Source organism: Cricetulus griseus (genome assembly GCF_003668045.3).
Source record: "Cricetulus griseus strain 17A/GY chromosome 1 unlocalized genomic scaffold, alternate assembly CriGri-PICRH-1.0 chr1_0, whole genome shotgun sequence".
NCBI classification, from domain to species: Eukaryota; Metazoa; Chordata; class Mammalia; order Rodentia; family Cricetidae; genus Cricetulus; species Cricetulus griseus.
The window spans coordinates 13080191-13210032 of NW_023276806.1; the positions used below are offsets into that span (position 1 = coordinate 13080191).

General features: G+C 44.3%; 2 protein-coding genes across 4 annotated transcripts; one reads left to right on the plus strand and one right to left on the minus strand.

Annotated features, from left to right (window-relative positions):
- The first annotated feature begins 378 nt into the window (after positions 1 to 378).
- Positions 379 to 66024, plus strand: Dnai3 (dynein axonemal intermediate chain 3). Its single transcript, XM_035451614.1, has 22 exons — positions 379 to 460; positions 862 to 900; positions 8874 to 9055; positions 11303 to 11407; positions 12310 to 12459; positions 13537 to 13736; positions 17618 to 17734; positions 21890 to 22080; positions 22867 to 22991; positions 28432 to 28521; positions 30587 to 30673; positions 32443 to 32571; positions 35031 to 35104; positions 38716 to 38917; positions 40422 to 40509; positions 50487 to 50647; positions 51975 to 52038; positions 58083 to 58213; positions 60775 to 60979; positions 62367 to 62458; positions 63804 to 63926; positions 65718 to 66024. The coding sequence occupies exons 1-22, from the start codon at positions 379 to 381 to the stop codon at positions 65859 to 65861; spliced, it is 2781 nt and encodes a 926-aa protein (XP_035307505.1). The 3' UTR covers positions 65862 to 66024.
- Positions 66025 to 80152: 14128 nt separating this feature from the next.
- Syde2 (synapse defective Rho GTPase homolog 2) lies at positions 80153 to 113878 on the minus strand. 3 transcript variants are annotated; one of them, XM_027395912.2, is made up of 8 exons: positions 112616 to 113878; positions 104122 to 104814; positions 100889 to 101973; positions 96441 to 96567; positions 87729 to 87910; positions 86069 to 86300; positions 82641 to 82688; positions 81985 to 82112 (listed from the first exon to the last, which is right to left on the minus strand). In XM_027395912.2, the coding sequence occupies exons 1-7, from the start codon at positions 113820 to 113822 to the stop codon at positions 82666 to 82668; spliced, it is 3549 nt and encodes a 1182-aa protein (XP_027251713.1). In that variant the 5' UTR covers positions 113823 to 113878; the 3' UTR covers positions 81985 to 82112; positions 82641 to 82665. The 3 variants fall into 3 exon arrangements, with proteins under 3 accessions (XP_027251712.1, XP_027251711.1, XP_027251713.1); XM_027395911.2 differs by lacking the exon at positions 82641 to 82688 and having other exon boundaries at positions 80153 to 82112; positions 104122 to 104811; positions 112616 to 113870; XM_027395910.2 differs by lacking the exon at positions 82641 to 82688 and having other exon boundaries at positions 80153 to 82112; positions 112616 to 113870.
- Positions 113879 to 129842: the final 15964 nt, after the last annotated feature.

Here is a 129842-nt window from a genome sequence, read left to right on the forward strand (position 1 = left end):
ACCAATGTGGTGCTGTAGACCTGACTCATCCCATGGACTTTAGGCTCATCCGTGTAGCTGAGGCATCTGTGAGCAGGCAAAGGACAAAGCAGCATTGAGCAGCCACAGAGAACGAGACCCCAGTGAAGCAGGGGTAGCGAATTGGTACCTCAGCCAAGGGTGCCACAGGAGCAGGATCTTATCAGCCACGTTGTCGTTGCATTAAAACCTGTAGTCAGAGCACCCGACTAACCCCAAGTTCCTACTGAAAATGCGTTGTCCGCTTAGTCTAGGCCCGAACCTAGAAAACATCATGTTCACGAAGTAAGAATGCCTCCCGCCTGAATGCGTAAACCAGGACTTAATCATGTATCTCTTTTTGTAGCCTACCTCAGAACCATGGCACCAAAAGCACAAAAGAGCCCCAAGGGCCAGAAAAAGGCCCATCGTGGCAAAAAGAAGATCAAGCCGTCATTACCAGGTAGGACTGGGTTTTTTGTCTGTCTGTTTTGTTTAATGGGATTTTTATGGGTTGTTTCTTGTTGTGTGTGTTATTGTATGTTGCTGTGTGCGGTGTATACATACTCTGGCATCACCTACCGAGTAAAATGAAACACTTTTGCTGTTATAAAGTCAAACGGACAGTAGGTGTTGGAGGTTAGCCTCGCCCCCCTTGCTTCACTACAGTGTTTATGAAAGGCCCCAGCACTTCCATCACCTAAGAGAAGGGCGGTTACCTGCTTCTCCTCTAACCAGTTACACGGTAGTTGAATTCTCCAGTGCACGTTTTCATGTCTGTTCCAGGTTTGATGCTTTACAATGTCATCACAAAGTGAGGTAATCTGATTCCAAAATGTAAATTTGGTATTCATTGCCTTTTAGTTGCTGAAGAAGAGGAACCAATGAACATGGAGAGCATGGGTGAGTGGGAATCACACGGAGACTGTGTTATTTACAGTCTCACCATCTAGCCCAGTTAGGTCCCAAGCCTTGGATCTGCTTAGATTGCATCTGCAACACCTGGCCTGTAATTTTAAAATAGACAATAAAAATAAGAGTAGAAAGCAGCAATTAAACTGAGAAATAGATTTGGTCAAAGCAGTTCTTTAGAAAAGAAGTCTATTGAGACTATTTAAGGGCTTGTGACTGACACAGCTGTGGATAAAGCAAACTGGACAGCCTGAGTTTGATCCCCAGAACCCCAGAAAAAGTGTGAGGAGAGGCAGGAGAGATGGCTCAGTGTTGGGGAGGGGGAGGAGGGGATGAGGGAGGGAGGGAGGGGAGGGAAGGGGAGGGGAGGGGAGGGAAGGGAAAGGGAGGGGAGGGAAAGGGAAAAGGAAAAGGAAAAGGAAAAGGAAAAGGAAAAGGAAAAGGAAAAGGAAAAGAATGGGCAAGGCAATCCAGTATGAGGAGTGGGGTCCCAAGAGCTAGCCAAAGCATTATGGACAGCCCCTGCTCCCACTGTTAGAAGTCACACAAGTAGACCCAGCTACACACTGCCACATATATGTAGAAGGCCTAGGTTGGTCCCTAGATTGTTGGTTCAGACTCTGAGTTCCTATGACCAGGTGAGTTGTTTCTGTGGGTGTTCTTGTGATGTCCTTGACCCCCTCTCCCTCCTACAATACTTCCTCCCTGTCCTCAGCAGGATTCCCCGAGCTCAATCTATTGTTTGGCTTGTGGGTCTCTGTATCTGTTTCCATCTGTGGTGATATATTATTTATGATTTATTGACATTTGCCTGAGGATTCAGAAGCCAAAGTCAGCCACAAGCTATAGAAGTCAGGGGGTGGTGGTGGTGGTACCCACCTTTAATCCCACCACTTGGGAGGTAGAGGTAGACAGATCCCTGTTAGTTCAAGGCCACTCTGAGGTACAAGAAATATATCCAGCCCTAAAGAGAAGCAGCTCACACAAAGATGAGCTCAGTGCTTGAGATCACACGCCTTTAATCACAGACTAATGAGAGGTATTTAAGACAGGAACAGGGTCTCAGAGCTGGCATTCATTCTCCAGCAACATTGAGGATATGAAGGCATTGATTGGAGTCTCTAGCCTTGTTGAGGAGAGCATAGCAGTCTGGGTGAATCTGAGGAGCAGTGAAGTTGGGAGCAGTCTGAGATTCGCCCCTTTCGTCTGAGCCGAGGTAGAGGTAAAAGTAGTGGCCAGCTGCTTTGCTTTTCTGATCTTCAACCTGAAGCTTGAACCCCAATATCAGTCTCTGGACCTTTTATTTTTCGTGTTGCATCCGTCTGTCACTGGTGACAATTGAGGGAGTCACCAATCTGATCACAGGAGATTGTCAGTTCAGGCCATATATCCACTATTGCTAGGAGTCTTAGCTGGGGTCATCCTTGTAAATCCTTGGGAGTTTCCCTTGAATCAGGTTTCTCCATGGTTCCAAATGCCCCCCTTTCCAATCATCTCTTTCAGTACTCTCCCCCTCCAAACACCCCACATCCCAATTCCTCAAGTTCCCATTCCCACCGGACCCAGTCTACCCAGGAGATCCATGCATCCCCACTTGGGCCCTCCTTATTACCTGGTGTCTCTGGGGCTATGGATTATAGCATAGTTATTCATTACTTTACAGCTAATTCCACTTATTGGTGAGTGCATATGATATTTGTCTTTCTCAGTCTGGCTTACCTCACTTGGGATGATTCTTTTTTCTAGTTCCATTCATTTGCCTTCAAATTTCCTGATGTCACTTTTTTTTTTACAGACGAGTAATGTTCCATTGTATAAATGCACCATATTTTCTTCATCCATTCTTTGGTTGAGAGGCATCTAGATTGTTTCCAGGTTCTGGCTAATATAAATAAAGCTACTATAAACACAGCTGAGCAAGTGTCATTTTGGGTGATGTAGCATCCTTTGGGTATATGCCCAAGAGTGGTATGGCCAAGTCTTGAGGTATATTAATTCTCAATTTTTTTAGAGAAGCCACTATATTGATTTCCAGAGTGGCTGTATGAGTTTGCACTCCCACCAGCAATGGAGGAGTGTTCCCCTTGCTCCATTTCCTCTCCAACATAAGCCGTCATTTGTGTTTTTTATCTTAGCCATTCTGACAAATATAAGATGGAGTCTCAGAGCCCTTTTGATTTGCATTTCCCTGGTGGCTAAGGATGTTGAACATTTCTTTTGTGTTTCTCTGCCACTTGAGATTCTTCTGTTGAGAATCTCGGGGGGCAATGGGAATGTACACCAGTGGCAACTGGTGTTTAACAAGTTGACCCACTTGGGGAGCTCCACTTGGAGAGCTGTAGGGATAGTGACTATGAATGATTAGTTGTTTTCTGTCTGTAACTTTCTCGAGTGCAACTGCTTGCCTCCCTAATAAGAACAGCTGTGGGGCTCTTCCCACGGCCCTTTGGCGGTGTGTTTTGTACTTGTTGGGAACACACATAGCTGCGGATGGTCAGGAAGATGACCATAGGATGACCAGGAAGACAGACATAGGATTCTCAGTCACAAAGACAATCTTTTACACAGACAACTAACTTTATACTTCAGAACAAATTCAAAGCAGGCTGGTTGCCCCCGGAGACAAATGCATGAGGTCATTTTCCCAGGCATTATTTTGCTAATACAAGGTCAGGATAGAAGCAACCTTAGTAAGCATAAGTCCCTGCGGCAATGGCCATTCTGCACATACTCCCCGACCTCAAGGTTCAGCCAATTGTTTACTGTCTGGGTCAATGTGACATCGCTAGCCTAAGAGAAACTACATGACCTATCCTGTGTTATGAGTATGGGTAGGACGCTGAAAATGTTACTTATAATTGTCCAGAGTTTGGTTGTGTGAAAGGCAGCGTTGATGCAGAGAGAGAGAGCAGGAGCAGCGGGGTTGAGAATAGGCAGCCGTGGAGAGAGAAGTGTGGGAGACGAAGAAGCATGGGAGAGGTGTAAGAGAGTGAGTGAGTGGAAGAACGCATGAACGTGAGGAACGTAGAAGTATGTGTGAGAGAGAGCGAGTGAGCGAGTGAGCGAGTATGAAAGAGAGAGAGGGCTGTGTGAAGGAGCCTCTGCTATGTAGAGAAGCTGGGCCCAGGAACTATGTAGAGTGCTATATGGGGAGAGAGCTGTCCATGTAAATGAGATGTACAGCTGCGACTGTGTGGAGATTGGTAACTGTGTGAAAGCAAGGAAGAAGAAGCTGTATAGGAAAGAGCTGTAGAAGGGAAATGTGTGTAAAAGAAAGATGTGTGGCCATGTGAAAAGACATGTAACTGAATATAAAAATATGTAACCGTGCAGGAGAGAGATGTATGTTTGTAAGAAAGACTGTCAAAAAGAGAGATTATTTAAGTTGAAGTAAAAGAGAAGGTCACCATCAGGAAAGCGTGTGCTTATTCAGTTCCCTCAGGTAGAAAAGTCTAGCTACCCTCAGATAAGAATTCTTCCTAATCACTGCCACTCTGACGTCTTCTCTTAATTACCCTGGAGCAGGTCTGGAAGCTGGCCTCCACAATCTGCATCTGAGAATTTTCTGTGTAGGCTTCTACCCCATTTTTAATTGGGTTATTGGGGACTTGATGTCTAGTTTCTTGAGTTCTTTATGTATTTTGGAGGTTAGCCCTTGGCTGGGTGTGTGGTTAGTGAAGATTCTTCAGGAGTTTTGTCCTACCAACAGTGTCTTTGCCTTACAGAAGCTTTTCAGTTTCATGAGGTCCCATTTATTAACTGTTGATCTCACTGCCCGTGCTACTGGTGATATATTTAGGGTGTTGTCTCCTGTGCCAGTGCGTTCAAGGCGGTCCCCGCACTTTCTCTTCTATCAGGTTCAGTGTAACTGGATTTAGATTGAGGTCTTTGACTCACTTGGACTTGACTTTTGTGCAAGGTGATAGATATGGACCTATTTGCAATCTTCTACATGCTGACATCCAGTTATGCCAGCACCATTTGTTGAAGATGCTTTCTTTTCTCCATTGTATAGTTTTTGGCTTCTTTGTCAAAAATCAAGTGTTCATGGGTGTGCAGATTTATGTCTGGGTCTTTGGTTCAATTCCATTGATCAATGTGTCTGTTTTTATGCCAGTACCATGCTGTTTTTATTACTACAGCTCTGTAGTTGAGCTTGAGATCAGGGATGATGATACCTCCCACAGTTCTTTTATTGTACAGGTTTTTTTTTAAAGCTATCCTGGATTGTTTTGTTTTTCCATATGAAGTTAAGTATTGTTCTTTTAAGGTCTGTAAAGAATTGTGTTAGATTGGTTTTGGTAAGGTAGTCGTTTTTACTATGTTAATCTTCTCATATCTTCTCCAATTTCTTTCTTCAAAGACTTCAAGTTCTTGCCATACAAATTTTTCCCTTGCTTGGCTAGAGTTACCCCAAGATGTTTTATATTGTTTGTGGCTATTATAAAGGGTATTGTTTCCCTGATTTCTTTCTCAGCCCTTTTATCATTTGTATGTAATAGAACTACTGATTTTTTTTTTAGCTAATCATGTATCCAGCCACCTCGCCAAAGGTGTTTATCAGATGTAGGAGTTCCATGGTTGAATTCTGAGGGTCAGTTATGTATACTATCATGTCATCAGCAAATACTGATACTTTGAATTCTTTTCCAATTTGTATCCTCTTGACCTCCTTTCATTGTCTTATTGCTCTAGCTAGAACTTCGAGCACTATATTGAATAGATATGGCGAGAATAGAAAGCGTTGCTTTGTTCCTGATTTTCGTGCAATTACCTTTAGTGGAATTTCTCTCCATTTAATTTGATGTTGTCAATGAGCTTGCTGTATGTTGTTTATATTATATTTAGGTATTTTGTATACCTGATTGTAAGCAGAATTTTCTTTCCCACCAGCGAGTTCCCAAGTAACCACATGGAAACTTCTCATTAATTATAAATGCACGGCCAGTCGCTTAGTCTTATTACTAACTCTTACAACTTAAATTGACACGTTTCCTATCTACCCTCTGCCATGTGGTGGAAACTTCTTTCAGCACAGCACGCTCATCCCAGCTTCATCTGCACCCGTGTCCACACGCATACATCGCACAGTGCCGGGCACCCGTGTCCACACACATACATCATACAGTGCTGTGCACCCACCCATGCCCACACATGTACACCACACACATACGCAGTGAGAGTGTCGAAAGACCTTTGGATGTCTGCGAGTTACTCTATCAGAACAGCACACACCAAACGGCAGGTCACACAGCAGGTTCACTCAGTGCCAGTTCACTCTTATTGGCACGCGAGTGAAGCTCCACCATCCTCCTCTGCCCCGACCTTCCTTCCTCAGTCTCTCGGGAGCAAGAACACCCCGCCCCCTCCAGGCTCAAGTCCCCACGGTGCTGCCGCCCCTGGTCCTGACGCTGTCCTCCGCACCTGTCGTACAGCCTAAGCAGCAATGGTGTTGTTAAATGTCGCCACAGACTGTTGGGTGGCAGAATCGTCAGGCCTTGCTCTGTTCCACTGTCGCACTGGGACATGAAGGCACCGGGCACGCTTTCTGTCAGCTGCCTCGGGTTCACAGTAACCATGGATTGCCTGCCCCAGCTACAAATAGCCTCTACATAAGGAAATGTCAAATCCTGTTTTAAATTGCCTTAAAAACATCCAGTTAGCGAAAATGAACTGTTTTTTATGAAAAAATACCAAGTTAGTAGGATCCGAGCTGTGTGTCTAGTTGGGGCAGGAAATATGAAACACAATCTTGAGGCTGGGGCATCGCCTCAAGTTCGAAGACAACCTGTTTTCCCCCAGTGAGTTCTTGGGCAGCCTCGGCTTTCACAGTGTGAGAGCCTGCTCCAGATTTTGTTTTTTCTGCCATGATAACGTAACTGGAGACATAAAGCCACGTAGGAGTGGTAGAGTCTATTTGGCTCACAATTTCAGTTTATAGTCCTTTGGTGAATGGGGCGGTAAATCAGGAACTTCAAACAGCGACTTCCTTCACATCCACAGTCAAGAGCAGAGAGAAACAAGTGCTTGCCCTCATCCGGGCCTCTCCCTCCTTGCCTAGGGAATGCCACACACAGTGGGCTGAAACTGTCCACACCAGTTAACCTAATGAAGACCTTCCCCTATAGACATGCCCATAAGGTCAATCTATTGTGGATAATCTTCCCGGGTGATTCTAGGTTGCCCTGAGTGGACAGTAAAAGCTAAAACCAACAGACTCTGTCCCAAAAGACCTTTAAAAATTAAGTTACAGTTTTAAAAAGAGAACATGATTTTTGTGTGTGTGTGTGTGTGTGTCCAGTTTCCTGGGAGACAGACAGCCTTCTGAACACCTGCATTAGTTAGTATAGTGCCTGCTCTCTCTCCACCTGGTGCAGAGGAGTCCACAACCGCCCCCCCCCCCCAGCAGCTTCCTAAGGAAGCCATAGAGCCTTTACCATATCACCTATGCCAACATCACCATCTGCCTTGTGTTCCAATCAGTTACGGAGGATGTTGGTTTTCAATACTGAAAAGTCAGTAACTAAAACTGTTTCTGAGGGCGATAAAAACAGGTTTGTCCTGAATTCATGATCAGTTTGTATTCCAAGTGATGGTTACAGCAACTAACTGCAGTTTAGAGTATATTCTCATACATAATCAGAGTTCTGCATGAAATCATTTAAGGCCCTCAAATTGCATAAATAACTATCCCATAGAGCCACTTGGGGGCAGGGTGCTTCTGCAGGAAAATAAGCACAGACTTCCAACCTGAGGCAGGACTTCCCTCTCCCTTTGCTGGTGCCTCTGTGCTGCCAGCTAGAGGGAGCGTGGAGAAAACGCAGAAGCATGAGAGACAGAAAGTAAGAATTGGCCCTGGGACCCCAGCAACGCTGACATGAGACAATAGGTTGTTGGGAGACAGAAACCGGCTTTGGCAGAAGCCAGTGATGTCCAATAGGATAAGCATCTTGAGTGAACCCATAAGCTTGTTAATTTGTAAGAGTAGTTACAGTAATCGGAAACAAACAAGAAAAACCGAGCACTCGCCAGTAAGAAGATGGTTGATACAGGAATACATTCATTTAAAATAACGTCTCAGAGATGCTATTTAATGTCGTATTAGAAACACGTCTGAGGTAACAGTAAAATGTTAAAAGCAGGATTCAGAATTTCTTAAAAGGCCTACATGGGCTGAATAGAGGAAAATATTAATAAGCTGGTTCTTGGAGTAAACATCTTTTGTTTTGCTCAAGTTTCTGTGTGTGTGCGTGCATATTTGTGTCTGAGCAGATGCATGTGTGTGGGCATGTGTGCACACATGTGGGTGTCAGAGGACACCTTTGAATATCATTTGTTCCTCAGCGACCTGCTACAGTTTTGTCTGAGATGGGGTCTCTCATTGATCTGGAGCATATCCAAGTAGGCAAACCTGCCTAGCCAGGAGCTCCAGAGATCTGCCCGTCTCTACCTCCCAGCTCACTGTGGCTGGCATTGCAAGGGTCTCCCACCTTGCCCACCTTTTACATGGGTGCTATGAATAGAACTCAGGTCCTCGGGTTTATAAGGCAAAGGTTATCGACTGAGTCATCTTTAAAGCCCAAGGTACAAAGTGGTTTTTTTTTGTTTGTTTGTTTGTTTTTTCATTTTTGTTTCCCTTGAGGGGCTGGGTGGAGTTCGAGACAGGGTTTCTCTGTGGCTTTGGAGGCTGTCCTGGAACTAGCTCTTGTAGACCAGGCTGGTCTCGAACTCACAGATCCGCCTTCCTCTGCCTCCTGAGTGCTGGGACTAGAGGCATGCGCCACTGCTGCCCTACGGTTCAAAGTGTTTACAGTGAATGTTACCACTTCAAATATAAAAACAATAAATTTAGAGTCTCACATTTTTTTACCAAGAAAATTATTAAAAAATCAGCAACTTGCACATTTCCTGGTACTAGTATTTTAAATTGTAGTTGATGTCCAAATTCCACTTTGTTTTCACAGGCCATCCAGAAATTTATCCACTCGTATTAACTACCAAGACCCAGGAAATATTCAACTGCCGAATAGATGAAGATTTCACAGATGAGCAATCATATAAGTTCATCAAAAAAGATGATATCTTGGCAGACTTGCTGAACCGAGCTGCAGTATCTGACTTTCACCCCGTCAAAAAAATTGTCCGGGTAAATACAAGCCTGCTCTTTGCTTTCAGTCTTATCTCAGGAATGTCCCAGGATGCAACACAAGCTAATTAGAGAAGATTTTGCATCCCACTCTGGCACTGCCTTTATTTCAGCCCCCTGGGAATCCTATGTGAGGGGGCTAAATGAAAGTTTCATTCTTACCAGAAACTTAAAATAGGAATCTAGCTGGGCGTGGTGGCACTTGGGAGACTGAGGCAGGAGGATCACAAGTGTGGGGACAACTTGGGATATACGGTAAATTCCAGACCATCCTGAGGTGCAAAGTAAGACTGTCTCTCAAAATATTTTTCTTATACTGCTTTAAATTGTTTAATTCATACTTTCAGCCCCACTTTGCCTCCAAGCATGTAGGCCACACCATCAAACAGTGCTCACACTTCACTCTTTTGTGTGTGTGTGTGAGTGTGTGTGAGTGTGTGTGTGAGTGTGTGTGGTGTGAGTGTGTGAGTGTGTGTGTGACTGTGTGACTGTGTGTCAGAATGTTGAGTGTGTGTGTGTAAGTGTGTGTAAGTGTGTGTCTGTGTGTGTTGTGTGAGTGTGTGGTGTGAGTGTGTGAGTGTGTGAGTATGAGTGAGTGTGTGTGGTGTGAGTGTGTGTGTGAGTGTGTGTGTGTGTGAGTGTGTGGTGTGAGTGTGTGTGTGAGTGTGTGTGGTGTGAGTGTGTGTGTGTGAGTGTGTGTGGTGTGAGTGTGTGAGTGTGAGTGTGTGAGTGTGTGTGTGTGAGTGTGTGTGGTGTGAGTGTGTGAGTGTGTGTGTGAGTGTGTGTGTGAGTGTGTGTATGTGTGTGTCTGTGTGTGCTGTGTGAGTGTGTGGTGTGAGTGTGAATGTGTGTGTTAGTGAGTATGTGTGGTATGAGTGTGTGAGTGTGTGTGTGAGTGAGTGTGTGTGTGTGAGTGTGTGGTGTGAGTGTGTGAGTGTGTGTCAGAGTGTTGAGTGTGTGTGTAAGTGTGTGTATGAGTGTGTCTGTGTGTGCTGTGTGAGTGTGTGGTGTGAGTGTGTGTGTAAGTGTGTGTATGAGTGTGTCTGTGTGTGCTGTGTGAGTGTGTGGTGTGAGTGTGTGTGTGAGTGTGTGTGGTGTGAGTGTGTGTGTGAGTGTGTGTGGTGTGAGTGTGTGTGAGTGTGTGTGTGTGTGTGTGTGGTGTGTGTGGTGTGAGTGTGTATGTGAGTGTGTGTGTGTGAGTGTGTGGTGTGAGTGTGTGAGTGTGTGTCAGAGTGTTGAGTGTGTGTGTGAGTGTGTGTATGTGTGTGTCTGTGTGTGCTGTGTGAGTGTGTGGTGTGAGTGTGAATGTGTGTGTTAGTGAGTATGTGTGGTATGAGTGTGTGAGTGTGTGTGTGAGTGAGTGTGTGTGGTGTGAGTGTGTGAGTGTGTGTGTGTGTGTGAGTGTGTGTGTGAGTGAGTGTGTGTGAGTGTGTGTGAGTGTGTGTGAGTGTGTGTGGTGTGTGTGTGTGTGTGTGTGTGTGTGTGTTGGGTTGGGTAATTGTACCCTGTGAATGCAGGTGCATGTGTGTGCATGCATTGTGGAGACTGGGAGTCAACCTCCTGTGTCTTCCTCGATAGCGCTCCTCTTTATTTTTCTAGACAAGGCCACTCACTGAACCTGGAGCCTGTCAGTTAGGCTAGGCTGGTTGGCCCATAAGTTTGGGAGACTCCTCCTGTGTCCCCTGACCCCAACACTGAAGTCAGAGACAATGCCACTATGTGCCACTCTTTCCATGGATACTGGGGATCTGAACTCAGGTCCTCGTGCTTGCACAGAAGACATTGAACAACTGGGTCATTTTCCCAGCCCCGATGTTTTCCTTCTGTGTTAGAAATAAAATTGTGTAGTGATGGGACTGGAGAGATGACCGGCTATTCAGAGTCCTGCCGTCTCTTCTGAAGGAGGTTTGGTTCCCAGCTTCCCATGGTGACTCACAAGCTGCTAACTCCAGCTCCAGGGAACCCAGCTTCCTCTTCCGGCCTCCATGGAAGCCAGGCATGCACAGGGTGCACAGCAATTCATTCAAACAAAACACTTATAAATATAAAATGAAAATAAATGAATCTTTTTAAAATTGCATTGTAAAACCCCCATGGATCCATTGTATTTTTAAGAACTTTTTAATTAAATAATATGGGGACGTGGGTTTAGCAGGCAGACTATCGCCGTGCTTGCATGTCAGACAAGTCCATGTGCTGTTGGCACAGCCAATGATCTCTCACACTCCTCTGCTGCTGTCCTGTCAGGAATATCCAGGGGAGGAGCTGGTGCTCGTTTATGACAAAGACTTCAAATACGGACTCAACTTTTACCTCATCGGGACTGAGGAGGGCAAGGAAAACTTTTTAAAGGTAAGAAAATTCCAAGCCCTTGCAGGCTGGTTGCTGGAGAGAGCTGTGTTTCTGAGGCAACCCTAGGCCCCTAGAAGTGTCTATGTTCCTGAGCTCAGCTCAACTTTCAAATGGTGAACTTTGACCTGAATCTGTAGAAAAACTCAGGAGTATGAATTTTACCTCAGGGTTGGGTTATCCTAAACAGAATACACACACACACACACACACACACACACACACACACACACACACACAGAGAGAGAGAGAGAGAGAGAGAGAGAGAGAGAGAGACAGAGAGAGAGAGAGAGACAGAGACAGACAGAGACAGATACAGAGACAGAGAGACAGACAGACACATACACAGACAAACACAGAAAGACATACACACACACACAGAGAGAGAGAGAGAGAGAGAGAGAGAGAGAGAGAGAGAGAGAAACAGAGACAGAGACAGAGAGACAGACAGAGACAGAGACAGAGAGACAGACAGACACATACACAGACAAACACAGAAAGACATACACACACACACACACACAGACACACACACACACACACACACACACACACACTCCCCTTATCAACTAACCCTTCATAAATTCAGGGAAACTGGGTTTTATATTTTAACCATAAAACTAAGCAATCTGTATTATTTGTAAAGACATGCAGTAAACAATGCTTTTTCAGCACGTGGGGTGTCCTCTCCCTCCCCATCTTTGTCTCTCCTTGTCGTCTTCTATATCCTGGTGTCTTCCAGTTTCATTCTTGATTCTTCTCTCACCACCACCCCCTTTTTGCTTAGTTGACTTAAGAAAACACAAGCTGACAAAAACCCAGGAAGTGCCTCGTGCACCCAGATAAAAGCCGGGTTAATTGTGTGTGATACAGTCTCATACAGAATGCTTCTTGCTCTTCTTTAGAGCCTAGAAGAGACAGAGGAACCAGAAGAACTCAAGGAGCACATTCCAGAAGATGTATACGTCTACAAGCCACCCATGTCCAAGCCGTGGGTGTCTTTGGGCAGTGAGAAAGAGATTGAGGAAGAATCTGTCAAGGAATCAAAACGACGGGTCAGACTCTTTAATGTTTTCCAGTCCTTACCCCCCTGTCACTGAATATTGTTCTGTCCTGAGGGACCCTGAACTTTGCTATATGAGCTACAGGAAAATGTGGGGTTTCTTTTTCTTTCTAACAGAATAACGGTCTCTTTCTTTGGCAGGTGTTATGGATTGAATCTGTTCCCCAAAGAAGGATATCTTAAATCTCTTGACGTCTAGCGCCCCAGAGTGTAACACTACTAGTATGGCAGGGGGAGTCTTTGAAAATATAATCAGTTATAATGAGGTCGAAAACAGAATAGGTCCCTCATCTGGTTTGACTAGTGTTCTTGTGAGAAGTTGATCACGTATAGATGTAGACAGGGTGTCATATGAAAGAGAGAGAACTGGATCTCCAGCCCTCCAATCCCCAGCCATGCTTGCTCGAAAACTGTGAAGACCTGAGGAAGAGTGTAACTGTGATCAAGCATCAATGAAGACTGCTAGCTGGCACCAGGGGTTAAGAAAGAGCATTTCAGCTAGACAGTTTCAGATGTCTCACCTCTGCCGCTGTAGGAATAGGTTCCTAGGTTTTAAGCCACCCCAGTTATGGTAGCTGGTTACAGCAATGGTAGGAAAGAACACAGAAGTGCTCCTCCCAGAGCAACTCCTGAGGAGAGGGTTGTGTGCAATTGGCTTGGGGATGCTGGACAGGAAGGAAACCAAGACCTCCAAGGGAACAAGCTTGCCATGGTCTCCAGCAGGCTTTGTCCTGAGTCCATAGAGGAACTCAGGAGTACAAATTCTACTAAGGATAATCCCCAACAGAAGCCACAGAGATGGACTTCCACAAGCCTCCTACGGATCCACCCCTGGTTAAGATGTAAACTCCCAGTAGCTTCTTGTCCTTTGTGTCTACAGGCATGGTGAACATGGTTTCACTGGGGAATAGTGGCTTCAGGTTGTGGGAACAAAAGCCACATGGAGCTAGAGATGAACATCCAGAATCCAAAGCAGTCTGGGAGAGCCTGGGCATACCAACCGTGGACCACACATCCATTTTCCTCAGGGACTTCATTGGGCTTTCTTTCCTGTTTTTGTGTGTTGCAGGTGACATACATGATCTCTAGAAAACGAAGCAAATTTGGAGCACCTGTGACTTTCAGAGACCATAATGCTTCCAGCGTGAAAGATGTCTACATTGAGTGTGCTTCCTACGTAGATAAAAATTTTGTGCTCACACAAGTTGAGAAAGACATGGGCTTACAAGTCATCCCTGAAGTCACGGACATAAGCACTCAGACAAAATGGTAGGTATGACATGATATAACAGACACAGAAGTGTCTTCAATTCAGGAAGACTGAGTTAGGTCCAATAAGTCTCTTTTTGAAATCTTAGGGAACAAGAAGCAGGAAAAGGAAGAAAGATGTCAGCAATCAGGGCTTGCTGGTTCTCGCCTGGAATGTTGCTATTGTCTCTCGCAGCTCCATTCTTCCTGCTGAGAGACTTTGTTTTATGATGGGGTCTCACTATTTAGCCCAGGCTGGCCTGGAACTTGCTATGTATTTCAGGCTGACCTTTAATTTGCCGAGATCCTCCTGCCTCAGCTTCCCAAATGCTGGGATTACAGGCATGGACCACTGCACTAGCTCCAAATGACCACTTTTGCACTTGGTGTCAGATTTTCTGGCTTCATTAGTTAGATTTCTTATTTAGGCCACCATCACTTATGAAAAAACAAGAAATGTCCATCCAGAGCCCTTAGGATAACATTTAGAGCCTTGTTTCCTTCACAGTGTGGTACATAGAAAAGAAGTGGACCAGCAGGAGGGGCTGGCAACCTCTGAAACAAAGAACACATGATGCCACAGTGTAAGAAAGATCCATGGTGGTGTGTGCTGCAGGGCAGGCCAGCAGAAGCTGTAAATTGAAGGGACTGGCCTATTGGACGAATAATAAAAACTCAGAGACAGATATTGGGGTTCAAGCTGAAGATCAGAAAAGCAAAGCAGCCAAGCCACTAGAGCTCTTACCTCTACCAATGCTCTCACCAAACCCCAGACTGCCCTGAGACTACACTGAGCTCCTGCCTTATATTCCTCTCTACCGCTGGGATTAAAGGTGTGAGCTCTGTTTCTCTTTTAGACTGATTTACTCTCAAGTAGCCCAGGGTGGCCTTGAACTCACAGAGATCCATCTGCCTCTATCTCCTGAGTGCTGGGATTAAAGGTGTGGCCACCATTGCCTGTCTGCTGTGGCTAACTAGTGGCTTAGTTGGTGGGGTGGAGGATAACTAGTAGCTTAGCTCTTAACTAGGTGTGTGGTTAACTAGTGGCTTAGCTCTGCACTTTGATCTCCAGAGAGAGAGAGAGAAAGTCAGACAGACAGACAGACAGACAGACAGACAGAGGGGGGACATTAAATTAGGGGGTCTTAATCATGAATCGCAATACAAAATCATGCTTTTCAAGTCTCTGTAAATGACATCAGAAGTCATGCAAGTGTAAAGTTGAAGTCAGCACAAATACATAGACTAAAGATCAGGCTGGGAAATGGATCAGAAACTGGAGAAGCAGACAAAGGGACAAGCTAGAACCAGAGAAAGAGAAGAAAAAAAGGAAAGACTCCTAGTCATAACCCAGAAACACCTAGAAGAGAAATCAAGACAGAAAGGAGAGATGATTTCTCAGCCAAGACTTACAGAATACAGAGAAGTCCCAAGAGAGTCAGGCCAGGCCAGACTCAAGGAGCTTGACTCAAAAAGGAATAGTGGTTGTCTAGCAGGACCCCAACCCACCAAACTTTGGATGTAGTAGGCTCTCAAAAAATACTGACCAATAAAAAACCATAACTATTTTTCTGAAAAGAGGGGGTAATAGAAGAGAAATGAACAGACCTTGACTCACAAAGGGAAAAAAAGGAATTCTAATGGTTCAAACTTAGGCAACTAGGAAAATGCTGGTTTCGCTTCATTACCCCCAGATATTAGGGAATATAGCAGATATGAGGAAGATGGATGCATAACCATGATGGGAGAGGCCCAGAATCGGAGGTGATTCTGTCTCGACAAGAGGCGGAGGCAGTGCTTGCTCTGTTTCCATGCTCCGGGTGTTGCTTCAACACCAGCGCAGTCCTCACAGTGGCCCTCAGTCAAAAGCAGGCTCCATCACCATCTTACAAGGACAAAATAGAGAGTGAAAGCTCAGCTGATCCAGCTTGGTGGGAGAGTGTTCACCTGACACACATGAGACGCTGGGTGCTGCCCCAATCGCCACACACACACACACACACACACACACACACACACACACACACACACTCACACACTCATGCACATGCACACACAAGTCCAAGTTTAGGGTATATTTTAAACTGAAGTATTAATGAATAATTTTTCTGAAAGCAAAAGAACAAATCATCTTTAAAAAAAAAAAAACAAGAATGACTCTTGGCTACATTGCTACTTTCATAAAACCACAAAGGTCTTTATTTTTGGCCTATTCCCGCCGGAAGGACAGAGGCTAAAAGGTGAAAATAAGATCTAAACCCGTCTCTCACCACCGCCCCAACTCTCTTCACCTTTCTGCTCCTTTACTATTTAATACATTTGCCGACCACGACAGCAACTTACTGATATTTGTTCAACACACGTGCATTAACTTCCCAAGACCCCATTGAGTGCTTTTAGCATGCTGGGTGCTCTTTTCAAGGCCCTGCACAGATTCACAGATCACACCCTGACAGTGACTCTGAGACACTATAAAGAATTGCATTCACGGACAAGAAAACAGCTCAGAGTGGTCAATTAGCTCAAGGTCAAGTGGCTAGTGATTAAATCAGGCCTTCAAGCCAGCTAGCTGGTCCTCAGAGTCCACATTGATAATGGCAGTGTCATCCACCATTTCCCAGATCAATGGCCAAGGATCCAAGGCTCACCCAGTGAGAGAGACCGAGGATAAAGCCCAGAAGTACAGTGTGGCATTACACAGTGGAGGCATGCCCCGGGATCAACTAGATGTCTCCTTTGCCGTGGATGCCATTGCTGCCCTAATGTGACAAACCTTAGCTTGGTGTTCTTAGAGCGGGGTCTGCCACATCCCTGGGATTGGCACTTGAAGCTAAGCAGGCTTCTGCAGTGGGTGGGTTTATTATGCTTTACAGGGTATGGAACAGCTTCTGGACTCTACCATTAGATTCTGGTAGCATTTCCCAACTGGGACACCATCACCAGATTCCCCTTGAGGAAATGGAATGGGCTGTGCTTGTTTAGATACACAGATAAAGGTCTGTGGCTCAGTGAGTTAGAGGACTTGCTGTGCAAGCATGAAGACCTAAGTTCTAAACTCCAACACCCATTTAAAAAGCCAGACATGGTGACACTCACTCCTGTAACTCTTAACACCACGGAGGGCAGTGGCAGGAGTATTGCTGAGTGAGGTTTGCTGGCCAACCAGCCTAAGAAGCAATGAGCTCCAGTTGAGGGAAAGAGACACTCTCTCAAGGGTATAGGGCACATGAAGATAGAGCTCAACACCCTCTCTGGCCCTCGCATTCCTCCATATACACCTCCACATACAAGCATGTACCCGAAGACACATTCTATACCACCCACATACACCAGAGAGATAGTCAGTCAGAGACAGAGATAGAGATCCATTTGATGAAATAGGAGAAAAGCAAGAGAATATAGTAAGCACAACAAATATTGACTTAAAGAGAAAGACAGTTAAGTAAACTTGACAAATATTAATTGGAGAGCCTGAGTAAGTAAAGAATGTACAGGAATTTTTTATAGTTATATCATTCTTATACCTTTTCTATATTTTTAATAATTTCTAAATAAAGTTTACAATATAAGACCCTTAAAGCTATTTTTAATGTATATGCACTGTGCAAAGTAGTGGGTTTCATAAGGGTATAATGTAATTTGACCATGTTCTCTTCTTAGACCCCCTGTGACCTTTCCTCTGCCTCCTGTTAGCTCCCCAGACTTCCCTCATTATGTTGGAGAAATGCACATGTAGGACTTGGGTGATCATTATCAATTTTATGATAAACAAAAAATGCCAAGGTAAAATATTTTAATAAAAATATCCTGACACTACTGCCCCAGAAATGGACTTTTAACCTGGCACATACTTGCTTTTCTCTGATCCAAGTTTTTGGTATTAACTTTCTTCTATATATTAGGACATTTCCTAAAAATGCTACTACGCAATATTATCCAAGACAATTTTCAGAAGAGGAAAGAGAAACCCTGGAACAATCAAGGTCTTTGGTGGACTTCCTCAACAGTGTGTCCACAAGGTAAGAAAGTACACACGAAAAACTTTACACATGATATGCACACACTTGTTTTTAAGAATGGTGTCTTGAGGTGCAGCTTCTTGTGTGACACTTAGAAATATAAGGACAGTTGTCAGTGGGACATGAATGAATGAGTCTTCATGATTCCTGCCCTTCTATTGCTAAGTTATCATGGGCGCCTCATTCTAGACTGTACCAATCACAGCGAGAGCAACCAAGTGTGCCAAGAGGTTTTCCTAATTGCAAATTAGCGATTGAGTTGAGCATTGTGTATCTGGATGCTGGAGGCTGGGACATGACAGACTGTAGGTGGGATCAAAGTCTAAGCACAAAATGAATGTATGCTTCATACACACATCGGCTGAAGGTAACTTTACACAAAGGAGGGTCTGACTTTTATAACCTTTCATGGTTAAAGGAAAGTCTCACATTACATGATTCAGTTCAGCCTAGACTACATGACAAGGAACATGGAACAGCCAGCTATAAATCAAGAGCTGCCCAATGACAGCACAGACAGCCTCTTGACCTCTGTTCCAGAGAGCCATGCGGGGAGGCAAGGCCTTGTGGAGGCTGTGAGATCAGGAGGTTCGGGCCATGTTATGATAAGAAGGGCCATTTGGAATTCCTTCCCTGTTATAAAGGAAAGAGAACCCAGACCCAAAAATAGAACAAAATTTGGACAAGAGCTATAATAGCACTGGTTGGAGTAAATAAGAAACCTATACTAATATTATTGTTTTTCTTCCTGTTTTAAAACTGTTTAGCATTATTTAATATTTTTAAGTTTGTGGAAGTGTGAATCAGGTCTATGAGTAAGTTGAAGTGTTTATCTACTTATTCTTTTATCAATAAAAACAGGAGTCAGATATCAGGGTAAAAAACTGATCGACTGGAGCAGCGGCAGAGAAGCCACCAGTGACTGTCTCTCTCCTTCCTCAATCCAAAGGCCTGAGCATCTCTCTAAGTCCCTCCCACCCCTACTTCTTGTGTCTCTCTATATGTCCTTGGTCCTCCAAACTCCCCATGGCTAATTTTGGTCAGCCAGTAGTTAGCTCCACCCCCTGATTAAAATAAACCTTATTGGTAGTCTCAGGAATGTCAGAGTGTGATCAAATTACCCCACAACATTTTTGTCTAAATAAAAAGGGAAGGTTTTAACTCTAACACAGTAAAACCAGATACAATAAGAACAATTATCAGGTAAGAATTACACTCACAATGTCCAGTTCATTTGCATTTGGCAAATTGGAGAAATTACTATATTCATCTATATTATCTTGATGAGTCCAAAGTTTTATACATAAACCATTTAATATTATATGTATTGCCATCCTAAAAATATGTTTTTAGACCTTAAAGCACCTTCTTAAATAAACAACTTAGGCTTTTTATGTTTCTCAAACATAATCTTTACATCTTTTATATAAGTTTTTTTCTTTGTGAATTTGATAACACGGAAAACTAAATAACTATCTAGTCTTCAATCCCTATCAAAGACCCAAGAAGGATAAAATATTACCTGAGTAAACAGGAAGTATGGAGCAAACTACTTCCACAGCTATAGAAACAACAGAGACAATTAGCTGCATATTTTCCCTGTAACGCTGGGGCACCCATCTTCAGCCTATAGGCCTAGGATATCTGAAAAGCTTTTCTGTGAAGCAGTAATTTTGAAGGACTGGCCTACTTGTCTTGTCAAAGTTCAGCAGTCGCTTTATGTTGTGTTCTGCTTATCCAATTTGGACAGCATACTATCAGCATTCAAGGGAAGGTGGTTTCTTTTGCCCCAAAGAAAGAAAACTCCAAATAGAGGTTCTTCAATGCCCATCATCCTTTTTTGAAGTAGATTGGTGCTGCCAGGAGCAGTGCCACTGAAAAGCCTTATGTTATTAAAACATCTTAAATGTCATATTCTGTAGGTCTCTGAAATGTTTAAGATCACCTATATCTAAAATACATCTGTGTTTAACCCTGAAAACATACCTAACATAAGCTTGATTGTTAATGGTGACTAAATACTAGCCTGTATTTCTTAATTACCCTAAATAGTTTGTAATAACTTTCAAGGACTAGAAATGTACATTGCATTGTTAGACAAGCTGCATAGGTACAATATCTTAAAGAATATAAACATAAATATATAGTACATATATATAGTATAAGAAAATATATATAGTACATATATATGTATAAGAAAATACCCTTAAATTTGTATCAGTATACAAAAACCCATAACAATGTAAAATATTTAAGACTAGCAGTTGCTTTCATAGTTTAAAAGTAGATTCAATAATCTACCCTATCAGCCTATCGTTCCTATATCTCCCCTTTTTCTTTTCAGAAAGAGACCCCTAAATCTAACCTCCTTTGCTTAGTTTCCTCCCTGACTATGACCAATAACAACTTGTAGCCAGCACCCCGAAATTATGGTAAACATCCATAACCCACCCAATGACCAAAAACCACCCACCCCACCTCTTGAGAATATATCAAGTTCTTAAAATTACTTCCTGTTGTCTGTGGATAATGGCATCTTTAGAGGACTCTGAGAAAATTTAGGTAATGGTCAAGACCAGGGTGAACTAGTTATTGTACAGTCTCTGTGCGATGGGAAAGCACAGGACTTATCTGAAGTCCTGGCTGGAGTGATCTTTGAGACTGAACCATATTAGCTAGCCATCTTGAAATTATCCTGAGCAGTTTGTAGTCCAAAACTGATCTTTGGGTGGTGTTTGCCAGCTTAGCAGGTTCACCACAATCTAGATGGAATCCTCACTGTGGGACCTTTTTTTAATGTTAATGAGAAATGGACAACAGTTTCAAAGAGACATTGGGTAGTAGAAAAACTGCTGAATTAAATCAGCCTGTATACTTTAAGGATGTGTTGACTTCAGAATGGAAACCAGGATATGTGTTACACTGGGGAAGAAGTTTTGCTTTTGTTTCCACAGTAGAAGAAAAGCTATAGAATTATCAAAATTGATAAATATTAGATTCAAACAGGAGAGACCTCTTGGTTAGGAGACTAACAAATCCCTTTAATTTGATCAGATATAACCTGCCAAAAAAGGAAAACTCAAAATTAGTGTTGGGTCAGGGTTTTGTTTTTGCCATTCCAAGAGAACGAAAGCATTCAACTAAGGAATCTGAAGACCACTGGACAAATGAGATAGCCGAAGGAAAAGGATGAATCATCCAGAGAAAATGTCCCAAGAAAAAAAGTAAATTGTTCTAATAGTATAACACATTTCCAACAGGATAAAATTCATAAATCTTCCCAAATGTTTGTTTTTGCTGTTCTCTACAGACATATAAGGCAACTGATCTTTTTTGTAGTAACAATTCAATTCAAAATTAAAACTGGCTTTTGAGTTACAGCATGGTTCTCTCCTTCTCTAGACCTAAGCATGCTTGTTAAAGAAAAATCCAAAATTTCTGACTCATGTCAGAAGAGCCACCTGGTATGGGACAGAAGTAAAACCAAAATTAAGGGACTATTCTATTGCCACTAATCTCATAATCCTTTGGCTTTATTTTATTTCTTTAAAACCTTCCTTAAGGTATAAATATTATCTCAAAGTTTATAAGATCAGGTTTTTACCCCTTATCTGACTCCAAGTTTTTACTGATAAAAGAATAATTCAATAAACATGCCATATGATTGATCAAAAAGCAGCAGAGAAGTGACCAGTGGCCTCCCCTCTCTCCTTCCTCAATCTAAAAGGCCTAGCCTCTCTCTAAGCCCCTCCCTGCTAATTCTTGTGTCTCTCTATGTCCTTTGTCCTCCAAAACCTCTATAGCCAATTTTGGTCAGGTAGAGGCTAGCTCTGCCCTCTGATTCAAAGTAACTTTATTGCAATTCTTGGGAACGTCAGAGTGCAATCAAAATATCCCACAGCAGTAAACACCTTTAAAGAAGAGAGTTTTTTTTTTTTCTCTTAGAATTTTATCAAAAATAAACCTAAGTGTAGACATCATTTCCCAAAGAAGAAAATGGTGAGAGAAACTTCCAAGGGACTCATGCAGCACCAGTTTGTGGTTATAAGCAATAATTGCTGTCATGGGCACACATGTCTCCTAGACCATCTTCGTGCCTATGTCATTGAATACTAAAACCCAGCATGTCTGCTACTTCTTTTTAAAATGAGACAGCGTCGAAATAGCCCTGCAGCAAAATGAAATTATGAACACCTTCATCGATGACTGGAAGAACCTAGCAGAGGAAGAAAGCACTTTTGGGGACAAGTCTGACACCCACCTTAAAGAGTACCAGTCCTTTACAGACCTGCACAGCACCATGGAGAAGATGGTTACCTGCGTCGCATGGCACCCAACCATCTACGGTAAGGAAAAAAAGGCCAGGGGTTCCCTTTTGTTCTGACTTTAATATCTAAAACTGAAAACAAATTGATTTCAGCTAAGCATGTAAAAACTTCCTGAGTGCCAGGCCCCTGCCAAGCAAGCACTTTCCATGCCTGCACTTGGGGAAAAGACTTGTTCAGGTCACTCGGCTGCTAGGGCAGTGAATGAAGAATCTGCCTTTCCCTGGAGCCTGTGACACCCATGCTGAATTCACTGCCCCCAACACTGCAAACAGACCTGAACTCAGCAGCTCCAGGAAAAGCAATGTGTTCAAGGGTAGCCATGAAAAGAGAAGTCTCTACTCTTTCTCCCTTTCATCCCTCCTCACTGGCATTTTTCTTGTTAAAAATCTTTCTTGAAGTCTGGAGAGATGGCTCAGTGGCCAAGAGCATATACTTCTCTTGCAGGAGACCAGAGTTTGTCCCCAGCACCCACACCAGGTGGCTCACCACCCCTGTAACTCCAACTCTAGGGGATCTGACACCTCCTACTGGTCCCCATGGTACCTGTACCCATATGCACCTACCACACAGAGACAGATACAAATACTAAAATACACTTAAAAATACAATAAAACCTTTGTTTTATTACCAAGCCTTCCGGGTCAGCTGTCCATGCTAACTGCACGCAGTCAGTCTGCAACAGCTAAATTTTGAATGCTGACTGACATGCGACTCGTGCCTGTAACGTTAAATCACCACAAGCCCAAGGTGGAGGCCTCTCTGTGGACAGGTGCCTCTGACGACATTCACTTCTGTTTCAACCAGGGCTCATAGTCGTGTCTGTGGCCGTGCGTCTCTCCTACGAAGAGAGGGTCCAGTTTTCCGGTAAATTACTTCTACAACCATCACTGATTCTCTTCTGGAGTTTCTCTGATCCCATACACCCTCAGGTAACAGACGGGCGTTACACCAAAAGCTCAGCTTTTTCAAATACCACCACGTTTGTTACCATGTCTTTAGAAAAATGTTAACCGCAAATTATTTGATGATCTCCTAATGTTATATATCCTTAGAAAATAGGATTTCTTTTGTCACAGCTTGCCATCACTTAATCTGAACCAAGCTAAACTCCATAGTCATTTAATTGAAAGTTTATTGGACCAGTTTCAGAAAGTAACCCCGTGCTACTGGGGACACGGCTCAGTCAGGAAACTGTCTGCCACGAAAGCATGAAGACTCAGTTCAGATCCTCACAAGCCACGTAAAGTGCCACCTTGTTTGTCACATCTGTAACCACAGTGCTTGGGATAGGAGATGCAGGGTCTCTGGGGCTCACTGGCCAGTCAATTCAGGACAATTGGTGACCTTCAGGTTGGGAAAAGACTGTCTCAAAACTTAAGGTGGAGAAGTAATCGGGGACATGCAACCTCCGCCCTACATACATGCATGCATGCAACTGCACATATGTGCGCACACACACACACACACACACACACACACACACACACACACCTACACACACACACACACAGAGAGAGAGACACACACACATGCACACGTGCACACATACATGCATGCATGCAACTGCACATATGTGCACACACACACACACACACACACACACACTGACACACACACACATGCACACGTGCACACACAATTCTTTGATGGGTTTTATTTAAATATTGAGATATTCAAATGCAGATAATTTTAGTTTCCTAAAAATTCCCTAACCCTAACCCTAACTCTATCAACCAGTAGGGGTTGATAGAGTAAAAGAAGCGGGTAGGAGGGTAACAGGAACAGCATCCCAGAATAAAGTGCAGGATCCTTTCTTCAGTCTCTCCTTTCCTGGCAGCCCGACATCAAGGGGGTCCAAAACTTAGAACTCTTCAACCTTTAAATAGTTAAACTCAAACACATTCCCATGAGCGTCCCAAATACACGCACACACATTCAACACAAACCCCTATCATGCCGCATAACATGAGACTGGCGGCTGGACTCATTTCTTGTTTCCATTTTCTGCACAGTAACACACCTTACTACACGGTGCTGTGGACATTATGTTATTTCTATGCCCTTAGATGGAATAATATTCCATTCCTCTGAGGGTCCTAATTATTGCAGAATAGGAGCTTTCCCTAATGAGGTCTAGTTCCCTTTCTTCACTACTTCTGGATTAGGGCAGCTCTGTTCTAATGGACCGTGCAAGTTCTGTTATAGATACAGATGTTCTAGTGGACCATGCGTGTTCTGTTATGGACGCGGATGTTCTAGTGGACCGTGCGTGTTCTGTTATGGACGCGGATGTTCTAGTGGACCGTGCGTGTTCTGTTATGGATGCAGATGTTCCAGTGGACCGTGCGTGTTCTGTTATAGATACAGATGTTCTAGGGGACCGTGCGTGTTCTGTTATGGATGCAGATGTTCTAGTGGACCGTGCGTGTTCTGTTATGGATGCAGATGTTCCAGTGGACCGTGCGTGTTCTGTTATAGATACAGATGTTCTAGGGGACCGTGTGTGTTCTGTTATGGATGCAGATGTTCTAGTGGACCGTGTGTGTTCTGTTATGGATGCAGATGTTCTAGTGGACCGTGCGTGTTCTGTTATGGACGCGGATGTTCTAGTGGACCGTGCGTGTTCTGTTATGGATGCAGATGTTCCAGTGGACCGTGCGTGTTCTGTTATAGATACAGATGTTCTAGTGGACCGTGCGTGTCCTGTTATGGATGCAGATGTTCTAGTGGACCGTGCGTGTTCTGTTGTGGATGCAGATGTTCTAGTGGACCGTGCGTGTTCTGTTATGGATGCAGATGTTCCAGTGGACCGTGCGTGTTCTGTTATGGATGCAGATGCTCTAGTGGACCGTGTGTGTTCTGTGTTACGGATGCAGATGTTCTAGTGGACCGTGCGTGTTCTGTGTTATGGATGCAGATGTTCCAGTGGACCGTGCGTGTTCTGTTGTGGATGCAGATGTTCTAGTGGACCGTGCGTGTTCTGTTATGGTTGCAGATGTTCTAGTGCACTGTGCGTGTTCTGTTGTGGATGCAGATGTTCCAGTGGACTGTGCGTGTTCTGTGTTATGGATGCAGATATTCTAGTGGACCATGCGTGTTCTGTTATGGATGCAGATGCTCTAGTGGACCGTGCGTGTTCTGTGTTACAGATGCAGATGTTCTAGAGGACCGTGCGTGTTCTGTGTTACGGATGCAGATGTTCTAGTGGACCGTGCGTGTTCTGTTATGGATGCAGATGTTCCAGTGGACCGTGCGTGTTCTGTTATAGATACAGATGTTCTAGTGGACCGTGCGTGTCCTGTTATGGATGCAGATGTTCTAGTGGACCGTGCGTGTTCTGTTGTGGATGCAGATGTTCTAGTGGACCATGCGTGTTCTGTTATGGATGCAGATGTTCCAGTGGACCGTGCGTGTTCTGTTATGGATGCAGATGCTCTAGTGGACCGTGTGTGTTCTGTGTTACGGATGCAGATGTTCTAGTGGACCGTACGTGTTCTGTGTTATGGATGCAGATGTTCCAGTGGACCGTGCGTGTTCTGTTACGGATGCAGATGTTCTAGTGGACCGTGCGTGTTCTGTTATGGTTGCAGATGTTCTAGTGCACTGTGCGTGTTCTGTTGTGGATGCAGATGTTCCAGTGGACTGTGCGTGTTCTGTGTTATGGATGCAGATATTCTAGTGGACCATGCGTGTTCTGTTATGGATGCAGATGCTCTAGTGGACCGTGCGTGTTCTGTGTTACAGATGCAGATGTTCTAGAGGACCGTGCGTGTTCTGTGTTACGGATGCAGATGTTCTAGTGGACCGTGCGTGTTCTGTGTTATGGATGCAGATGTTCTAGTGGACTGTGCATGTTCTGTTATGGATACAGATGTTCTAGTGGACCGTGCGTGTTCTGTTATGGATGCAGATGTTCTAGTGGACCGTGTGTGTTCTGTTATGGATGCAGATGTTCTAGTGGACCGTGTGTGTTCTGTTGTGGATGCAGATGTTCTAGTGGACCGTGCCTGTTCTGTGTTATGGATGCAGATATTCCAGTGGACCGTGCGTGTTCTGTTGTGGATGCAGATGTTCCAGTGGACCGTGCGTATTCTGTTATGGATGCAGATGTTCTAGTGGACCGTGCGTGTTCTGTGTTATGGATGCAGATGTTCTAGTGGACCGTGTGTGTTCTGTTATGGTTGCAGATGTTCTAGTGGACCGTGCGTGTTCTGTTGTGGATGCAGATGTTCTAGTGGACCGTGCGTGTTCTGTGTTATGGACGCAGATGTTCTAGTGGACCGTGCGTGTTCTGTTATGGTTGCAGATGTTCTAGTGGACCGTGCATGTTCTGTTGTGGATGCAGATGTTCTAGTGGACCGTGCGTGTTCTGTTATGGTTGCAGATGTTCTAGTGGACCGTGCATGTTCTGTTGTGGATGCAGATGTTCTAGTGGACCGTGCGTGTTCTGTTATGGATACAGAGGCTCTAGTGGACCGTGCGTGTTCTGTTATAGATGCAGATGTTCTAGTGGACCATGCATGTTCTGTTATGGTTGCAGATGTCCTAGTGGACCGTGCGTGTTCTGTTGTGGATGCAGATGTCCTAGTGGACCGTGCGTGTTCTGTTGTGGATGCAGATGTTCTAGTGGACCGTGCGTGTTCTGTTATGGATACAGATGTTCTAGTGGACCGTGCATGTTCTGTTGTGGATGCAGATGTTCTAGTGGACCGTGCGTGTTCTGTGTTATGGATGCAGATATTCTAGTGGACCATGCGTGTTCTGTTATGGTTGCAGATGTTCTAGTGGACCGTGCGTGTTCTGTGTTATGGATGCAGATATTCTAGTGGACCATGCGTGTTCTGTTATGGATACAGATGTTCTAGTGGACCGTGCATGTTCTGTTATAGATGCACAGATCAGAATGCTAGATCTCTAATCCTACACTTACTTTACCACAAGTAATGCAGGCCTCTGTCGTGAGAGGACAATGTCCTAGTGGGTCTACACAGAAGCGCACTACTCTCCACTCTGCCACGGAAGTGCAGCCAAATGTCCAGTCTGTTAGACAACTCTCCTTACCTCTGATTTAAAGAACAGCTTGAAAAAGACAAGCATGGGCTGTGGAGATGGCCCTGTGGGCAAAGCAGGTGTGTGAGAGTGAGAGCCTGAGTTCAAACCCCTCGCCCTCGTATAACTATTGGGTGGGTGGCTTGGTGACCATCCTGGGATCCCAGTGCTCTTGAGGCCGAGGTAGGGGACCTTGGGACAAGTTGGATAACTAAAGATAGCTGAATTGACTGATTTCAAGTGAAAGAGCATGTCTCAATAGATAAGGTGGAGAAAGATCAAAGAAAATAGTTGGCATCAACCTCTGACCTACACACACACACTCACACATACACACACACTCACACACACACACACACTTATGAACACACACACTCACACACACTCACACACACACACTTATGAACAACACACACACTTATGAACACACACACTTGTGAACACACACACACACATGTACACATGCCACACACATATGCATATGCATAAAACAGATGCCTTTAAGGGATAATACAATTTATTTACATTTTCTAATCAAAATTATGATAGTATTGGTATTTTTACTTTCAGAAGTAGAGCTCTCTCTAAGATCCAGGAAGTTCCATAAACTAGAACAATTCACCAAATCCAGTTGAAAACTCCAGTGGGACTGGGAATGGTAGTGTGAGCCTTTAATCTCAGCACTCTGGACAAAGGGGCAGCTGGATCTCTTTGGGTTCAAGGCCAGACTGGTCTACACAGTGAGTTCCTGGACACCCAAAACTGCATAGAAAAACCTTCTCAAAGAAAAGAAAGAAAAAGAGAATCCAGTTGGAAAACTTTCCCTGGGGTCTGTCTTTTGGTGCTGAGTGTGTGAATAATAATAGCCATGCATCTAGCTTGGTGGTGACATTAACTTAATGATTTAAAACTTGAAATATTTGCCAACATAATTTCCAGATTCTCCCACTCCGGGAATTTTCTTTTTAACTGCCCACTGTGTGCTTGAGTAGATATTGCAGAGAAGGAAAACAATTATCCTCACAGGGTTTATCATCTTACTCTTCAAAATCCCATATTCTTCTATTTTAAATATGATAACATATCCCCAATAGTTATGAATCCCTTGGGTGGGTGACGGAAGGAACCGGATCCCTGAGGGACCAAACCCACCAGTCTCATAGGTGGGACCAATGTCCATGATAAAATTCAACAAAAGTGCCTCTGAGGGCTGGCTCAAGTGTGCATTGCTTATAGAAAGCTACAAAATTAGACTTCTACCCATCTCAATATTATTAATAGGTTTTCTTGTTCTTTTGTGATTGGTGGGGTTGACTTTAGTTGATGTTGGAGAGTCCAGATGACATCTTCTGCTTTGAGTTCTGTCCGAGTGACCCTAATATCATCGCTGGAGGCTGTATAAATGGACAGGTAATTGGGAATTGCCTTCAAATGTTTATTGATGCGCTAAGAAGTTTGATTTTGGTAACTTTAGAACTCAAAGGGTCAGTGTGGCACAGGGAAGGCAACTTGGCCATGTGTCAATCATTCTGTGAGGTCCTGAGTAGAAAGTATGTCAGACATGGTATCACCACTTGAAGTGTTCATGGTGTAATTCAGTTAGAATAACAAAACTCAGTTAAATCTATCCTTTTTCACTTATTCAGCCCTGACCTACTTGCCTAGGAATTGGCCTCTTAAGATGAGCTCTTTTATATCAATTCACAATCAAGAGAATGCCTCATTGACATGTCCACAGGCCACTCTGACCAAAGGAACTTCTCTCTCTTCCCAGATGACTTTATGTCAAACTGACAATAAAAACTGCCTTTCAGAAAAGTGGCCATGGCTTTAATTTCCCTGAGGCTATGTAGGAATCGCTAAATAATGCAGAATGCAAGCAGCAGAAATTCACTGGAAAATATACATCAACTACATCATTGACTCTGGATGCAGTTGGTACTACATTTCCTTTATTTTTCTTCTAAGGTATCTAATTTATACCACATTGAGTTCTACCCTCCAAATTTGTTGTATTGGGGAAGCCTTTCTATGGTCTAAGCTTCAAGTTATTTCAATCCAGTAAGTTTGACTGTTAGAAACCTCACTTGGAGCACAGGGTGTAACTAGAGAGTGTTGCCCAGCATGTACGAAGTCCTGAATTCAATCTCTCAGAGAACGGTGGCACACACCTGCACTTCCAGCACTTGGGAGGTAGAGGCAGGAGGATCCAGAGTCTAAGGTCATCCTTGGCTGCATAGATAGCTCAACTTCAGCCTGGGCTACATGAGACCCGATCCCAGTTAATAGAATAGAATCAAGGAATCTGTTCTCCCTGTGTGTGGCTGAGAAACCTCTTTAGTTTAAACTCACACACAGCAGTTTCCAGGTCAGGAAAATAAATGCCTCCCTGTTTTTCTCTCAACAGCTACTGAGATTGTAGTAATGACCCAGAGACCTTTCCTAAGCCAAGAAAATCTGAAGTCCTTTGCATTTGTGACAAAAAAAAAAGTTATGCCATTGTTTTAGAATATTTTAGAAAAGGACTCTATGTAATAAAATCACTCATGGTTCTCCAACATTGACATTCTGTTAACATTTATTTTGTGTACTGGCATGCTAGTTATCCATTGACAACTACCCAAGCTTGGGGATATATATATATATATATTATATATATTATATATAATATATATATCTACTTTGTTCTTGTTTTTGAAAGAATGACCATCAGGGTAACATAAAAATCCTGAGTTAGCAGTTAGAGGCAATTAAGATGTCTGTCTTTCTTCCCCATGATTGGATGTTCGTACTTAATTCTTAAGAATCTGGGTAAATTTTGCCCCACCCCCACCCCACGTCTTGAAGCAGTTATACGTAGACTCAGAGCAGAGCAAAGGTCAAAATCTTACCAAAGCATAGGGAAGTGCATGGTATTTGTCTTGCATTTATTTACTCAATAACAGCATCCATGAACATAGAGCAAAGAGTTGCAGATACTGATGGAGAGATGAAAACATTCTCTTCCGTATCTGCTCTACAAGTTGTAGTATGAATAATAGAAACCAAGAGACAGATACTGGGGTTCAAGCTGAAAAGCAGAAAAGCAAAGCAGCCAACCACTAGAGAGTTCTTACCTCTAGCAAGGCTGGGCAATCCTGTCCTCAGCATGATTGCAGTCTGACTACAACATGAGACCCTGAACGCCTGTCTTATATGCCTCTCTAGTGCTGGGGTCAAAGGTGTGCACCACCACTGCTTGACCTCTATGGCTGTGCTTAGATTTGCATTCTCATCTTCAGGCAAGCTTTACTAAATCATAAACAAAATATCACCACAAGAAGTTGTGAGTTAGTAGGCTACAGGCTAGATTGGATTACACCCTAAGGTGATTGATTTTCTCAGACTGTATACCACTCACTTCCTATAAAGCAATCTCCCAGGCCCAGGCCTCTATATCCTGAAAACGCTATCCTGACCTTTCTCTCTGTTTTAGGTTGTCCTGTGGGATATCACCTCACATGCAGATCGCATAGAAAACATTAAGGCTGGTAGCAGCAGAAGTAAAAAGGCCACTCTCAAGGTTGGCTATCAATAGCTTTTCACTCACAAGGATGCTTTTATCCATTCAAGAGTGTAGCAGAATTGAGAGCACGGGAAGAGGGGGGAGGGAGCTACGAGAATGAGAAGGGAAGAAGAGGAAGGATGCAGAGGTCATGGGGGACCAGAAAGGTTGAGTCAGGGGAAGAATAGAAGAAAGGCTATTCGATAGGTAGGGTTTTAGTTGGGGGGTGGTAGGGGGGGAAGGGAGGGAGAAGGGAACTGGGATTGTCATGTAAAACAATCTTGTTTCTAATTCAAATAAAAAAATCTGAAAAGAAAAACAAAAAGAGTGTAGAAAAAAACGCATATAACAGCTGGGCATTGGTAGTGCATGCCTTTAATCCCAGCACTTGGGAGGTAGAGCCAGGAGGATCTCTGTGAGTTCGAGACCAGCCTGGTCTACAAGAGCTAGTTCCAGGACAGCCTCCAAAACCACAGAGAAACCCTGTCTCAAAAAAAAAAAAATATACCAAGTTTTTAATTTTTTTAAGATTTATTTATTTATTATGTGTACAGTGTTCAGGCCTGCATGTATGCCTACAGGCCAGAAGAGGGCACCAAATCTCATTACAGATGGTTGTGAGTCACCATGTGGTTGCTGGGAATTGAACTCAGGACCTTTGGAAGAGCAAGCAGTGCTCTTAACCTCTGAGCCATCTCTCCAGCCTCTCTCCAAGATTTTTAAAGACTCGGCATAAGAAACACGGCAATAATTTTATTCTAGCATCCTTCACATCTGCTTGCAGGCATTGTCCTGAATCACTTTTTTATGGCGGTGTTCACTAAAGACGCAGCAAAACAGGTTTCATTGGCCAGCACAATTTTATGGGGTTCTGTCACTGTGTTTATTTTTTGAGACAGGGTTTCTCTGTGGCTTTGGAGGCTGTCCCGGAACTAGCTCTTGTAGACCAGGCTGGTCTCGAACTCACAGAGATCCACCTGCCTCTGCCTCCCAAGTGCTGGGATTAAAGGCGTGCTCCACCAACGCCCGGCCACTGTGTTTATTGTTAAAGAAAATGAAGGAAGCAAATAATTTGTCCAAAGATGGAAGGACGAAAAGGCTGGCTATCCAGGTGGCATCTCACAAGCTTGGCCATGCCACCTCACCTCTCCAAGAGTCAGTTCACATGTATAAGATGAAGGGGTGACCATGGGTAAAAGTGCCTATCACCTATCTTGATGAGCTGAGTTCCATCCCTGAGACCCACATGGTGGAAGGAGATATCTGACTCCCTCCAGCTGTCCTCTGACATCCACATTCAAGCACACACACATACATGTACACTTGTACAAAATAAATTAAATAATGTGAATTTTAAATTAAGAAAATACGTTATGATTCTGTGAGGCTGTGGATTCCTTTGGCAGTGCTGGGAAGAGCAGTCAGCCTCCAGGTCGGTACTCACCCTCCATATCCCGAATCCCTCCAGCCCCACTTCTCCAGCCTTGGGATCCATAGGGCTCTCAGTGAGCAGTGGTAGGATGTATTATGCGTCCCCATACCCATGGAAACACTCCTTCAAGAATAGATTGGGCAAAAAATCCTTGGCAATTTAGTGATTAAACTGCATTGAAAGGGCAAGTTGGTAAGTCTGTTACTGAATACCAGGAATACTGAAACACTAATTTGCATTTTTTCCCTTAAATGATATGACTCTGGATTTTTCTATTTTAACTGCAATAGTCAGTAAAGTGGAGTTCACCCATCAGCTCTCTCTGAAATGTAACTTTCTTTTAACATTTCTGTAGCCTATGTTTCTCCTTGAACCAGACAGCAACAAAGAAGCAATGTACATCAGACACTGTGCAGTGTCTTCAATAGAAAACGGACATAGAAAAGTAATCACAGACATACACTGGCTGCCAGACTCATTTGAGGTGAGCGTTGATGGCTGGGTGGGTCCTGGGAATCAAATCTTGGTCCTCTAGAAGAGCAGCCAGTGCTCTTAACCACCAAGCCACCATCAACCCAAATTCTGTTAGGCGTGCGTGCGTGCGTGCGTGCGTGCGTGCGTGCGTGCGTGCGTGTGTGTGTGTGTGTGTGTGTGTGTGTGTGTGTGTGTGCGTGCGTGCGTGCGTGCGTGCGTGCGTGCGTGCGTGCGTGCGTGCGTGCGTGCGTGCGTGCGTGCGTGCGTGCGTGCGTGCGTGCGTGCGTGCGTGCGTGCGTGCGTGCGTGCGTGCGTGCGTGGACCTGCTTTGAACTTCTTATGGAGTCAAAGATGGCCTTTCTGATCCTCCTGCCTCCTCCTCCCAAGTGTTGGGCTTACAGAGGTGTGCACCATGCCCAGTGTATTTGGTGCTGCTGGAGTTGAAGTCAAGGTTCTGGGCACACTTGGCAAGCACTGTACCCACTGAGCTATCCACAGTCCCTCTTGAGTTCATAAAATATATTTTCCTAGCTTCTGAAATAGTATTGTTGTTCTAGGAGCTTTCTCTAGCTTACTCTCTGTTGCTGTAATAAAATGCTTTGACTGAACCACCGTAGGAAAGGGAAGGGTTTATTTATTTGTCTTACACTTCCATCCTTGAGGGAGGACACGATTGGAAGCTGAAGCAGAAACTTGGAGGAATCCCACTTGCTGGCTTTCCCACTGGCTCCTTCTTGGACTCAAGCTTAGCCAACTTTCTTGTTTTGTTTTTTGTTTGCTTGTTTTCCACAAAGGGTTTCTCCTGGTAGCCTTGGCTGTCCTGGAACTTGCTCTGTAGACCAGGCTGGCCTCAAACTCACAGAGATTCATCTGGCTCTGCCTCCCGAGTGCTGGGTTAAAGGCATGCACCACTACAGCCCAGCATTATGTAGCCCAGAATCACCCTGTTAGGGATGGTTCTACCCGCAATAAGTTGGGCCCTCAGGCACCAAGGAATAAGATAATTTCCCACAGACATGCCCACATGGATGCCAACTGGATCCTGGCAATTCCTCAACCACTGTTTTCCTATTATTTGACTCTAGGCTATGTCGAGTTGACAAAGATAATCCAGACAGAGTTCTAAATCTTTAAAATGTAAGGCTCTAGAGTGATGAATCTCTGAGACCCTCAGGGTGGACTTAATAGACTGAGAGACTCTTACTCTATCAAATCCAATGGAAGTCGACATTCAGCACCCAACCAAAAAGGGTTGGGAGCTGAGGGTGGGTCAACCTGGTCTACAGTTGCCAAGCTGGTGTGATGCCTACAGGACTGGCTACAGCATCTCATCATCACTCAGCCCTGCTGGATGCCCATCACTGTCCACTATTTTACTCATGAAGCCTATCAAGAAAGTCATGCTCCCATATACATTTGAGAGAGTCACCTTCACAAGTTGCTCCCAACCCTTTAGCCTCCTCAACAAGCAGTTAATGGGGACTCTGGACCTTGTAGGACCATGAGAGGAGCCTGAAGATCCTCTGTGTGCTTGCAGAGTTGTCAGTAATTTGACAGTGGACACCATCAGTTTTGTTTTTTCCTTTTATTATCCTTTAAAAAGAATTGGTGAGTTTAGGCACACAGGGTCTCTCTATGCAGCCTTGGCTGTTCTGGAACTCTCTATGTAGACCAGGAATTAAAGGCATGCACCACAATGCCCAGCCACCATCAATTTCCTTTTCTGTTGAGCTTGCTTGTTTAAGAGTCTCATGAAATCCATACTGGTCTCAACATTTGAAAAACTGGAAGGCCTGCGTTTCTACAGCTAGTGAATAGTGAAATGATGTGTACCGTCTACATGTTACAAAATGTTCAAAGCTATTTGTGAATGTGCTGTTAAATTCTAGCTATGTGAATTGGAAAATCTGAGAATCAACATCGATATGCATCTAATTAAAACTACATAAAAATATAACATATAAAATATAAAACTATAAAAAAATTCTGTGAAAAGAAAGTGGATAAGAATTCAAAGTAGAGTTGTATTTGATCTTAAAACTCAGATTCCAAATGTCTATGATAGTGTTGATGATATTTTAACAAAACTTTTTTTTTTTTTTTTTGGTTTGTCGAGACAGGGTTTCTCTGTGGCTTTGGAGGCTCTCCTGGAACTCACTCTATAGACCAGGCTGGTCTCAAACTCACAGAGATCCATCTGTGAGCCTCTGCCTCCCGAGTGCTGGGATTAAAGGCGTATGCCACCAATGCCCAGCTCTTAACAAAACTTTTTTAAAGAAGAAGACTTTTAAGGAAAATAATTATGAGAAAAATCATCTCTAGCTACTCAGAATTTACTTTTTTAACCATAGTTTTTATGTTTTGAGACTCTTATATATGTCTGATGGCTAGGGAAACCAGAGGCAGCCTTAGAAGGAATCTACTACTATTCATTTACAGAATTTTCTTTTCTTAAAACACATTAAACAGATTAACAGAATGGGCTGTGTCTTTGAAAATCGGAGTGGCATCAACTGTCAGCTCGTCACATGCTCTGCAGACTGGTAAGTGTCACTTCAGATGTTTCCCGGTCCCTTCATATGCCATGTTCATGTCACCTCGGTGTCCCTGGAACCCATGTTTCTTTTCACTCATTCAATGACAGCAATAGGCTATTACAGCCATTGCCCTTACGTAACTGAGAACTGTATGGACTATTGCTGGAAAGGGTGTTGCTGCCATTTAAAATAAGTGAACTTTTGACCTGGAGCAGCTTGGTGTGTGTGTGTGTGTGTGTGTGTGTGTGTGTGTGTGTGTCTTTAATCCCAGCATTCAGGAGGCTCCAGTAGGCCAGGACCTATGAGTATGAAGCCAAGTGGTCTACAAAGCAAGTTCTGAGCCAAAAGAAAACAACAGAGCTTTGTATGGAGATAAATCTGGAAACAATAAGAAAGCAGCAGCCAGCAAGAAGGCTTAACTGGTAAAAAGCCCTTGGCAGAAAAGCCCGAGTTAGAGTCCTGGAACTCCGAGTGGAGAGAGCGAGCTCTCAACATTGTCCTCTGCCGGCCACACATGCATCATGGCCTGCCAGGTCCATGCTCAGACACCTCATGCACACAACAATAATAGGAGTAGTAATAACAATAATAGTAATAGTAAAGAAAATACTTTTAGAAAATGAACAGCTAGCTAGGCTTTGCCGTTGATATCAGGACATAGCATTATCCATAGTTACTCTGCATCATCATACCCCATATTTGTAGATTTATGGTATATGCTGTTTACATTCCGTTTATCTCACAGATATTAGGGTTATCCAGCGGTAACAGGAAGCCTTCTTAAAAGTAGAAGACTGCTGGCATAATTTGATGGCCAGGTCAGATAAAATTACATCTGCCCATCTATAGAATTAATAATTCATAGCAACAGAGGAAATGGAATACTTATCTAGATAAGTAATGCTTATCTAGCCTCCAAATGCTAGAAAAGAATTGCTATTAAAAACAGCTTTGTAAGCCGGGCATTGGTGGCGCACGCCTTTAATCCCAGCACTCGGGAGGCAGAGGCAGACGGATCTCTGTGAGTTCGAGGCCAGCCTGGTCTCCAGAGTGAGTGCCAGGATAGGCTCCAAAGCTACACAGAGAAACCCTGTCTCGAAAAACAAAAACAAAACAAACAAACAAACAAAAACAGCTTTGTAGATTATAATCAAAGCATCCCGAAGACTGAAGCCTGAGAATTATGGATTAAGTCCCTCCTGAGCTATATGGTGAGGTCCTATTTTTTTTTTTTTAATCTTTGAAGATGGGTGTTGTTGTTTTACTCTTTTTGGCTCTTTGGAGGGCCCACTATCCAGCTCCCAAATAAACACACAGGTGTCTTATTTCTTTCTCATGAATGCCTGGTCTTAGCCTGGCTTGTTTCTAGCCAGCTTTTCTTAACTTAAATTATCCTGTCTACCATTTGCCTCTGGGTTTCTACCATTCTCTACTCTGTATACTTTTCTTTATTCTTCTTGTTATGGCTTGTTATGTAGCTCGGTGGCTGGCCCCTGATGTCCTCCTCTGTCTCCCTTCTCTTGCTCCTCTTATTTATTCTCTCTGCTTGCCAGCCCTGCCTATCCTTTCTCCTGCCTTGCTGTTGACCATTCAACTCTATTTATTTATTTATTTATTTATTTATTTATTTATTATGTATATAACATTCTGCTCCCATGTATATCTGCACACCAGAAGAGGGCACCAGATCTCATAACAGATGGTTGTGAGCCACCATGTGGTTGCTGGGAATTGAACTCAGGACCCTTGGAAGAGTAGTTGGTGCTCTTAACCTCTGAGCCATCTCTCCAGTCCCCGACCATTCAGCTCTTTATTAGACCACCTAGGTGTTTTAGACAAGCAAGGTAACACAGCTTCACAGAGTTTTACAATGCAACACATGTTTGCATCATTAAACAAATGTTCCACAGCATAAACAAATGTAACACATATTTAACTAACTCCATAGCAGGGTGTGGTGACACACAACTTTAATCCCAGCACTTGGGAGACAGAGGTAGGTGGATCTCTGTGAGTTTAAGGCTAGCCTGGTCTGCATTGTGGGTTCCAGGACAGTCAGAGATGCATAATGAGACCCTGACTCAAAAAATCCAAAAAAACAACAACAACAACAAAATCCCTTGATATGGACAGAAATAATGACACATTGTGCAAGAGAAGCTGGCAAGAGCAGAAGCCATAGATCCAAGAGATGGCCTTGGGGACTTTAACAACCACCACTAAAATCATGTTCTAATGGATGGACATATTATATATGAGTTGTACTTAATAATGTGTTTATATTACCTTTTAAAGCCATCAGTTTCCAAACTGAATTCCCATGTATCACCATCAAGGCACCATACGAATGCTATGGTTTTGCAAATTATAAAACACGGTGCTGGCTGAGCGTTGGTGGCGCACGCCTTTAATCCCAGCACTCAGGAGGCAGAGGCAGGCGGATCTCTGTGAATTTGAGATCAGCCTGGTCTACAAGAGCTAGTTCCAGGACAGCCTCTAAAACCACAGGGAAACCCTGTCCCGAAAGAAAAAAAAAAGTTGCTGGTGCTAGAAGGATGACTCAGTGCACTGACAGAGGTCCTTAGTTCAGTTCCCAGCACCCACAGAGGGCAGCTCACCACCTCCTGCAACTCCAGCAGCAGGAAGGCTGAGGCAGTCTTCTGACCCGCATGGGCACTGCACTCAGGGTCAGGGTCAGATGTGGTGATATCTTGCTTGTACAAATAAAGCCTGTCTGAAGGTCAGTGAATGGAGCTGGCCACTAGCTAACCATAGAAGTCTGGAGGTTTGTACAGACAGACAGGAAGTGAGATAGCTGGGCCGGAGCAGGATAGAGGAGGGAGAAACAGGAACTCACTCTCTTGTCTGCTGAGACGCTAAGGAGGTAAGGTGTGGCTGTGGCTTGCTCATTCTCTCTGATCTCTCAGCATTTCCCTCTATATCTGACTCCGGGTTTTTAATTATCTAGACCAATTAAGTACTCCATTTACTACTACTACTACTATTACTACTACTACTGTTAGACCCCCGAAAACTCAAGTATCCGGGGTCCCAGGCCAGGTTCGCGGTCACCCCAATCACCAGGCGGATTCGAGAGCTTGCTGCAAACTGCACGAGGCTTTATTGTAATTTAACGAGCTAACCCCATGTTAGCTCGGGCCTTTCACCCACCCGCCATGGTGGACGGCTAGAAAAGACGGTTTGAAGCCACTGCGCATAGATCTTTATAGGGCAGCGTAAGGGGAGTGTCTAGGGGCACGCACAGGCTCACGATTGGTGTGCCTCCAGGCTTGGAGGGCTTGCCCTGTGTTGATTGGTCAACTGGTTGTTATGGCCCATAGGCCCTCCCAGGGTGGTTGCTATGCTCTCTCCGTCATTGCTGTGCGCTTGTCCGTAAAGCACACCCAGGGTCGTAAAGCATAGCGCCACCAGCTAACTTCTGATTGGCTCCTTGTCACAAGACAGGAATCTGACTTTCTAGTGTCTAGGGCAAGGTCATAGAAGCACGTGTTCGACCGTTATGGCTGCCAAAAGGGAAGCCGGTTCCTTCACTACTACTACTACTAATAATAATAATAATAATAATAATAATAATAACAACATGAGCTTTCTTGTAGCACAATATGTTTTTGGGACATTCGACCTCAAAAACCTGGAAGCGGAGCCACAACAACCACAAACACAACTACAACCGAGGAAAACTCACAGCCACCACCAACGCCAGGAGCCGAGAAGAAGAAAGAAGAAACCATTGAAATCCCCTTTGATGTGCCATCGACTTTCTTGCACCTGGACCTCTCCTGGAAGCCCCAGTCTCGAGTAAGTAACACGGGCTTGTCTCCACCCACACACTACACCTTCTGCGAAGGTCACGCCCGTGCAGCCACCCTCCAAAGGAAGAGCGACTCAGATGAACACAGGACCTCAACGTTTATGAGTCTGTCGATTCAGCCAACAAACTCCTGACTGAGGATGACGGATGCCTACCTAGACCCAGACACCCAAATCACAGAGAACTAGGGATAGGTATTTCCCATAAGCGAGCTACAATTTACAAACACTTGTGTGATGATTCTTTCCCTGCATATTGGTTCCTTGAAAATTGGTAGCTACTCAGGTGGGTCTAGAAAAGTTAGTTTTTCCCCCACATCCAAAGGGAAAAAAATCTGCACACTTGGAGAATCAGTAGTAAGAAATGATACTGTAATAATGCCAACTACACAGAGCCGGGAAGTCACTGAATAAGACGTGACCTGTATTTAACCTGAGTTGGCAATTGGACTTGAAATGAGCATGGCGGTGGACAGGGACCTGTGGAAAGTGTGTGGAGGCCTTTAGAATAATTCCAGTCCCAGACTTAATATCTTCTGATTTATGAATGTCACATCAACATCACTGGGTGTTTGCTCCCAGAGAAGGAGCTTGGAGGGGCGAGACTATTTCTGAAGTTAACTGGGGGAGGACAGGAAAGAGAACATTAGTAATTGCCTGGGGTAGGAGGCTGGAGAGATGGCTCGGCAGTTAAGAGTAGTTGCTGCTCTTTGCAGAGGATATAGGTTCGATTCCCAGCACCCACGTGGTGGCTCACAACCATCATTGACTCAGTTCCAGGGCATCAGATGCCCTATTCTAGCCTCTGTGAGCACCAAGCGTACACATGGTACACAAACATACATACGGGCCAAACACCTATACACATAAAATAAAATAAATCTAAAAGAATTTTTTAGAAAGAAAAGAACTGTCTTGGGTAAGAGTTACTGAGATGTGGATAGCTTAAGCAAAACAAATTAACATGCAAATGGACCAAAGAATAATTGCATTGCAAGTGGATGAACATACAGAGGGAGAAAACTGGTGAGAGAGGACGAGCCCTAATGGCCATTTGTCATCCTGGCCATGAATGCATGATGCAGGCACAGGGCCACAGCTGTCACTCAGGGTAAAGTGTGTCCCTGATGAGACCAGCAGGCATCCAGGAGATGCCAGGTCCTCTTTGGAAGCTTCACTCCACTGAAGGATTTGGGGAACAGGGGACTAAATCATTATTTTACATGACAACTCATAAAGGTGCATTTGGGGATATGGTTTGAAGCATACAAAGGAAGGAACACTTTGGACTGGGGAATGTGTCCCCAGGCAAACTTCCCTCGGCAGCACAGTTACAGAGATACAGATTAGATGCTCTCCTTAGGGAAAGCAACTGGGATCAAGGGGTGGGGCTGTAGAAGGTAAGTTTCTTACAGTCTAGGAGCAGAAGGGGCAGACAAAAACACTGCAAGGTTTTCTAAGAATATAACTTTCCTTTATGTTCTTCCAACAGATAAGACTGTCTAAGGGAGAAACGAGCTTAGACCACTGTCCAACCAAGCTGAGCCTGGGTGAAGACCCTCTTCTCTGCAGAATGCAAGGTAACGGACCAACCGCCTTTGATCATTAAAAGCACCTATCTTAGAGCATTCGTGTCCGTTTGCGTCCACGGTGAGTTACCTGCTAGAACAGTCTGATCTGTAAAAAGAATTCTGCCAATGACACTTCTGGGATGGCTTACAATGGCTGTAAGAGAGATCGCCTGCACAGAAACCCTCGGAACACACATGGTGCAACAGAATTCTCTGGTTCAGCTTTGTAAGCAGAGTGCGTGTGTGTGTGTGTGTGTGTGTGTGTGTGTGTGTGTGTGTGTGTGTGTGTGTCTGCCTGTCTGTCTGTCTGTCTGTCTCTGTCTGTTCTACCTGCTTTTATTGCCCATGCTGATCATGAACTCCTGGACTTAAATCTGAGATGGCCTCTGGGTCAGTTCCTACCTCCAGGTTGCTGCCCTGTGTGAGTTCCTGCCCTAACTGCTTTAAATGAGGAACTGTGATATGGAACTGTGAGTGAAGTATACCCTTCCCTCCCAAGTTGCTTTTGGTAGTGATTTCGTAACAGCAATAATAGCCATAAACAATACAGGTGGGAATGATCAAAATACATTGTATATAAGTATGAAAGTTCCAGAGAATATATAAATAAAATTTTAGGTGAAAGAAGCCCACCTCAGGAATGCGTAGTATTGAGAGAATAATTTTATAGACTGAAACTTATCTCAGGTATAACAAAATAAATTATGAAACATAAAGGAACAAATTTCCATAATTATAATTTTTAAACTAATAGCTACACAGTGCCGTGGTAAACTGAATAAGAAATGAAAATCCATTTCTAAATCTAGCTTGGCTAAACACGTGTCTCTTGGGCAAGTGATTGAAGGATGTGCACGAGCCGTCAAAACTCTGAGGGGTTTGCTGTGCCCAGCTGGAGAGCGAGTGCACTGGAAATGTGAAAAAATGTACAAAGCCAACGGGTAATGGCAGCGTTTTCAGGCACGTGCCTGGCCGCCAGAGTTTCTACCATAAATGTCTAAGGTTTGCTGAAGGAGGGACATCGAAGAAAAACCCTTTTGTTTCCTTATTTATTTTAAAGTAAGTAATGCCAATTTTAAAAACATAACACGTTTGTTTTCCTTTGGTTGGGCCTGCTGGATTTTAAAGGAACTACAGATTCTCCTCTTCCTCTTTTTTGTTCAGTGTATCCATTATTATCCATGGAGTTCCTGCTGTGGGTCAGGGACTGTGCTAATAGTGTGCAGGCCTTCACTCTGTGGGTCAGGGACTGTGCTAATAGTGTGCAGGCCTTCACTCTGTGGGTCAGGGACTGTGCTAATAGTGTGCAGGCCTTCACTCTGTGGGTCAGGGTCTGTGCTAATAGTGTGCAGGCCTTCACTCTGTGGGTCAGGGTCTGTGCTAATATGTGCAGGCCTTCACTCTGTGGGTCAGGGTCTGTGCTAATAGTGTGCAGGCCTTCACTCTGTGGGTCAGGGACTGTGCTAATAGTGTGCAGGCCTTCACTCTGTGGGTCAGGGACTGTGCTAATAGTGTGCAGGCCTTCACTCTGTGGGTCAGGGACTGTGCTAACAGTGTGCAGGCCTTCACTCTGTGGGTCAGGGTCTGTGCTAATAGTGTGCAGGCCTTCACTCTGTGGGTCAGGGTCTGTGCTGATATGGCATGGGCTTTCCTTCACCTAACAGACACTCATGAAGGTCTTACAGTGAGGCCATTGTGGTGAACACAACCAGATAGATGCCGATGCTTGCAACAACCTGCAAGCTGGGAATCTTCATTCATGTTCTATAATTAGGAAAACGAAGGCCAAGAGAGGTCAATGCAACTTCCAAAGAGATTGTCTTGTGTTAAATATCTTAGGATCATTTTCTTACTGAGTATCCCAGGCGGACTGGAATTCCCTATGTACTCTAAGCTGCCTCCAATTCTCAGCAACCCTTCAGCCCCAACCTTGGAAGTGCTGAGGTTGCAACCCGCCACCTCCAATCCTATTATCATTTTTAAAAAGCTGGGTAAATATAAATAGTCATAAAGTGGATAAAGTAGACACATATTCATGACAACTTATGCTTTAAAAAATGACGTATCCAGTTTAGAGTATGGATATTACTACACTTTTTAAAGTGTGAAGAGTTTTTATTTGTTTTAATAATTCTACTGTAGAAAATAGAGATAAGGTATAGTGCACATTAGTAAGAGTTTGAGGGCCTCACGCATGCACACCTAGGAAACACCATCACAGCCAACATGTTCTCTCACAGAAATGTCCCTTTGTCATCTTTCCTAACTAACTGACACTCCACACTAATTTGCATTTTGTACAATTTTGTATGAATTATTGAGAGTGTGCACTCTCATTTTTAGCTAGCTGTTTGTTGTATTTGTTTGTCTGTCTGTCTGTCGGTTTGGAGGGGACAGGTTCCTACTGTGTATCCATCTATACAAAGGTATTGGATCCTCTGGAGCTATATACAGTTGTGAGCTTTTGTATTTTGGGTGCCTGGAATTGAACTCAGCCTTTCTCCAATTTGTTGTTGATGATGTTTTTTAGAGACAGGGTTTCTCTGTGTAGCCCTGGCTATCCTGGGACGTGCTCTGTAGATCAGGCTGGCATTGAACTCACAAAGATCCATCTGCCTCTGCCTCTGCCTCCCAGGTTCTGGGATTAAAGGCATGTGCCATCACCACTCAGCATCCAATTTGTTTTAACTTGGCTTCTTTGTTATCTTTGAAAATCCTTACTATAGCTTAGATACTGGTCCTTTATCAGATATGTGACGTGGAATATTTCCTTCCAGCCTACATTATGTTTTCTTATTCTCTTAATAATCTTTGTAAAACCTAAAGATTTAATTCTGAGGAAGTCCAACTTATCAGTTGGCTCTTTTGTGCATTTAAATATTGACATTGAATCAATCAAAGACATCATTGCCTAACCCAAGGCCGCAAACATTTTTTCTAGCTATTTCCAGTGGTTTCCTTTCGACCTATGGTCTCATCCAACTTGTTATGTGTGTTCCTACACTCTGTTGAAAGTGCTGTCCTTTCTCCCATTGGCTGACTTGTCAAAAGTCACATGCCCACACTGGATATATTAGATAACACTTGTAAGCCTAGCGTTGGGGAGGCCTAAACAGGGTGATTGCTTCAAGTTCAGGACCAGCATAGACTACATAGCGAATTCCAAGCCAGCCTGGGCTATAAAGCAATGTAAGTCACTTGTCTGTGTGTTTAAGTGTGCTGCTGGCATTTGCCTATTTGACAAACCACAGCCAAATTCTGTCACAAGCTGTTTCTGCATCTTTTGAGATGATTATAGTGTTTTACTGTTTTAAGCTTATGGATTTTAAGCTAAGTGGATTATATTAATTATATATATATATATATATATATATATATATATATATATGTGTGTGTGTGTGTAAAAAGACCAATAATAGCAGTATGTTATGCATCAATAGCAGCAACAGCTTTTCCAGGTTCTGCAGTCATTTGAACAAAATTGTAGAGACATCCAGCCCTCTCCATTTAAAAAAAAAAAAAGTAAAAAACAAAATCCCAGAAAAACAGCACAGTTCTGTTACTCTTGTAACAGAACTCATTTTTTTTTTAAATTAGCTTCTCAATCATCATCTGGAAGGAAACCATTCTGAGCAACATTAAAAACAGCTCTGATAAAGCACCGTCACTACTATGTTTCATAAAGCAGGTCCACATATGAGTGAGTACATGTAACATGTTTGTCTTTTTGTGATTGGGTTACCTCCCTCAGAGTGGTTTCTTCGAGTTCCATCCATTTTCCTGCAAATTTCAAGATTCCATTGTTTTTTTCTGCGGAGTAGTACTCCATTGTGTAAATGTACCACATTTTCTCTATCCATTCTTCAGTTGAGGGGCATCTAGGCTGCTTCCAGTTTCTGGCTATTACAAATAGTGCTGCTATGAACGTGGTTGAACAGATGTCCTTGTTGTATGATTGTGCTTCTTATATTAATTTTTTAAAGATCTATTTATTTTATATTTTATGTGCTTTGTTTTAAGTGTTTTGCCTGTGTGTGTGTGTGTGTGTGTGTGTGTACCACATGCGTGCCTGGTACCCTTACAAGTCAGAAGTGAGCAATTGTTTTTTACTTGGAACCCTTTTTTTACCCAAGAAATTTTAAAACAATCCTATGTGTATGTACACATATATAACTAGCATACAAATCTGGTATTTACTGCTAATAAAGCATAAAGAAATATTTTTAAAACAAGCCATAGATATGTGTGTAACATGTTGCAATTTATTAAAAATGAAGACAAAATTGCACGCTGAGAAGAAGAAGCTGGGTGTGCTTCTTTGTAGAACACATGTCACACAGCTGACGAATGACAGTAGAAATACTGAAATCCTTTACCTCCCATAGTTAAACCACGATGTTTGCAGAAGAGCTGAAAACTTCGAATGCACAGTAACAACACTGTGATTCATAATATGCCATAGTCTCAAATCGGAGCCTTGGCATTTCGGGCAGCGTTTGTGGGTGTCGGTTGGCAGGACGGCTTCAGAAGTATGAGAAGCGAACGTTGTGTGCTGAGAACCCAGGCTGCACTGAAGCCACAAATACGGGAAACCAGGTGCCCGAGTGTCATTGTGTGCCTTGTTTCTAATTACTTTTCGGCCAGTTTTCATTCACGGGCCCTTTTTTGGGTGGGAGATGGGGAACAGGGTCTCCCTTACGTACTCTGGGCTGTAGAGCAGCTCTGCCCCTGCCTCTGCCTCCTGAGAGCCACCACACCCAGCTTCAGAAGACTTCTACTGGTTTTTAGCCGTCCCCGCCCCCAGGCTCCTGTATGATGTAGGGTCATGGCCCTGACCCTGTGTCAGCTTTGTTAGCCCAGGCAGCTGCCCATGCAGTGGTTCTCACATGTGTGGGGCATGGGTTCCAAGACCTGCAATAGCCGCTTCAAGACCCAAAAGCACAGATGTATTCTATAAACAAGGCAGAGACAGAAGTTGATGAATGGTACTATTAATAAAGCACAGCCTTGTGACTGTATCCCGCTGTGCTCCCAGCTTCTTGTTTGAAGTGTTTTTATAGACTCCGCGTCACCATCATCACTGCTCTTGCAGTTTGGCACCGCTAGTAAGTTAAAGGGGGGTGGGGTGGGTGCCCCTGAGGCCCACAGTCGCCTGTCTGGTTACCAGGGTGGCTAAGTGGCTGGTGGGCAGGTGCCCTGCGCACTGTGGATTCGCGGCCCCAGGAACGACTCACACCTTCGCAGCCCCGAACCAAGGGCACAAGGGTCTCTCACTCTTAGGAGACAGCCACGCAGCTTCAAACTCAGAAGGGCTTCATCCCCGGAGCTTCCATTTGCCGTCTCCTGACACCAGTAGAGCTCGAGTAACTGGCTGAAATTGCAGAAAGTGAAATCGAGCTGGGGGGAGGCTCCTTCCTGGATCCCGGGACCTTGTCCTGCCAGCTGCTGAGGAAAGGCTCGTGGGCTGCTCTGTCGCCTAAGTCTCTTCACGGCCCTTCAGCTGCCGCTTCAGGTTTTGAAGTTCCGTCTTCCATAAACCTTAAAATTAATGTTTCCTTCCTCCTTTCCCTCCCTCCCTCCCTCCCTCCCTCCCTCCCTCCCTTCCCTTCCCTTCCTCCCTCCCTCCCTCCCTTCCTTCCTTCCTTCCTTCATTCCGTGCTGCTGGGAAGTGAACTTGGGACCTCACACATGCTGGGCGCCATGTCAATACTACATTCAGTCAACAGGGATTTCTTAAACTCTTCACAAGCCCCAGGCTCTGAGAACACAGATGTGAAAAAGACAGGTCTCTGGGCTGGAGAGATGCTCAGCCCTTGAGAGCGTTTGCTGCTCCTCTGGAGAACCCCAGTTGAGTCGACAGCATCCACGTCAGACAGCTCACAACCACCTAACTCCTGCTCCTGGCTCTCTGACTCCCTCTTTTGGAATCAGCGGGCATCGGCCCTTGCATGTGCGCGCACACACACACTCACACTCATGCACTCACACTCACATGTTCACTTACACACACACACTCATACTCACACTCATACACTCACACTTACACACATGTACACTCACACTCACACTGGCACTCATGCACTCACACACACACATGTTCACTTACACACTCACACACACTCATATACTCACACTCATACACTCACACTTACACACATGTTCACTCACACACTCACACACTCGCACTCATGCACTCCACTCACACTCACACACATGTTCATTTACACACTCGCACACACTCATATACTCACACTCACACACTCACACATACATGTTCACTCACACACACTCATACACTGACACACACGTTCACTTACACACACTCACACTCTCTCTCTCTCTCTCTCTCTCTCTCACACACACACACACACACACACACACACACACACACACACACACGATTTAAAATAATACATCTTTTTTTAAGTTAAGTCTTTCCTTTCACAGAGCTAATACCTGGTGGGACAGATGTAAAACACATTTGCACGCATTTAAGGGAAAAACCCATTTAAAATAAGCAGCTTGCAGAACACCCTTATGTTGTTAAATATGCCATCAAATGCTGTCTTTCCGGACAACATAATTCTGTAAGTTATTCTTAAAGAAACACATTTGGGATAAATTACATCATAGAAGGAACAGGCATGTTCTCAGCAGAGACGAAAGCGGGCCATCCAAAAATTCATGTTGCAGGCAATTCCATGGTCTCAGAAAGACTGACCGCTTCCTGTCTTCTGTGTGAATAGCCAGCTTTAAGCATTTTATTAGTCATTACTTGTGGTTTGGGCTCACTGTCAGCTATGCACCTATTCTGGCTGACCTCAGATCTGTTCAGCAGAGTGCACACACAGCTGTCCTGTGATCTAACACTGGCGACCTTGACCATGAGTCACGCGCCCCTGCTGAACCTGCTCGGTTTTCTGATATTCTGTCGCCACCTAGTGACCAAGGGACCACTCACTCACTTTTTGCCACCATTGTAGAACTCAGAAGAGTTAGTGGTCCTAGATGTAGTTCAATAAATTTAAGAAATACTGTGTGCACTATTTTTATTTGAAAATATATTCTTTCATATAATATGATCATGGTTTTCCTTGCCCCAACTCTTCTCAGATCCTCCCCACAACTCCCTACCCACCCTGTCATCGAAATACAGCTCAATGCTTGTCATCGAAAAACAAGCAACTAGAACAAGCAAACAAACTAGAATAGGAAAAAACAAACAAGCAACAGGGAAAAAAAAGAGCCAAAGAAAAAGAGCAAGAAACACATATGGATACAGAAACAGAGAGGGGGGGAACCCATAAAAACACAAAATCGAAAATCATAATATGTAAGCAGAAGACCTGCAAGGTTGGGGAGGGAGGAGCCTAGACAAAGCATTAAAAAAAAAACCAAAACTCCAAAATTACCATTGAGTTTGTTTCCATGTTGGCCATCTAGCGCTGGGCGTGGGCCTGCCCTGAAGCGTGCTTTGTATACCCAGTGAGACTCCATTAGAGGAAACTACTTCTTCCTTTGTGAGCAGTTGTCAGTGGGTGGGAGCTTCTGGGTTAAAGATGGGAGCTTGTGTTTACTTCATTTTTCAGCACTGGGACCCCATCTGGCTTAGACCTCTGCAGGCCCAGAGCATGGTGCAACAGTCTCTGTGTCCATATGTGTGTCAGCCCTGTTGTGTCTAGAAGGCCTTGCTTCCTTCATGTCCTCTATCTCCACCGGCTCTTGCAATTTCTCCACCTGTTCTTCTGCAAAGTTCCCTGAATTGTGAGCGGAGGGATTTCATGAGACATTCCATTTATGACTGAGAGTTAGTTCCAAGGCCTCTCACTCTCTGCATGGAGAAGTGTGGGTCTCCGTATTTCTTCCCATCAACTGTAGGAAGCGGCTTCTCTGAGGGTGGCTGAGCAAAAAACTGATCTACGGATATAGCAGAGTCATTAGGAGTCATTTGATTGCTCTGTTCCTTTAGCAGGGCAATAGATGGCATTTGGTTTTTCCCCGGGTCCCTGGCTTGTCTACTCTCATGTTCTTGGACTGCCAAGAATGCCAGGCATGGGTTCCATCGATTACAACCTTAAATGTAATCAGATAGTGATTGGTTACTACCACTATGGCACCCAAATGTCTTGCAGGCAGGTCATCATCGCAAACTGAAGCCTTTGTAACTGGCTTGGCGTTTACCTTTCTCCTCCAGTACCTGCACAATACCTTCCAGTACCATGACACTGGTCAGTAGGGGTGAAGGCTCTAGGTAGACACCAGCTCCCTTTCCCATGAGAAAGTCGGTGTATTTTAAGGCTTCACTCTAATAGCTTCTGAATTCTTTTAGAATAGCCTTCACAGCCTGCCACGTACTTTTTCAGCAGGGGCATAGTGCTTAGGAGTGGATTCTGGCATTGATAGTCTGTGTTTGAAATCTCAAAGGCACAGTTCATTGTTTGACCAAGTAAGTGACTGTGTCTCTCCATGCCCTGCCTTATCTCTATCCTGTCTGGGAAAAGGGTGAAAAGGTAAAAGGAATATATAACAGAGGTGGCTGCCTCAGAGGCCATTGTGCAGGCGGGTTAATATAGTGCCTGGCCCATAGTCAGTGATCAATAAAAGTCAGCTGCAAGAATTACTAACTCCAGAGACCGAAACTTAGTGGCATATAATGATAACTTTGAGTTCACTAAATACCCGAGGTTATCCCACTCAAGTCTGAGTAAATGCAATTGATGGGAACATCTGTCTCTGGCCTCTGACTCCACAGCATGAAACTGTTTCATTGAGTCACCACAATGACTCAGCAGGTAGGGTGCTTCCGGCGCACCTGAAGTTGATCCCTGGAAGCCACATGGTGGAACAGATTTCTGAAAGTTGTCCTCTAACTTTCACACTCTTGCTGTGCACGTGTCAGGCACACACACACACACACACACACACACACACACACACACACACACACACACACACTCACACACACACACACACACACAGATTTTCCAAAACCCCACTATTTTCCTGTTGTTTCCACTCCCTCAGTGTTTTGTAGTCCTCATCTTTCCCCCTCTTCAATGTCTCCTCACTTGTCTCTAAGAGAATAAAAGAGCACTCTCTCAAGTTAAAATAGAATATGATTCCATTTTCAATTTTGTTCAAGGCAGGGTTTCTCTACGTAACAGTCCTGGCTGTCTTGGAACTCTGTAGACCAGACCGGCCTTGAACTCACAGAGTTCCATCTGCCTTTGCTTCCCAAGTGCTGGGATTAGAGGTGTGTGCCACCACCACCACCAGGCTCAATTTTTAAATATTTACTTTTATTTATGTGTACGAGTGTTTGGCTTGCATGTATATATGTGCACCTCATGTATGTCAGGTGCTCACAAAAGCCAAAAGGAAGCATTGGATCCCCTGGAGCTGGAGTTACAAATGGTGTTTGCTGCCATGTGTGTGCTGGGAACTGAGCCTGGGTTCTATGGAAGGGAAGCCAGTGTTCTTAGCTCCCGAGCTACCTCTCCAGTCCCAGGATACGACCCACACTTACAAAACCTGCTTCGCGTGCATCCACACAGATGCCACTAGGGAGAGAAACAGCAGTGCTTCAGTGGTGTTTATCTCTGAAAGACAGGGCATTAAGTACATTTTGTTATTTGGTTCGTGCTTCTCTCTATTTTCCAAAGTTTACCAATATTTATAAATTTTACATCATTAAAAACCTTTCTCTAAAGTAAAATGACATCAAATATTTGAAAGAAAAGTCCTGGTGTGTCAGCCTCCAGAATAGCTGTCCCCTCGGGCGGTCCACACATTTAGCTCTCATTTGTACTGTATTTTAGACATGGTTGGTGCTGGTCTAAAAAGGATGAGGGTCACTGCTAAGCTGAAGCCTACTGAGTCTTGGACTTAGTCACTGCCATGTCGGGGAAGGGATGGATGGCATGGATGAGTGTGACAAGCAACGGAAAATATAATATATATTTTAAAAGATCTTTCTCTCTCAACAGGTACTTCTTCTATGCATGTTCTTCTGAAAGAAAAGGTGTTGAGCCAGATCAGAGCACTGAAGACAGCAGAAATAAACCCCTACCACAATCTGGAAGCTGGGCTGGCCAATATTCTCAAGCCCATAGATGATTTCTCCACGAAGTTCTTTGTGGGAACAGAGGTAGACTGGAATTGTCTGGTTTTTAAATGGTAGCCCCCATTGTTATAGTTTTATAACCTTATTTTACATGTTTGCTGTTTGAAGGCATTTTCAGGGTTTTTTCTCCTCTTTTTTATTTAAATTAGAAACAATCTTGTTTTACATGTCAATCCCAGTTCCCTCTCCCTCCCCTCCTCCCCTGCACCCCCACACCCACCAGCCCCCTATCCCATCCCATTTCTGCTCCCCAGGAAGGGTAAGGCCTTCCATGGGGGAGTCTTCAAAGTCTGTCAGATCATTTGGAGCAGGGCCTAGACCCATATGTCTAGGCTGAGAGAGCATCCCTCTATGTGGGATGGGCTCCCAAAGTCGATTCGTACACTAGGGATAAATACTGAGCCACTACCAGAGGCTCCATAGATTGCCCAGACCTCCTAGCTGACACCCACATTAAGGGGGTTTGGGTCGGTCCATATGTTCATTTGTATTTAAGATTTTTTAACTTAGATGCCCTGAAGACTCAGGTTTGGAATCTCCTTGACAGGCTGTGGATGTAGTCAGCCCTGCGCTGCCTAGCGCGCATAAGGCCCTGGACGGGTCCAGCATCACATAGACCAGGCTTGACAGCACACATTGGCAATCTCAGCCCTCAGCAGGAGGCTGGAGGAACACATGTCAGGGTCACCTGCACCTGAGTGACCGGGAGTCAGCTGTGCAGCCCCCACGCCTTCATGGCAGGACCGGTGCCTCTCCCCTCTGCCACTCACGGTGACAAACGAGTTGTGTCTCTTTCCCATTTGTGTGGCTGTCTCGACTGTCCCTTCACACCAGATTCTTCTGTCTTCCCCTCTCCTAAAATGGCCACAGATTAGCACCAGACTGTACAATACCTAAATCTGAGCTTTAAAAGGTAAATGTTGTAATGTGTCTTCCACCTCCATCTTATTCCGGGTCTTAATTCAACGCTGAGAACAAATCGCTGAATGACCCAAACCTCCTCTCTCCGCCACCACCACCCCTCCACACACATCCTCAGATGATTAGGAAAGCCATCAGTTAAGCAGAGCAAGTCTCCACGCCTGCCCGAGTTACTCATGTCACTATGTGCTAAAGCAAACTCGAGGTTTTTATTCCTATTATTATTATTATTTTATCTAGAAATCAAACACACTAACAATTTGGAGCCTCTCTTCCATCCTGGCATACTGAATTCTCATGTAACTAAACTTGTTGCCTTTATTTGTCTTTGGACCCGGAGTCAGAGCACAGGACCACAGGACCACAGGAACACAGGGTCTCTTGCCTCTGAACTTATCATTGCATTTATCCAGAACCTGTTTTCTTTTAGGAAGGTGAAGTGATATACACAGACTGGAAAATGGAGAGAGACTCTGAAACTGGACGATTTATGGGTAAGTTTCATGGATTAACTTGTTATCCAAGACCTTCCTTCGTTATCAGCATTTTTAATTCTATGTAATAATGGGATTCATTGTGGCATTTCAGCACACATATGAGATGCATTTTTATCATCTGCACTCCTCATTGCCCTCTCCTATCTGCCTCCAACTCCCACTGATGCCCTTTGTCTTCCCACCTAAGCCTCATTGATTAATGTATTTAATGGCCCAATGGATTTCCCTGGGCTCGATTACATGTTCCTGGGTTATGGGTTGCTTAGAGGAGCATGGGCCAGTTTTACGTCACACCTCCTCCAGTCACCATTATAGATCTTCAGAAAGTTGTGGGGCTTGGAGAGCCCCTACCTGACTAAAAACCATCACCTGCCTATAGTTCCCCAGGGGCACTGGGGCCATGTGGGTCATTTCCCCCTCATCTCCAGTGCCAATACCAACAGGCCCAGCCTTTCCCAGATGTTATGCCAGTAACCACAAATGCTGTGAGATCAATAGTGTAATCACGATGTGTGTTCTGAAGACCGCCTTCTACCTCGCTGCACTCCTTTAGTCAGCCCTTGAAGCTCCCTGAGCCTTGGGGGTGTGGCTATATTGATTAGGCAATCCGTTGATAGTCACTGTAGATATGTAGCTATGCTCCATGCCAGACACTATGTGTCATGGTAGCAGTCTTCACTCCTTTGGCACACAGGAGAGGACACGATGCCATGACAAACATGGATTCCTCCTGGTCTCATACATTCTCCTGAGGTCCCATCTCCTCTTACAGCCAGCTTTTGAAACTATTTAACCATGGAAAATAAGGTCACTTATTTGGAATGAGTTTTATTCCATCTGTATGCTCTGGGTCAGACAATGGTGACAGCAGATGAGGAGGAAGGGTCCTCTTCTGACCTGTTAGAAAGGCAAACAGATGTTAGCAAACAGAAAGCGATGGGCAAGTCCAGAGAAGAACTGTCATTCTTGGGCTGTTAAGAAATGGCCCCCCTTGGACCCACAGTTGAGTCTTAGTTGATGTTCTATTTCTGTGAAGAGACAGCATGACCACAGCAACTCTTACAAAGGAAAACATTTAGTCGGGGGTGGCTTACAAGTTCAGAGGTTTAGTCCATCATCATGGCGGGAAGCAAAGTGGCGTGCAGGCAGACATGGTGCAGGCGGCAGGAAGGGAGAAAGACACTAGGTCTTGCTTGAGCATTTGAAACCTCAAAGCCTACATCCAGTGACATAATTCCTCCTGTAAGGCCACACCTACCCCAACGAGGCCACATGTCCTAATCCTTTCATTTCATTCAAGCCACCACAGTCCTGAAGGGTGAGTTGGGAATTTTCAGATAGATTCAACAGGGAAAATCCTTCTTATCAAAAGACTCAACAAGGGCGAGCACATGGGAACCCAGAAGAGCAGTGGACAGGAAGGAAGGAGGCAGGAGAATCCAGGGCCAAATGACAGCAATCTAGATGTCAATCACAGCAGGACAGGGGCAAAGACTGTCCTCATGAGATCTTTAGCAGCAGCCATATTCAGAAAAAGAACCTGGCAAGGGGGGAGGTGGGGAGGCTGGGTGAGGAGGACTGGCTATTGTCAGTAGAGTTCCTAATAGAAGCAAGACAGAAGCAAGTCACAGTGGCCTAGTGACAGCCAGTGGGGACTAGCAGGCTGGCATGGTGGCAGTCATACAGCAGAAAAGCATGGGAGATGTATGTGTCTATAGGCCAAGACTTCATGACCAATGAGCCATGGACGGTCAGGATGAAAAGGAATTTCTTTCCATTCCTTGGCATTTAGTCCATTCCCAACAAATGGGAAGAGCGTTAGCCCCAGGGCTGTGGAGATCCTTGAAGCCATCAGCCAAGCACTGTGAAACAGGCAGTGCTGTGCCAGCATGCTATTCCCATTGGATAATGCTTGCAAGGTGGGGAGAATTGGTACACAGCTACACTGAATTGTAATCCACGTGCCCTGTTCACAGTCTGTGCAGACTGCAGATGTCTTTCTTGTGAGCTCCTACCCTGCATCTGTCATAAACAAACACCAGGGCTGTCTCCCAAGCAAAGGCAGAGGCAGCTATGGAAACTCGATCCCTCCTGTCTGATTAACTCTACATAACCAGGCGGAAGAGAGAATTCCATCCTCTTAGGGAAAAAAAAAAGAAAAGAAAAGGAGCTTCTGAAAGGCAAATTGCCCCAAATGAGATTGGAGGAGGGTCACATCAAATATTTCCCCATGATCTAAGGGGCAATCGAAGAAATGCAGATCTGAACGAGGACAGCTGGCATCATCGTTTTGGGTAGTAGACTCTTAAACTGTACAGTCAGCACATTTGCATGCCAGGCACTCTTCCAAGCGCTGTCCCTGGATAACTCATGTCATCGTCACAGCAGCCCTAGGGATCACCGCCTTGGGCATCAATGCCAGCTTTGAACCCATGCAGTCTGCCGCCAACCTGTGCCTTTTGGTTTATTATAATTTTCTTTAAACACCCTGGCCTGAAGGCTCCGGCACTCTATTTAATAACTCAGGGACAGTGCCATTCATTTTTGAAAGGCATGCAAGTCTTCCAGAGGACTCCAGGGAGAAAAGATTATTGTAGGATGTTATTAAAAAGAACAGACCTTCCCATTGTGGATAAGGTCGTAGCTGATCACACAGTTTCCGAGGGTTTCCAGCCCCCAGGACAGCCTTGCTCACTCAAAGACAGTGTGGAGGGAAACTACCCCAAGGACAACACCAGAGAGAGAAACAAAAGCATCAGCATAAACAAAGCCACTGCGGGGACAGGGGCTGGGAGGGTGTCTTCTGACTTACCAGGCCTTTTCCAGACCACTCAAGAAAGCCTGGGAAATACGAGTTCTATCATCTCTTCAAGATGCAGCCTTAGAAAGCAGATGCCCTGCTTCCTGCTGTTACTATTATTTTTCACTTCTTTTGTTGAGATCAGTCTGTGCCTCACTCCGAGGTGCTCATTGTTGTGCCAAGTGGGTCCTCAGACTGTGCCCTGGCCTAAGAGACTCATCCTAGGAGCAGCCCGAGCAGCGTGCGTTTTCAGCATGTACGATGCCTTTTGCAGCCGGATGGACATGCGAATGGCATCACCTGTCTGGGACCACACACAGTGGCACAGACTGGTAAATTGTCATTAATGAGAGTAGAAAGGGTACCACCCTGTGGATGTATCAAGGTGACTTGGGACAATAAGGAAACAAGGGCAAATTTTAAAAATACATAGATATATAGACATAGATATATCAGGGAAAAGCAGCCCCAAGAACTTATCAGACGTCCCAGACTTAGGAAAGGCTGTAATCTCCTCACCTGTCCCCCTTCCTCAAAAAAGAAAAAAAAAGGGGGGGGGTAGGCACTTAGCACTGCAGAGACCAGGGCTCCTATAGACCTGTCAAGGTGAAGAAATCCCAGACTTGTCCCTGAGGCTTCCGTTTAGCTCATTCTCTCCTGATCTGGCCTGCTAGATAGAACTGACATCCTGTCCCTCCACCTTCTGCCCCTTCCTTAAGCTGGACGCAGCCCTGCCCTTTTGCCTTTGAAACTGCACTGAACTGCGCAGCCCAACTCTGACCCCGCAGCCTGAATCCTCAGCCAGCAAGCCAGAGCAGCAGTTCTGACCTGGTTTGGTTAGTCAGCTCACCACCATAGACCACATTTCCCTCAGCCTCGGTTTCTCAGAATCTTTGAGACCTCTCAAGCCTTTGTAGTCATCCTGCAACCTACTGTTAATGTAAAAACCAGCTCTCACCTCAAAGGGGAGAAAAGATAATGTATCCTAGAGCCACGTGGGTACGATCATGATCTGAAAACCCTGACTGGGGCTACCCTAAATTCCATAATCAAGTGTTTAGTGTTTCTTTTATTTTTTTAAAAAGGGTTCTTGACATTTTTAGTGTAACAAAGCAAAGATAGTTATAAATGCAAACACTTTTCAAATCCATGGCTGCAAACCGCAAGTAGTTGCGTCACAGCGAAGTGAGGGGGTTGCTGTCAGTCTCAGATACCGTCTGGTGACACCTTAGCTTTGGGGTAGTGGAAGCCTGTGATCCATTAAGATAATGATGAGGGCTGGGAGTAGAAACCACTTAGTCACTTTAGGAGCACGAACCTTGAAAGTGAACAACCTCATTTTTGTCCTTGGCCGGAAGCAGGAAATGTCCTTGTCCCCAGCCCTGAGGTCCAGCAGAGAGCTCTGGTTTCTTATCACTTTCCAAGTGAGTACCTCTGCCTGGAAACGATGCTTGAGCCTGTGACCAAGACTCCAGTCCGGACACTCCAGCTGATCCCTTCTGGTGAACAGCTTTGGGATTAGATTTCTGGATTTTCATGGTGGGAATGGGTTACATCAATTCCTCAATGACAACTCATCTCCTAACTGGTTTTAGGGTCTCTGCCCTTGAGAGGAGACTATTACAGGAGTCTTAGAGGCTGTTGAGAAATGGCCCCTTCCTAATAGAATGTCTCTGCCCCTAAATAGAGACATGGTGTTCTGACTGACTCCAAAGCTGGCAATCAACCCAGGACTTCTGGAAGAGCAGCCAGTGTGCTTAAACACTAAGCCACCTCTGCAGCCCCGGTTGAATAATATTCCATCACAGATCTAGGCCACATTTTGTTTGGACATTCATCCATGGCTACTCCCACCTTTCTTCTGTTGAAAATGATGGTTCCATGAATGTAGATGGACAAACAGCCTTTCAAACCCCTACTTTATCATTTTCTTACAAAATGTAGGAAATGTATCATTTTCTTACAAAATCCCATCAGCGTTTGGATAGGGGGTGGGCAGTTCACCCCTCCCATAGCATGGTAATGATGAGGTACAGAATACATTGGCAGTTTTAGTGTAGAGTAGAGAGACACTGCAGCTTGGGCCCCACGGGCATTTGTTTCTATGGTCATACCTGGAGTTTGGAGCAAACAATGAAGAGCATTCAGGTCAGCGGTCAACCCTGGCAGATGGAAGGGAAACCCAAGCCCTACTCCTGATATGCTATGGGCGGAGACCTGAGAGGCAGGAAGACCCCAGGGCCTATGGCAAAGGCTCTGGAGAGCTTTGGTCACACACAGCATCTGAACTTTACCTCTCTTAGTTGCAATCAGTGAAATTACATCAAGCCAGTTGCTCTGGTCAGAAACCAGGCTGCTCTTAGCACTTCATCTGGCTCACCCTGCCTGGCCAAGCTGTCAAGCTGTCCCCATATCTTGATTCACAAATATGTCCTGAGTATCCATTTCTCTCTCCCTCCCTCTCTCTCTCTCTCTCTCTCTCTCTCTCTCTCTCTCTCTCTCTCTCACACACACACACACACACACACACACACGCACACGCACACGCACACGCGCGCACACACACACACACACCAAAACTACCATGGAGTCCTCACTTGAGTCCTCTTGCTTCCACCTGCCTCTAAACCATTCTCACCATAGCAACCATTGTGGCTTTGGAAACATCCATAGGTTTGAGCTGGACTCACAAAAAGGCATTGCACTTCGTCCTTGACCTGATCTCTTTCCCCTGCAGGGCCCCGCACGGTCTGATCCTTCCAAACCCTGCCCATTCATGCTTGTAGTTCCAGCTTCCACTTACTGCTCCTCTTCCAGGGACTTTGGTGTGTGTGTTGTCCTTCTGCCTGAACTGTTCCCCAACACCAGAAACTTCCAAACTGCACTCAGACTGAAATGATTCATCCCCCTGACCAACCAGTCTAAGCTGGGAGTGCCCCTTGTCATTCTTCCTTGTGGCGGTTTCAATTACAGGCTGGAGGATTTGTTTACTGGGTATCTTTCCTTCCCACCAGATGGTCAGCCACTTGAGGGCAGGACCACAATGGGTTACTATCTGGCCACCCACATGAAGACCTTTGTACACACTAGTCATCCACAGCTAGTTAGTTACTCTCTGAATGGACTGATGAACAAGTAAATGAAGGCGAACGTGGCTCTGCTGAGGGCCTGAAAAGTGGCCCGGGAGGCAAGTTTCTATGACAGAGCCTGCACCCAAAGTTGGCCTTGTCTACCTCCACAGCCAAGAAACCTGTGAACCTCTACACTGTCCACGACGGGGCTGTTCACACTGTCCAGAGGTCACCCTTCTACAACGACATCATCCTCACTATTGGGGGATGGAATGTGGCCATCTGGAAGGAAGAGGTCATGGTAAGTTGCCTGCAGAACTGAGTGGGTGGGTGTGTCTCTGTTGCTGAGAAAGACAATGGGAGCAAAGGCTGTTCCAGCACACCATGCCTATGGGGCACTTGACAGAGAAATGGGAACAGATGGTCTGGCTCCAGCTTGTCAGCAGACCAGCTGGAAGCTTTCAAAAACACCACCATGTGTCCCACTTTGCCAGAGGAAGTGAACAGCACAGCGGGCCCTTGTTCTCTGAGCCCTCATAGGGTTTTTTTTCCCCTCACAATATCTGCTGTGGTCAGTTCATCTGACACGAGGTTTGCCTCCTGGTAAAGCAAAAGATGGGACGCTGATGACCAGATGACGGCCAGGGGACTGCTGGGTGTCCACCTTTCTCCTGCATCAACCGAGTGTTGTCAGGTTCAGGAAGTTGGCATTTGTAGACTGAGGGCCCAGAGACGGCTGAGCACTGCTTGTCCAGACACATGCGTGCACTGGTAAAATCGGGTCAGGATTAAGAGACGGGTCCTGCCAGATAGGAGCCAACTGCCAAGACAAATAAATAAAATAAAATAAATTGGAAAAAAACAATTAAATCCAGTGAAGCAGGGCAGGGAAAACCAGTTTTTGTTTGTTTTTTTTGTAGGAAATCTAGATTACCATGTCCCTTTGTGAGAAATATGAGATTGTGAAAAAACTCTGTGTGTTTTCCATCCTTGTGTGGCTTTTTGTTTGTTTGTTTGTTTGTTTTTTCGAGACAGGGTTTCTCTGTGGCTTTGGATACTGTCCTGGCACTCACTCTTGTAGATCAGGCTGGTCTCAAACTCATAGAGATCTGCCTGCCTCTGCCTCCCGAGTGCTGAGATTAAATGCATGCAGCACCAACACCCAGCCCTGTATTTCTTTTTTAAGCACTTTATCTTTTTTCTTTTCTCTCCCAGCCTACATATAATTTTAAACACACTGTAAACCCTTTAGAGGTTTTTCTTCATCTGAATCTATCTTTACTATTTATCTCTATCTTTTTCTGACCACCTGAGTCTTATCTGCTAAACAGCATGGCTAAAATTAAAGCGGTGGCTGGCCCTACCCCATTCCTTGGCTTTCTGAGAGTAACTTCACAGCAGAGTACTGGTGGGAGCCATGCTTATTGCCACTCTGCAGAGTTTCTAGGTCCATGCTACCACCAAGTAGCATGCTGTAAACACCATTTAATTGTTTGGTATCAGGGTCTCTTAAAAGAGCCCTGTGTTTTTTTGAGGCTAATGCTGAATTAGGAAGCCTCTCTTAAAGGAGCAGTGAGCCTCTGCTGGCCTCTAGCAAACAGATCCCTCCTGAGAAAATGCTGCTACAAAGAAGCTGTGCTTGTCTCTGTTCTTTTGTTTTTTAGAATCCCTTTTTAAGCTTTTGTCAGGTTTTATGTGGAAATTCTTGCCCCACATTGAGGGAGCCATTTGTAGATGGAGTTTCTGTCCTACCTGGTCCTGCTGCCCTTCAGCCCCAAATAAACACTCAGACACTTAAATTAATTAGAAACTGGCCAATGGCTCAGGCTTCTTACTGGCTAGCTCTCTCTTAATTATTAACCCATAACTATTAATCTATGTATTTCTACATGGCCTTATCCTACCAGAGAGCATCCTGTCTTCCCAGTAGCTTCATGGCATCTCCTCGAAACTCCTCTCTTCATCCCCTCCCCAGAATCCTCTAGTCTGGTAGCTTCACCTATACTTCCTGCCTGGCTACTGGCCAATCAGTGTTTTCTTCATCGACCAATAAGACAAACACATATGCAGAAGGACATCCCCATCACAGCAGCATGCAGACAGAGCTGCTCACCTCGAGGTGGACAGGAAGCAGAGGCACAGGACCAGGATCAGGGGCAGGCGCAAAGTCTTCCAGACCATCCCAACATAGTGTCACCAGCTGGGAACCAACATTCAACACATGAGTCTGTGCGAGACACACACGAAAACGTAACACTCGCCTTTTCGTTTGCTTCTGATAGCACTGCTCCAGTGGGCATCGGATCTCAGGCAGCAAGACAAAGTTAGAGGAGAAACCTCCTTCCCCTCTCCTGGTATCTGCTGTCCACAGAACCTCATAGAAATAGCAATCCATTCAGAGGCAAAGGGTTACCAGGACCTTATGAAGCCAAACTGGAAGATTCAATGTTTCCTAAAAAGCAACTAAAACAGGAAAGAAACAGAGGTTACTTATAAAAATAGATGGGAGAGAAAAATAACTGGTCCTATGTAAAAACCCACAATGTTGCTGGCAAGATGGCTCAGTGGGTAAAGGTGAAAGGAGAGACGGACTCCACACAGAGGTCCTTCACCTCCACGTGGGCACTGTGGCATGCGCCGCTCTGTCTCTTCCGTCTCTGTGACTGTGTCTGTCTCTCTCTCCTTTAAAAAATAAATAAATAAATAAAACCCTACAGCAAAAGGAAGTAAGACTTTCCAGTGGGATAAACTTATGGTTAAGTAATCAAGGTTAGCTGAACTGTACTTAAAAAAAAAAATCATTGTGACTTTCCCTTGAGTCACAGCAAAAGTTCTCACTGTGCCTTTTAAACTTGTGTTTAGACTGGACCTCTCCTTCAGACATGCTGTGCACCGAAGAGGTACACGGCAGGGCACTGGTCCCTGACAAGGCCTGGAGTGTTCTACATCGGCCGGGAGGATGGGTACGTGGACATCTGGGACCTCCTGGAGAAAACCCATGAGCCAGCACAGTCCCAGAACATCTGCATCACCATGATCACCTACATCAAACCCTGGACCTTCTCCTGTACGTGCCTCCTACCGGCCGCTAGGAGGCTCTGGTGTTCACCAGAAAAGCCCCTGCCCCGTCGTCTCACACCCCACCGGTCCTGCGGGCCCTTCTGCCCCCGTCTCTCCTCTTTCCCTCCCGCTCCCTTCCCGCGTCCCTCCAACAGCATTCCCATCTTGCTCCCAAACTCTGGGAGCCCCAAAGCTTCCCTGCTGTTTGGACTCAGCAGCAGCAATTTCTGGACTTCTGGTAAGGTCAGGCCACTGCCGATTCTCAACCACAGAATGGAAAGCTTCTATCTAGTCTCCTCTCAGCCCCACGGAGTGGTCCTAAAGCCGTGTTGCTTTTTGGCTATTTCTTTTCCAGAAATGTTGAGTTGTGTTTCTTTGTCAACTTTTTAAAAGTTATGTACTTCAGTGATGCTTCCAATAACCATGCCAAGCCAGTCCCTTCATGGGCGCACACAGTCCTCTAGGGTTATAATATTTATCTACTAAGCCTTAGTGTCTGGGTTAAATAGGAGTAAAATATACTACCAAAGAAGCATACATTCAAGGATGTATCTGTAGAAAAGTCTTTGTTTTTTTTTTTTCTTTACGATTTTCAATTTGTTTTCTGTTTGGCTCAAATGATATTTTCTGTGTAACTCCAGTATGCCTGTCTTTACTAGAAGAACTTTCCCTTTGTTTCCAAAAGTCTATAGGCACAAGATTGTCTCTATGATTTCTTTCCTAGAAACACCCCACCCTGAGACTCAGGCTTCAGGATCTCTAGACTGTCTTAGTCTGGTTTCCAGTTAGCCAGGAGACATGACCAAAACATGTTTTCCTATCCTGGGTACAAAACTTGGTACCTGTAGGGTTTGGGTGTGGGATTCAGCAATTTGAATCAGACCTCCTGAAGGAAGAAGGAAGCATCCAGGAAGCATGGAGAATAAGTATGCTCACACACATTGTTTTGTTTTGTTTTGCTTTTTAAGCAATGTTTTTGTCATAGGAAACCGTGATTTGGGCTGTGTCTGAGAAGGTCATCTACACAGCACGATCCTTAGGCTCTTGGTGTGTAGGCTGGAATGGGCTTAGAACCACTTGCTATCCCTGCTCTCCTAAGACCACGGAGAAAATGAGCCGTCAGCTTCTGTCCTTATATAGACACCAAGAGAGCAAGATTGGGGGGGGGGGCGGCTAACAAAGACTCAGAGTTTCAGCTTTCATCTCATCGACTGGAAAAGATGACTTGTCCATGTTTGCATAGTCTAGTCATGAGCACACGATGGAATTGCCAGGAGCCCGGCAACCACAGCTGGTCCTTCGGGAAACCACAAACAAAACAGCTTTTGTGTTCAACCTCTTCGGATGACTTTCTGTTTGTTGAATTTCTCCCCATTTTTTTTTTAACCTTTCAGCTAAGCAGCAGTTTATAGCCATAGCTGACTATTATGGGACTCTGCATATCTTAGAAATTCCCTGGACGTTAAGTCGCCCTTCCTTTAATGAGGTTAGTAAAGTCTCGACTTTGCAAGTTTAATGTTACTGAGGCATTTCTTTGTTAAAAATTATACTTATCTATTTGTGTTGGGGTGGGTGTGTGCCATGGCACACTTGTGGAAGTCAGGGGAAACCTTGCAGGAAGGAGTTGGTTCTCTCCTTCTATCATGTGGGTACCAGGGATAGAACTCGGGTCAGCAAACTTGGCAGCAATCACTTTACCTGGCAAACCATCTCGACAACCTTTGGGTGCATACATTAAGAGTGTTTGAAATGTCGGCGCTTTTGTTTTACAAGAGAATGAGAAACTTGTGCATTTTAAATAACAAAAGAATGTTTTATCGTATGAATTAGATAGTTTGAAGCTAAGGAAAATAATCACACATGCGGGGGCGGGGAATGAATGACGTGAAGGCTGGGAGAGTCATTATTTTCAAACTATAACTGAGTTTGAGCTCTGTCACTCCAGTGCGGTCCTTCCCCAAGGACTCTGTTGACATACGCACACGTCTCCCTGTCACCCCCTCAAACCTCTCATACTGCTGGCCCTGCTTCTGAACCGCAATGCTCTGTCCCCTCCGACCTTAGGCTCACCATCTAAGTGTTTCAGGCAATGCTAAGAAATGAGGGTATAAAAGGTTTCATTGATAAATGAAAACCCTAAGTACATATGCACTCACATTAAATATACAGATTGCACTCTTGGCAAGTCCCAGCATCAGGCTAGTTCCTAACAGGCACCATGTTTGCCCTGACTGCCTTCCCCAAGGGAGGCCTCTGTTGCCTCCCTGTTAATGTCCATATGCCTGCACGCTAAGCCCTCTGGGGGACTGGAAAATCAGCTCTGCTTCTAGTCCCTTAAAAGTCTCCACCATTAAAGGCTAGGCTCACAACCAGAGATAGAAAGTCTCTGTAGCTATCCTCCTCTGAGTTTACCAAGTTCAGTTGAGGGCATGCAGCTTTAGTCTCCGAAGTAAGAAGAAAGAAAAGAGGGGAAAGCAAATTCCTAAATGTCTCTACTGTAACATGGAAGGTTCTTGCAGCTCTCCCCTTCCAACTGTAAAGGCGAAGCTGCAAGTCCTGGGGGGACCTGAGTAGAAGCACAGAAGCAGGCTCACGGAAGTAGCTTCCCTGACCTGCAGGCACGCCTCCAATTCACACCTGCCTGAAGGATGAGAAACACCCTATGGCGGTTCTTCCGCTCGTGCTGTTCAGAAAAGTGGCTATGAGGTTGTGGTCAGTCGGAGCTGGGAGGTGCGGTCGGAAACAGGCATTCCAAGCCAGCCTTGGAAAGACCACGGGCTGGCGGGTGTCCCTGTGGGGTTAGCTCTGACACCTACCTTTGCTTCTGGCAGGTATCAAGCGTGAACTACTACTTTGAAAGAGAAGTCAAGCATCTGGACTATGTCCAGCAGCGCAAGCTCATCCGTGAGGAAGAAAAGAGAGAAATAGCCCTGGAACTGGCAAAGAAGAAAGCTGTGAGTGAAATTTCGGGAAGGAGAGCTGTCTTCTGCTCCTCCCAGTGGGAAAGAGTCGCTGGGCTCATCCCACTGAGTCCTGTGCGCTCCGCCCTCGGCTCTCTGCTTTGCCTCAGAAGATAAAGCGGGCATTTCTTTGATTTCCTAGACCACCACGAGGTGGTCTACCTGTTGAGCATAGATGGAGATTCTATCCCATTTTCATCTATTATTGCATGTGGGCAGGTACCCGGTGGTAAGGCTGTATACACTGCTCACATACGGGGAGGTCAGAGGACAATTTATGGGATTCAGTGCTCTTATCATGAAAGTCTCATGGAAGGAATTCAGGTCACCATGCCCACTGAGCCAGCTCACCAGCCCTGATGCACAGTAAGATTCTGACCAAGTCATCTTTCTGTAATTGACTATAGTTCTAAAATCCTTTCCTGTAGATACAAGGTCCACAGGTAAGTGCTAACATTGCATGGAATTTCCATGTTTGGGGAGCGTTGCATTGAAACAGGTCATACAAAAGTCAAGACATGAGTTCATGGCTGAGCTTTGGTTGTCTTGTCTGGAAAACGGGAATGCCAACAGCCACCTCTGCTGATCACTAGAAGGCTTTCCGATAAATAACTTGGCCACTGACACCAAAAGATTGTTCCGCTAACTATGGTAGCAGAGAGATAAGAGAGGTATGTTTTATCACACTGTGATACTCTTGAAACAAAGAAGCAGAGAGCATGCCCGTCTTCCATGCAGACAACAGGTACTCCTCAAGCCCACACTCCTCTTTCTCAGCCCTTCTCCGAGGGACAGGAACTCTAGGACTGGCTTTCTTTCATACACCAGAACTGGGGACTTTGAAAGGTGCTATAAACTGCTCTTCTCCTGTTCCCACTGGAGTTGTCCGGGTCTGTAACCATGTCTCTTGTTGGCTTGTCTCCTCCCTTGCCTCTTTGTCACCACAGTTTCCTCACTGGTCTCTTCACAGCCAAGCACATAGTATTCTCCGAAGTCATTTTCTAGGTGAGATCCCAGGTCTCTGGGAAAAGCAACAGTGGGCGGCTACTGTGATGCTCTGCACACGACACTCATTCATAGACACACACACAGCCACACAACCAAAGAGGAGGGCTCATTTCCAAAAGCCACCCTTGGTCGTGACAACATGTACAGCAATCCCAGCAAATTGACTTTCTGTCTAGTCCCACTGTAACAAATGAATTGGTGGTGGCTTTTTTTTTTTTTTTTTGAACACTCTTTCATGGGAGACACTGTGTCACCCTCTACCCCAACAGTTAGCACCCTGCCCTCCAGTCCACATAAGGAAAGCAGGACACTCGCTGCACCCACTGGTCAGGAAAGACCAGAGGAGGAGTTTGCTCATGGGTCCCCAGCAGTTCTCCAGCAGCAGTTCCCACCCCTTCCATAGGGCTGCCTAAGGCTATTGGAAAACACAGATATTTACATTACAATGCAACATTACGGTTGAGGTAACAACAAAGATAATTTTACAGTTGGGGGGGGGGCTCACCACACATGGGGAACTGCATTGAAGGGTTGCAGCATTAGGAAAGTTGAGAACCACTGCTCTAGAGAGAGGCGACAGAGGGCAGGCTGCTCCCCACTACCCACTCCCCCAGCACTTGAGACTGCCCTCCTGTCCACCTGTTCTCCAACGCTCCCACAAACGCCTTCTAAAGAGCAGCCACACCAGCCATTCAGTAAAACCCAGCTCCTCCTCGTTCCTCTTTGGTTTTTAAGCTGTCAGTGATGTACAGAGCTGTCTCCCTTGTTCCCACCTAGAAAGTCTATCATATGACAAAAGAACAGATAGAGGCAGAACTGAAGCTGGAATACGACGGTTATTTGGAGCTCGAGAAGTCTGTCCTCTTCAGTCTTGGCCTAAGCAAGGTCCCAGAGAAGGTATCATATTTGGATATGCTTTAGCAAAGATTCCTGAAGATGGTTCCTGGAGTGACTCTCTTGCTCTTCCCTCTTTTTATCGATTGTGTTTTATCCAAGCAAACAAATCATATATAGGTTTATTTGTAAATGCAGACTTTTATTTCACTGACATTAAAACAATTAAATTCTGTCAGATTTATCTCAATCTCATGCCGAGTTTTACTGAACTGTGCGTAGAATGTGGTCTTTTTGAATAAGAACATCTCTTATTTTCCTATAGTGGTATTACTCAGCTTCAGACCCCTCCCCACCCAACCCCCGCCAGGCCTGGTCATGCTGAAGCCCTGATTCTAGGCAGAAGCAGAAACCAACTGTGTTTCTCCCCAACACACTACTTTTGGTTCACCTCTCCAAAAGAGATACTTTCCCCCAAGCCGGAGCACAGGTGGTAGGTGCTGTAGTTTAAAAAATGCCTCAAAGAGAAGTCACACCATACAACAGGACTTACATAAGAGGTTTATTGAAAGAGGAGAGAGAAGGGGCAGAAAGGGGGGCAGAGACGGGTCCCTGGGGACAAGAGTGATGGAAGAGAGAGAGAGAGAGGGAAAGAGGGAGAGAAGAAGAGAGGGAGAGAGAGAAAAGAGAGAAAGATGGGAGGTGGGCGGGGCCCTTTTAAAAGGGAACATGGTGAATGTGCACAGGAGGTGCTCTTAGTGGCAGCAGCTGAGGGCGTATCCTGTCAGAACCCCAAGGACAGGCCAGTACAGAAGCCTGAATACTAACTGTAGAACCATGTGCTAAACACAGTATTAGCTAACTGAATCCAGAAATGTACTTTTAGCAAGACAACACGTTAAGTCCCAGGTGGATTTATCTGGGAAAACAAGATTGATTTAATCTTGTTTTAATCTTGATTTAATCTTTAAAAATGAGTCACAGATTGACTAAACCGAGGAATTATAAAGCTGGCAGGCACAGAAAACATTTGCTAAAAATGCAACATTCATGAGACCAACTCATTCTTAGCAACTACAGAGGAGACCTTCTTTACCCAACGAAGGGCATCAAAATGCACCCTTGTCACGGCTGTCTTGGTGACTTTTCTATTGCTGTGATAAAACACCACGACCAAGGCAGCTTATTAAAAGAGCACATTTAATTTGGGGCTCATGGTTTCAGAGGTTAAAGTCTGTGACCAGTATGCCAGGGAGCATGGCAGCAGGCACTGGTGCAGTAGCTGAGAGCTTACCTCAGACACAACCATTGTTGGAGGACACAACACTTCCTCCAACAAAGCCACACCTCCTGATCCTCCACAAACAGTTCCAGCAAGTAGGGACCTAGTTATCCAAACAGAAGAGCCTATGGGAGTCATTCTCATTGGAGGCAAAGATTCAAAAGCCTTCCTCTAAAGTGCGGACACTCTACTCATTTAACTAGTGCAGGAAACGGCACTGGCACCACAGGAAAACAAGGAGCCACACAGTGACACTCTCATCACCCTGTCCAAGGAGAGTGGTTTTAGCTTGTGGAGGATTAACAGGAGGGCTAAGCAGGAAGGTGACAGGATCTGCTTTCCTTTAAGAAGATAAGGAATGGATTAGAATGGAGAGTCACCTAGCCAGAAATCCTCTTAGGAGGTGGTGACAGTAGTTGAAGGTGATGTAAAACACGGTGTTAAGGTAGAACTGAGAGGCTCACTGAGTGGGAAAGGGGAGACAGTTTGTAAGTCAGGTAAATGGAGGGAAGGAGACTATCAAGTCAGCCAAAGATGGGCGCTTACCCACCTGTGTGCCCTTTGACAGAAGACAGAGCTCTGTGAGAGCATCATCCAACCAGCTTGAAGCCTCAAATTTGTCAGCACACAAGGGTTGGAGTTTACTGTTGTTTAGAACAGCAAATCACTCGGCTGGTCTTGAACTCTCAGCCAGCCTGCCTTAAACTTCAACCAGGGAGCTTGAACTACTCAGTGAGTGTGTCTCTCAAGCACTTCGCCGGCAGGTGACATGGATCTGAGGCAGATCTGTACCTGTGGAACGAGAGGGGAGAGGATGTAATTCAGATAGCCTGTACCCCATCTCCCAGCATCGTCTCAGTTACACATTGTTCCTCCCTTGGACGCCGCCCCACGGCTCGAGAACGCAAACAAACTCAGCAGTGTAATGAGCTCTCTCCAGGCTCTTGAATCCCACCAGCTGACACCAATTTCTCTGGCTCAGACCCTTCATTCAGCAGGTGGCACACCTGCTGAACCCCAGCAAAGAACTCAGTCGAGCTGAGGCTCAAAACTGGCAATGAAAACACAGGGACAACTGGCATGCAAGAGATGGAGCTATGCGATGCGCCTCCCCTCGAGTCCCCACAGTTCTGCCTCTGTCCCCTACTGTCCATTCCTTCCCCCACCCTCCACCTGCACCCTAGAACAACTCAATCTTCTTTTTCTGTCATCCGCTCCTTAGGTCTGCCTTACAGTGCAGTGAAAAGAAAAGGGGCTCTAGGTCCTAGAAGACTTAAACTCAAAGCTTAGCTTCATCGCCTTGGACAAGCTGAATTGTTCCCTAATCTTAGTTAGAGGGAAATTCTCTTACACCCCCCTCTTCTCCCTCCCTGCCTCCCTCCCTTCTCTCTCTCTCTCTCTCTCTCTCTCTCTCTCTCTCTCTCTCTCTCTCTGTGTGTGTGGTGTGGGGGAGGGTGCACGCTCGCACTGTATGTGTGTATCTGCGTGCCCATTTGTCCCCATGGAGTCTAGAAGAGGACATCAGGTGTCCTTCTCTATCGTTCTTTACCTTATCTAGCTTTTTTTTTTTTCAGAACGTAACACATTACTCAGTAACTAGTCACCCAATATTTGATTATTTAGATTAAATGTAATTATTATTCAGCTTTACAAATTGCTTTCTGCTCACCAACAATGTGTAATTAAGCCAGGATATTTTCAGGCCCACAGATAAGCACATCATTTGTGTGCCCTTTAGATGAAAAGGCAATTAGCCCCCAGAGGACTGTGGCCTTGTCCTCTTGCAGGTCTGCAAAGCCACTGTAGGGAATAATTAACAGCTCCCTGTGCCCTTCCGCCCCTGAGCACAGGCAGCGGTAGGTGACATTCGGCCTTGTTGCTAGGTTGCCAATGCCAGGGCAGATACGAGGTAACTGAGCTGGGTTCCCAACAGTGAAGGGCAGATGAAAGCCTGTCTGGTTAACACTCCTTGCATGGCCAACGAGCCGTCTGAGGGACACAGTGGTCAGAAGCCCACTCACCAGCTAAATCGGCCTGGTGAGTCCACTGAGGAAGAGACAGCCAAGTGCCAGTGCAATTGCTTTCAAACGTCATCTCACTAACAGACACGACTTGAGTACCTACAAGCAACAGTGGCTATGTTTCCTTGTAACACATGTAACACATGTAACACATGTGTGTTCCTGGAGACAAGAGGACAGAGGGAGAAGAGTTCCTTTCACACCCAACTCACCGGTGTTCGGGGAGAGTCTGCCGCATTCTGGTTTTGTCTTCCTGAGGAAAAGAAGGAAAGTGTAAAACGCAAAGTTTCACACTTTCTTCTCAACTAGGCATGCACCTTCTCGGTGTAGAGGTGCTGAGTAGCCCCACCACTCTGAAGCCGCAGTGTAGGACAAAAAGTGTGAGTGTGTACTGTGTGTGTGCAGGTGTGTGTGTGTGTTGCACAAGCATCTGTGGTATGTGCATGTGTTGTGCACAGAAGTGTACATATGCCCGTGTTCACACACGTGGAGACGACATTAAGACTTCTGCTGTGTCCTGTCTTCCCTGCTTGTTGCACTGAATGAGCCACTCCCAGGCTGGCTCTCCAGAGGATGCTGGGACTACAGACCCTCACTGCCACGCCCTGCTGTTTACATGAACACTAAGGATCCCAGTTCAGGTCCGCAGTCCTCCTGTTCATAGAGCACATGCTTTTCCCCACAGAGCAATCACCCAGCCTCAGAGTAACCATTTTGATCACTTCCTCACTCAACCCATACATGGGATTATAAATACACACATACATAACCACTGTGTGAGCTGTAAGATGCAGCTGGGGCAATGTAAATAACGCTGAATTTCTTTGAATGCTGGGATGACCTGAATCACCACAGAATTACCTACAATTACAATGCTGTGGGTTTTGCTGCAATGTGACCCCTGACAGTCAGTGTTTGACATTCATCAAGAGGTCCTATTCACACACCCCGCTGCATAAACAAGCAACTAGCATGGATTCACAGACAATTAATTCTGCTCAACAATTACATTGGTCCCAAAAGTCTGAAACTTAGAAAAATGAGAACAAATCAAAGTTTTTGTTATAAAAAGAAGAGCCTCCTATTTAAAAGGCAAGGTAGCCTTGTGTATATTCCTCTCAATATTGTGTCAACAAGGAGACCACATAACCATCTCTTGACTGTGTTTTACTCTTGTCTTTGTCCATCTTAGTCCAGCACCAGGAAGAAGCAAACCCCAGAAAGACCCATCACCTCTAAAAGGGGACACAGGGGAATGGTTCCATCCCCACAAATGGTGTAATGAGACAGAGTGAAACAGCTGACTCTCTTGTCCACATTCCTGTGTCCATGCTTGCTGGCCCAAGGTACACTGGAGCCTTGTGACAGAATTCTAGTCATATGTAGGTAGAAGAGACAGAACCCTCCCCCCAGGTCTGACCTGACCCCATGAAATCCCCCAACTTTAACTTGTGTGTTCAAGATGCCAGCATTTATAAACAGAGAAACGTTTCTCAACCATATCAGATTTTCACAACCGGGAAATTCTCCTTTATCATATTAAGCCATCAGGAGTTCTGGGTTTATTTGTTACGCTGGAGCAGAGTCTATGCTGATAAACTTGGGCTGATTGACAACGGCACCACCCCTTAGTATGTACGGCACTAACTTGGACACGGAGCCATCTTGCCACCCCCAAAAGCACACTTCTTTAATACTTGAATGTTTTGATCATGCCTTTGGTGGCTTGAGAGATCGTTACAGACTCCAAGGTTTCCTTCTAGCAGTTTGAGATTTTTCAGCTAAATATTCAGGTTTAATGACTCATCTTGAGTTCACTTTTACATGCGAATGGGCAGTTCTCACTTTTTATTTTGCATATAGATATCTAACTGTTGCAATGCTGTTTGTTGAAAAGATCATCCTTGGTCAGGTGTTGGTGGTGCACGCCTTTAATCCCAGCACTCGGGAGGCAGAGGCAGGTGGATCTCTGTGAGTTTGAGACCAGCCTGGTCCACAAGAGCTAGTTCCAGGAAAGCCTCCAAAGCAACAGAGAAACCCTATCTCGAAAAACCAAAAAAAAGAAAAAAGAAAGAAAGAAAGAAAGAAAGAAAGAAAGAAAGAAAGAAAGAAAGAAAGAAAAGAAAAGACCACCCTTTCCCTCTGGGTTGCCCTTGCTGTCCACATCAGTTAACTCGGGGATTTATGGTGCTGATGCAACTAGCACTGCCTTGATTATCGCCACTCACATGTCAGCTTAACATCAGCTAGTGCTGGCCTCCCAATTGTGCTCTTCCAGCTGCTTTGGCAAGTTTAGCCTTCATATGTAATTTAATATATTAAAATAAATGTTATGAAAGTCAAAATCAGATGTAAGTCTGTGACTGGCAAGGGCATTGGGACAGCTAATACAGAAGCCAGAGGGTCTCACAGCTAAATGAATCTCCTGGCACTTCCTTAGGAACAGTCTTGAAAAAGGGTTGTTTTATTTTGTGTTTTTTTTTTTAAATAAAAATAATAAGCTGGGCATCGTAGGAGTTGTTCGCAGTCCCAGCACCCAGGAGGCACAGACAGAATTGATGTAAGTTTGAGTTCAACCTGTTTTACACAATGAGACTCTGTCTGAAATATATCAGTATTAGCACGCGCGTGCGCGCACGCACACACACACCCCATTAATACCCTAGGATTTTAATCAGAAAAGAGAAAAGAGGCTGTGTGTTATTCCAGGTGAGAACTCAGTGAAGGACAAGTGGGAAGAGGAGGAGGAGGAGGAGGGGGAGGAGGAGGAGGAGGAGGAGGAGGAGGACGAGGGGAGGAGGCGGAGATCATCCCCTGGCATGAGAGGCAAATAGCTGCTATTGCAGCTATTGCAGCTCAAGGCAGCTGGAACTTTAACCCTCTGAAACCATGAGCCCCAATTTAAATGTGCTCTTTTAATAAGCTGCCTTGGTCGTGGTGTTTTATCACAGCAATAGAAACACAAACATACAGTACACTTAGAGGCCATAAAGCCATCAGTGGGTCCTCTGGAGCTTGAGTTACAGGAGATCTGAGACATCCCATGTGACTGCTAAAAACTGAACGCCTTGGTCCTCTGAAAGAGCCACAAGCTCTGAGCCATCTCTCCCGAGCTCGCGGAGAGATTTATTTGTTTATAGAGCCAATGGGCGTTTGCACTAAGCCTGCCAATGAATGGGCAGAAGTATGAAGCTCCTCCAGGGAGGTTTCTGCAGCATCCTTCTCAGTGGTGGCGGTGTTCCAGTTTGTGCATATCTAACGCCTGCATCTTAGTTCTAATCTCAGGAGGGAAAATAGATGTTATGGGTCTCCAACCACCTTCTGTTAAAGCAGATGTAACCCAGGGGAAGATATGCTGGGACTCCTTTGAAGTGTTAAACACTGGAAGGGAAAATGTGGTACAGGCAGCAACACTTGAGGACCTGTGGCCGACATCAGGCAGCGAGGACTGGGCTTCAGATGTTTCTACCAGCATCCTACAGGGGTCATGAGGAACGAGCCATGCTGGGGCCACAAACATCAGACAGGCTGCAGACAGGCCCTCTCTCGCCTTCCATTAGGAGAGCTTCATCTCTGCATCACCACCCCAAGATGAGACTGGAGAAATGTTTATCTGGACAAGGTGCATCGAACCCTTAAACAGAGAAGAGCCTGGTATTAGCTGTGTGCCCAACTCCAGAGCAGCCTGGACCTCCATGTCCCTCTACTGTGATAGAAAAGAGGCGGGACTGAGGCCACAGCCTCATCCCTTCAGTGACTGTGTGGATACAGCCCAATCAGCACACATTTAACAAGCTGGGAATGTGTTTTTATGTAGAGGAAAAATTACACTTGTTGGTGACGAGTGATACTGGTTTTCTACTCACACAATGATGTTTACCCTAAATTTTACTTATAAAAGATATTTTCTTAATTTTGAAATTACATTATATGTTTATATGTATGGAGCGTGTACCACAGTGTGTGTGGTACAACTTGGAGCAGTCAGTTCTCTCCTTCCACCATGTCTGTCCCAGGGATCGAACTCAAGCTGCCAGGCTTGGAACCAAGTGCCTTTACCTGCTGCCTTAGTCAGGGCTCTAATTCTGTGAAGAGACCCCAGGACCACAGCAACTTTTATAAAGGAAAAAATTTACTTAGGGCTGGCTTATAGTTCAGAGGCTTAGTCCATTATTGTCACGGCAGGAAGCATGGTGGCACGCAGGCAGACAAGGTGCTGGAGAGGTAGCTGAGAGTTCCACATCAGGATCTGCAGACAGCAGGAAGAGAGGGAGCCATTGGGCTGGGCCAGAGCTTCTAAAACCTCAAAGCCTCCCCTCAGTGACACACTTCCTCCAACAAGGCCACACCTACTACAATAGGGCCACACCTACAACCGGGCCATACCCCCTACCTCCTACTAGTTCTACTCTCCGTGGGCCTATGAGGGCCATTTCCCCTCAAACCACATCTACTGAGCCATCTTGCTCGGCCTTAAAAAGATTCCCTAAAGAAATAAGAAAAGTATATTATAGCTAGGTGTGGTGGTGCACGCCTTTAATCCTAGCACTTAGGCAGAGGCAGGTGGATCTCTGTGAGTTCAAGGCCAGCCTATTCTACAGAGTGAGTTATAGGACAACCAAAGCTACATAATGAAATCCTGCCCCCCAAAATAAAAATTAAGATAGAGAAGGATAGAAACATGATCAAACAGCTATAGGAAATGTTTCTATTATGATAAATCTTTCTGCTAAAAGCTGCCTGAGCCCCACCGCCACATGTGAGCTTTAAGCCAGCCGCCTGCCCAAGTTAGGCCCAAATGAATACACAGAAACTTGTATTAGGTACAATGCTGCTTGGCCAATGACTAGGATTCTCATCTGTTAGCTCAGTCTTAATTATCATAAATCTATATTTGTTAGAAGACTTATCTTATCGGACGCCTTAATGGCGTCCCTCCTTGTCAGTGGATCACATTGTGCCACAGGAGCAGGAGCGGAGGGAAAAGATGGCATACTTCCTGTTTCCTCGCTTAGATATGAATCTCCTTGCCATGTCACTTCCTGCCTGGATCATCACTTCTCTACTACATTTCCCAGAATCCTCTTTGACTCCTAGTCCTTGCTTGCCATTGGCCAAACAGTATTTTATTCAACAATCAATAAGATAAACATACAAAGAAGTACATTCCCCATCATATTTCTTTCTATGCACGAGTTTTACATACATATATGTAAGTATGTATGTGTACCCAGTACATGCCTGCAAAGGCCAGAAGACCAGACCCTCTAGAATGGAGTTACAGTTATGAGCCTCCATCCATGTGGGTGTTGGGAACCAAGACCCCATCTGCAAAAAAAAAAAAAAAGTGCTGTTAACCACTGAGCCATCTCTCCGGCCTAAAATGTGTATTCTTATAAAGGGTGTTCCCCACGCTGCATCCAGCTCTATATTTGAAAGTATTCACACTAAAATGTTGACACGGATGTACCTTCTCCCACGCTTGTTTGCTTGGCTCTGTGCTAATGTAGCACACAGATCTGTTGTGTCGTTACTTCCTCCAAACTGAACCGTTGCTTGCTGGAGGAATGAGGAAGACTCATCAAGAAGTCAGAAGTTCACAGGACTCAGAAGCTAGGAAACTGCAAGACTAACAAGACCCCATAGACCCCATCCTGACGTCTCTAAGCAGTGAGCAATGGCTGGAGGGAGGAGATTCTTCGTGGAGCTGACACAGCCAAGCAGGGAGCTCCACGGTGCAGCTTCCCGGGTGCAGGTTACCAGTGCCGGGGTGGGCTTCCTGAGGAGGCGGCTGCCCAAGTCAGCCATGCTCCTGCATGCTCATTACCCTCGTGAAGTCACTTGTTGATCAAACTACACTTGGTTGGAATCGGTTTTGTTTTGTTGTGGGTGCTACCTGGAGTGAACAGACGCTTGTTCATGTCTCCCCAGGAAAAGGCAGACAAGATCAAATGCAGACAGCCAGCAGTCTGTGTGCTGCCATTCCTTGCCTGCCAGTCTAGACAAGCAGTTTTCACTTACCTAACGATGCAAACTCGCGCCTCAGTTGGACTGAGTTTGACATGGCCACAGGGGGAAAGGGTTGGGCAGGAATGGACACAAACAATCTGGCAACCTATGCCTTGCTTCTTGAGCAAAGGTCAAGAACAAAGGGTCGCTGTTTGTTATCTGCAGCTGGAGAAGTACACAAGTGACAGGTTGCTCTGGTAAAGTCACAAAAACACCCTGGATGTGAGGGGGTTCCCTTGCTTGGCTTCACATGAACTACAAGTTTCTACAGTTGGAACTTTTACTTACCCGTGGATGAGAGGACTTTCCACAGACATGTGTAGGGAAACCCAAGATTTCACTACGCCCATGTCTCCATTAGGCAAAAACAGACACACACAAATGACTTGAAAGTATATTGAGAGGCCCTAAGCATGGGTGAGGAGCACCCAAGCCAGAAGCTTAAACCCTGGACTAGGAAAATAAAACCATCAGGCATCGTAGCTCTGCTACCCTAATAAGGAAGTGATCTACTTATAAACTACTTCCTTCTAATAAAGTAGAAAATAGAACTTTGCATTTCTAGAAAATAAAATCTATACACACTCAAATGAATCTGGCAAGAATCAAGAGGGGTATATTTTACTCACCAATTGCAGAGAGATCAATTTAAATAAGAGCTTCCTCAGAGACCTGCTGTATGGTAAGACACCTTTCCATTCACAAACCATTTAATCATTCTCACTCTGCAACAGCCACTACCCAAAATTTAGCAACTAACTTTGTGACTAATTCTCCCCAAGTCCATTTTAATTCCAAAGCAAAGATATGTCATTAAGACAAAAAGACGCATCATTTATCATTAAGGAGTATTTTCTGTGTATGTGTATTCATGTGTCGTGTATGTGCTGGTGCCCATGGAAGCCAAAAGAGGGCATCGGGTCCCCTGGTGCTGGAGTTACAGGCAACTCAGAGCCGGGTGCAAGGGCAACCAGTGTTCTTAACCACTGTGCCATCTTTCCCGCCCCAAGGAGTGAATATTTTTAAGTCACATATACTTCTTATAGCCCTTAATTTTTGTCGTTCCTCAATAAAAAGACAACCATCCTAAGAGTATCTTTTGCAGTCGTTCATTAGCTGATTATCTTCTAAGTTATTGCCCCTCTAGGCATATGGCAATGAATTAGACATACAAAGTTCTTATTGCCATGGGAACACTGTTTACATCTGAAAGGCAGAGACAGGTAACTTCAGATAACAAAACAAGGTAACTTCAGATAACCACTTTGATGGAAATAGGCCAGCACCAGTAGGTGTGACACAGCTTACATTTCATTTTTAAGCTTACTTATTATGCATGTGTACATGTGTACACGTGTGTGTTACTGTGCACTTATGGAAGTCGGGAGTTCTCTCCTTCCACCTGGTCCAACTCAGCCCTTACCTGCTGAGCCATCTCCAGCCTGTGCTGGTTTGAATGACAATGTCCCCCACAGGCTTAGATGTTTGAACACTTGGTCCCCAGGTGACAGTGTTATCTGGGAAGGCTTAGGGGGGTGTGGCCTTGCTGAAGGAAGTATGTCACTGGGGACAGGCTTTGAGGTTTAAAAGCCATGCACTACTCCCTCTTTGCTCTCTGTCTCCTGCAGAGATGGTTCAAGCTGTGAGCTCTCACCTTTCTATTTCCACTTTCTTATCACAATGGCTCTTATTCTTCTGGAACTGTAAGCCCAAACACTAGTCACGATGTTTTATCACAGCAATGGAAAAGTAACTAACTAATTTTGAAGTGATATTTCATCAGAGGCAGGAATGACAAAAAGGAACTACCTAAGTCACAGGAAGGGCAAGTGGAGAGATCCTGGGCCCAGTGAAGTCCTAGGGTGGGTAGAGTACAAGAAACCACAATACCCAGGAAGCAATACACTCTATCTTTCCAGTCACTTTAGTCCCCATACATATCAGGGGCTGTGGACACAGAGAGAACAGTGGCAGCAGATAGGGAAGACAAGAAACACATTAGAGTGTCAGCAATAACAAAGCAAAGGGCAGTTTGTCATTGACCACACTCGGATCTTTGATGGGAGGGTGTAGGGATCGGTGGAGGAGACTAACACGGAGCTACGGGCAAGAGGAAGACAGTGACGTGCTGTGGACACTTATTTGTCAGTTGCGCCTGCTTAGCACTCAAGATGCTCCCCTTGTAGCCAGAAAACTCACCCCTTTAGGCCACCAGTGGTCCTCAGCCAGAGTTGTGGGAGTCCAGCGACCCTTTCACAGGGGCTGAGTATCAGATATTTACATTACAGTTCGACAGGAGCAAAATTAATTATGAAATAGCAATGAAAATAATTTTATGGTGTGTGTGGGGGGGGGTCACCACAACAAGAGCAATTGTATGAAAGGGTCACAGCGTTAAGAAAGTTGAGAGCCACTGCCGTAGAGGAAGGGACACAGAATTCCTAATGATGGGAGACAGGGAACAGAACTGGGGCTTTTGTCAGGAAATGTGAAGCAGAAATGACCAAGAGCAGTGGTGACCATAGCAGCATCACTGTTCCTACCTCCTCTCAAGCTTTCTTAGCTTGCTGATTGTTTCTAGCACACTAAAAAGAAAGAAAGAAAGAAAAAAACTGAAGCATAACATAAAAAATCACAAATCAAAAGTGTGCAACTTGAGATACAACCTTTGAAATCAACAAGAACAAAACCTGTCAGCACCTTAAGGGAACCTTGCCTCTGACTCCTGGTTTTCAAATTCCTTTTATGCCTGAGTTAACCAGTTAATTTTTGGCCAATGTAACCAAGAACTACTTGCAGTAATCCACTGCTCATCAACTATGAACAAACCAAATGGATTTTTGCAAACTGGTCAAAGATCATTTCTCTTGTACTGAGGTGAATAGGAACCCAATTAGGATTTGTGGGGATTTTTGAGACAGAGTTTTACTAAACAGTCCTGGCTGGCCTTGAACTTGCAGTGATCCTCCAGCCTTTGGGGGGAGTTGTTAGTTATAAGGGCAATCCAATTTTATCATTTCAAAGTACTTGAAAATGATGATTTTAACTTATAAAAGGTGACACACGCCTTTAATCCCAGCACTCAGGAGGCAGAGAAGGTGGATCTCTGTGAGTTCGAGGACAGTTTGTTCTACAAAGAGAGTTCCAGGACAGCCAGGGCAAACCTTGTCTCAAAAACCAAAATAAATTCATTTTCTTTGGGTCCCTACCATAAACCTACACATTCTGCCATTTTCACTGACAGCTATTACATGAGACACAGCAATCCTTAGAGATGCACAATGAAGCTTTCTGTTTCTGGAGTCTGGTGATGACTGGCATCAGCACCAGACACAAGGAGCACATCTCGCTTGCTAACAGAACACCATGAAGCTTCTGGTAAAGGGCTGCCACCAATACCATCTAATCTAAGGACCACATAACAGGAAATTATTTTATGTTTTTGTTTTTAGACAAGGTCTATGTAACCTGGCTGTCCTGGAACTTGCTATGTAGACCAGGCTGGCTACAAACATGCAGAGATCCACCTGTTTCTGCCTCCTGCGTGCTGGGATTAAAGGTGTGTGCCATCATGCCTGGCCATTTGATTTCTTTTTTCTGGCAACTTCTTCTACTGTTTGAGCTATACTTCTAAAGCTTACAGGCAGACTCTTTGGGCTCCTCCTCCTCCTCCTCCTACACACACACACACACACACACACACACACACACACACACACACACACACGAGTGCACGCATGGACACCCCTCTACTGCTGTTTCTCCTCTGATGACCATGCGTCTATCTCAGCTAACTACACAACTAGAAAGACTTATTACCTAATGTGAAATGCCTTCAATGTTCTAACCTAGTTTCAACGGGCGACTGCAAGACCAATCAAAATAAAGAAGAGGAAAGAAACGAAAAGTGCCATGAGACCTGGAGAGATTCCAAGCTTATCTCTGATGTGCCCTGCGCAGCCTCGAGCAGATGCAGGGCCTCCAGGCTCTCAGAAAGCACTTAGAGACTGCCATAACTGTACAAGTCCAGATGCTGATGGATGTGGATCTGAGCACAGTTCTGTGAGGACTTGCTCGGGACAGGGATATCTCAGTGGACAAAAACCAAGCATGATGCGGGAGTTTGATGCCTAAGACTCCCACACACATGCCATGTGAGCTCTCAGTTTCCCCCACCCAAACACACACACACACACACACACACACACACACACACACACACACACGCCACACACACACACATATGAACACACACATTTATGAACACACACCACACAGACACACTTATGAACACACACACAGTATAGTGTAATTTTTTAAAAATTGCTTATGTAAAAGCATCTAATTTGACAATTCTAGAAGCAGCAAAGGCAAGAAAAAAGGCCTGTAGTTCTGACAGTGATTTAAATAAAAAAAAGAAAAAAAAAATTGTTAAACATAATCAAGGCTACAGAGACTGGTCAGGAACTATTCTCATTAAAAATGAAATAATAATAGGCCTTGAAGTATTTCAGACTCCAAAAAAATTCCAATTTTGGACATATTAATGAAAACATATTAATAACTCACTTAAGAATATGAAAGTGGGGGCTGGCATCATGGCTCAGAGGTTAAGAGCATTGGCTGCTCTTCCAGAGGTCCTGAGTTCAATTCCCAGCAACCACATGGTGGCTCACAACTGTCTGTAATGAGATTTGGTGCCCTCTTCCTGTGTGTAGGCATAACACTGTAATAAATAAATAAATCTTAAAATAAAATATGAAAGTGAGCCAGGCATGTGTTTTTTTGTTTTTTTTTGTTTTTTGTTTTTTGTTTTTTTTTTTGGTGTGTGTGTTTGTGTGTGTGTGAGAGAGAGAGAGAAAGAGAGAGAGAGAGAGAGAGAGAGAGAGAGAGAGAGAGAGAGAGAGAGAGAACAAACACCTTTAGTCCCAGCACTGCAGAGGCAGAGGCAGGCAGATCTATACTTAGAGGCCAGCCTGGTCTATAGACAAGTTCCAGGACAGCTAGGGCTACATAGAGAAATAAGAATATGAAAGTGATCCTTAAAATCAATTATAATAGCATGACACTGTTATAATATCTTTAATAAAAGTGACATTTCTGGAGCCACTTACTTGACTTACATACATGACACAAAGGGAAGAAACAGAGACTTTCCCCACAAAACATTTAACAATACTTTGTTTACTCATGACACACTCTTGGTGCATAGTCTCTGGTATTTGTTACACAAAGTTGTAAAAAAAGAAAGTCTCACATAAAAATAGTTATTTTTCTTTATATAGTGGCTTTCAAATTAAATACCTGAATATTCTGTGTATTACATAGAAGTGGTTGTTACATTTATACTCTAATATTTAGAAAAACATTAAGAAACCAGTTTTTGCATAGCTGTCACACTTTAAACCTGGTAACTCAAGTTTCATTTATACTTTTAAAATTACACATTTGTCAGTATGAAAGTTTTTTAAACACATGACAATTTAATTTTTAAAAACCTTCTAAATTTACATCTTTTCAAACACCAGTATGGTTTCTGTAACAACTGCCTCACAGATGTACTTAATAATAAGTTAATAAAAAAAAATTGTAAAAATGTAGCATCCTGGCAAGATGACTTCTTTAGAAACAAGGGCAATTGTGAAGTCAACATTTAAGTGTACCACTACAAATAAATACAGATTCACATAAAGCAAAAATGCACAGAACAGGTGAAGTCTGCTTAGGTCACTATGCAGGGTCACTCCATCCCTTACTCAGCTGAAGGGCTCAGCTTAAGAGTATGACTTTTCACAGGGACACTGAGTCTAAGAAGCAAAACAGAAACACCATCATTTCTCCTCAAACACTTCTAGTGTGTATTCATTCAAGTGGCTTTTATGTAACTTATCTTTTAACTTAATCGGTCTTTCCCTGATGAACACATTTTTAGGCTAATAAATTTGGCCTCATGACATACTTTTTAAAATACATGGAATTCTACAGTCAACTCCTTCCCTCATTGTAAAATCTATATCTACAATGCACTTATAAATATATACATGTTCTCAGAATCATAAAAATATTTAATTTTTATAAGCTTAAATAATTACTGAATGTTAATACATTAATTAATATCTGTATAATTTTACATTTATAAAAAGTTTTCATATAGCAGCATTCATATTGCAAATGAAATGTGACCAAATGGCATTGCACGAGGACTCTGACTGCAAATCAGCCTGGCCAGCTGCAGTGGACACCTGTCCCCATCTACAGAAGAGCAGTTCTCACAACGCACCAAAGCCATGAGGGGTAAAAACTCCCTGACCCTATACACACCCCCAAGTCTCCTCCACATGACCAGCAAGGTTTATTAAAACGTCCCCCAAATGGTCATAACTAAAACAACCATATTAATGAATAGTGTTTGTAACTGAATCACATGAACTTATTAGGAATTAACTTAATTCCATGAGAGGAGTAAAAAAGGAAACTGAGGATTGACCTGAAACCTGATGACACCACCATCACAAATAAAACTGCCCCCATCTCACACACTCATATTCAGCTTGTTCTTATTGAGCTCACGCTCCAGACTGCCAATCAAAGCATCAATACTTTCTTGCAGATCTCTGAGGTTAGCCTTCTGGCTCATGGTAGACTCGATTGTCTCCATTGTCAAGTACGTCTGAAACGTGCAGGCTTTAGACACGGGGTGTTGTTGCTTGATCATGACCTCCGCTCCATCCGTTTTGGGAGGGTCTCTACTTTCCCCATCTTCTAAGGGAACATCATCATAATCCAAATCTTTGAAATTTTCTTTCATATTTAAAAAATAGTTTTTCCCACAGCTGCTCCAGTCTCCTGCATAGCGGTTGCTGAGTGGACTATCTAGCCTGGCCGGCCTTGGCCTCAGCACGCCGGATGAATCAGTACTGCTCAGATTCAATACACACGGTCGTTCTCTCTTTCGCCTCAAATGATTCAGAGATGACTGCTCCAGGCACAGACTGTCTGGGGGTTCTTTGACAGCTAAGCGTTGCACTAGAAATGAATACATGTGCTTTAGTTAAAACCATGGGCCTTAGGAAGACAGAGCAGACAATAAAGCCATTGAATAATCAACACAAACATGCACTTGAGACATGCGTTCTATTGAAAGGAAGCATCCTATAGTAATTTTTCTACCACCAGATATAATTAAGATTAGCATACAGACTAGAACGTTCAGTGGTACTACTTCATGCTAAATAAAAACATTCCCCAATAAAACTCCCGACATTGATTAACGTTCTGTGCAAGTTAATGGTTACCTAGCTGTAATTCTAAGCTAGTAGCTCCTCTTACATTAAAGACTACAGCAAAAAGCAGGCAAGACACGGTGCGTAAATGGCATGGAACAAGAGGTTCCTTTTCTACAAACATCTAGCCGAGGCAAAGGCATCTAAGGTGATTGTTCTAGCTCTGACCTTGGTGGGCTTTTTTTGCAGCTAGCCATGTGTCATCATTTACCAAGCAGCCCAAATTTCACTTAGATAAAATGCATGACTACTAGACTTGGCCATTGTTTACCTGAATGATTATACAGCATTAGCTACTAAGAGTCTTCTTTTTTTTGGCCTGGAAATAGCACAGATATTTTATTTTCCAATTCTGGTTAGAGATTTAACAACCTCAAACAACATTCTTTGTATTTAGACTATTTTCTTCTGACATAAGCTGCCTTCTACCATCTTGCATTGTACTGGTCACACGGAAGACAACAGACACACTTGACTTCATACAAAACAAGACTTCCATTGCTTACTTGGAGCAAAGTATCTGCCTAAGGTTCTTCAGCATATAAAGCAGACTGTGTAAAACGCACAGTTATTAAAGATTATCCACATTGCCTATCTCTTTCTGCTTGTGTATTCTGTCTGCCTCTCCCTTATAGCGCCCTCACTAAGGGGACATAAACCAGTGATAACATCGATTCTACAACATACCATGAAGGTTTGTTTGCCAAACAACTTAAGAACGATATACCCATCCTAGCCTTCCACTTAAAATAATATTCCCAACATTTTACAGAGATATTTTACAAATTTAACTTTTATTTTAGCAGCTGTACGTTGCATGTTTTTTAACATTCTGTTTATTTCATTTTTAAAGATTCATTTTGCATACGAATGCTGTGCCTCCACGTATGTGTGTACAGATACGCGCCTGGTACCAGTGGAGGACAAGAAATCTTATTATCTCGCTGCTTCCCTGGTCCTCTGTGCTCTTCCTGTTCTCACTCTTGTGTCTGAAGTTTCTGCCAAGCAGTCGACAGCACACTGCTAGTCTGAAGAAGAGTCCACATCTCTTCGGCTCAGCCAGGGCTCGACTGAAACTCTACTTTTACAGTTTCTTTGGAGAATACTCAAGAAACCAATTAAATCATTATTTTACATTAGACTAAAAATTCCATTTCTTGAAACATAGATGTAGCTGTCTTTTTAAACTATTGATACTGGGATGTTTTCCTGTAAGTTTGTAAGGAAAATGGTTAACCTTAACCCTGAAAGAGAAGGCCTGGCTTTCCCTGTGCTGCTATTTACTGTTTTCAGCAGAAAGAGGCAAAAATGTCACCAAATAAGGCTGTTGAGAACACTTTAAAGTGTAATAAGTACTAAGATGCTTGATTTTCCCTTATATTTTATACCAGTAGATTTGAGTTCACTATATTACTTTCTCTTAGAAAACAACATCTTCATTTAACACAACCATATTAGATGGCCGTTAACACCAGGAACTAAGAACATGGGGTAGGTAAATATCATCTGTGACCTTACAAATTTTACAACCAATAAGAAGTTGGAAGTCCCAACAACTTTAAATCTATATCTCCACTCTGAAAGTAAAGTAAAAGGGTAGACTAACAATAGCATCCAGGACTCTTTTCCATCGCAATCCCACTGTGTTTTTAAAAGCCCCAAATACAAAACATATAAGAAGATGAGTATCCCATATAAGTATCTGTGTTTCTGCTGGGCCAGGACCCCTTGTTCACCCAGCTGCAAAGCCACTGGCAGAGAGAGACACACAGGGCGTGCTGGACGATGAGGTATGTTCCCTTCAGGGGCTAATGTAACAGGCTCCTCTCACTCTGAAGACAGGACGTTACAAACAGAAATCTCAAAGCAAATTATCTTCTTGGAGAGGGGAGGGTCAACAGTAACACAAAAAGCAAAATGTGTAAGAAAAAACATGTAACAAAAGAGGCTGAAGGCAACTCCCTACAGTCCTGGAGTGAAGGAAACTCCACGGACAGTAAGGTGTGCTCCCTTCCCCTGGATGCACGGGATGGCTCTGGCATTCTCTATGTCACACCTCGGTTTTCACAGGCCCAGTAACTGCACCTTAGTTACATGATGTCCTCCTTCCCTGAAATCCGTAACAGGCAATTTAGAGGGGAAAACTATTGTCTCCCTCATCCTCTGTCGGCTCTGTCTTTTGTCTAGGGTACTTTCAAGGAAAATAACAGGTTATAGAAAACGTTATGATTACAACCAGCAACAAAAGTCTTTGGAATAAGATGCTAAACCCGAGAGAACTGTTTCAAGTTGTCATTAAAATACAGTTCATGGGCTGTAGAGATGGCTCAGAGGTTAGGAGCACTGGCTGTTCCTGCAGTGGAAACAGGTTCAATTCCCAGCACCCACATGACTGCTAACAACGGTCTGTAAAACTCCAGTTCCAGGGGATCTGACATCTTCTTCTGGCCTCCACAGAAATGCACACATGTGATGCACAGACAGACACGCAAGCAAACACACATACAAAAAAAGTCTTAGATAAAGAAAGTGTAGTCAATAATAAACCTGTTTAAATTTACATATATGCAGATGTGTGTATAACACAGAGGAGCAGAGGGTAGGGCTGGGAAGATGGCTCGGTGAGTAAGAGAGCTTTTCAGGACCTGAGCTCCATCCACAGGACAAGGTGGAAGGAGAGAAGCCATCCTGACCTCAGGCACACACGCATATCCCCACCTCCCACACACAGAATAAATAAACAAATGTAAAAAACAAATTTAAAGAATTTTTATGATTTACGTATGTTTTTCTGCATGTATGTAATATGCACTGTGTGAATAACTGACGCCCACAGAGGTGACAAGAGGGTACCAGATTTCCTGGTACTGGAGTTATCGATGGTTGTGAGCTACCTTGTGGGTGCTGGGAATTGAGCCTGCCCTTTGGGTCCTCTGGAAGAGCAACTAGTGCTCTAACCATTGATTCGTCTCTTCAGTACCATGCAAACAGAATTTTTAAGACCAAAATATCGAAGGTAATTAATTGCCAGCAGGACCTGAAGTAATTTAAAAATAAGCATTTATATTGTAACTCTGTCAGAAAGACTGGACATGGGCTGGAGCGATGTCTCAGTTGTTAAGAGCACTTACTGCTCTTCCAGAGAGCCCACATCAGGTAGCTCACATTTGCCTGCTTAACTCCTGCTGCAGGGGACCCTTTTTCTGGCCCTTTCAGACCCCATCTGCATGAGCACATCACATAAATAAAAATAAAATACACGCTAAGACTAAAAGAAGAACAGACTTAAAAATGAAAAATTAAATTTGCTTCATAACAAATTAAATAAAAGTGAGAAAATAAAATAATTGAGCACTGTGTGCTAACAACTATGCTGTACCTTAAGTACATCCATGTACTTAATTTCCACACCAAGTCTATAAACTTAGATTGCCACGATCGGAGCACTGTATGTGGTCCAAGCAGCATTCCAATCCAGGTCTTACTAGAGCCAAAATGTGTAACAATGGCTCAAATGTCTACAATGGTATGAGCAAACACAAAATATAAATAGCAGACACTATAGAGCAGGTGTCAATTCTTCAGTATTGAAAAAGCAAAAACCTACACCCACCCCCAATCATATCCAGTCATTTTAATCATTAGCTAGCCCACATACCCCAAGGCTGCTAAAGAAACGCACTTAGGAGACTCCTTTACCTGGCCAGAGCTGGAGCAAGTAGTGAAGGACCTCAATGTGCTTCTTGAAGTCCAAAGCACTTGCGAGCTCTTCGGAGTCGGTGAAGACTCTGTTGCTGTGGGTCGAAGTCTCTTGCCTCTGGTGAAGCAACACTGGTCCAAAGCACACAGCTAAATTCTGGCAGGTCATCTTATTCACTTCATGGTACGAAGCCACCAGTTTCAGGTGATCTAACAGCATCTTCAGGGTTGCCTAAATATGTCCAAACAACACACTCCGTGGTTAGATGTCCACATGAAATATTAGTAATACATTCTAAATTCCAACTGGCAGCCTTAGGAAAAGACATCTCCCACCCACTCTCTACTTGATCCTCTGAAGTGACACCAGCAGCTGCCGTTGGTTTAAACACAGACAACCCTGGGCTCGCAAGAGGGGACCACACACTAGGAAGTCTGAAGTTAGGACAGGGCCAGGACTGTGGTGATCGAATATAAAAGGATGGCTTCTACGGGACAACATGCTTCTCTCATTTCCCCACCATGCTTTTTAACTAACAAATCATTTTAAACAGACAAAATTATAAAAAGGAAAAAAAATAGAATTAAAAAAAATATTTCCTGAGGTAGGCATGGCAGTGTATGCCCTTTAATCCCAGCACCTAGGAAGCAGAGGCAGGTGGATCTCTGAGTTCAAGGTTCAAGGCCAGCCAGGTCTACACAGAGAAACCCTGTCTCACTCTCTCTCACTCTCTCTCACTCTCTCTCACTCTCTCTCTCTCTCTCTCTCTCTCTCTCTCTCTCTCTCTCTCTCTCTCTCTCACACACACACACACACACACACACATTTTTTTTTCCTGAAAAAAAAATACTGTTTTTAAACCTTAAATAAAGGAAGTTGGTTCAAAAAGAAGTCATTTAAATATTCTTTTTAAGTAGTGGTATATTTTATCAACATTTTAAGAAACAAGCTGTTGTTTCTTTATAAATTAAATTAAACCAAACCAATGGATGTGAATTTATGAACTGCTATTTGGGGACTGGAGAGATGGCTCAGTGGTTAAGAGTCCTTGTTGCTTTTGCAGAGGACCTGAGCTCAGTTCTAGCACTTAGATCAACAGTTCACAATGGCCTATAACACCAGCTCCAGGGGGATCTGGCACCCTCTATTGACGATATAGGTACCAATCGGGTACGTGGTGCATATACATACATGTGCACTCGCACATACACGCAAATCTTTTTCATATATACAATAATGTTCCTTAGTTTTAATTTGCTAGGCATTTCCTTCACTCTGTTTCTCTTTTATTGCTGTTGTTGTTTTTTGTTTTTGTAGCCCTGGCTGTCCTGGAACTCACTCTGTAGGCCAAGCTGGCCTCAAACTCACAGAGATCTGCCTGCCTCTACCTCTCAAGTGCTGATTAAAAGTGTGAACCACCATTGCCCAGCTAATAAAATAAATCTTTAAAGAAGAACTTGGAAGGCACATCCTGCCTGAGCTAGAGTCATACACAGAAAACATAACGCTGCTTTCTAGATACATTTAAGAAGTGGTTAAGGCAGAGCCTAAACCCAAGTGCCACAAATGCTGGTGACCAGAAAGATTGTGTGTGGTGATGGACTTTAGACAATGAGCCCGTGGGCCAGCTTTCAGGAAAGGTCTGTCAAGTACACCTACCTTCTCAACATCCGGCAAGCAATTCAGCAGGCCAACGGTGAACTTGGAGTCACCCAACTCATTTTCACAACCATTTGATGACATTTTCAAAGGACTTTTCCCCATCGCATCTAACACGGCCTCATACAGCTGCTTTGTTATCAGTGGAGAAGGAAGTTCTCTTAGATAGTCTTTAAGAACTCCTGCAAAAATAGACCAGAGAGCAGCGATGGGTCTCCACAAAGAAGTAAGCACAGTGAACTCTACGGCAGTCAACTTTTGACCTTCTGAAAACAATACAAACAACAACATAAAAAAAATATTATCACAAAACCCTGGCGATTTTTATTCATGTAAGTTTCCTCAGTAACTCTGTTTGGAACATGCTAAAATGCAGACATAATTTCCATAGTTTTGTTATGTCATGATGAAAGATGTTCTTGCTATATAAGCCCTACTGACTCTGCCTCCATGACGAGATACCGCACATGCAAGAAGTTAGAAAGTAAGACCTACAAATGTTGGTTGTAAGCTATTCAACTATCCAAATTTTGAACTTCTAAACTTTTAATGGATATTGAAAGGATACCAACTTGTTCAAAGCCTTTGTGAATCATCAGGGGCCATCAACGTTTCTCCTCTCTAGTGCTGAACATGTACCTTAAACAATTACTAGATCAACTGTCTCTAAGGCTACGCTGTCATACAAAAGAAAAAAAAAAAAAAACATTCCTAATACCAAGCAAAGTAAAACAGAAGTCAAAAACAGAAGGCATCAGGCCTGTCACCATAAAGTTAAGAGAAGCCTGAAGAATACGACCGACAGTAAGTTGGTTTTAAAAAGCATTTGTAACTCAGCAGCAAAGAGGAAGTGTGAACCTGCTTCTTCGCCAGGTCTAGGGTTTTACCATCCAAGTGAGTCTTAGTGACACTGCTTGAAACAGTCAGAAGAAGAAACCAGTTTATCAGGCAGGAAGCATGTCTATGGGACATGCTAAGTTTGCTCCGTCCAAAACTTAGGAGGCTTAGGAAGACATGACCAAAGAGCTGGCCCTGAGAATGAGCAACTTAAGATGACTGGGACTCAGGAGATATAAGGATCTCAAGTTCAAGGTCATCTTCTGTTACACAGCAAATTCCAGTGTGTGTCGGGAAGCAAAAAACAAGGTCAAAAGATGACTGGGAAATAACCCCATGATAATAATAAGCTCTCTCAAAGCCAGCTAAGGAAGAGTGACAAAAGACCCCTGTGGTTAGAAAAGGTGTGTCGGGGATGAGTAGAAAGACTCGTGCTGCCAAGAAGGACAGAGCAAAGCTGCTTCACGACAGGTTCTGAGGCATCAAATGACACACAGTCAGAACGAGTTAGATAGGAATGGCCATAAACGCCATGGAGAGCAGTCCGTCCGAGCACCAGCGCTTATGAGCTCCTGCCAAGCTCTGAGCCCCTGTCTTTATAAACAAATTGCTCTTTGGAGTCTATGGCATTGGGTTTTTTGTGGCTAGGTCTAGGAGACAATGACCTAGAGGCAATTAGAGATAAGGACCAAAAGAAGAAAAGAAAAGGAAATCGGCTGCCTTGGCAGGCAGTTGCCAGCGGTAAAGGACAGTGCCAGGCGGCTGGTAAGATGAATGGGAATGAAAGACAGCAGAGACCCAGGAGAGAGGGACTGTACCCAACTGGGGATGTCCCCAGAGAAGAAAGCAGAGACTCCTGAGAAAACGGGAAGGGATGGGATCAGTTCTAGAAGTCAGGACGATTGTATGCAACAGTCAGGAGTGTGGGAGGATGGGAAGAGTCACCAACAGAGAGCGGTCACAGCAGACGCACCCTCCCACCTGACGGCCTCCATCTCCATGGTGTGAGGAGGCAAGGGCATCAGTGAGTAACATGGTGACCCATGAGGAGAGGAAGACATCTGTAGACACTGGACAACAAGGGGTGGAGCACAGAGCAGAGTGGGAAGAAAAGGGCAAGTGGAAAAGAGAGAGAGAGAGCGAGACAGAGAGACAGAGAGAGGGAGAGAGAGAGGGAGAGGGAGAGGGGGAGAGGGAGAAAGAGAATTAATCCCAACACATTAGCACCAAAAAGAATTAAATATGTGGAGGAACAAAACAAGTACAAAATTTTACTCAGAAAACTAACAATTTTTCTTTAAAAAAAAAAAAAAAAAAAAAAAAGGAGCTCTTTAAGAATCAACGCAGATCCCAACAGAATCCCAGCTAGGAGCAAGGGGCATAACTCAGTGGTAGAGTGTTTGCCTAGCATCTTCAAGCCTTGGATTTGATCCCCATTATCACCAAATAAATAAACAAAATCCAGCTAGCTTTGTCACAGAAACTTATAAACTGATCCTAAATTCAAACAGCCTAAAGATCGTGGAAAGGAAAATGTGGGGACTAAAAGCTGACGATTTCAAGTCTTGCTGACACAGCACAGCTCGACAGAGTAGTGAGGAAGAGCTTATCGTCATCGTTGGGGGAACTGGAGAGATGGCTCAGTGGTCACCAAGCACTTGCTGCTCGTGCAGAGGCCCAGGGTTCAGTTCCCGGTACCCACGTGGTAGCTCCCAGCACCTAGCTGCAGGGACTCCAGCTGCCTCCTCTAACCTCAGTAGGAACCATGCAAGCAAAAGCACACATGCACACGTGCAAGCAAACCACTAATACACAAGACAAAATAAACTAAAAACAAAAACAAAAACACAGTCAGTGCAGTAGGGAAAAAAACAAAGGAAGCCAGAACAAGCAGATACCCACTTGCTAAAGACTAAAACACCCCTTACAAAATGCGCCACACTTTAAAGTGAGTAACAGATCTAAATGTAAGGGGTAAATTTAAATCATGAAACTCTCAGAAGAAAATGACGAATATTCTCACAAGCTTAGGGTGAACAAAGCCTCACATACAACAGCCAAAGTTTTAACTGGAAAAAAAAAAGTTAGAATTATCAACACTAACAGATTTTTTTGTTTGTTTGTTTCAAAGGACACCATCAAAAGAGTAAAAATACAATCCACACAATGAGAGGGGAGCATACAAAAAATTAGTATAACATTTATTAGATTAAGGACCTGAACCAGAATACACAAAGAAAACTTCAGTCTAACAATAAGGGCAAGCATCTAAAAGGGGCAAAAGTTCTGAGTCAATATTCCTCTGAGGCAAACGGTAAAAAAAGACCAATAAATAAATGAGACACCAGTATTTAGGAATAAACAGAATAAAATGTGTTTTTAAAACAACACATTGTAAAGGACAGTAAACTGCTGAGAGAAATTAAACACAACCCTGAAGGAGAATAGATGGCTTAATGTTAAAATGTCAATTCTTCTCAAATTGATACTGTAATGGTAATCAAAAGCTCAATAAGCTTTCCCACCCCATACTGAATTCCCCTCATATCCCCACTTCCCCACCCCCTCATTCTGCCCCCACCCCACACTTCACTCCCCTGACCCCCTCATCCTGCCCCCAACCCCCACAGCAGGGACAGTACTAAGGACCGCAAATGAACCTAGGTTTTCAGGAGGCAATTATTTATCCACAAGTGATTCTTGTAAAGTTATATGGAATACAAAGGACCTATGATAGCAAAAAGAAAGAGCAAAGTAGCGAGGCTGGAAATGCAGAGCTCATGTTAGTTTTCTAGCACTGACAAAATATCTGAGACAGGTGACTTTCTGTTATTGTTTTTGTTTTGTTCACTGAGTCTCTTACATATCCCCGGCTGTCCTGAAACTTAATGTGCAGATCAGACTGGCCTCGAACTCACAGAGATTCACCTGACCCAAGAAAAGTAGTGTTTTAAAGAAGAGTTTAATTTGGCTCATGATTTTGGAGGTTCAGTTCATGGCTGACTCCATGGCTAGGCCTGTGGTGAAGCAGAAACACAACAGAGGGGCATGGATAAGGAGAGCTACTACCTTATAGCTGTTGGGACACTGAGAGCATCAGAAAGACTAGGGACAAGGAGCAACCTTGAAGGTTATAGTGACATAGTTCCTTCAAGCAGGCCAGGCTTTCCATCTTCCCAATAATGGTATCAAATTATAAGTCCACCAATGGGTTAATCCATTGACAGAGCCAAAGCCCTCGTGACTCGATCATGGCCCTCAAGCTCCATCCTTGAACACTTTGTCTCAAAGGATATCACCAATCTAAACCATAACAGTACCAGAAAATCCAAGTCTCATTGAACAACTTAAACAATTAAGACAGTGTGGATCTGGCATCACCAGACACACATATAGGATTACAACTTGTGCATGAATGTTCACAGCAGCTTTATCTGTAACAACCCCCAACTGGATACAAGGAAACAGTGGCCTAGAGGCCAATGGATGCAACAGTGGCATTATGTCCACTATATCCATAGTGTGGAGCACTGGCATTAAAAAAGAAACAGGCCACGGACACTTGGAATAACATGGGGGGATTTCAAAATAATTTTGCTAGTAAACAAAACTATGTATTTACTTCCATTTGCTTATAAAAAGGAAAAGTCCCTCCTGTACGGTTCTATTATATAACTTATAGAAAATGAGATGGACTTATAGCAACAGAAGGATCTACGGCTGCCTAAGGATGGGAGCAACAGTGGTGATGGCGCAGGCAAGAGAGACTAAGAAGGCGGTAAGGGGACACCTGCATCCTTAATGCTCATTGTGGCTATGGTTCCATGGTGCACACACATGTGAAAACGCCCAGTTGCATACTTCAATACACGCACTTTATTTCATCTTATGGCAACAATGCCTCAATAAAGCTGTTACGTAAGACTAACTACTGGGGTGGAAACTTTGCCAGATGGGAGAAACACAAAGAGGCCATGGAAGGACACCGGGGACATTTGATGGAGTAACTGAAATAATGACCCACAGAAAGGAGTATCATAACAGTGGGGACTCAGGAGGAAGCAGCAAGCACATGTAAATTAAAGGAGACTGACTTAACGGGAGAAAAATGGTTTCTGGATGACAAAAACCAGGTCAGAGCTTAGGAGTGGGTCACTGGAGTTGCGCTGATGTAGAGGTCGCCTGGCACTGGGACAGGTGGCACACACGTAATCCTACCTAGTACTTGGAAGGCTAATGCAGGATTGTAAATTTGACACTCAATAAACAAGCCACTTGGAATAACAGAAAAACTACGAATCTAGTATTCTAAACTTGTTGTTTGCATGCTAAAGTCATTTAAAATGATGGAAAATATAACCAGAAACAAGGTATCAAAGCTTTCAGTAGATTGACTTCACTGATGAAATTCTGGACCTGTTCTAAAATCGCTTTGTCTGGAGTCATTCTGTTCCAGACTTAAAGACTACTAAACACACGTTAACTTCTGAGCACACAGCAACACTCGCTGAACACTTGTGTTCAGACTCACTTAGCTATTATTTCCCCAAGTTTATGAAGAAATATGAGTTCATGCAGAATAAACAGGAGACAACTTCATCACTGGCCAATTCCCAAACCCACAGCATTCTCGGTTTGGAGGCACGGTGGCCATGTGTGTAATTTATCCCAATTCCTGTGCTATTTCTCAGACAAATCATTTCATTGTTTTTTGTTTTTTTTTTTGTATTTTTAATCAAGAAAGAAAACAGCTCCAAATTCCTTTGAAAAATAGCTTAACTGAAATGGAACAGTGCAAATAACAGAGGCAAGGACCATGTAGTTTGTGGCTTTAGACTCTCCTATTTAGAAAAGAATGCTACAAACCAGACCCTCACTAACCTATGTTCACGGCTACAAACATTGCAAGTATCCAAACCCAAGGATCCCCTTCTTAAACAAAACAGACCTCTCAAATCACACCTTCCATCTCTAAACACTCTTATTCCTAAGCTAAGGCTTCACTGAGACAAAAGTTTTCTTTTGTTTATACTTTCCCAGAAATAGTTATCTATAAGCTTTTCCTTTAATGAATTCTTAAAGTGAATCCTTTGCTCATTTTACAAATTATATGGTATCTCATTTTTTTCTTTTAAGTAATAAGCCTCTCTTTACCAAAAACTTAGTTTCTGATTTGTTAAAAATTTATCTGAGCCAGGTACGTTGGTGTATGGGAGGGGAAAGTGGGATGATCTCTGTGAGTTTGAAGCCAGCATGATCTCCACAGGAAGCTCCAAGCCAGCTCAAAAAATAAAATGAGGGGTTGGAGAGATAGCTCAGAGATTAGGTGCACTAGCTGTTCTTCCAGAGGACTCCTAGTATAACATGAATAATAAAAACCCAGAGGCAGATATTGGGGTTCAAGCTGAAGATCAGAGAAGCAAAGCAGCCAGCCACTAGGCCTTACCTCTACCTCAGGCTGAAAGGGCTGTCCTGTCCTCAGCTCAGCATAGCTGAAGAATAAATCTCTGTGAATGACTACTGAATGCCCCGATCCTATCTTATATACCTCTCTAGAGCTAGGATTAAAGGCGTGGGATCCCAAGCTCCTTTGTGTGAGCTGTTTCTCTTTTAGACTAGATCACTCTAATAATGTAGACTGGATCACTCTGTGGCCTTGACTCACAGAGATCCATCTGCCTTTGTCTCCTGAGTCCTGGAATGAAAGGTGTGTGCCACCACTGCCCAGCTTCTATAGCTAACTAGTGTGGCTGGTGGAATTAAAGGTGTGTGTCACCACTGCCTGGCTCTACAGTTGTGGCTGGCTTTGCATTTTGATCCCCAGTGGCTTTACTAGATCATAAACAATATATCACCACATCCTAGCACACACATGGCAACTCAAAACTGTAACTCCAGCTCCAGAGGATCCAACACCCTCACACAAACACACATGTAGGCAAAATACCAATGCACGTAAAATAAATTTTTTTAAAAGTTTCAAAAGAAAGTAAATAAAGGAACTATTCATAAGAAAGGGAAAATACCTTGGTATTTACTTCTATCACTAGTGAACTGCTTTAAGTCAAAGTTACATTATTCAAGATGATAGGAAACACACTATAAAAGTTTCTATATAAGCCATTCGGCACCTTGGCTTATATAGGAACTTTAGCTATTTCTAAAGCTGCAATCCTAAAAGTAAACTTCAAGGTATAATATCAGTATGTAGTAAGTGATTTTCCTTAAATTCCTACCTAAAAGTAATCACGTATAAAATAAGAAAACAAATCAGGAGAGGTAGATATCAATACATCAAGAAAACGATAAACAATAGAGCACAGAAAACAAAGCTAGCCAACCACACTGAAGGCAGAGGAATCGCTGAGGCGTCTATGGAGAAAGGGTTTGATGTCTGGGGTTTGCTCCTTAAGAATCCTGGGCTGGAGAGGATCAAATACAGGGGAGAGAAGACAAGTCTGGCCACAAGATGTGATTTATGAAAACCAGGTGAATGGAACGGATGTACCTCTACACTGGCTCCAAAACTTTAGTAATTAAAAAGTAAAGCCACAGGAAATTGTAGGTGACAAAACAGACCCAGAAGATTATCGGCAAGGTCAGGAGCAATCTCTAATTCAAACGCCTTTCCCTTCTCCCCTTGGATGCCCCCTCCACACAACAGTGCTGCCTCACACACTGGCTCTCACTGTCTGTAACCTCTCCTGGCTCACACCATCCATAACCTCTCCTGGCTCACAACATCCATAACCTCTGCTGGCTCTGGTTTCCCAAATTCTCTGTCTTCCTTCTTTGCCTGCCTCCAAAGTTTAGAGACTGCCCAAGTTCTTGTCTTGTTAAACTGTTATGGACAATTTCCTATGCAAGTTACTCTCAAGTTCCCATTTTTCAATGCCTCACCACTGCTCATTTGCAATGCTATGCACTGGGCTGTAGTCACTACTGGGGTAAAGAAGACTTCTCATGCTGGGCAAGGTGGCCCTGACCCATAACCCCAACACATGGAAGGGTGAGGTCAGAGGATAGCACATTTGAGGCCCACTTGAGTTACCTAACGAGACCTTGTCTCGGGAGGGGAAAGGAACACCTCAATGCCCACTACAGCTTTTCCTCAGCAGCAGCTGGGGCCTTTCCAGTCCACGGGATCTCTTCACTCACATCTCCTACTTGAAAAACTCAATGTTTAATCTTTCCCAACATGTCTGCAGCTAAAATAGTATCCCTGCTCCCACCTGTCTATTTCTGTGGACAGGACGTATGACCAGCCACGTTTCAGAATCATTTGTCTTTCTTGGCTTTGAATGCCTGTTTTGCCCCACCCCCACCCCCCACTCCTCACCCCCTACCCCTCACCCCCCACCCTCCGCCACAGTGGGCTTCAGTCTCATCACAGTGATTCTTGGCGACTGTCATGGTTCCCGGACTTTCTTCTCTTCAATTCACCACACACAGTTGCAGATTAACATTCCCACAAAACAGTCTTTAGTGACCCCACTCCCCTACTCGAAATTCTTTAAGGGAGCCCCTCTGCCTGTTAAATAATCTAAATTCTCTCATCAGACAAGCCATTTCCTTTCCGTCAATCACTTAAGCGCCAGTCAAATTGGACTCCTGGGGCATTTTAGTTCTCTCCTTGAAGACACGGGTCTGCTGTAGTGGACTTAGTCCAGGTCTCACTGCTCCCATCACTGGCTGTCTAAGAATGGAGCCAATCTTAATATCTCCCCTCAGAAAATAACACTCAGTAGTTCATGGAGGAAGGAAAGTAAGACTTCAGGAGAAAATCAAATCAAGCTCGGGTTATAAAAGCGGATTTCCATTTCCTTCCTTCTGGGGTAGCCTTTCCAGAATGAACATAATAAAGTCTATGTTTACCTGTTATTACATTTATATCTGGGTACTGGCTTTCACACAGACCAACAGTTTTGCTATCCTTCTCAAAAGCCTCTCGAAGCTCTTTCTTGACAGCTGCTGAACCACACAATCGATACAGGCCTACAACCTGGAAACAAAACGCCATGTTATGGAGACGGTAATGAAGGCAATGGTATAAATCACATGAACTTGGCAATCGCAAATACCCTAATTCATTGTAACACCCAAATGCAGCTTCTGGAATTGGCAATCGCAAATACCCTAAATTCATTTTAACACCCAAATGCAGCTTCTGGAATTGGCAATCGAAAATACCCTAAATTCATTTTAACACCCAAATGCAGCTTCTGGAATCTCACATCAATTGATTATACAGTGATGGGAAAAAAAATAAAGTCTATTTTAGGTAAAAAATAGGTAGTAAAACAAAATTTTAAAAAGGTAAAGTCTATTTTAAAAGTCATACAATAGTTACATAGACACTGCTTACTCCAGGACCTACAAGAATGCTTGTCATATAAACACTGCCAGCTCTTCTAATTAAGTCTTCACAAGTTCAACACACACCCAGGAAAGAAAGCCAACCTGGTTCCCCTAAAATAAATAAGTAAATCTCTGACTAACCTACTAGATTCTTTTGAAAGACTAAACTTCAAGTAATCTAAGGAAATGGAGGTGGGGGTGGTGTCCAGCTAACATAATGCCCTGGGCACCATCCTCAGCACCATAAAATACCTGGTGTGATGGCGCACATGTCTGTAGCCCCAGCTCTTGGGAGGTGGAATTATAGGAGGACCAGGAATTCAAGATCAGTCTTAGCTGAATAGTAAATTCAAAGCCAGCCTGGACTACAAGAGACTGTACTGGACTACAAGAAGGAAGGAGGGAGGGAAGGGAAGGGAGGGAGGGAGGGGGGAGGGAGGAGGGAGGGAGGGAGGGAGGGAGGGAATTTAAGGAGAATAAGGGATTGTGTCACCTATACTTTGAAATCAAAAGGCTATTTAGGAAGCAGCCACCTGAGTTGAAGTAACAGTTACAGAAAACTATTTCACAACGACGAAACATGAATGATCCTCCAAAGCTTGAATTAGGGATACGCAGAGTATTTTAAGTGAGCTAGAAGATGAGGAAGTCAGATGAAATGCCCAGGCTCTCTTCTGAATCATTAACTAGCTGAAAGACAACAGCAGTGAGGTGGATTTGATCCAGGAAAGCATCCCCAACAACATGGACAGATGGTGTCCAAAGAACTCAGACGACTAGCTGAACTAACTGAAACATGGGCAAAGAATCTGCTTCAAAGAAATAAACATTCATGTGAAATGCTCCCACCTGCAAAAGAATCAATAACACACAAGGGAAGTCAAGGAATGTCAAGTCATAACTGTCGACACTGAGAACAGCATGTTAGGGCTACCATATCATCTCAAGAAACACTGTGAAAACACGGGGAACTACACACGCATGGTGCATAGACACACATGCAGGCAAAACAGCATGCACATAAAATAAATTGGTAATATTAAAAAAGAAAATCCAGTCAGCTGGCAGATGTAAAACCTGGAGAAGCCACTTCTCTGTCATGGTCCTGACTAGCAAACAGAATCCACTGTCTGGGAGAAACCCAAAGGTAAGATTAAGTTTGATATTTCAGGCTAAGCTATATTTTTAAAATGTACAGGACAAAGAAAATAAAGCCCAAATGTTAAACAGGATCAAGGGAAATGCTTCCATAGTAGAAGAAACCAACTGTATTACAGCCTTTTTGATAAAGATCCATTTACATATAATAAAATCCTGTAACATTTATTAAAAATAAATTAAAAAATAAAGATTTATACTTTTGAACTTGAAGATGAAATAAACCTAAGGCAGAACAAAGTACTATTTAAGACAGTAGACAATAAGTTGATCAAACATTTTATCCCAAAAAAGTTCAAATTACAAACACAGATTTTTAAAGGATGAAGAAGTGAAGATCTGACTTGTACATCAAAGAAAGGACATTTATGATACAGCCCTCAGTTCAGAGGCTGAGTCACAAACACACGGAAGCTGCCATGCATGGGCCATGAGTGTAACCTCTAGTGTGAGCTTTCCCACCGGAAGCAGAAGCAGCACTGTCCAGAGCATCTACAGGAAGCACATGTCCCTGCCACGCCCTCTTTGTACACGAATCTCAAGCGGTTTGCACAGTGAAAAAGCAAAAACAGTAACAGAGGGACAAACAAAACTTAGGTGGTGACAATGTGTGACAGTACAGATTTAATAGGCCTCTTTCCACTTGGTCTCTTAGATGGGAGAGAAGGGAAGGACTCAAAACAAATCCTTCTTAAAAATATGCAACTTTCTAAAATGATTTTTTCATTATTTTATTATGTGTATAGGCATTTGCACGTCTGTGCATGTCTGTGCACTATGTAAATGCCTGGTGCCCACAGAGGCTGGGAAGGGTGTTAAGTCTCCTGGAAATGAAGTTACGGCTAGTTGTGAGCCGCCATTTAGTTGCTGGGAATCAAATCCAGGATCGTGTGTGTGTGTGTGTGTGTGTGTGTGTGTGTGTGTGTGTGTGTGTGTGCGCGCGCGCGTGTGTGTGTGTGTGTGTGTGTGTGTGCGTGCGTGCGTGCGTGCGTGTGTGTGTGCGCTGTGTGTGTGTGCGCGCGCGCTTGTGCGTGTGTGTGTGTTGTGTGTTGTGTACATGATTACAGGTCCAGAACTGTCAGTTCCCCTGCAGCTAGAATTACAGAGAAAGACAAGCTGCCAGACATGTATGCTGGGAAAAGAACCTGAGTTTGCTGGAGGAGCAGCATGAACTCAACACTGAGCCATCTCTCCAGCATCCCAAAATACAAAGCCTGCAATGTCAGTACTTTGAAAGATGAAGAGTTAAGGACCAGTGTTATGATTTAAAAACAACATACAATTCCAAGTGCACTGTTGAAAGCTTTTAGGCCACAGAAAATCTTTATTTTGTATTACAATCACACGGCTATCTGTTCTGAGTGTGCACCACTGTGCCATGGCCCACATGTGAAGGTCACAGGTTCATGTTCTCCTTCTGTGTGGGTCCCATGTTGATCAAATCAGGTCAACAGCCTTTACCTGCTGAGCCATCTCCCTAGTCCAGGAGATCTTTCTGAAAACAAAACTTTCTAAACAAATAAGAATCACTGCTAAAAACAGAAGTCTTTGGGTTTTGTTTGTTTGTTTGTTTGTTTTTTTTTTTTTTTTGAGGCGGGGTTTCCCTCTGCTTAACAGCCCTGGCTGTCCTGGAACTCACTCTGTAGACCATGCTGGCCTTTAACTCAAGGGAGCCACCAGCCTCTGCCTCCAAGGATTAAAGGCATGTGCCACCATCACCCGGCAAAATCAGCAGCCTTTACACATCTGTTTTATGCACCTTTTAGAAAATAAACTAATATGTAGCATTGCTTGAGCTCCTGATTTTAAATTGAAAAGTTTCCATTTAATGATTAACTTTAAAGTCTACCTAATCCCTGAGCTGCTACACAAGGTGGGGTGGGCACAGAAGAGGAAATGGAAAACCTCATGAATAAAATGTAGCTGGCTGGAAGCTGGGCTGTAATGCAAAGGACTTGCCCCAAAGAGACAACATAAACCAGACAGAATCGTGTGTGTGAGCTGAAGATCTTTCAGAATGTTTACACACCCTACACTTCTGCCTGCCATTTTCAAACTGTGTTACAAAATAATGTTTTTCTATAGGTTGCCTTTGCCTTTTAGAAGCAAGGAAAGATGTTTCTGCGGTTAAGAACCACTGGCTGCTCTTCCAGAGGAGCTTAGTTCGATTCCTAGCACCCACAGGGCCACTCAAAATTGTCTGTAAATCTAGTTCCAGGGCATTCCAACACTGTCCTCAGGCCTCCATGGGATCCAGGCACACACCACGCAGGCCTAGTACCTATACACACAAATAATAAAATCTAAAAAACAAAACAAAACATGGACATGTGTTCTGATCAATAGGAGCTCTCCTCACCTCCCATGCGGCCCCAGAGTAAAGAGCGAGGTAAGTGTGGATTCTGAAGCGGGAACTGACAGAATAAGGATGAGGTGTGAAGTCAGACCCTGTGAGCCACTGTTGGAACCACCCCGGACACACACGCAAAAATGTGTACCAAGAGACGGAGCCTCTCTGTGTTACCAGCTTTTCTAGACAAGTCACTGTAAAGAAATCTAGTCTCCTGCAGTCCTCAAGCCCATGCAGTTCTGTTTCAGGACATAAACTGTGGAACCATCTAGCAGGCTCTCAAATCACGGGGACAAAAGCTAAGATATGATACACACTCCAAAAATAATGTAATACAAATATAGCAGGGTTGGGGAAATATCTAAATCTTTTTTTTTTTTTTCAACCTTACCTTGAATCCCTTTTCTCAAACCTAACCATCAACTAATAAAGGAGAAGTAGGGACACACTGAAATACCTGGCAGCCCCTCCTTTCAATCTCCACGATGCATTTCTGGATCAACAGTGGCACCATGGAGCCCACGTTTTCTTTCTCTACGACTTTCTGAATGTCAACACCAAACATGACTGATTCACGGCTTTTATCCAGGCCATGGAGAGAATTCTCCCACTGCTCCATGAGGGTCACCTTGACATAAATAAGGCCTCTGGGTTCAAGTTTGACAGCCAGCTGATGTGTCTTTGTCACTCGGAATAAAGCAGGCAGGACAATGGTGCCATGGCAGCACACTCGGTTTCTCCTTGGAGAGGGCTCCCAACTAAACACCACCAGTTTCAAATGCTGAGCGTTTTCAATCTCTATGTTGAAAGTGTGGTCCATGTCTAAAAACGTCGTCCGACAGGTGAGCAAAGCTGTTCTGGCTTTGTTTACTGAGTCTACCTGAATTGCACAAAAGACATCTTTGGAATCTATCCGGGGCGGCTTTAAACCCTCTGCGCCATAAAAGTGCACACTCATGAGCCCTGATATGTACTGGGAGCACTTGGGTTGGTCAGCAAAGCTGTAATGTCTAAAGGCATCTATATCTAGTTCATTTTTGCTACAACTGTTTGGAATGGCTTCTCTCCCTTTTCCAAGTTTGTGCTCTGATCCATGCTTGCTAGATTTGGTTCTGAGTTCGGGTGAGTCTCCATCACTGAGGTAACCACCCTTGCAGGAATACTTTGAGCTCCCAGTGGCTCTCTTCTGGTAATTGTGCTGGGACGATACAGTGCTATCGAGATGGTACCGGCTTATAACGTTCCTGGTTGGGTTTCCAGAGGACAGAGTAACACTATGAGGCAGTTCTCGACAGTCACATTTAGACAAAGTACTCTCTGGACTGTTCACATACTGCGAGGTTCCCCTGGCACCCAGCTTTCGGCTGAATTCTGGCAACCTTTTCATTTTCATGGAAAGTTTCCTCACAGTGCGTGGAGATTTTATTTTGTCTGGCAAAGACCAAGTAATTGAACTGCCTTTCTTCACAGGGCTCGGGCTTGGAGAAGACGGTTCCATAGCTCTCAGCTCAGTCCTGTTTGCAGAAACGAAGATCCCAGGACCTTAAAAAGAAGAAAGAAGAATACTATAAAGAGAGTGTACCAGCCTCTTATTCCTACTTCATAGGCAGGCCGGTTGTCACGTGTGCAGGGTCGCAGGCTCCCTGTTGACGTTTCCCTCTACAGTACATTCCAGGGAGTGCAGACCCTTAAATGACCACTCACGTTCTGGAGGAACTGGACAAGCCTCCATCTCAGAACATCCAACTAGAAACACAACTCTAACCCACATGCCACTCTTGCACTTACACCCTCTAAAGTCCAGTGTCACACTGAGCAGCGCTGATTTTAAAAAACAGTGAAAAACCAAGGAAGGCTGTAATTGGGCAGAGGAGAGGCCTTCTTTGTTCTAAAAGTCTATTAGGATATTCTACATCCAGCTAAACTTCCTGGTAAGCTGGTTCTGGCAAAACACAGATTAGAATACGTTAAACGATAAACAGTTCCAGTTAAAAAGGACAGATTAATCAATTTCATTCTTGAGTCTTTACATGTTCCTACTAAGTGTTCAAATTAATCAAATAAAATAAAAATATATTCTGAAGCCAGGTGGTAGTGATGCACACCTTTAATCCCAGCACTGGTGAGGCCAAGGCTGGTGGATCTCTGTTGAGTAGGAAGCCAGCCTAGTCTGCAGAGCAAGTTTCAGAATAGCCAGACCGTTTATATAGAAAAATCTTATCCCGGAAAACCAAAATAAATAAATAAATAAATAAATAAATAAATAAATAAATAAATAGGAAAACATGTTCTGAAATATGTAAGTTAAAATTTCCTTTAAAAAAAAAATGCATTACAGGGCAATGGTGGGAAATGCCTTTAATCCCAGCACTCGGGAGATAAAGGCAGGTGGGTTTCTGAGGTCAGCCTGGTCTACACAGAGAGACCCTGTCTTGAAAAACATGCCCCCCCCCAATTAAACATCATCCCACTTACTTCATATTCAATTTCCAGACTTTGTCTGCTCCTTTAGGTAAAGATCTAATAGCCTTAATGCCAGAATATAATCTCAGCAAAACTATTTCCGGATTAATGAGTAGAATTAGTAGATTTGAATGACCCTTCTTTAAAATCGTTAACGCCCATCCCTGTATCCTGATGACCAGCACTGTCTTTCTACAGAAAGAGGACTGTTTTAAGTAGGCATACTGGGCTTTTCTGGTAAACAGCTAGTAAGGAATGGAGAGCTTGCATACCGTGTTATACTGCCAATCACCAAAGTCCTACCGGCTCACTGGTCTAGAACACGCTGCAGGCATCAGGGTCCTGCTTATCTAACACTAACCTAGTCTGTTACAGAAAGGCTGCTCAATGTATTAAACTGCTCTGGGTGTTCCTACATTAGTAAGGAATTTAATAAACTGATTTCTTTTTATAAACCTTTAATAAGCAGTTCCTACCTTAATTGTTAAAAATGAAACATTTTATATGTTAGAGACCCTATGCAGATGAGAGGGAATTTATTAAAACAAAAATGTGGTGCTACAGAGTGGGCTCAGTGATTTAGTGCCCTCTGCATAAACACAAGAGCCTGAGTTTGAATCCCAGGTGCACGTGTGTGTCAGTGATCAATGTGCTAGAGCAAGCCGGAGGTGAAGACAGGCGAGCCGGGAGGTGAAGACAGGCAGTCTGGCACATGCAGAGGTAAACAACGAAGAGACTTCCTACCTCAAACAAGGTGGGAGTTGAGGACAGATACCCAAGGTTGTCCCTGATACACACTCTCGAGCACACGCACACACACACAAATTGCTTTGCCTTTTAAAATTTAAGAGTTGAACTACTACAAAGTTCTATTGTCACTGAAACCGGAATTACCCCACCAAACAAATCACAAAACAGCTACACGAAGTGTAAAAAGAACAATGCATAAATATACACCAATACGCATGGTATATGTTGTGCCAAGCTAGAGGAGCTGGGTCCTCTAGGAGCTGGAACTAGAGGTGGCTGTGATTGTGAGCAAACTGACGAGGATGCTGGGACCCAACTCAGCTCCTCCACCAGAGCAGCGAGCACTATTAATGCTGAGCCATGGCTACCCGAAACGTCTTCCCTTTATAAGGACAAAGTATAACACACATACAGCCAACATCATCTATGTTTAGTTTGGGAACTATCAGACTTAAAAAGGTGTGCAATCATTTTTACCTGTAAAAGCAGATTTCAACAAGGGGATGTCCTCTGCCATCATGCCTTGTGTCCTGTGTCCTAACCTTTGCTTGCACTGTTGCACAGCTTCTGTAGAATGGATGGAAGCTTCAGAAATAATTCCATTTGACTGTATGATCTGGATATCACCTGTGTGCTGGGCAGGACACAGCAACTCTTCTCCACGAGGCTCAGCCTTCCTCAGGTCTCTAGCAGAGAACATGCTCACACTGAGAGCAGGGAGCCTCCCTGTGGCAGCGTTTCCCTCCTCAAGACGCAAGACACTTGCTACGCCAAGCTCGTCTTCCTCAGGGATAGGATTGTACCATATTTCTCCTTCATCATCAGCATCGGTGTCCTCACTGAAGTCTAAAGAGCGGCTTCCTGATAAGGGAGGGCTGGCAGCATTACACATCGAATGTGTGCAGTGTTCCTCGGGGGACTTAGAGACAGGCGGAGACTGCCTGTGTCTGGGCGGAGACACCGGGGAGAGGGAGAAATTACTTCCATCTTGGCACTGCTTACTCTCGTCCAGACTCTGCGACCTCAGGGTGCTCTGATACAGCCAATTGCGTTTCTTTGAAACAGTGATGCTGTTAAGGAGATGGCGACCTCTAAACCCAGCGTTATCCTTTACATCTTCAGGGTCCCTTTCCTTCAGTGGAGGCCCACAGTCACTCCCAAGTAAGTCTGCTTCAAAGGAGAAACGAGAGAACAAGATAATGTCCCGAGAGCAGGAAAGACATGTCACTTTGGACCAGCTACTTAATGTTTACAATAGAAGTGACACTAATTATATTCACAGATCAAAGTCAAATCACAAAAACATTCATTCTTTTCCACTGAAATATAGTTTCAATTAGAAATTCAAGTGGTTATACAAGTGTTACAAAATTCTAAGGGAAAAAAAACAAGCTAACACTGCTTTTTTTTTTTTTTTTTTTTTTTTTTTTTTTGGTTTTTCAGGACAGGGTTTCTCTGTGGCTTTTGAGGCTGTCCTAGAACTAGTTCTTGTAGACCAGGCTAATACAACAGTGCTCAAGTCTCACCCAACGCAAAATATCTAACTTATAGAAAGTTTCTGAAGAACACTTTTTTATATACCACTATGTTCTCAGTTGATATCTGAGTAATATTCAACTCATTATTAAAAGGGCCAGAAGTCATGAGAAAGCACAAAGTAGCATTCTTTTACTTTCACAGAAATTAATTTTTAATAAAAGCCTTTAAATTTTAACAAAAACTGAAAAATTTAATTAAAGCACAAACATAAGGAGCAGATGAATGTTGAACAAAATAGCCATTTACCACAATCCAGTTATGATCCCAGATACTTACATGTGTATGTTGTCAGAATAGTGTTACAATGTGACAAGCATGTTACCTTACTCTCAACTAAGTTTACTCTGTCTAAGAGTTAAGTGGCAGTGACTAAGCTAAGCATGTATCTAGCAAAACAACAGTTCACTACACACAATTAAAGGACAGCCACATGTGTGAAATCTGAGATCACATCATGTTTCTAAATTATTACTATTATTACTATTATAGTATTAAATTATACTGTAATTATAGTCTGAATATATATACACATATATATATGGCTAATTCATCTTGTTACAGCAAATAAAACAATGATTTAATAGCAGTAACAACAACACATTAAGCTATGAGAAGCTTCATAACAAATAAAAAATTAGGTCCGTGTATAATCAAGGCTTTCAGTAGCCTTCCATCTACAAAACAACAACAAAAAAAACCTTTAAAAATCTAAATTTACTATTCTCTTTTTAAACCTAAACAGGTACCCAACCAAGCAGCTAGTTAAAGCAAAACCTTATCATAAACAGAGGGTCAAGTTCAAATATTTCTAGATACAATTTAGACTGGCTCTTTTGTTTGTTTTCCGGACAGGGTTTCTCTGTGTAGCTCTGGCTGTCCTGAAACTAGCTCTGTAGACCAGGCTGGCTTCAAACTCAGAGATCCACCTGCCTCTACCTCCCGAGTGCTCATTTGGCTAAAGTAGCTCTCAAGAGCTCCTACTATGTAAGTCATGGATCTACTCGATGAGTGACTACCATGTGCCAGGCAAGAGAGAGAAAGCAGAAAAGAAGCTCTGAATTCCCTGCCTCTCTACAGCAGCGGTTCTCACCCTTCCTAATGCTCTGACCCTTTAATACATTCCTCACATTGTGGTGACCCCTAACCATAAAACTATTTTCATCCCCACTTCATAACTGTCATTTTGCTATTGTTATGAACGTATCTGTGTTTTCCCATGGTCTTAGGTGACCAACCACCTTCACCCCCAGGTTGAGAACCACTGCTCTGCAGCAATCTTATGAGTATGAGAGGTGTTCAAAACTAAGTCTATCTAACCCTAAACCTAGCACCCTTACCCCACCCCCCAGACCACACAACCCACTCGCAGTAGGGAAGTGCCTCTCTCTGAACATAAGACAGACGGCACTAGGAACTAGGGTTACACAAGGCTGTGAGCCACCACACGCATACTGGGGAACAAACCTGGGTCCTCTTCGAGAACCAGGCACTTAATCACTGGGCCTTCTCTCCAGCCCTCCCATCCTGCTTTATTCAGACAGTATCTCTCGATGAACTTGGAAGGCTGTGTCTAGACTTTTCCCTCCCCCACTCTTTTTATGCTAAAAGGTAATGCCTAATTGAATTGCACAGATTTTAGAGTTAAGTCTTGCTTCAGATTGTACATACACAAGAAGATGTAAGTAAAAATAAGTAAGTAAAGTTGCAGGGCAAAACAGCACTCTCTTGCAGCTATGTGTGTCAGCTGCCATAATTCCCAGGTTCTAACTAAAGTGATTTTATTTTGAAAATCTGTAAAAGAATGCAACAGTGGCAATTTCTAGTGAGTTTTTCACTGAGAAAAGTAGACTGCACAGTGGTAAACTACTTGAGCCAATTTTGTTTTCTCAATAACTATTTCATAATAAAGACATGCCATAGGTCGTATTACTGAACATTTAACTGTTATTTATCTCAGCAGGCTAAGCAGCTGTGTATTTCGCTGCTAAGTGTACGGCATCCTCGGGAATCCTCTCAGCATCCTAAAATTCTTCTTTAGAAACCTCAAATAAAAACATTTTTTAAGTATCAGACATTGGAATCTATGCTTAGGTTCTGTTTATTTAAGAAAACTGGAGAGCCAGGCGTTGGTGGGACACGCCTTTAATCCCAGCATTTGGGAGGCAGAGGCAGGCGGATCTCTGTGAGTTCCTGGTCTACAGAGCGAGTGCCAGGATAGGCTCCAAAGCTACAGAGAAACCCTGTCTCGAAAAACAAAACAAAACAAAAAAAACAAAAAAACAAAAGAAAGAAAGAAAGAAAGAAAGAAAGAAAGAAAGAAAGAAAGAAAGAAAGAAAACTGGATTTGCCTGCACTTCCCGGATTATAAATCTGAAAGGAGAGGAGGGTGAGGGAAGACACACACGCTTTCTCTTCCTCCCCTTGTGACTGGCAATCAAAGCCCTGGTGCAAACTCAATGCTCACATTTGAGACTGAAAAAATAGAAAGGAAAACTTCAAGACTGTCTTCTTTTGTTGTTTTCGAGATAGGGTTTCTCTGTGTAGCTCTGGCTGTCCTGGAACTCACTCTGTAGAGCAGGCTGGCCTTGAACTCACAGAGATCGGCCTGCTGGGATCTCTAGGATTCCAGGCTTTCACCACCACTGCCTGGCAATAGGAGACACTGGAGAGAGCAGCACAGAAGAGGAAGGGAGCAGAATAAGGAAGTACCGCTGGGGTGGGGTGTCAGCCTCGTTTGTGAGTCTCTTGTCTCAGGTCAGGGATGCAGTGAAAGTCTGTCCAGAAGTCCAGAACCTATTAACTACTGTTCCTGCCTGCTCTATTCTCAGGCAGATTCCAAAATCTCCAGTCCTGATTGGTGGGAGATAGGATCAATCAAGACAACTCAAATACATAACATATTATAAGCACTAACTATTAATTCATACAGAATTGAAGCAGAGACTACTCTGTGCTTTGCTCTAACTGGGGTTGGGATAAGTATCCAGTATTAAATAAGGAAGTCTTTCCAGACTGAGGCGCGTGAGCACTTCAGACCTCACTAAAGGGTGGCCTTCCAAACGGCACCATCTGTCTACTGTTAGAGCACAGTGGCTCAGGACCCGGCCCACACTCTGAAGAGGTTTTTCGGGAATCCATATGCATTGTTTGCAAGCATCCTTCTCAAACAGCAAATACCAAACCTTCTGCAGCAAGGGCCTAGAAAACAGCCTAAGACATTCTCTGATCAACAGACATCTCTTTGATTGGGAATCATTGATTTAGAAGCACGAGACTTTCAAACCAACAGGACACCATTTTCTGCTGATTTTGTAATTCTCAAAGTTTTCCAGCCACCAGCAACTCCAATGTTCCATGGCACTCTTCCAAAACAACAAACAAAAAAGAAAAATCTGCACTTGCTTCCAAAGGCCGGAACGCCAAGCTGTCCCACACGGGATTTCAAGAGAGAAGACTGTCAGAAACCGTTTACTTGCTGCTACTAAAGAAGAAGGTGCTGAACGGGGGTCAATGCAAAACCAAAGAAACCAGAGTTTCAAGTATTTCAGAAAAGTAGTAGATGGGAATCTGTATCATGGTATCAACTCCGCTTAAGATGGGGGTCTGGAGGGATGGCTGAGCAATTAAGAGTGCCTAGAAGACCCAGGTTCTAATCCCAGCCCCCCACATGGCAGCTAACAATCATCTGTAACTGTGTGGGCGCCCAGCACACAAGTGGTACGTGAACAAAACAGTCATACACACAAGATAAAAATAAATAAATAAATCTTAAAAGGGGTAAAGAGGGGAAGGGGTGGGGCAGAGCCAGTCACATGGCCCACACCTTTAATCCAGAATTCAGGAGGCAGGCAGATCTGTGTAAATTCAAGGCCAGCCTGAGCTACAAGGTGAGTTCCAGAGCTGTGTAGAGAGACTCCATCTCCAAAAAAACAAAACAAAACAAAACAACAACAAAAAGGTCACACAAACAGGAATCTGGGGATGTGGCTTGCCTGGTGTGCAGAAGCCCTGGGCATGGTCCTCTGTAGAGTACTAATTAGGTATGGTCATTCACAGACCTGCAGTTCAAGACCAGCACTGGCTACAAAGGCAACAGCAAAGATCATGCCATCTAAGTAACACTACCTTAAAATTTTTAGGTTAAATTATTAACAGTTACATACCGTGTCTTCCTTCAAGGAAGCACAAGTGGAGTCAAAGAGGCTCAATTAATGAACAGCCAAAATGGCTGAACTGATGCTCCAAAATATATTTCTAAAAATTACATGCTAATTAAAACTAAGACATAATGAAGTACAGTTGGCAAATAAACTATGATTCCTTCATAATTTTAAGGCTTGCAGAAACTTGACAATATTTACTATGTGTAATGACTTCAGAATTCTTAAATAATCATCTCAATTAAGAACAAATTGGCCAATCTGTGAACACTCCACACTTAAACTGCTGGCATTATAATACCATCAAAGTTTAACGGTTCCTGGTGGAGCCAGAGAGCAAAACAGAAAGCCACTTGTCCCCAAGTCATAACAGTCTCCAAACATTTTAAAAATACTCAGATTGGGTAACTCCATCCTGTTACATAGCTATTATATTCTGAATTGTAATCTTATTTTGAAAGAAAATATCCTTATGAATATTTAGAAAATGTGATATAAATCCTTCAAAATACTTACCTTCTTTTGTATAAGAACAGGCTGCTTCAAAACCAGACTTTGTATAATTTTTCAAAAGACAACAGTTTTGAGAATTTTGTTTTACTCTCTTTTGTGTGTCGGGGAAAGACTGGATCTGTAATCAAAGGCAGGTCTTGACCCTACTAAGCATCTACTCTACCACTGACTACATAAACAACCCAACAAAACGACTCAAAAGAATACTCCAAGTAGCATGAACTTTAAGTAGAAGGAATACAGCAAGGCTGGAGAGATGGGTCACCAGATAAGAGAGAGCACTTTTTTCCTGCAGAGGACCTGGGTTCAATTCCCAGCACCCACAGGGAGGCTCACAGCTGTGTACAATTCCAATTCCAGAGAACGCCCTCCAACGCACCAGGCAGGCATGCAGTGCCCGTAAATACATATAAGCACCATACACATAACATTTTAGTTTAAAAAAATAAATTAAATTATCATTAAACTCTTTTATAAGTTTTAAAGACTATTCTAGAATTCCTCCACCTTTTCTGCACGCTAGACCGTGTTTTATAAAACTCCATCCATTTCCTCAGGTCAAGCCATTTAATGAAATTAATTGGATCAAGCCTCTAGAGAATTCTGAGTCTATGTACCTTATATGGTGAGGTTTCTGAGTCATGAGAACTGAGTTTGAATCCACAGGACAGTGTGAATCTGTGTGCAGCAGCAATGTGAGTCTGTACACCAGCAAGACACCTTCAACAAACTCCTTACCTCTAGGTCCTTTCTGTTGAGTGACAATGGCCTTATCTTGGATGTGGAGAAAAGATAGGAGTAAAACCAGGGAAAGAATCCAGAACAGATCAGACCAGCAAACCATCAAGAAAAACTTTTAACTATCCACATCCTTAGATACTAGAAAAACTATTTTTGTTTTTACTTCCTAAAGAATAAATTGTGACAGGAATGCAAGCAAGGGAGACAAAGTTTAGGTAGGTGATTTGGGCGGCTTTAGCTTAGACGTCTTATAAAACACTGGTAGAGTAATTGCAATATTTGGTTTTAATTTCTTTTTGAAGTAGCATCTCCAGATTTAATGTCAAAATGGAAGAAGCCAACAAATTCATCCATTGAGGAAATATATTTATTTAACTCACTGAATATTTACACAATTACTAAAGTAATTCAACAGTGACTGTTTTGCTATCGGTGAAAGTTGTCATAGAGCTGAATTAACCAAGTCAAAGGTGCCTGAAGGTTGTGAGAGTAAGATTTTTTGATTATCTGAGTCCTTTAGATCTGGAAAAGGGGGGGGGGTTGTTTTTTGTTTTTTATGTGAAGTTGGTAAAGTGCCCTCTCTTGACAAAGACAAGACTGTGCCTTTACTTGGGTGAAGCAGAATTAGAATCTACTGTTGAATATATATTGTCTATATACCATACAAAATCGCTGTTTAATTAAAACTTTTGTGAACTCTGTTACTCCTCAGGTTTGTGTTGATTGGTTAATGTTAGTGATTAGTTAACGTTGGTGTGGAGTAACCCAATCCTGCAGGATGTGTAATCTTTCCTCTTCCTTTCAGTTTTTAGGACGGGGTCTCACTGTGTAGGCCAGGCTGGCCTGGGACTTACAGAGACCCACCTGCCTCTGCCTCCCTCCAGAATGCTGACATAAAGGCCTGCTTGCACCCACGCGTCTGGGCTGCATGTGCACTCTTTCTGTGAAACTCTCAAACACTTTCAGTACTGTTTTTAAAACTCTTCACTGCAAGCCCCTGTATTTAAGGGGTGTCACGATGCCACACAGTTTTGAAGTTTCTTTCAGCAGAGATTTCTAAAGCCAATAACCTAGACCTTCAGTGATTACTACAAACCCTGCACATACCAAACCAAGGAGCGTGAATACTATATAAGGACAAACAGGCTTAAAAATTCTTTTCTACTATAAATAGTGTTTCCTAAGTTTTCAAGTGACTTTAGGTGCTTTGACATGGACAGTGCTGAGCAACACTTATTTTCACTACAAAACCAGTATCCTAGGTTTCCTACAAGTGGCTGAAATCTTAGCTTTGTTTGGGTTTAGCTGGCTTTGTGCGGTGGGTCTGTTTATGTGTGTGTAGCTTGCAAGCTCACGTGCATGTCTGAGCTCAAGCACATGTGTGTGCCTGGGTGAGAAGCCAGTAAGTAAAATGACAGCCCGTGAAGCCTGTAAAATTCTACCTTGGGTCGAATTCAGTCAGGGTCACAAACTTCCCAAGTTTTAGGGTTTTCCCAGAGCTACAGAAAAAAAATCAAAGCAGTACGGCCCATCTCAAAACCTACAGAAAAAGCATGTAAAGAACTTAACTTTTACTCACTGTTGTCCTAAGGGAGGAAACACGCTCACTCTGGGAGAAGAGGAGGAAAAAGAGGATCGGGAGAGGGAAAGAAGGAAAAAGCCGGGAGGAGAAAGAGAAGGCGAAGGGAGGGCGAGAGGAACACAGAGTTAATGCGTGACAGTGGCAGTCACGCGACCGTCTGCAAAAACACTGGGAGAACCCACTTTGTGAACGCCGGAGCAGCGGTTCTCAACCTGTGGGTCGCCACCGCCACGGGGTCACACATCGGCTATTTACACTGCGATTCACAACAGTAACAACATTAGCTATAAAGTAACAACGACATGATTTTGTAGTTGGAGGTCGGTCACACAGCATGAGGAACTGCATTAAAGGGTCGCAGCGCTTGGAAGGACGCGAGCCACTGCACTACAGGCTCACCGCGCTGCTTAGCATATTGACGGCAAAGTGTCCCTACCTGTCAGTGTGATTCTCTGGTCCGTAGTCACCGAGAGGACGTGGTTTTCCTGCACTTTCCAACTGCCCAAATTTGGAGAGGCTGCCTGCGCTCCGGGAACTTTGGGTGCTGTCCCACGAGCGCGACCCTTCATCCCCAGGGACAGCAGGCGTCCTTTGTACATCCACTTCTGCAGCTTCTTGACTGTCACCGCGGGTGGCTTGAGGAGGGGAGGTCCCTCGGGACGGTCCTCTTGGCTGCTGGATATCACAGAGGTCCCCGCAAGATCCCTAAAGGGACGTCCCGAGGATCGGCCCGGGTCCCGGCAGATGGAAGGCAGGAGGGCGGCGGACGCCGCAGCCCGGTGGCCGCCCGGGCTCCAGCCGTCCATCCCGCCTCCACGTGGCGGGAGCTCGTCCCTGGCCCGGGGCGCCCCGCACGAGATCCAGCTGTCGCTCGCCCACCGCTGGAGCAGAGGTGGCTGGGGGCTCCCGCGGAGGCTCTCGAGACTTCTGCAAGGGGACAGCCTCATCCGAGGACTCCGCGGCCGTCCCACCCGGGGCTGGTCTGGAGGCGACCGGGGCGGGGACACCTGCAGCGAAGGGCGGTCGTGGCCTCGGGGGCCGCAGGCTAGGCGCACGGCTGCGCCGTGGGGGAGAGGTGGCTGCTGGGCCGGAGCCCGGGCTCCCGCGGGTCCGCCCCGCCGCGTGCCGGAGTCAGGGGGCAGGTCGTGCATGGCCTGGATCAGCAGATAATAGGCCTCTCGCAACTGGGTCTGCAGCCTGCCCGTCTCCAGGCGGCCGCCCTCCACCCCCGGGGAGGAGCCGGCCGCCGGGGAAGGCGAGGCCCGCGGCGCCTCCGCCCCCTCGGGCGCGCAGCCCGCGGGCAGGTTCTCGTAGTAGTCGGCGCCCCCGTCCTCCCCGTCCTCCCCGTCGTCGTCGTCGTCGTCGTCGCCGCTGCCCTCGGGGCCCGGGATGGCGCGAGCGAGCGCGCGGCCCGGAGCGGCGGCCTCCCGAGCCCCGCGAGACCACGGGACCCGCGCGCCCCGCAGCTCGGAGCGCACCCCGCTCCCCAGCGCGGGCTCCTCCAGGCCGGGGCCCCCGAGCCCGCGGGGCGCAGAGCGCCCCTCGGAGAGCGAAGCCGCCACGGCGTCCGCGCACAGCTCGAGCGTCCCGGGACCGCGCCGCTCCCGGAGCGGGCCGAGCGTCCTCCGCAGGGGCTCCGCCATGCGCGCCGCCTCAGCAGCCCGGCTCGCCCTGGGCGCGGGGCTGGCTCCGAGTCGCGCGGGCGCGGGCGCGGGTGGAGGCGGAGGCGGAGGCGGCGGCTCCCCATGACCGCGGCCGGTCCCCGCCAGCTCCTCACATACTTGGCATAACTCTGCCGCGGCGGGCCGTGGGGGGGGCGCGGGCGCCGCAGCGCGCATGCCCCGGAACTGGAGCCGCGACGGGGGCGCGCGGGCTGCCGCGCGGAGGGCCCGAGGTGGGCGCTCCGGGGCGGGGCCGGCGGGGCTGCGGGGAGGGAAAGGTGGAGCGGGGCCCGCCACCCGCCACCCCGCCACCCCGCCACCTCCCCCGGCCCCTCCCCGCTGCCCCCCGCGGGAGGCGTGGCTCCGGCGCAGCAAGTCCCGGCTTGAGAGTAACAAAGACTGTTTGGATGGATCCGGTGCGAGCGCAGGTGTATCTCGCTGGAGCTCTGTTCCAGAGATGTTCCGATCAGTTCCCTGCCCCCCCCCCCCCCGCAGCTGTTGGTGCAAAGGAATCTGCGGGCCTGGGGAGGTGGCTCGCCTGGTAAGAGCGCTGGCGGCTCTTGTAGAGGACACAGGTTCGATTCTCAGCCCTGGTGGCTCACAACCTTCCGTAACTCCATCCAGTTCCAGGGGTTCGGATGCCCTCTTCTGGCCTCCGCGGACACCAGGCACTGTCTGTGGTAGACAGAAAGTCGCAGGCAAAACAACATGTACATAAAAATAAACCATTAAAAAGGGAATTTGCAGCAATTTCTTTTTGCTAAGATTTTTTTTAATCCTTTATGCCCTAAATCCCCTCGGTTTCGTCTCCTTTAAGTCCGTTTTTCCTTCTGTAAACAATGACACGTGCTTACCCAACGTTAATTCATCAAGCGAAGCATGTTAAATGAATGGAGCCACAGATATCAAAGTCCTGGGTACAACTAGCAAACTAAAAACACTAGTTTACAACGTTTAAATGTAAAAATGCTGACTCTTCGTTTCAAATCAGCGTTGAGAAACAGGTGGATTGATAGATGAGAATCAGTGTTACGGTCATCCCTGATTTCAGGTGTACGTTTTAGTTTTCACATATTAGGAATGACCTTTGAGCTTACTGATAATGCACACACCTGCACTTAGTAGGTACTCAAGTCCTCAAAAAGCAGTAACTGATTACATAGTGTTTGCATTACAAAATAAAATAACTCGGTCCTAACTTATTCCAGTGTGGTCCTCCATGTAAGTTTGTTTTCTGCACCAAAGGTTCTGTCCTCTAAATTCGCTTAGATCTGTACTCTTGTTAGTTAGCACCTATCCCTCTGCCTCCTGGAGTAATGTCTCCTACATCTGCATTTGTGGAAATCTTACCCGTCCTAGGCGTGGTGTGGTGTGGTGACATGTTTGTAATGTCAGCATTGGGGAGGAGGAGGCATAGGGTGGGAGCACGTAGGATCAATAGCTTGATCTGTTTAGTGAGACCCTCTCTCAAAAAACTAAGCAGAGGAAGCGACAGGAGTGTTCAGCAGGCAAAGGTGCCTGCCCTCAGGCCTGGCGACTTCGGTTTGAGTTATGTCCTCAGGCCCCGCATCTCGGAAGGTGGGGACCCGTTGTTTCTAACTTCTACATGTGGCTGGGGCGCTCACACTCAAAAACGTAAGAATGTACAGAGAAGAGGAGGGGCTTACCCATCCTTATTTTCAACTGCCTTCTTCATGAAGGTAACTCCGAGCAGCCCAGGATCTCAAGTTCTGCCAAACTCCAACAGTCCTTCATTACTATCCAGCACACACACACACACACACACACACACACACACACACACACACACACACACACACACCACACAAACACTCGCCACACACACAAATCTTTGTCATATTTGTTGAGACATATTGTTGTAGCTACTTAGTTTTACATAATTTGTATGCATGTTTTGTCTCCCTTATGAGAAAATTCAGAATTCACCCATTTTCTTAGGACAGAAACTATTATCCCCTATTGTATTGTGGTAAATACTGAATCTTAAACACTGTAAATGGTGAACCGTTTTTAATGACAGCAGTGTTATAAAAAACAAGTAGCTTCGGTTTCCAGTCTGTTGCTCGACTCTCCACTAGACCATAGTGTATTGGTGTTGTTTTAAATTTCTTTCAGTAACAAATAGGAAAGACGGTTTTAAAAAATAATCTTAATTCTTAAAATGAAATGTTACTCTATGATGTTCATACATTAATACCGCCAATGCTAGTATATTTTTATTGCAGAAACCTGAGGCTATTTCATGAATAACCAAGGCATAAAAATATTCCCCAGTGAATATTCCCACAGGAAATGACTGATAGCAAAGCTGCCAATAATGGGTCCTAAAAACACAATTTGATCTCTATCTCAGAAATTGCTTTCCTTCCAACTGTGTTGCACAATCTTTTTATTCTTTGTAGTTAGCAGAGTTTAAAATCCCATAAGCTGCACACACACACACACACACACACACACACACACACACACACATCTATATATTGAACTCTGTCCTTAATTCAACTTACTAACTTGTTGAGAAGTCATGAAATTCTCCGGTCAATGGAATATGCCATGCCATGCATTGCTTTAGGTGTTACTCAGAATATGGCATACCACAATGAAATTCAATACTACTTTAAACTGAGGATGTGGGCTGGGCTTGGGCTATGGCTCAGTATGCTTTGCTGAGCAGGCATAAAAACCCAGATTCTGCCCCCAAACACCAAATAAACCACATGTGGTGACCCACACCTATAATCTCAGCACATAGGAAGTACAGGCAGGAAGATGAGAAGTTCACAGATCAGCCTGAGAATGTTCTAGAATGTGAATTCACGGTTCTAACTCTTTTTGGGGTCACAGAAATTAATAATTCAGCTGTGATCATGTAAAATTATTCAATGGTATTAAATATATAAATCCTATTTTTCTGTAAGTGTATTATACTTCAATAAAAAGTTTGTAAACATGTCATTCTAAGGCAATACATCCACAGAACTGACATGATCTCCAGTAAAATCCACCATAGCAAGGTTTTGATCTTAGGTTGTTCAGTTATCTCCTTTTCTGTCTAATGTTGCAGATTCCCATGGAAATTAGGGGGTGACCAAGAGACATCTTCCAGTGTTTATACTTGTTTCTCAGAGGCTTGGCAGTCACTTTGGTGCTTCTTGAATTGAAAACTACGGTACTGGCACTGTCACAAAAGATTTAACATTGGGATAATATGGTTCCGAGAAGGCAGGAAGCCAAGCAGGCTGGGATGGCACAGGCTCAGTCTAGGAGAGGGGAAGAAACAGGCAGGCTGAGGCACGGGGTTCTTTAACAGTCATGGAAGGAACTGCAGCTAAGTTGTTACAGTTATTTTCTAGACAATCAGGGGAGTTTGTGTCTCACTGTTTCTCATCTTCCATCATATTCTTTTTTTTTCTCCATTTTTTATTAAATTAGAAACAAGCTTGTTTTACATGTCAATCCAAGTTCCCTCTCCCTCCCCTCCTCCCCTGCCCCCTCCATCATATTCTTAAAGGAACCAACGGCAAGTTTAGCCCTGGAATTTTTGCAGGTGTCTCTTCATAAACCACCTCACGGGCAGCCTGGAGTGCAGACCTGTCTGATCTACCATGAAGCTCCATTGGTACTGAGTACAAAGTAACTTGAGCCTCCTGCAGACCACATTGACTCCTAACACAGATGGCATGTTCTCCACACAGACGTTCTTGATTAACATCTGGCAGTTTGCAACATTCCTTTTGTTTCCCAGTTTCCCAGTAATGAAAGGAAAACTTTTTGCTAAATTTGCATGTGTTTTCTAACATTTAGAAACATTTAATATTTTAGAATACTCATTGATGTTTTATATTACCTAATCTTATATGATATATACTTATTACTTGCTCAGATTCACCATGATGAGACAGGAAAACAAACCTGGCATCTGGTTGCAAAGCTACTACACCCCTGTGGCATTTCCTAGGACCAAAATAGATGCTAGCCACTCTTCCCAAGACAATCTTTGCTCTTACTTGAACATTCCTTGCTATAAACCAACTGATCACCTTTCAGAAAATAATGTTCTATAATTTTGTGGGAAACACAACCAAGCATTTCAATCTTTATTTCTTTTTGTTGTTGTTGTTTTGTTTTGTTTTGCTTTTCAAGACAGGGTTTCTCTGTGTAGCTTTGGAGGTTGTTCTGGAACTTGCTCTGTAAACCAGGCTGGCCTCAAAATCACAGAGATCGGCCTGCCTCTGCCTCCCAAGTGCTGGAATTAAAGGCATGCGCCACCAACGCCCGGCCATTTCAATTTTTCTTAAAGCAATCATCATCAGGGCTGTTAGAATTACAGCCCATATTCCTGTTTATCTGTGAATTTATTTGCAAAAACCCCACAGAATAGAAGATCTAAGTGTAGTCTGATTTTAAAAGTAGGACAATACAATTTAGTACTGTTACAGTCACCACTGTGGTTGTGACCAAATACCCAATCAGAAGAAACCTGAAGGAGGAAGGACTTTGTTGGCTCACAGTTTGAGGGTACCAGTCAACCCCATCCTACTTACATTTCAAAACAGAGCAGAGAGAGGAAACTGGTTCTCGGCTCACCTCTTCCTTTTCCCTCTTTTATTCTGTCCAGTCCCAGGGCACATGGATGCTGCCACCAAATTCCTCTAAGTTAATCTTCCTTTAAATGTCCTCACAAACACAGTCAGAGGTGTGTGTGGCTCTGGAATCTCTTTGGTGATTCTAAATCAATCAAGCTAACAAAGAAAAATAGCCATTGTAGGTTGTGTTGTTTTCTTTTCTTTCCTTTTAATTCACTTTATTTATTTTGAAACAGAGTCTTACACAGGTCAGACTGACTTCAAGCTTCTTTTATAGTCAAAGATTTTTTTTTAAAGATCTTATTTATTTATTTATTTATTTATTATGTATACAACATTCTGCTTCCATGTATATCTGCACACCAGAAGAGGGCACCAGATCTCATAACGGATGGTTGTGAGCCACCATGTGATTGCTGGGAATTGAACTCAGGACCTCTGGAATAACAGTCAGTGCTCTTAACCTCTGAGCCATCTTTCCAGCCCTCAAAGATGGTTTTTATCCTTCTGCCTCTGATTTCCAAGTGCTAGGATCATGGGTACATGCCATTTTGCCTGGATTGTTACACAGATTTAATTTTTATTTTATTTTGTTGTGGTTTTGTTTTTTGCTTTTGTTTGTTTGTTTTGAGATATAGTCTCATTATGTTGTGGTGATATATGATTTATTATTTATTAAATCTTGCCTGAGGAAACAGAAAGCAAAGTCAGCCTCAAGCTATAGAAATCAGGCAGTGGTGGCATACACCTTTAACCCCAGGACTCAGGATTAAGAGGTAGTTAATTAGCTCAAGGCCACCATGGGCCTATGCAAGAGTGAAGAGTAACAGAGCTCAAGTCTTGATACCAGCACCTGGGATCGCACACCTTTAATCCCAGCAATAGGGATTACAGGAACGAGGTCTCAGTATCAGGCATTCATTCTCCAGCCACGTTGAGGATGGGAAGACATTGAGGTCTCAGGATTCTCCAGCCACACTAAGGAGGGTATAGCCATAGCCGTCCTGGGATTACAGTATGAGGTTGGTGGAGCCAGGATCAGCCCGTTCAGTCTGGGAAGAGTGAGAGCAAGCACCCGCTGCTTTGCTTTTCTGATCTTCAGCTTGAAGTTTGAATCCCAATATCTATCTGTCTCTGGGTCTTTTCAATTATCGTGTTACATTATGTAACCCTGGCTGTCCTAGAACCACTGTGTAGATCAGGCTGGCCTTGACTTCACAGAGGTCCTCTTGAGTGCTGGAATTAAAGTCATGAGCCACCACACCTGACCACACAGATTCTTTTAAAGATTGACTTTTAGTTATGGTTGCTAAGTGGATGTACATGGAGAGCAGAAGAGGGAGTCGGGTCCCCTGGAACGAGTTACAGGCGGTTGTGAGCCACCTGTCACGGAATCAAACTTCCGTCCTTGGAAGAGCAACAAGCACTCTTAGCTACTGAGTCATCTCCCCAGCCTCTGTCACAGTATTTCAAAAGCAAACTACATGTGACCCTGTGATGGCAAGATTTCAGGTAAGTCCCCGTTCTCCATGTTGTCTGGAGAGTATTTCATTCTGTAGGTCAGACTGGATTCAAATTCACTCTGTAGCCCCGGCTGTCTTCAGACTTGCAACACTACAGTCCCAGCCTCTGGAGTGCTGAGGTAAAAGGTTCAAACTAATTTTCCTTCATTCCTGGCATTTTCACCACCATGTGTAAAGGGACACCGTGACGTAGGGAAGCTTTCAGAGTGAGGGACGCTCATGTGGCGGCCCCTTCTCCCGTTTCATCCTCGGCTTGCTGTACTTCCTGCTGCCGCGCCAGCTGGCTAGGTCGCGCTGTAAGTAAGGCTTCCCCATAATAAATACCCTTATATTTTTACCTGACTCCGTATTGGTAATTCCCACTTTAACCATGCCCAGCCCAGATGAGATTCTTAAAAAATTATCTCCTTATCATTTAGAAATAAACATTGAAATACTGCAGTACTTTTGAAATGTGTGGCTTCCAGGCGTGTCCAGTCTTTTCGTATTGGTATTCAATGTGATGAGTACAAAGTTCAGGCTAGAAAACTGCACGATCAAGTTACCAAAAACAGAAAAAAAAAACTCAGTGTTTTCAAAACTAAAAAAGAAAAATATCGAAGACAACATTAAAACAAAAAAACCAACAGGGTCTCACTATGTAGCCCGTGCTGGCTTCAAACACACAGAGATCTGCCCCCCTGACTACTGGAGACTGGAGTCTCCACCCTTGACTAAAAATCTCTGTAAGCATAGGGCTTCCTGCTGCACTGCATTCACACCTGTCCTTCCTGCCACATGCTATCCTGATGCTCGCCCATGCTTTGAGGACTGTCCCCTGCACTTTTGCTTTTTTGTAGTCACATGACACCTTACTCTGCTTTGTTCCAGTGAGTTGGGGTTTTTTTTGTTTTTGTTTTGTTTTTGCCATATTGGTGATTCCATTATTTATGTAAGAATACACCTAACACCCTGGCCTATCTTTTTTTTTTCTTTCTTTCTTTAAGATGGGGTCTCACTTTGTAGCTGTGGCCGACCTGGAACTTGCAGAGATCCTCCTGCCTCTGCCTCTGCCTCTGCATCTCAACCAAGTGCTGAGATTGAAGGTGTGTGCCGCCCCTCCCGGTCCTCATTTTTGTTTTTAACTTTTCTTGAACCCAGTGCCAGAGTCACACCTTAGCCCTGTCGCCACCAGTTAGCTACAGTTCCACACACCGCTTCCTCAGTTCTAGTACACTCTCTAACTAACACCGGGTAACATTCACACTTGCTCACCTAGTCCCCGTTCCTTCTTCCTGCTTTCCCAGGGGAAGGGCTTACTCCTCTGCAAACCCCCTCTCTCCCTTTTCTCCTGGCATTCTCATTCGGTGTAACCTCAACCCTGGTTCAAACTAATCTTCCTTCATTCCTGGCATTTGCACCAGAGTCTCCCAAGACTGCCGTACAACACCCCCACATATCCGAATCCATCCTTTCTCTTGTGTATCTCAACTCTCTGATAGACTCCACTCCACCCCCACCAACCTTTCACTCAGTTGTGACTTTTCTCCTTGTTACCTTGTGTCTTTAGTCAGTGTTCTGTTGCTGTGAAGAGACCATGACCACAGCAACTCTCATAAAGAAAGCATTTAATTGAGCTGGTTCAGTTTCAAAGGCTTAGTCCATTATCATCAAGGTGTGTGTGTGGTGGGCAACATCCAGGTAGACATGGTGCTGGAGAGGGGGCTGAGAGTTCTACATCCCCATCGGCAGGCAGCAGGAAGAGACAGTGAGCCACTAGGTCTGGCTTAAGCTTTTGAAACCTCAAAGCCCAAACCCCAGTGGCACACTTCCTCCCACAAGGACACACCTCCTAATGCCCCTCCCTAAGCATTCAAATACGGGTCTACAGGGGCCATTCTTATTCAAACCACCACAGCTGGTATCAAGAGCTTCTACCGGCTTAGCCATCTCACCAGTTCAGAATAAGCTGTTCAAGTAACTTGCCTGGGAGCCTGGGAGCTTGGCAGATGGCTTTAGCAGTTCCCTACAAACTACATAAAGGGCCAGAAGGGATGGCATGCACCTGTTATCCTAGCCCCCAACAGAGAAACGGGAGCTGGGAACAGGAGAATCTGCTGATGCTTGCAGTCTAACGAAGCCTAGAGTTCACTCTGTGCAGCAGAAACCAGAGAGACTAGGGTGTCTTCCAACCTCCACACAACTCCACGGCAACTCGGATGTACACACACACACACACACACACACACACACACACACACACACACACACGAATGTACTCACACTTAAGCACAGATACTCACACTCACACAATTAATAAATCAATTAACTAATAACTAATTTAAAAAGTAATAAAGAAACTTGTTTTCTAAGAGTAATAGATTCAAAGAACAAGATATTTAGATTTTGTTTATATTGATGTTCCACCAGGAAGTTCAGATTATTTCTTTCTGCTAAAATATCCAATCTCTAGTTACTAATCACAAGACAAATGAGTCATCCCCAAGGGAACTGTTTCCTGGATTATATTTTCTCTGAAGGCTGAAATCATGTGTTATGCTTCAAATCTACAAGGCTTGCCATTCTATTTCCTACCCAGCTTTAAGCTCTGGATACCAGAGTTTAGTCGAATTCCTGTTCAAAAATACACCTTCTTGCCAGTTTCACTATCCAGTCCATCCAGGAATAATGGCCTTCACACATTAGTAGAGGCCAAGGTGAATACTAGGACCACCTATTTTGTCTCTATCATAGACAAAATCACAACTCTTGTGACTCACCGAGGCAAATTGATGACAGTTTTCCACAATGCACCTAGAGATGCAAAACCACTTCAAAGCCTTGTCTCATGGGGCTGGACATCACACTGGTTTTTCCAATAGAACCTTGAATTCTATGTATTCAACAAATGACTTAAGACAGAGCCACCATGGCCACTGACACACCACGACACAGGTCAAAGCCCTTAAGAAAATGAGTAATTACTCAAAAAAAAAAAAAAAAAAAAGAGGATGGGATTGAATTGTTCAAACATAACTTGGTCTTGCATTCCATCATAGGGTTCCAAACTCAGTGCCTTCTGGGGCCAGACAGGCGCTGCCAACACAGGCACAGATCCAGGTGTACCAACCAGACTGCCTAGTAAGAGGGAATGGTGGCTTCCTCAGCCCCAGAAGTGGAAGCCTGCCAAGAGCCCATCCCCTATCCTTGTCTTGTGTTCTTTGCTATAATCTTAGGCTGAGGAAGTGAATTTTACAACCCCGTTTTAAAAGATGTTTTTTATTTCTTTATTTTTAGACTTTATGAGTATTTTGCCTGTATGTGTACATATGTACCATGATACCAGCAGTGCCTGAAAGGGCAGAGGAAGGTTTTGGATGGTTGTGAGCTGCCATGTGTGTGCTGAAAATTGAGCTCAAGTGTTCTAGAAGAGCAGAGCCCTCCAACCCCTAAAGATTTTATTGTTAATTATGTGTATATTTGAGTTTTTGTATGGCTATGTGCACATGTGAGCAGTGCCCTGTGGATGGAAGTTTCTGTCCCACCCTGCCCTGTAGCTGTTCAGTCCCAAATAAGCACACTGAGGCTTATATTAATTATAAACTGTTTGGCTGATGGCTCAGACTTCTTATTGGCTGGCTCTCTCTTAATTATTAACCTGTTTCTATGAATCTGTGTGTCTCCACATGGTCTTGGCTTACAGTGATGCTCAAATCTCTTGCTTCCTTGGCATCTTCCTGACTCCACCTACCACCTTTCACTATCCCCATTTGGATTTTCTGCCTGGCTAAATACTGCCTGTCCATTGGCTGAAACAGCTTTATTCATCAACCAATAAGAGGAACATATATTCACAGCTTACAGAAGGACCTCCCCCATCACTGCCCATGGAGGCCACAAATAGGTGTTGGCTCCCCTGGAGTTACAGTCATAGGCAGCTGTGGGCTGCTGATACGGGTTCCTTGGCAAGAGCAAGCAGTGCATACCCAACCTCTGGGCCACCTGACCATCCACTGAATTCTTTTTGTTTGTTTGGTTGCTTGTTTGTTTTGTTTTTCAAGACAGGGTTTCTCTGTGAAACAGTCCTGGCTATCCTGGAACTAGCTCTGTTAACCAGGCTGGCCTTGAACTCACGGAGATTCATCCCCCCCCCCCAGTGATTAAAGGCATGTGCCACCACTGCCGGGCAGTCACTGCACTGTTAAGGTTGCTGTATAGGACACCGTGGGGCAGATCAACCAGATATGTAACCTATTTGCTTTTTCTTTTCTTTTTATTCTTTTAATCTCTGATCATCAGGAAGTATTGAATAGAAGTTGTTTACAGAATTTTTGAAAAAGTACTGAATTAGTAAGTATCATGATTTCAAATACTCTGTCAGCCTTATGACCCCAAGGGCTAACATGTACAGTGATGACCAAATATTCTCTTCTTGTCTCATTTTTCCCCACAGCAATCTCAGTCTCAGCATGAAGCCCATGTAGGCACTGGATGCTATCAACATGAAGTGTTTAAACTTTACCTCCGAGTCTCACCCAAAAGTGTTGGGGGTAAATAAATAGAATAAATGGGACCATCACCACGTTCACGGGAGGAAGGCAAGGGCCTGAGAGCAAAGCCTGTTAATGATGGTTGCACCGGCCTAAGGAAGACCCTGCCGCAGTTTCCAAGCTAGGCATGGCAGTGCACACCAGCCATCACAACACTTGAGAGGCTGAGGCAGGAGGATCTCTGGTCTGGACTACATAGAGACCTCATCTCACAAATGAACCAATAGCCTAACACCCCTGCACTCCTCACCCCCACCCCTGCTTCTAAAATTCCATCACATTTACTAGCATTGTTTTACGTGATGGTAAAAGTATGTGTTAAGGCATAGATAACTTAGAAAGGTACAAAAGTAAAAACTAAGCAAAAAACAAAACCCCTCATATAACCACTCCAACACACATACAAACAAACTCAGTTACTGAAGTGGATTCTTCCCATGAGCAGTGGCTGCTGGGAAAACATGTTTTTAAATGCTTCAATGATATCATTAACAATATTAAAATGATATTCTGGTAATAAAGAATAATTACCTTAGAGCACAGTGTTTTATTGTTAGTGTATTTTATCTAATACATATCTTTAATTTTTTTATATATAATTTAGTGATCCAGTTGGAGTTCTATTTCTCTCAGCAACTCTGGGGGAAGGGAATGTTTTGCATTAAATGGAGAAGACATTCACTAATCTGAAAACTTTTTTCCACTATGCACGCCAGTCGGCAACCTCATAATTACATGCCCAAAGATTGTTCAAATAAAACGGGAACAAAGCTCCCAGCAAAGTTCAATGCCGCAGTCAAGACTGCCTGGAGGTATGAGAAGTTTTATGTCTCTGTTTACCCAGGAGTAAATTAAATGGATGCATGTTTAATACGTGAATCACGGTTATATTTAGTCTACATGCTACAGACGGGGAGAAAACAGAAGAAAACTTTCTGATAAAATGTAGTAATGAAAACTTAAGGTACACCCACAGGTTTGGATACGTGCCCCGGAATGTAGTCATGACAAGCTCAGTATGAAATAACTGTGGAGCGGAAAGACAGACCGGGGTTTAGAGTATTCTGGATATCTTTCAGCTATGAGGCCTAGCTGGTATGCATGAAGCCCCCATATGGGTACTCTAGAAAGAACAGCAGCTGGAGTGCAGATGTCTGGAGTCTTTCTGTCTCTCTCAGCCAGACTGTAATTCAGACTCAAGGTGGAATTGGGCACTGCAGCCCCCAAGGGGAAAGCTTCTACATCAGTTACTATCATAAAATACTGGGAACAGTAGCTTGAGGAAGGTAAGGTTTATTTTGGCTCATAGTTTGAGGGTACAGTCTGTCAGGGCAGGAAAGGCATGGCAGCAGGGGGAAGGGAGGGTAACTGGTCACATGGCATCCTCAGCCAGGAAGCGGAGAGGAATGAATTTTCGTGTGGGCTCCACTGTCTTCCTGGCCTCCAGACAATGGACCAGCACCTCCCACATTTAGGAAGGGTCTTCTTACTCAAGTAATACACTTCAACTCTTTCACAGAGTTCCTAGGTTTGTCTCCTCCCTCGTGTTTCTAGTCATTGGCAACTGAATAGTCAGTATTAACCATCCCGGCTCCCAGTGAAGCCCCTCAAGCTCCTGACAGCAGCTCAGAGAAAGTGCACAAATCCCCAGGGTTTCTCTCTGTTACCTTATGCTCCAGCTTCCAAGCAGCTGGATGGTGCCAGAGGCCACCATGGAGCCTCTGAGAAGAAATACGGAGAGGCTGCCACAAGCCCATGCTGCTCTTCTCTCTAGTCTTTTGCTGCTTGGTTCTGAATGCAAGCAGTTACAGGAGTGTACAGCACAGCTCGGTAACTATTTCACTTGATGGCAAGAGAACCAAAATGGGGAATAATAGGGACTTGGAAAGTACTGGAGAGGCCAAGGAGGTGGTCTTTCCACCTAAGTTCACCACTGAGCTATGCACACCTAGATCTGTGTACGACTAGAGTAATCAAAAAACATTCAACCATTCAGATCAGACACTGACCACCACGCCACCCGTACACCCCAGGACAGGCTGAGTAATGAGTAAAGATTTACAACACTGAGCAGCTGCTTAAAACCACAGCCCACAGCTCACGGGTTGAAATTTTTGGACATAACAAAACTATGTGAGTTGTTAAGGCTGGAGAGGATGGCTCATCAGTTAATAGCACTTGTTGGTCTTGCAAAGGATTGGGATCAGTTCTCAGCACCCACAGACGGCTTGGAATCTTCTGTAACTCCAGATCCCTGGTTCCATGGTCTTCGATGCCCTCTTCTGACTTCCACAGGAAAGGTATGACAACTTCAGAGTCCTGGAGGCATACAAAGAGAAATTCTTTCTGTTTGTGCATACTCAGATCCAAGTAGTTCACTATCAGGCAGTATCTGCTGCCTGGAAGAAGGTAAGGTAGTTGCCTACAGCATGATTCTTAGGGATCATGATATTTTTGGCCACATTCCAGTGGGCTAAGGAAATCATAAGCTCTTGGCTGAATAAACATAGTCGACCTTCTCTAGTCTCTGTGCTTTGAATTCATGGCTACAAGTTCCTCAACCCCTGCTCTTCACATTTGACATCCCCAGTATCCTGTCCCTTAGATGGCTGCTAACCCACTTGCTGCCCTGATCTGCAACTTAAGTGTCTCACTTGTGTTGTACATACACGAATCAGAGTTTCCTTGTACCAGTAGGCACAAGTCTCTTGATTCGATTTCAATACAGTGAAGGAAAAAACTAACATCTTTGTGGAGCCTACTCTTCGACAAACACTAACTCCTTTATCATCTCACTGATCCTCATAGCTCTGAGAAATGTGGTGTACTCTCCCCACTTTACAGATGAGAAGCCTGAGGAGCAGAAAGGGAAAGTGACTCACCCAGGGTCACAGAATTGCTAAGTGACTTTTAGAGTTCATAGCAAAAAAGAACAACTGGTTTCTCTCCTTCCTTCCTTTCTGCCTTTTTTTCTTTTCTTTATGTTTTTGTTCTGTTTGTTTGTTTATTATTGTTGTTTTTCTTTTTTGAAACAGGGTTTCTCTGTGTAGCCATGGCTGTCCTGGAACTCACTCTGTAGACCAGAGATCTGACTGCCTCTGCCTCCCAAAGTGCAGGGATTAAAGTTGTGTGCCATTATGCCCAGCTACAAGCAGTTCCTAAACTGAGACTTCCCTTTCTCTCTACCTGTTCCTTGCCCAAACAGCTGGCTCCTTTTCTCCCCATGCCAGGCACAGGCGCTGTCTTTTACTGGATCTTGGTTTCTGTCTGTTGTCTGTAGGAAATCCGAACAAGTTAGTGTTAAATAACTCTGATGTGTTAAATAGGCACCTCAACCACTTGTCCCAGGTTTGAAACCTAATTGTTAGTCATAGTCTTAGGGGACATGCCCAAAAGTCAAACAGATTTCTGATGAAAGGGTTCCAAGCAGACTTGGTACAGGGAACCCATGAAAATGTCGGCAGGAGAGAGGAAAGTGGGAAATTGCATACTAGTGGGCCAGCATGTGCCAAGGCACAGAGGAACAGCAAGCTGTCTGCTTCAACATGAAGTCAAATGCTGGGTCAGAGGACAAGAGAGAAGAGGCACAGGAGAAGCCAGGAGGAAGCTGTGAGCACAGCTGTCCATGAAAAGAGTAAAGGCTTCTGCCCATGATGGAAATCATAATGAATTAGGTAGCAGCCGCTGCCAAGGCTGGAGAGAGGCAAGGATTGCATTCCATTGTGTTATGTTAATAAAATAACGAGCCAAAAATCTAAACTAATTCTCCATGCAAGCATTCCAAAACTGCTCTTAGAGAAACAGAGGACCCAAGAACATGTGTGAATGAGGTCAATTACAGGCCAGGACAGACAGACAAGAGGAGAGAGGAAGACGACATAGCTAGAGAGCCTACCAAAAAAAGCACATTCTGCACCTCCCTTTGGGAAAATCTGAGGCAGATGGTGTTCTGTTCCACCAGTGAGGTGACCAACACTGGATCAGATGAAGTTCAGCTCACACTTAAATGGAGAAGGCTTCAAGAAATGCATAATGGAGTTTTCTCATTTCTTCAAAGTCCTAGAGATAATAAAATTGTATCCTCCAAGTCCACAATGAAGGAAAGGATGATTGCACCTAGTGGCCACCCTCGCTGTGAGTTATTACCCTGCCATTTCTGAGCTAGTATCAATAAAAATCAGTGAGCACGATGGCTTTTGATTTCCCATATCCAGAGGAAAAAAAGGGAATGATGTTATTTGTGGCTCATATAGATTCTTGGAACATGATCACTCTGTTTCTGCTTGTTCTCAGGAGGGGCACACTACAGACTTCAAAAACTTTGCACTTTGGGGCAGTCGTTTAATTTGTGACTAGTGACATAATTTTGGTGCAAAAGTTTGCTTCTGGGTTTCAATACAAGCTTGTAAAATGAGAAGCTCTTTCCTGAATGCCAGCCGATTAATCACATTTGGGTGTCCTTGTCCTAAGAAGCAGCAATACTCGGTGGTGAATGTCCCCACCCTCCACACTCACCTGGACCTCCTCTCTCAGTCTTTTAGAGTCTCAGTGTTTACCGAACACATTCTGAATTCCTGAGCGCTGCTAGGAGCACACAGGAGGTAACTTCTACCATCTTCCATCCTTACTGCTTCAATCTCTTCTGGCTGCCATAAAAAAACAAATAGACAAACAAAAACCTCATAGCTGGCAGCTTACAAACAACAGTTACCCCCACAGTTCTCCGGGCTAGGAACTCAAAAACCCAAGTGGCAGTAGGTCTGGTAGGGGGAGGACTGCTTTCTGGCTCACACTGGGTGCTTTCTTCCTGTATCCACACTTGGTGGATGGGTCAAGAGCCACTTATGGACTTCTTTTGTTTTTAAATTATTTTGTAGTTACATTTTTAATGTGTATGAGTGGATTTAATTCAGGTTGTCGGGCTTGACAGCAAGTGCTTTTCCCCACTAAGCCAGTGCTGCTGTTCTCAACCTTCCCATGTCTGTGACCCTTTTAATACAGTTCCTCAGGTTGCGGTGACCCCAACCAAAAAGCTATTTTCATTGCTACTTCATAACTATAACTGTTACCGTTATGAATCGTAATGGAAATATCTACTATTTCCGGTGGTCTTAGGTGACCACTGCGAAAGAATCGTTCAACCCCCCAAAGGGGTCTGGGCCCGCATATTGAGAACCTCTGCACCAAGGCCAGGTAGCCAGCCTTTGGGCTTCTGTTCATAAAGCACTCAGATCCCAGTCAGAAGCCCCACTTCCTGATGCCAACAGCTGGAGGGGCAACAGAGGAACTGGGGCAGCGCTCAGACGCTTACTTGTACTGTAACTTTCCCCTGACAGCATCTTT

Excerpts from the sequence above, each read along its gene's own strand:
- Dnai3 (XM_035451614.1), top strand. The coding sequence starts at position 379 with ATGGCACCAAAAGCACAAAAGAGCCCCAAGGGCCAGAAAAAGGCCCAT. Across the intron at positions 461-861 it reads GATCAAGCCGTCATTACCAG|TTGCTGAAGAAGAGGAACCA; the intron begins GTAGGACTGGGT and ends ATTGCCTTTTAG. Across the intron at positions 35,105-38,715 it reads GTCACATGCTCTGCAGACTG|CACAATATGTTTTTGGGACA; the intron begins GTAAGTGTCACT and ends GCTTTCTTGTAG.
- Syde2 (XM_027395910.2), bottom strand. The coding sequence starts at position 113,822 with ATGGCGGAGCCCCTGCGGAGGACGCTCGGCCCGCTCCGGGAGCGGCGC. Across the intron at positions 101,974-104,121 it reads GTTGAAATCTGCTTTTACAG|GTCCTGGGATCTTCGTTTCT; the intron begins GTAAAAATGATT and ends CTTCTTTTTAAG. Across the intron at positions 82,113-86,068 it reads CTTGCTCCAGCTCTGGCCAG|TGCAACGCTTAGCTGTCAAA; the intron begins GTAAAGGAGTCT and ends ATTCATTTCTAG.